Source organism: Anser cygnoides, chromosome 2 (genome assembly GCF_040182565.1).
Source record: "Anser cygnoides isolate HZ-2024a breed goose chromosome 2, Taihu_goose_T2T_genome, whole genome shotgun sequence".
In the NCBI taxonomy this organism is placed as follows: Eukaryota; Metazoa; Chordata; class Aves; order Anseriformes; family Anatidae; genus Anser; species Anser cygnoides.
This window is the reverse complement of record NC_089874.1, coordinates 106,102,456-106,246,634: the sequence shown is the minus strand read 5'-3', so window position 1 is coordinate 106,246,634 and position 144,179 is coordinate 106,102,456. Positions and strand designations below refer to the sequence as shown.

The 144,179-nt window shown below is 35.9% G+C and overlaps 1 protein-coding gene and 2 long non-coding RNA genes across 6 annotated transcripts; 2 read left to right on the top strand and 1 right to left on the bottom strand.

The window, feature by feature from the left end:
* Positions 1-22,952: 22,952 nt before the first annotated feature.
* Positions 22,953-36,727, bottom strand: LOC125185009 (uncharacterized). The gene is made up of 3 exons (XR_007169816.2): positions 36,458-36,727; positions 34,010-34,133; positions 22,953-23,695 (listed from the first exon to the last, which is right to left on the bottom strand). It is a non-coding gene; the product is annotated as an uncharacterized lncRNA (long non-coding RNA).
* Positions 36,728-42,201: 5,474 nt separating this feature from the next.
* LOC125185002 (uncharacterized) lies at positions 42,202-45,105 on the top strand. The gene is made up of 3 exons (XR_007169807.2): positions 42,202-42,479; positions 43,495-43,590; positions 44,126-45,105. It is a non-coding gene; the product is annotated as an uncharacterized lncRNA (long non-coding RNA).
* Positions 45,106-51,921: 6,816 nt separating this feature from the next.
* LOC106034987 (cadherin-7) lies at positions 51,922-142,333 on the top strand. Of its 4 annotated transcripts, none has more exons than XM_048080905.2 (12): positions 52,201-52,341; positions 61,532-61,916; positions 94,098-94,392; positions 101,783-101,902; positions 105,489-105,656; positions 107,307-107,494; positions 118,260-118,513; positions 123,085-123,221; positions 128,198-128,319; positions 129,841-129,958; positions 131,937-132,188; positions 139,700-142,333. In XM_048080905.2, the coding sequence occupies exons 2-12, from the start codon at positions 61,707-61,709 to the stop codon at positions 140,191-140,193; spliced, it is 2,358 nt and encodes a 785-aa protein (XP_047936862.1). In that variant the 5' UTR covers positions 52,201-52,341; positions 61,532-61,706; the 3' UTR covers positions 140,194-142,333. The 4 variants fall into 4 exon arrangements, with proteins under 4 accessions (XP_047936863.1, XP_047936862.1, XP_066848855.1 ...); XM_066992754.1 differs by lacking the exon at positions 139,700-142,333 and adding an exon at positions 131,244-131,292 and having other exon boundaries at positions 131,937-132,072; XM_048080906.2 differs by lacking the exon at positions 61,532-61,916 and having other exon boundaries at positions 51,922-52,341.
* Positions 142,334-144,179: the final 1,846 nt, after the last annotated feature.

Below are 144,179 nucleotides of genomic sequence, written 5' to 3'. Positions count from 1 at the left end.
CTAATTAACCTGGGAAATACTTGTGTATTATGGAACTGAAATCAATAAAAACTCTGAAAAGCTAGATTTACACTTCAGCCATAAAAAGGGTTACCTAGACATTTCACTATTCTTTTGCATATGATTTTTACGAATGGTAAATAGAACAAATAAAATTCTTATCTAAAGGGTCATAAGTAAGCATGTATACCATAGCCTGAATAAATAAATAATATTTGTCCTGAAAAATTAGCTTTTTGTTGTTGTTGTTTGTTTTTGTGTGTATGAGCTTTAATGTCATCCATAAGAAATAATAAAAAAAAAATTTACACACTGTGCTGTTGTTTCAATGAAGAGAACAGGTTTTCATGTTCTCAAAATAACTATGGAACTTTTAACAAGTAACTTTTCTTCAAAATCTAATTTCCACTCTTCCCAGTTCTATAAGTTTTGATGGAACTTACTTATAAGAGCAAAATACTGAACAGTTTCAGTAGCTGTCAAAGTAGCTGGAGCTCGTCTTTGTGCCTTTTGCATCAAGGCATTTTGGGGGGCAAAGAAAAGACTACTCTTATATCAGTGACAGAATTTGTAGAAAGTGGCTTGGTTGTTTTCAAGGATACTCAGCCTCTCAAGCTGTGTTCCTCACAGGTTGAAAAGTCCAAGAAAATTCCCTGAGCTTTTCCATATAGAGTGAAATCTTCATTTAGTTTACAATCTGCTATAGAATAAAATCAGGTAAGTCTGAACGATGTAATATTTACATATGTACGTGCAAGCACTTTTAGACTACAGTGATGATGAGAACAAACAAACAAACAAAAATCATCAATGGAAAAACAGCATGGCACTGCCATTGTTGAAAAGGGTTTGCTGCTGCCAAATTCTATGCCAATGTGTCCTTCATCCTCACTTCAGCCATTCCAAATTACTTGTCTGTACAGCAAATCTAGCTCACTGAAGCTTCTGTCCTCCTCTTACCTTATTTTGCTATGCATCATGTAGCTTCTAGGCAGCTTAATTGTTTCTTCACACTATGTAAACCACTTAACTTCTCCGGCATCCTACAGAAATTAAGATCATCATGGACCCAGTGGCCCAGATGACAGTACTTTTCCACAAGGTACAGCAGGAAACTATATTAGTGGTAAGACTCGCAGAAAGGAGTACGTTGTCTGTGACACGGAGCTGCAAAAGAAAAGGAATAAGAAAGGAATTTGTCAGGTTTTGGTTGTAATGGCCAAGTAATAGTGTTACAAATAATGATCAAGAATCTATTGTCAGTAAAAGTGGTAAGGTTATTGTCCTTCATTATTGTAGGGGAAAAAAAAAAAGCATCCTCATACTCCTCATACTTAAGGAATCTGCAATTCTTATTCTTCATCCTAAATTCAAACGAAATAACAAAATAAATTAAACAGTAGAATAAATGTAAAAGAGTAAATCAGAAAGGAAAAGCCCAGATCTTTATATTCAGTGGGATTTGTTGGACAAATAATGATAAAATTGAGTCAGTGGCAGAATTTTGTCCAGTATTTGTTTGCTTTTTGGATTAGAGACCAGTGTTAAATCTGAGTATTCTAAAATGTGATTCAGAACATGATTTTCTCTAAATATACTTGCCAGAGATAAATGTAATAATTTATGGAGTGTACAGAAAATGTTTTCTTCAGCTGTTTGTTATTCAGAAAAGGTTTTCCTTTACTGTTACTGTTAGGCACTTATGCTAGCGGTCTTATTAAGGTCAAGCCATATCAAAATATTACCTCTGGGGTCAAAAGGGTAGTGTAGTTCTTCCCAAGGCTATTACACATTCTGGTGATCAGCTGCTAGAGGGCACTTAAGAGAGATCCAGAGCAATGCACCAGCCCCTGGAGAATTAAACAACATCTAGTTTTTGACAGCTTCTTGTAGTCATGAACTCAGAGATTTATGAGGTTAGATTTGATCTCTAGTCCTGTCTAAAGCCAGGTATGCCATATGCTGCATTACTAAACAGACTACTAGGCAAAGCTATTACAGCTTCCTAAAGGTGAACTTGAAAGGCTACTTCTAAATCTCTAGGTAGCTAGCTGACTCCATTTTAATATCAGCTGTGAGAAGTAATGAAATGTGATCTCAGTGGTGCATTTGATTAAAGGAAACAGCTAAAACAGCCTGCATATCTACCTTTCTTTTTTTTTTTTTTTCCCAGCAGCAATTAAAGAAAAAGCCTAGAAATTACTAATTTTCATCTGTGTTATTTAAAACACCTAGCACTGTCCTGTGCTGAAAATAGTCAGGATCCTCTTTTCAACATGTTCTGTTAGCCCTAGGTCAAGCCAGCAGCAAGCTGGCTGGACTTATTAGCAGAGTTTTAGCCTGGTTTCAGTGAGGGAAGGGGATGTACCTATGAGTGACAGAGAAGAACCAAGGAACACCAAAGCTTCAGGAAGCAACAAGGCAACAGGAAGCAACCTGTGAATTGCCCCAAAGGAATTAGGAAGGGCTCCTCTAAAAAGGTGATGTGGCTGATAGCCCAGCTGAAGTGCCTCTACACCAATGCATGCAGCATGGGAAACAAGCAAGAGGAATGGGAAACCATGGTGCAAATAGAAAATTATGTCCTAATTGCTATTACAGAAACATGGTGTGATGAATCACACAACCAGAATACTGCAGTTGAGGGCTACAAGATTTTCAGAAGAGATAGGCAGAGAAGGATGGGTGGGGGTGTTTTTCCTTTATGTTAGGATATGGTTAGATTGTGAAGAGCTACCTCTGAGAAACAGCCATGTTTCTCAAGCAAAGCATTTTTAACCTAAAAGAGGGAAGATTAAGACTAGAGATTAGGAGGAAATTCTTCACTCAGAAAGTGGTGAGACACTGGAACAGGTTGCCCAGTGAAGTTGTGGATGCCCCACCACTGCAGGTGTTCAAGGCGAGGTTGGTTGGGGCCCTGTGCAACCTGATCTAGTGGGTGGCATCCCTGCCCATGGCAGGGGGAGTTGGAACTAGGTGGAATTTAAGGCTCCTTTCCAACCCAAGGCATTCTATGATTCTATGAATACGGTCTGACTTGTCATCTTAAGATTGCAAGGAATGCCTAAAACTTTTCCTATATTCTTTTAATGATATATGACATAATGACAAATTAAAGTAAAAAAAAAAAAAAAAAGTCTAGTAACCTCCTCATTAAGACTTAATTTTGGAAGAGAAATTGTTAAATGAGACACTTACACCTTTGTATGATGTATGTTGTGATGAAGGTAAAATCTAAAACACTGCGTGCTTGACATGCATGAACATCAGGCTCAGTATTTTACAAACATGATAAAATTGCTGACATAGGAATGAATGGTTCCATGTATTTGACAGGAGCATTAATTACAGATTAATTTGAAGATTTGGATTGCTAGTGCCCTAGAAATGAATATTCAGTATCATCTTTCCTAGACCTCAAAACCTGTTAATAAATCTTATGTCAATCTAATGAATCTTATGTCAATCTAACTGCTGAATAATTTCACGGAAAAGGGGACTGAAGAATCCCTCTGTTTCTTTAAGTGAAACAAGAGTTTTTCTGTAGCTTGCAAACAGAAGAAGAGAAAGCTAATCGTGAAAGATAGGTCCCAATCTATCTAAAAGAAAAATCTATGAGGGGTGTGTTTGTACAGCAGAGACAGTGGAAACAGCCCTTAACTTAGTGTTTGTTACTGTCAACTTTCATTCTTACTGTGTAAATCCTTATTTCATGAACTAAACCCACAACAAACAATGGGCATCATAATCTTACTCTCATCAGTAGAAATCAGATTTTCATTAAATTTTAGTCTGTAATTGATATTTCAGTAGGTACAGGCAAGTTGTTTAGAGTTTCTCATAGTATTTTTCATCTTCTCCCCATTTCTTAATTATACTTATATTCCACAAGGCTTTCTCACCACACTGTTTTATTTGCCTGCCTTTAATTGATATAATTTTACAGGAGATATGATCAACTATGAAGATGATAAATGGCTAGTTGTCTTTCCAAAGCTGCTTCAGCAAGCTCTTGGTGAGATTTATTCACATGCCTTAAGGTCAGTATTAGTTTGACCATCAAAAAGAAAAACAAAACAGAAGAGTGAGACTTTACTTAGAAATTGTGCAACTTGTCAAGTATGATAGTGTGTTGTTACTTGATAATTAGTTCAAAACAAGCTTGTAGCTGCTTCAAAGAATATTTTAAATCAGACCACACTGTGGAGTCTTTGGAGATGCATCAGTAACAATTCAGTGGAAGAATAGGATGTTGTGAATGCTTGTTATTCAAGTATTTTCTTTCCTTATGCATGAGTTATATGGAAGCAGTAAGAAAATATTTCTTCTTTTCCCTTCCCTTTGATGCAGATAAAAATGCAAGTCAGCCAAAACACACAGTGATCTAAGAAAGGTGAAGCAAAAATCTCTGCAGACTTAAATACAATTTCTAGATTAGCAGAGGAGATGATAAAAATAACTAAGAAGAAAATCCTTATATTGCATATTTCAAAACTGACATTATTCTGAAAGAAAAAAAAAATGAACAAGAACAAATACAAGAAAAGGAATTTAAGGCTGAAATTGCAACATCTTTGAGATTTTTGTTGAAAGTTTGTAAAGTACCTTGTGTGCTTGATTATTGGTCAATGAATGAGACCGTGGATAACAAAAAAACATAAGAGTAATTTTCTGTTATCTTTAAGAAATCAAGAAAATTAAGATTCTATAAAGAAATAAAGAAATATTTCTATAAAGAAATGCATTAAGATTCTATAAAGAAATAAATTGTTTTTCAAAAATGTAAATATTTAGTACCTTTAAATACAAAGTTTATACTGCATTATTTATATCTGCATTCACTTCATACAAAAGAATTAGTCATTTTTGAAGATCTATTTTTCATCAGGAGTTAAGTGGGGAAAATTTTTCTTTTTGTCTTGTTATCACCTTGAGGTATTTTATTATGTCTTATATAAATCGTTGGCTAGTAAGACTATATAAATGTAGTTTTATCAAATACTGACAATCTGCCTGGCATTTTTGTGACATTAAAGACAAGTCTTATTTTGAATTTTGCTAGCTTACTCTGACAATTTACTGTTGCACTGAAGCATTTATGTATTTCCGCAGTGGTCATGGAATCATAGAATCACAGAATCACAGAATGGGTAAGGTTGAAAGGGACCTCCAGAAGTCATCTGGTCTAACCCTCTGCTCAAGCAGTGCCACCCAGAGCTGGTTGCCCAAAGCCATGTCCAGACATTTTTTGAGTATCTCCAGTGAGGGATATTCCACAACATCTCTGGAAAACATGTTCTAGCGTTCAACCACCCTAACAGTATAACAGTGTTTCCTAATGTTCAGAGGGAAACTTCCTGTGTTTCAGTTTGTGCCCATTTCCTCTTGTCCTCTCACTGGACACCACTGAAAAGAGCCTGGCTCCATCCTCTTTGCACCCTCCCTTCATATATTTATACATATTGATGAGATCCCCCAAGCCTCCTCTTATCTAGGCTGAACAGGCCCAGCTCTCTCAGTCCCCTCCTCATAGCTAAGGTGTTCCAGTCCCTTCATCATCTTTGATGCCCTTCTGTGGACTCTCTCCATTAAGTCCATGTCTCTCTTGTACTGGGGAGATCAGGACTGGACACAGTACTGCAGGTGTGGCCTCACCAGTGCTGAGTAGAGGGGAAGGATCACCTTTCTTGACCTGCTTTACCTGATCAGGATATGATTAGCTTTCTTTAATAACAATCATGATCAGGATACCATTAACTTTCTTTATGGCAAGGACATATTGCTGGCTCACGTTCAACTTTGTGTCCACCAAAACTCCCAGGTCCCTTTCTGCAAATCTGCTTTCCAGCTGTGTGGCACCCAGCCAGTACTGATCCATGGGTTTATTTCTCCCTGGGATCAAGTCTTTGCATTTCTTGTTGAACTGTATGAGGTTATTACCAGCCCATTTCTCCAGCCTGTTAAAGTCCTTCTGGATGGCAGCATGACCCTCTGGCATATTTCCTGTTTTATATATCATCAACAGACTTGATGAAAAGCCTCTCCCACTAGTTCTTCCAGATCAGCTGGCTTAGAGGAGACACTCACTGCAATGTCACCCATATCTGTCTGCTGGAATGTCACCCATACCAGTCAGTGATGAAGGACTGTGTTCCTTTCGTACTGTACAGATGCCAGACATGGATCATTTGCTGTATTTTTTTTGGTAGTCCAAATTCTTTTTTTTCATACTTGTTTTTACTTTTCTCTAAAAGTCTAGAAAGGCTTTTGTAGCATTCTGATGACTACAGCTCATTTCATGATACACGAAAGTATATTATAAATACAGTCCATGTAATAGAAATCTTTACTCTGTTAACACCACAGTAAAACATAGTTTGATACTTGCTGTCATATTAGTATTATCAAATCCAGATATTAAGAGGGGCAATTTTTTTGATTGTCATTGGTTTTGCTCTTTTAAAGTATAACCACTCAGAAATGGATTAATTGGAGTTGCATTAATAAGTTTTCTTTATGTTAAAATTCATGCTAGTTATATATATATTTATATGCAATCTATCTCTATCTCTATCTCTATCTCTCTCTATCTAATCTCTATCTCTATCTATATATACCTATCTGTATATATCTATATCATCTAATCTATACCTATATAATCTATATCTATATCTATCTATCTATATATATTTCTATATCTATCTATATGTCCTACATATATAGATATTTATCTATATCTATATAATCTATAGATATATCTATAGATATAGATATCTATAGATATATCTATATATCTATCTATCTATCTAGATAGATCTATACATAGGTAGGTAGGTAGGTAGGTAGGTAGGTAGGTAGACAGATAGATAAGGGTAAATTGAGCGTGTTTATGCCAAGAATAACTCTGTGAATTTAGTAAAGATATCATACAAACTGAGGTCCTTTCTGTTTTAAATAGTTGTTTAGAATTATATACATTTATATTTGGTTGTGGAGTGCCTGAAAGGGCTCAGCAAATGGTTGAATACGTTATTGTCATAAATTTTATGCAAAAATAAAGGCACAAAATCAAACTTTTTACTGTCTTCCTTCTACTTCTTTATAAAAGTGTGAACTTGTTATCTTTAAAAATAATCACACTGGTTTTATAAAGGAGAGAGATATTAAAAAGCTTGAAGTTGGAATGTACTTTATCAGAAGAGACATTATATTATCAGCAGCTGTTAACTTCTACCATTGAGCTAATCTGTGATCTAAAAGTAAAGGAGAAATGACACAATAGTAACTATATCAAAAACTATACACAAAGAGGAAACGAAAGGTGAAAAATCATGTTATCAATAACTGGAACAAATGCAATACAGACTCCTGAATAATACCAAAAACATGTTCTCTTGGCTGACTATAATGAAAAGTGGAAAAAAAAATAAAAAGTATAAACCTGTTATATAGAAAAATGGTAGTGGAATCAGTAGCATCCTTTTAAAAAGTTCTGATTCACAACTGAATTACAGTAAAAGTGCACAGAGGCTCTATAGAATTTTTGAGCTATACTAAATATGGAAAGGAATTTCAGGTGTTTGGAGCAGGTAAAAAGCTTTGAGATACTGTTTTGAAAAGAACATGGAAGAAGATAATATGAAGAGGAAAACTCACAAATAAAGACAATTTTAGAAATATGAACACCAGGAATAAAACAAAACTGAATAATAAGTAAGTAAATAAATAAAGAAAGAAATAAAACCAATTATTATCATTTAATGACAACTGAAGATAAATAACTGGGGATCACAGGAAAATAGAAACATATCCATGGTCAGATTTTATCCTGTAGAACAAATTCAGTTTTATGATAAAGAAACTGTTAACACTGGTGTGACTTACAACACAGAAGAAAGTATTTTTGCATGTCCTGAAAATACAGAATAGGATGTATTCATCCTATTAGATGTGATATAGATTAGTGATCCTTATCAGATGATTGTGTAAAGGTAATAGTTTACTGAACAGAGGATACAAGCTATGATGTACAGAAGCTTTCTTCAGGCAGGCAAACAAATTGTGAAAGAGCCAAACCCCAAAGAAATTTAAAAAGTAATCTGTGTGCTTGGAAAGGTGCGACATAAAATATTAACAAGATATCCACTAAATTATAAAAATTAATAAAAGGCAGAAAGGAAAATTTGTTAGATATTTCCAATTTATTTTGTTCTTGGTAATTTCTGTAATTTCATCAAAAGTGCAAACAAGATGAAAGGGAATGAAATGTATTGTACATGAATACATTGTACAATGTATTCTTCCTGTTTATAAAGCTTTACTTTGATGATTTTATGGAGACTGACTATGCTGCAGACACTGTAGAAGACAATAAATATATATCCTAAAGAGGCCACCAAACAGTTTTAATAGGAAACAAACATTTCTACCTCAGTAGTTTCGTCTAAAGATATGTGAATAAATTCTAAATTCATCTTTTCAAAGTACTAAATGATACAGTCTTGATGTGATATTTGGATTGTCATGAAATGCTTAATGAATCTGTGATAGTGAATTAGCATTAAATTAATGCAAAAAGGTATGTTTTCCCTGGTATTCTTACCTGTGAGCAAAGGAAATACTGTTGTCTTTAGTATGATTTTGAGGAGATTTCATCTTTGCAGAATTCCCAGGATGGAGTGAACTGGCATGTCCTGAAAACCTCGTGGATGAGGCGTTTAACAAAATTTGGATACATCTGTGTCTCTAAGAATATAGAAAGTTCCTTTGGTAACTTAAGTGAAAACAACATTCAGACATCTCAATAAGATTATTGAAACATCTAGAAAAAAAAATATTTTTAATAGAGGAGGAAATTAAGGCAAGGTTTTGAATGGTATGCCTTTTTTCATCATCTAGTAAAAAGCTGCAGGTGAATGTGAAGAAGCTGAAATCTTTGTTTTATGTCTTAGTGACATACTAAGATGCTTACTAAGAAGAAAGAGAAACAAATATCTTCAGAACGTGAACCAGAAAGTGAATTTTACACTGTGAAAGAGGAAGAAAATGTGGATAAATATTATGAATAATCACAGAATCACAGATTCACAGAACAATTGAGGTTGGAAGGGACCTCTTGATATCACCTAGTCCAAACCCCTGTTCAAGCAGGGTCAGCTAGAGATGGTTGGTCAAGACTGTGTCCAGTCTGGTGTTGACTGCTTCCATAGACAATAATTTCCATAGACTCCATAACTTCTCTGAGCAACCTATTCTAGTGTTTGAGCATCCTCACAATAAAAATAAATAAATAAATAAATAGAATAAATAGAATAAAATAATAATAATAAAAAAAAGAAATCTTGAGTTCAGCTGTGTTGCTCTGTGTGTTTACGTTTGTACCTATTGCCTCCTGTCCTGTCAGTGGCCCCCAAAAGGAAAAGTATCAGTGGAATGATATTTGATAAGACCTAGAACTTCTTGAGGTGAATTATCAGAAGCAAGAAATAATTTTTTTGACAGAAACAGGTCATTGTATAATAATGACTCTACAGAATAGGCAAGGTAGTGTGTCCATCAGTGTATTAAAGAATTTAATTCCTACACATATCTTCAGTGCCTGATTCTATATAAACAAGAAAGGTCTTTTGGAGTTAGGTCTAGCCACTTCCTTTACAGAATGAACCTGCTCAAGAGAGAGAACAGCAGAACAGGAAAAACAAGGGGAGAATTTAATCTGAACCAACTAAAAATAAATTGAGTTGTGCAGAGATCTGTTATGAGCATGGTGTGAAAGGCACTACTCTCGCATAGAGCCATAAAGGGGACTGCGACTTGCCTTAGACAAATATAGTTGACTTTCATACACTTATTACTGCTGTTGGCATAATGCTTCCTTTGTAGTAATCATTTTGCTTTACATGATAAATGGCCTTAAGTTTGATTTCAGGTACGGAAATCAGTCTCTAGAACAGTGTGCAGTATTTGCAAAAAAAAAAAAAAAACCTGAAGTGACATGGATTTAAGTTGGACTTCTGCTTTATTTTTAGGCCCTCATATGTGGGGAAATATACTCTAATGGAAGAAATATTTATAGTAAATGTTTCTTAAAAGAAGTGAAAGAAGACAGGAGGATTACAATTCCACAGTGTATATCAATGCCAAATAAATTGTCATCTCTTTTTAAACTACTTCTATGTTGCCATTTTTATCTATGGTTTAATGGTATGGCAACATTTACTTATGATGAAAGGATGAAAGAAAATAGTAAGGTTTCTATTTCTGACAGGGCTACATTACCAACTTCCCACTACAATGTAGAGTGTCTGTGTTGTTTTTACCCTGCTACACAGATGAACTCCACCACAACCGCTCTCTTGCTCCCCCTCCTCAAAGAAAAAAAGGGGAGAAAATACGATGGAAAGGGCTCAAGGGTTGTTATAAGGACAGAGAGATGACTCAATAGTTATCATCATGGGCAAAACAGACACAGCATAAAGAGATTAATAAAATTTATTGCCTTTTACTAACAGACTAGAGCAGTGAGAAAATAAAAGCAAAAATAGCTTCACCTCCCCCCCCCCCCCAACCACCCTCCTCTACCTCCCTTGTATTGTTTTTACTCAGGTGGGCAGCCAAGCTCCACCACAGCCACTTTCTCACTCCCTCTCCTCAAAGAGAAAGGGGGACAAAATATGATGAAAAGGGCTCAAGGGTTGAGATAAGGACAGGGAGCTATCGCTCAACAATTATCATAATGGACAAAACAGACTAAGAGTAGGGAGATAGTAAGATTTATTGCCTATTACTAACAAGCTAGAGAAGTGAGAAACAAAGGAAAGAAACCAAAAACACATTCCCACCATCCACCCTCTTCCACTTCTTCCCCTCCCCCCGAGCAGTGCAGGAGAAGGGGGGAATAGGGGTTGCACGCAGTCTATAGCGCTTCATCTCTGCCACTCCTTCATGGTCACTCTCTGCCCCTGTTCCACATGGGGTCCCTCCCATGGGATGCTGTCCTTCCCAAACTGATCCTGCGGGGGCTTCCCACAGGCAGCAACTCTTCCAGAACTGCTCCCACATAGGTCTGTACCATGGGGTCCATCCCCCAGGAGCAAACTGCTCCAGCACAGGTCCCCCACGGGCAGCAGCTCCCCCCAGACCCCTGCTCCTGCGTGGGCTCCTCTCCACAGGCTGCAGTTCCGGCTTGGGGCCTGTTTCTGCGGGGTCTCTCCATGGGCTGCAGCCTCCTCCAGGCCACATCCACCTGCTCCACCGGGGGCTCCTCCACGGGCTGCAGCGTGGAGATCTGCTCCGTGTGGGACCCATGGGCTGCAGGGGGACAGACAGCTCCACAGGCCACAGGGGAACTTCTTTCTGGCACCTAGAGCACCTCCTGCCCTCCATCTCGTTCACTGACCTGGGTGGTCTGCAGGGCTGTTTCTCTCACATTTTCTCACTCCTCTCTTCCAGTTGCTGCTGAACAGCATTTTTTTTTTTTCCTTTCTTAAATATGCTCTCACAAAGGCACAACCAGTGTCACTCATTGGCTAGGTTCTGGCGAGCAGAACACTTCTAAATACAGCAAAACAGTTAGAAATATCACATCTCATTAAGATTTCATCTATATCACTGTGTTTAAATTATACCTGTTTAGGTATTACGTATATGCAGTTTTAGGAAAGACAGGTGTACCATATTTCACATTTCAAAGAATCACTTACAGAATTAGTAGCTTTATGACAGTATTTATGAGTAGTTTAATTCTGAAGGCCAAAAGTCAAAACCCAACCAAACCAAACTAAACAAAAACAAAACAAAAAGAAACAATCGAGGAAACAAAAAACTTTATTAATTCATTAGGGACAATGTTTTATTGGACAACAACAACAACAAAAAAATGAAATTCCATAACCTAAACTTTTATGTTTACAAACTGCTAAATCCATAGCCGCCCTGTTAAACAGAAATGTCTACCATGCAACACTTCAATTTATAGCCACATAGACATTAATACAGTGATAAAACCATCAAAACCCACCAATATCTTGCTAGACAACTTTGACCTTTCACAAACAGTGCTATCATTTCCTAAATTATATTATCAGCATTTTGAGCAAAAATCAGTAATAAAGCCTCCATTTTACATATGTATCCTTGGAATTGTATTAACAGGTGGGTTATGGTTGTTAAAAGTGGAGAAAAAATACTCATATCATTAGGATATTAGTTGATTTTAAGTAGAGTTTAATTGCTTAGGACCAAATTATACTAAACTGCAAAAGTGATGCTCGAATACTTGCATACAATGAAGCAGTTGTCAGATGCCTGCTGTCAGATCATGCTGCAGGAGCACACTGACACAAGAAGCATTGAACAAAATAGATATAGGGCATAAGGAATAAAGGAGATTTAAGAATTCCACAGATGTCAATTTAGGGTCTTAACAGATATAAACAAGAAAATGGTTTTATATTAATGGAGTGGTTTCAAATAGCAAATAAACCCAGTTCCTCTCCTGGAATTGTTTAGAGTCAGGAAATGCATTTGTGTTTATAAGAGTCTTCAAGAAATCATTTATTTTTAATTTACCTCATGAGACTGAAACAGTAAAACTGAATACCTTCTGCCACCATACTAATTCCAAATATGCTTTTCTTGAAACTAATGTCTTCTCTTGCTAGTCTCCTCATTTTCCAGAATATTCTGATTTTGGTAATGTGTAACTAGAGGGTACTGCAATGAATTAAATTAATTTTAATAAGCAAGGCCATGTTTTACCCTTTCTGTATATGAATGAGTCCATATTAGGATAACTTTGCTATCTAATAGTTTAAGTTTCTTTCAAGTCTGTCTTCTGACCGTTAACATGGTGTTATGTTGAGTCAAGATTAAATAAGAAAGTAAAAACTCTACCTTTCTAGAAAGATTGAAGTACATTTTTGTGTCTATAATAGTCTTTAGTACAAAATGGAATACCAGGCCTTTTCGTATGTGTTTTGTTTTGTTTTGATTTTGTTTTGTTAGAAAGACTTCTAAATGAAAAAACAGAGTAGCAGAAGAAATAGTGTGCAGTATGATTTTAGCTGAAGTGTGTATAAATACGTAAAACACAGCCTATATTTCTGAGCCTTGGTGCCTACTTATGACCTCTTAAAGACAGTGAGAAACATGTTGACTTCAATTTGTGAAATAAATTACAGTGAGGGGTACTTCAAATATCCAGACTTCTGGCATTTTAAAATACTCTGAGAAATAAGAGAGAAAACAGCTGCCAATTAAAAGCCTCCTGCAAAATAATGAGCACTGAAGTGTGTTACAGGAGGATATATGTACTAGTATGACTGGCAACATTTTCAGCCAAAAGCAGTTTATATATGATATCAGTACATGGAGTTGAAGAATTATAAAGGAAGCCCAACTTTTTTCCTTTACCTTCTCTAAACCCTTCTTTTGACAAAATCCTCTGCTTTGTTCCACCATCACAAACATTTCCCTTGCTTGCAATAGTTTTAACGTTAATTCACATTTTAGAAGCCACTTACTTGTGACTTTGCCCTATAACAAACCAAATCTGTACGTCTTGTTCTTAAATGTAAAGAAACTCATGAAAGTCTCCATAATGTGTTTGGAGGTCTGTTGAACCTTCAGGACATGTTACGAGCATGACAATTTCAAGCTACTGCATCTGCTTGCAACACTAGATCTCTGACACATGACTATCCATGAAACATGACTATCCACATGGCACATGACTATCCATGGCAGCAAAGACACAAGCATGTCTTTTAGCAAGGTCAGAGCTCCCTTGCTCACAAGAGTGATAACATGGTCATAAATTGCACAGATTTTACATGTGCCTAGAAAAATAATTTTAGGAACTATCTTTTTGACTGCAGAGCCTTTTGTAGGACATGGGGGTTCATTTGGCCCATCTTCTGTCATGGACAAGGTGTGACATGGACAAGTTCATGCACGAACATTCCTCAGATGAAGTGCCATAGCAGTACAGAGCTGCTCTCTGTGAAATGCTAACCCCATGAGCTGGCATCTGGCTACCAAGGAACTTCCCCTGCTGCTGTGGTTCATGGCAACCCAGCAGGGTGAGCTACCCTTCCTCTGGCACCTCAGGTGGTGTAAAGTATTCTGACCTTTATCAGAGGTGATTCTTTTTACTTTTCCCATAGAGCAGAAATGCCTTTTTTTCCATCAGGCAACAAAAGGAGTTAGTGTGAACCTTTACACATCATTCCATGTATGGCTGAACTCTAGGAGTTCCTCGTAATGCTTTGCAGTCCTCTTGGGCTTTGAAAACAGCATGAAAGGGTTAGAAATAGTGGCGGAAGGGACAATTCTCTGCAAGGTCACAGAACTGATCTAGTTGTTATTGATATTTTTTCTTCTTACAACCACCCTCTAAGAATAGAATAAAATCCCTGCCATTAATCTCCCTCTGTGGATCCTAACTCTGTCACAATCTGAAAATGATTTTCTTCCCACAATAGATAGTGCTATGTCTGAGCAGTAGTTAGCAGTTACTGTCAGTGCCAAGCAATAGGCAACTCTGATAAGTAGATTATTGACATACTAGATGGTAATTTCTCAGCTGGAACAATTGTTTTTTTCATGTCAATACACACTTGGAAAGTTTGTAATTCATGGATATGCAATCAGTAAGTGATATAACATTAAGGAGAGACCTTCAGTCCACAGGTTCACACATATACTCTCATGATCTGTTTTAATGCTGAATTGGTATATTTAAAAATGAACGTACTAAGCAATCAATATATTATAATTAACATTAATAATAAATATGCATACTAGAAAAAATAGAAAGGAAAAAAATATAATACTGGGGAGTTTTAAAGCTTAGAGATTACTGCTGCATTAATACAAAAATAAATAAGTACATCGGTCACATCTCAATTACATAAAAAACAGCTGTAACATTTGTGGATTTACCTTTCAAAGCATTTGAGCTACAGTAGTGATGAAAAAACATCCAGTGTCTTCTTTTTGCACTGTAGACTTCTAGAACTTCATTATGTCTAAACCAATTTATACCCATATTAATAACTCATGCTTTGAACTCAGAATTTACATGTCAAGTTGTAACACAATGAATTTTTACTGTCAAGTTGTAATCCTCTAAATTAGGAGGTGCCTTATAATTGAAATGTTGACACAGACATGTAATTGTGGAGGGGTTGGCAGGTGCTGCTATGCTAGCATTATATTAGCAACTTTTACATGTGAATATTGTTCATTAATGTAATGCTCATATCACATACATGCAGATTGTAGGCTGTAGAACAGCAGCTGTGTAAAATCAGTCAAATTAGAACACACACTGTATATACAAACAGTCACATATTAAACAGATTAAGTGAGTGTCCTTCAAAGCTTTTTCATTTAAAAATTATATATGGCAAATATGTTATAGCTATATGCTTAAAAATAAAGGATCTAGCTTATGAAATGGTTCTTGGTATACCATTAATAACAATGGAAATATAAAAATAGATATTCTCTTTTAACTAAATATTAAATTAACTCACCTAGTTGCCTGAAATGCAAGTGAATGCTATAGAATGCAGATCTAATTTCTGTAGTGTTCCAACCCCCCAAGCAGTGCAGATGTTATGCAAATAGTTGTATGTTTTGTGTGATATTTTTTTCAAAATCTGAATGAATATCAACACATACGCATGAAATCCACTGAATTTCCCTATGCCTAGTGACTAGAAAAACATTTCAAAGCAGAGCCCTATTTTACACTGTTAGTGACAGACCCCCACCAAAACTCTTCATTGAAAGGTAGTAGACAGATAAAATTTGGATCTGAACCTCACTAGGCCTGCTGGGTCTCACTCTGTGTGTGTGTTTATTGAAAATTTTCTGGGTATGAAGTACCTCTGTGTTATATTGGTATAAATATCTTCCTTTCCTTGCCTGCTTCCATCCTGTAGAAAGTCACTGCCCCCGAGTACCAACTGCTGATACATTCTGCTGGTGTATATTAGTCTATTTCCAATGATAGCCAGTAATAATTTAGCATGTAAATGTCTAAAGTTGACTGTAGGTGCTGAGATATTTGAAATTACCAAAGTTTGAAAATTGTGAGTCTTCTTTCAGCTTTCTAATGTTTCCATATGCCTTAAGTGGGGGATTCTGGCAATTCAGAATTACACTGGAGATGTTAATACAATAAAATCAGAGAGAGAGAGAGAGAGAGTGAGAGAGAGAGAGAGAGGTTAAAGTCTTATTTCTAAACTTTTATCTTTTCTTGACTTTTATTTATTTATTTTCAGGGAAATGGTTAATTTGATGTTAAAAATGCATATATTAAACTTTTTTTTTGTTTTTCTGTGACATTAATTTTACATAGAAAATATATATTCAGTAAGTCACCTCCCACTGGCATTTTTAAAAGGTTTGTTATTTTTAGTAGCTATTCTGTTAAGTAGATGTCATTATTATATTTCAGTGTATGTTTTATGTGGCAAAGAGTAAAAAAAAAGATGCAAAGATAAAAAGATAATCTCTTGGTAGCTTTTCAGTGACATTTATTACAAGAAGTTGAATTCCTTATTCATCTCCCCTATTTCTATTCTGTCCTATCTATTCCTTATTTATATCTCTCTTCAACTGGCTGTTTAACAAGATAAATTTATTTCTAAATTTACTTATTTGTTTGACTCTAAGTGTATATTCTTCTACGTATTGTAGTTAATCCCTATGTTCAACATCCACATATAATTATGAATGAACATGACTTAGGTTTATTTGCATACTTCCTAACCCAACTCTTTTCTAAAAACACCTACCATCATTTGCTATTTGTAGCCACCTTTTCTTTTGTGTGATTCATCAGCACACTGGATCACAGGAACACATCTTTAATAGTGGCATGTAAAATGTCATTAGCTGAAATTTCATGCAGGAAATTCTGAGATAAATCACTGATGTCTTTGTGTGTATCCTTGGCATAAGACATATTAAACATCAATTAAGTCTCTTAGTAATATCACTGGTTTTAAAAAGAGCAACTTTGTGACAAAGGAGTTCTTTTATTTGGCAACTCCATCAAAACTCTTTTGTCTTTGAGTTAATCTTTTATATAGAATTATTTGTTTGAAGATTCTTTTAGGTACAAAGTTAAGACTTTTTGTTTGTTTGTTTGTTTCTTCCTTTGGATGACAAACATGAATTAAAAACAAACAAACATACAAGAAAACAATAAAATACAGTCAGATATATTTTGTGTTCCTGCTCTGTTTTAGTTTATATTTCTTACACAAGACGATCAAGAGTAGAGATTAAGATCCTGTAACATACTATCTACTGTTTCTGTGGTAAGGAAGATCCTCACACAGCAGATTACATGTGTATGTTCAGATATTTTCTCTGAATCTGTGTAGAGAATTGAACAAAAGATTTGAGCTATTGCTAACCATTATTGTAGTTCAAAAATACTTTGAGCTATGAGGAATGTTCTTATTAGGAAATGGCTTAGGAATTGACAGTTACTGGAAAGATGCATGAATAAACTGTGTCAGAGAAGGTAGAACATTGCCACTTTTCTTATTTTTTTTTTGAATGATTTCAGTAGAAGATTATACTTTCTCAAGAAAAAATATATGTATGTAGCTGAGATAGAAACAGTATTTCCTTTTACCTGGGGAAATACAGGACAGAGCAGGTGAAGTGGTTATAATGCCTTTATCAATTGTTTAAACATCTGCTTCCTGACCTCCATAAGTAACTTTCAGTTAGTTAAATAAATGAATACACAAAGCAATTTCTTCAAAAGTCTGCCTTAGAAAAAGGCTAAAAGTAAAAATTAAAAAATAAAATAAAATAAAATAAAACAAAATAAAATAAAACAATAAAATAAAATAATAAAATAAAATTAAAATAAAATAAAATAAAATAATAAAATAAAATAAAATAAAATAAAATAAAATAAAATAAAATAAAATAAAATAAAATAAAATAAAATAAAATAAAATAAAATAAAAAAAATAAAAAGGTTGAACCCAGCAAATGATTAAATATTTCAGTTAGGTGTTTGGACTTCTCTCACTGTGCTCATACTTTCAATGCTGGGGCTTTACCTGCAGAACTGTAGGATGTTTTCCTTGGTTGTAATTGCAGTGAATTTAAAACATCTTTTGTTTAACAAAGTAAGAGGTTAAGATATGAAAAAAAAAAAAAAAAAAAACAGAACACTCACAAAAGTTTTATTGCTCTTAGCATACTGAAATGCCAATTTGATTTCACCTCTGCCACCTGGAGGAAGCAGAGCTCAGTTTCTCATCTTAATGCCTGTCACTAAATTTCTTTACTATATGACAGTACACTGGCAAGATAAAGTGTGGCATGGTTAAGGCAGGTGCCTGAAAAAGAAGGCTCTGTTCTTTCTTGTCTGTGTTTTTTATTTAGTCCATCCTTTTCTCTTTTCCTTTAAATTTTTTTTTTCTTTTTATTCATTTACAAGAAAGAAAGAATTAATATTTCAAGAGGCCCAGTATATTGATAAAAAGTACTTTTGCAAGGTTCTGTAATTGCTATTATACTATTTTAATTGTTTATTCTTCTATTACTACTACAAGCAAACTGTTAAATTTATGGATCATATATGTAGATTTCTAAAACCTTTTTTTTTTTTTTTAAAAAAAAGTAAAGAAAATTTACTGCCTTTCTAAATAAAACAAACTTTAATCATGTGTTCTGGAAACAGGCCACTTGATTCAAAAAGAAGACAAGGAAATTAAGTGAAGTTAAAATGTCAGTGGTTAGTCCCATTAAAATATCACTGTGATGTTTTCTCAACTGTGCAGCATAAATAAACAGTCAGTTGTATAGCCAAGATTCAGGAGTGCTTTTATTTGATCATTTTACGGCTTCATAATAAAATGAAGATCATTTATAAGGAAAATGCAACTTTTCTGTCCATCAAAAGTTGTATTAAACAACATTTGGATAATAAGTGATATCACCGCAGTGTACTGCTATATTACCTTCATAAGTGAATAAAACTGTTCCCACCTGAAGAGTAACAGTAGACTGGGATGAGCCAAATGAGTTAAAATATATGTATATGTATGTATGTATATATGTATATGTATATATGTATATGTATAAAATATATGTATATGTATATGTATATGTATATGCACATGTATATACATATGTGTGTATATAAACATATAAATATATGAAAATATGCAGATATATTTAGTTATGCATGTATGAGTTTACCTATATTGTAAAACTAATAACTTTTTGTCTTGCAGGAAAACCAAATGCTTGGATCCACTGAAGCTATTATTTCACAAAAATAAATAAATAAATAAAGTGCTTTAGCATGATTTAGTGAGGTTTTGTTTGCATAAAAACATAAAAACATAAAAACAAACAAACAAAAACACTTGAAGGTAAAAATGTTTTCTTTAAATAGAGCACTTCAATGCAATACAGGAGAGGCTTTAGTTAAAACAGAGTTTGTAGTCTGACACATTTATGAGGTGAAGTTTATCTTTTTTTTTGTTGCTGTTTGGATTGTCTTTTTCTCTTCTGGTGATCAGATATGTTTTTAATATATTTTGTTTAGTTTTGGCAGAAAATTAAGTCCTCTGAGGATTAGTGGTGTGCTACACCCTGAATTAAGTGCCAAAAATGCAATAATTTTTCCCTTCTGCTTAATTGTATTCTGGAAGCAATCAGTCAAGCAGCAAAAGCAATTACATTTTTGTTTTTATCCTATTTTATTACTATTTTTGTTAATATCAAAGTGCATATAGTACTTGAAAAGATGCTCTCTCTCAAGCACATTTTCTCTCTATAAGAGTGAGGAAGCAAAATAAATCCATCAGTAATGAAATAAGTCTGTATTTTGATAGTACAGTGTAGAAAAAAAGAAATGGAAATTCACAGCTACCTCATCAAAAATATTCTATCAAAACATTTGTAATAGGTTTTGACTAAAAAAAAAATAATTAAATTAGAAAGACGTCTGCTCTCCACAGAAAATTGCATCTACTCAACAAAAACAAAACACCTGAATGTCAAAAATACTCAGCTGAAATATTTTTATTCACGTCTTCTGATAATAATGCCCCACGGGCATTCAAAAGTCTCATGCCACTGCTCTCAGTAGGTTTGGTTCATTAGCAAAGATTTTTCCCCTTGATGCACTTTTGGCCAATATGTAACATGACTATTTTTTTAATGTACTGAGTTTTCAGCTCCTAGGGGAAAAAATACATATCTACTTGGAAAAAAAAAATATATATATATATATATATTGAATAAATAAATAAATAAGTAAACCAGCAATTTCTGCAATGGAAATATTTTATACAAAATCAACCTGTTTTTCTGGATGTTCTCATAACCTTGAAATTTCAAACATCCAGCACTACAGAGAAGGATACCAGCCAACTTTCTAACCAACAGGTCGGTATTCCAGCCACAACTGTTCTGTGATATGGAAGATGCTTTCTGTTTCAACAATAATCACAATGAGGCTGTCCACTCATTTGTAATAAACACACACATAAAAAGGCATTAATCCTTTGAATATTGCATCTAAATATATTGAAATAAAACTGTCTTCCATGTTTTATACTGTGCTTTGTCTAATGTACTTTATTCTTCTTCATCTCTCAAATCAGATTCAGAATTATTGCTAAATTACAAGTGATGCTCTGAAATCTCTAAGGCTCCAGAAAAGGTATATGAGAAGAAACACAGGTATTTCTGCAGATCACATTCAGTGACTTGGTCTCACCAAATTCAATATTAAATAAGGTATGTTTTTATAAGCCTAATTTTATCCTGTTGTAATTGCTGAAAACTAAAGGAGGTGCTTCAGTGGAGAATTTTGAGTTTCTCATAGATGTGCAAGGTGAATTTACTTTCTAGATAATGATCTTACCAAATAAATGACGTTCAACTTGGGGAAGACCAGATATTAAACACTGAAATAAACTAAAAGAAATCCAACCAAGCCTGACCATACTTTAATCATATATCTTGTAATTTTATCAACTTTCTTGTGAACAAATTTTCATTTACAAAGACTGCAGCAGCAAGAATAACATTTATTAAATTTAGTGGGGTAAAATCTCTACATAGAATTTACTACAGGATTTTAAAAACATATTAGAATTAATCAAATTGAAAGAAAAGTAAATAAATAAACAGTCTTCAAATATCTTGAACAACAAACATATTCTAAAACACATTTACTAGTGTCCAAAGAAAGAGAGAAACTCTACATTAACCATTAAAATTTAATTAGTAACAACCCAGTCATACTTCATAACTCTCCATGTTCACGCAATACAATGGCTTTTGTTGATGTCTCATTATATTGCTCATCAAATTCTAAATTTAATATATTTTCTTACATTTTGTTATGAATTATTTAAAAGTACTTTGGATATTTTATTTATTTATTTATTTATTTATTTACTGTGAGATTGTTTGGAAAATCTACTGATATATTTACCAAACAAATCATTAGAAAGACTTTATAATTTTTCAAAATAAGATATTGAACATTTTTTCATTACTCATCCAGCACTTATTAAGTAAAATATTGCACATTACCATTATTGATTTTTTTTTCCCATTAATGGAATACTTTGTCATTCAAATTAATATTAAGTAACTTTCTTTAAATCTCTTTTGCTTGAGTCTTGACCCTAATAGGCGGAAATTCAATTCAGTAAGGCAGAAAGGAGGGTGTCTGGCTGGTGGGAACACAAGCACCATAGGTGTGGGTTGTGCAGTGTGGCAGCATTCATTAAGACTCACATTCTGGCGCCTCAGGTTTCCACTTCCATGTTCAGGGAAGCCTATTGTAATACATTTTATATTCAGGATGAGTATCTAAATCAGTGCACAGCGCAACCAGCTGCATTGTGTACAGTACAATTCACCTGCAACAGCTTAAAGTAGTTTCAGCAAAAGTCATTTTAACTTTTTCCTTAAAAAGTTAGGAAAAAGAACTGCTTGAAAGGTCTCCATCCCCATGCTGCCATGATGCGGTTTTGATTAAAAGCTCCAACAAGGTCATTGTTTCATGAAGAAGCTGCTGCTGCTTTGGGGTCAGCAAGCCTAGGTTGTTCCGGGTGCCTCCTATTCCAGAGGACGACAAATGTTCCAGGCCACCTGGCCTGTGCCTGAGATGGGTCATATTTGAGGATTGACAGCCCTCTGCAATCTTGGGAAGATACATTGAAAGAGAAACTTGGGAATATTCAAAAGAGAGGAGTGAGTGGAAAACAGGGCCTGAAGCAGATTATGGAGGGCTCTTAGTTTGAGTACTAACCAGTAGATTGGAGTGCTGTTACACACTTAAAAAAAATATAAAAATAAAAATTACCATAGAGCTTAATGCTGAATCTGCTGTAATGACAAGAGCAGAACTGACCTTGTCTGAAACTAGAAATCAGCTCTGTGTCTACCCAAATATTACAGAAATCATCTGGCAGTCTCAGGTGCTTGAGACAGAGCTACGGAATGATAACTGCATTCTTCGTTGGAAAGGTTTTCATTTCACCCCATCATTGATGTAGAGATGATGAAAAGAGGGAAATGAAAGGTAAAAGACAAATGTACCTACATAGACTGATGCAAGTATGCATGAAAGACAATCTTACAGAGCATACCAAATATAGCTCTAAAGCAGAGCTCCATGAGTTAATGAGAGTGTCAGTGGTGGTTAATGCATTGCTCTGCATGGAAAAGGAATCAGGACTTATCTTGCTATTGTAAGGAAACTGTAATTTTAAATTCTCTGATATCAACATGCAACAACTGTGAGCAAATATTGGACTCGTAATGACAATCACTGCATTTTAATTAATGAATAAGTTACGTTGCACACATTAGACAGTACACTTGCAAGTACTTTTCAACTTTCCAAATGCTGAAAATAAAATAACTATAGACTGAGCATGAAAAATCATTTTTTTCTTTCTTTTTTTTTTTCCTCAAAAGCATGCAAAAATCAAAGGAATATCACTTTCTTGAAGTAAATAGAAATTTTATTTAAAACAAACAAGTAGAATTGGAAAAGTCATATCATGACAGACAGGCTTTCCTTCTGTTTGTCTTCTCCCTTTTCCTCAACTTCTTGCTCAGATAGTTGCAATAACAAGGCAATTGGAATGACATAATCTGACCTGTATACAACACTCAAACTATGAGCTGCATTGCTGAATAATCAGATTTTTTTCTTATAATGCCCACTCTGTAGTCTGAGATTAAGCACTGTTCTGAAAATTGAATATCTTTGCAATCATTTTAATATAGAGCAGAACAAAACAATGCTGAAAGACGCTTACATTTAAATAAATTAGAACAAGCATGCAAATTCCAGAAGTTGAGATAGAGGGTGAATTGTCGGAATGAAGCAACTTTATCTAAAAAGGGTTCAAAACATGTTTTTTCTCTGAATTCATGAGAGGTGAAAAGAAAATCAGCAATAAAGGAAGCAATAGATGAGGCTCACATTTTCACACAGTAACCAAACCTTTGTAAGGGCAGATCTACTGCGTAGTCCCTATTTACTGGAGTCTAAACTTTTGTAGATAAACGTAAATCTTTTGTGCAAGAACGTGTGCACAGTGGAGAAATTCTTTATTCCTTCAGAGCAAGGCTTCTTCAATATAAGTCATTGTCAATACAAGGTAATTGTCTGTGTAGAGAGAGAAAAACAAAATAAAACAAAACAAGCACCAAAAATAAACCAGTCCACTGTAAACTTAAGCCCTTGCTCCAAAATGAAAGTTACTCTAATTTGAAATAAGTATTTCTTCAGTCTTGGAATTAAGATATTTTCAGGCAATAAACATTCATAAACAAGCTCCTGGAATTCTTACCATATAGTTCACAAAGGGTTTTATTCAGGTCTCTAAATTAAGTGTTTAAGTGTTGAAGAAAAGACATTCTTGTGTGTGTGTTGGACAGTTTTCACATTTTTTTACATTTGATAAATTTATAACAAAACATCCAGTCTTTCAACAATGTGGCATACAGAGATTAAAAAACAAAACAAAACAGTTGTAAATAACTATGATCACTGAACGTTCTCATTTCTGGAATACACAATGTATTCAACATTTGAAAATTAACGTTTCTTTAGTTCACTATGGTTGTTCTGCATGTTTTTGGTGTGCTCTAGTGAATGTAAAGTTTTAGTTAAGTAAAAGGTCATTTTTGCACCATGCAGTGCAAAAAGCTTGAATGTATCAAAACCTGGGATTTTTTAAAGAATTATTACTCAATCATCTAAAAAGGTTAGTAAATCATATTTGCCATTTTATAATTATTTTGCAGTGCTCCTAGCAGACATGTTGCTTCCCTTGGTAGAGATTGTATGAAGATTTCATTAGAAATAGGAGCCTTCAGGGAAGGTTGTTGCTTAATCATTATACAGGTTTATTCTTTATTCTTTAATAAAGCAGTTTACTTTATAATATATTCCACCTAGAGATAATGCCTTAGTGAAGATATGCTGTTTCAACAATCAGCAAAGTATGTGAGAAAGGGAGCAGAATAGAAGAATGAGAGAGAGTGGGAGCAAGGGAGGAAAAGAGAAAGGAAAGAAGGGGGAGAAGAAGAAAGAACTTCTTTTCAGTCCTTTCCTTCCCCCCAACATGCACTTCCCCCCATTCCAACTGCAACATTTGACCTCAGCAAACCTCAAAAAAGGTCATTGATCAAGTGATAGATGGGAGATGACTACATAAGTGCGAAGAGAGAAGACATATCCTACAGTGTAACAGGTTTGGGATATTCTCAAGCTGTCTTTACTGTGTCCCATGGGTGTTAATGCAATCAGATTATCAATAGAGAGGCTGCACTTGATATGCATGAATTGGATTTTCACTCCTGTTCCTATTTTCTCCCTTAGAAGTTTTCAGGCTGGTGTTTGTATGCAGAAGTCCTACAGTATTTATTTATTTATTTATTTATTCAGAATCAGTGAATCATTGTTTCACTTGTCTCAGCTTCAGAGCGTAAGACTAGAACTTTTCTCTCTCCTCTCCGCTCCCCTCCCCTCCCCTCCCCTCCCCTCCCCTCCCCTTTTCTCTTTCCTTTCCCCTCCTTTCCTTCCCCCTTTCCCAACAGTTTTGTACCTTGATGCTTATAAAAAGATTAAAAAGGCCTTAATTACATTATAAGAACATTTGTTTTACCTGTGTTATAATATTCACCTATATCACAGTGATCCTCAGCACTCTTATTAAGAAGGAATTCATTACCTCCATTTACTAATAGTGAACATTCAAATCACAAAGAAGTTAAATGACTTAACAGCAATTTTAAGAGAAATCTGTAGCATAGTCAGGATTGCTGCCTAAAACTTATGGTTCTTTCCTAGTTCCCATTTTAATATTTTCCTTCTCTAATGTCTTCTCAACTGTCTTTGATTATAATCTAATACTTGCAAATAAATAGAGGAAATGTTTTATAGTGATCATCAGCAATGTCGGTAGATGGCTGATGCTTCATGTATTATGATTTCAGATTTTTGAGTTTGGTCCTTGTCTTTCTTTTCTTAAGCTTTCATAACGATTTTGTGTTGCCTCCAGAGCTAACTCTACAGGCAAGAAAAATGGCACATTACCCTTAGGCATGAAGTCTCTGAGCTGTCCTGCAAGTTTAAATTAGGTGACACTGTAAATCATTCAGTGAAGGTGGATGATGATACAGGAGCCCATGTTTCAGCTTCATGTGTGTCCAGCACCAGTTTAGTCTTCCAGAGGCCACATTGTCAGAGGGAGACACGACTTCTGCCTCAGAGCTGGAGCAAGTGAAGCACAGGTAACTAGGTCTCTTCTGTGTCAGATAGTCCTAATGAAAAAGGTATTGGGTGGACTAGTACCCTTCCTTTTTCTATCCATTTGTATCTCTTGTTGCAGATAGCTAAACAGCTATTTTTTTCCTTTAGTTAAAAATTTGTTCTCAGGATTCACAATAAATGACCTTCTGATGTGAAAACATGGTATACTAAAACAAAGAGTATGTGGTGAATTTAACATAAAAATAAGAAATGTTAAAAATAGATAAGGCATATAAAAGGACATGGCATTTTACTTGCTGTGAACCTAGGTTTAATACACAGAAATTAGCTAGAGATCTATAAGCTCAGTATTTTTCTCAGACTAAGAACACAATCTTCAAAAGGAAGAAGAAAAAAGCAATTATTTTTGTGAGCATAAACTATAAACTATCAAATCTGCTAATTTGGACAGTAGCTTCACTCTGAAGCTTAGCCAGCCTTTTATAATTTAACAAGTAGCCCTGATAATCTGCTATATTGTGCACAATCATTGTGCCATTTCTAATTAAAATTGACAAACCCCCTGGAACTTCCCCTAGACAAATGCAGTAAGTTTAGAATAGCTTGAACTCTTTTAACTCTTTAGGAGTACATTTTTAAATAGGCACATTTCAGAAGAGAAGTAAAAACAGAAAGTAAAAAAAAAGCCAAGACAAATATCCAGAAAATCATCACAGACTTCTTGTGATGATTATAAACAAAACCTTTACCATATTAGAAAATGTAGCAAAAACACCATTTTCTCTTTAGATATGTCAAAGATATCTTGTGCTTATTTGGATGGGAAATCTCTGAGAAAAATATGGTATCATATAGTGTGTGATCAGAGCTGCTGTCTGGATGGCTGCTTGTATGTTAAACTTCAAACTCCTACTGCAAAATACTATATGGGCTAGGGCTCCTATAAAATGACCTAATTAATCTTGATAGAGGCAACAATGGACCACTTAATACAAAGGCATCACTTGATACCTTTTCCTCTCCAGCAGCAATGCAGCATACTTGTACTGCACTAAAAGAGTGAACGAAGGGTGATGTACAACAATTTCTGGACCAAGAAACCATAATCCTTCAGTCTTTGCCTATATATTACGACACAGAATTTTGACAGTCTTCTGTTCCATTCCTCATAGCAGTTAAAGCTAGTTGAGTAATTCAACCTATTTATAGAAAAAAAAATAAAATCTTTCTCTACTTCTGCGAAAATGATGATCAATTTTGGTCTTAATGATTTTTTTTAATTATTTTTTTAAATGAAGTAAATGAAACAGTGCAAAAAATATTACTAATATATAAATGTGCTGTATATAGTTGCATGAGGGGGCATGCATTTTACATATTTCAGGAGCTGGATTTTTCCTGCAGACATGCACTCCACTTCTTGATGGTACTGAGTAAATTCCTGAGACCATGCATGTGGAAAAGGAGAAAAAGAGTGAGGAAGAAATGACACCAAAATGTAGACCTGCAGCAACTCATGTTAGAGGACTTCCAGAGAAAGTACTGAAGTAGCTTTTGCAGAGACATTTTATTAATAGTTCTCTCTTTTGTTGTATGAATACAGAATATATGATACTGAAGCCCTGGTTTTGGCTGAGGTGCATAGCTAGTGTTATAGTAGACATATAATATAATGAACATATTCTGTAGACAGCTACTTTATAACAAGAACAGAACTGCATTCTTTGCATGTAGGTCTTGCAGATCAAGAAATCAGGAGATCAAAAATAAATAAATGAATAAATAATATATTGGCCAGAATGTCTTTGCTTCCTGAAAAGATTTATATATCTTTATTTCGCATTTGCACCTTCACATGTGACAATGAGGTCCAGGAAGAGAGTTCTGTTTCCTTGAGATCTTGATAACAGAGAAATTGGTTAAAGGAAAGCAAAATAAAGTTCAATATAAAAGTCCTCTGATCTACAGGGAACAAAATCTTTTCTCTGTCTCTATTTCCTGTCTTTTGTGTGCAAGTGTTTCATTTTCTATTCCAAATGAGTGAAGGCAGGAATTTTGAGAAAAACAACTTCTATTTATTACTTTAATTTGGAACCAATTTTTGTAAGGTACTGGTGAAAAAAAAGGGAAGATGTAAAAGTCCATAAAAAGTTATAGACTCTCAGATTTCCTAGTGAAAGAAAATGAGTCTCTTTTTTATACCCGTTATTCCTTTAGATTGAGTAATGCATCTGACCTAGCCTGTGCTTCCTTGTTTCCATCCTTGTTGACGAGACACATTAACAGCATTTATTTTCTGGCTGCCCTCTTCTTCTCTCCTCTCCGTCTCTTCTCAAGTACTTGGATGCATATTTCATCTTCATGCATCTTCTTGCATGATGAAGCATCTGCCGGTGGTGCTGAAGCTACTGGCAGTGACTGTGTTTGCCCCAGAGCACATTACAGATGGTAGTGTCATTGCAGATAATGATAGCCTAATATACTCGTGGTAGCAACAGGGGACAGCTTTTATTCAGTTTTCAGTGGCAGATCCACGCTGCAGAATGGGGCGAAGAGGGGAAAACTCAAAATAAGCAGACCTGGCAATTTAGGTAATGGCCACTGGGTGGGGCAAAAGTGCACATCATTAAAAAAAAAAGAAATAAAAACGCATCTGATGATTTGTCAGAAACAACATAACAGGGGAATCAGAAGCACGACTCTTTAGGGTGGCCAGGAGATTCTCAAATACGTGAAAATTCATTTTCTACATATGAAATAATTCTTCATTATTTTTATTACTTCCACAACAATTACAACAGATTACATTCCACATTGGAGTATTTCAAGGCACTTTGTCTCTCAGGATATGAATGTGAGTAAATCACACCCTATAATCTTCCATCATTCTCAGTGCTTTTTCCAGAGGGGATTTACACTTACACATAAAATAAGCATTTAAAAGCCAACTGAAAAATGGCTAAGGACCTTTCCTCCAGAGACTGTAAGCATCTAAAGTACATGATTTTGCATTTGTGCAGCACAGTCTACAAAGAAAAGCCTGACCAGACCATTATATTAAGTAGAAATTTAACTTTATCACTATTTTTATTGAATTATTTTTATTTTAACAGATTACATTTGTCCTATTTCTCAATGTAATAGCTTGAGATCCTAAAAGAAAATGTACGTGTTTTTAATGATTAACATGATTTTAGTGCAATTCAGCATTTTGTCATCTTAAAGTTAGCAAAAACAGTAAGAGCATGGGCTTCAGGTTATCCCTCATCCATGTTCAGCCAATGTATCAGAAACATAGGAGTGAAGATAGTAGCTGAGCAAAAAATCTCCCTGTGCATGACCTTAATTTCTTGTAGATCATCTTACCCATACTCAGATCTGAAGTCTGTTTTCAGCACTAATATGGCTATTCTGCATGAGGTTCTTGAAAAGACTTATTTCCAAATAACTACTTTTCTTTTGGTATTTTTCAGTGTAAAGGAGAATTATTGTCTGAATTCAGCAAGTCCTTCAGAAAGAAGCCATGGCGAAGAAGGGAAGAGGTAATTTTGACATTTTTAATAATATCTCCCAGACTCATCCCTGAAGTGTTATCAGAAAATAAATAAATAAAAGAATCCCCATTGTGTTTCTAATGCAATTTCTGTTTTCTAAATTAGTCAACGGAATTAATCCACATGCAGTTGTCCAAGCACTGAATTAGAGTATTGTCCTTTCTTCAGAGAAGGTCTTAAAAATACATACACACACACACACACAAATATTTTTTCCTCATTATCTACTTCCTGGCTACACCCACCTCTAAGTCTAGGTCTCCGTATTTATGAACTCTGTAACTATTTTCACATATATGATAGGGTCAGTGGACAGGACAGCCTATACAATACAGCAACATTTTCTAGAGGGAGAAAACACCTCTGTATCTTATTTTCAGCAAAAATACTAACGCAAGGTGATAAAAGCCATTATATTTCCTCAGCCATTTAACTGCATGGCACCATTTTTTCAAAACTAGTTCTTTTTTAACAGACATCTTGATTAGATCTACTTCCTATGACTAAAGTAACCATCTGCCAACATTGCCAGTCCTTCTGCTCCTAGAGAGGACTATTTCATCTAACTCTTTTTAGAGGAACTGACCACCTGGACATATTTCTACTTGCAGTGTTTGGCCTACAAAATGAGCTGCTGATTTCAGTCTGTTTCCTGCTAGTGAGGCATAACAATCAGCAAAAATCATTAGAACAGATGTTGCTATCTGTTAGTGACTTTAAAAGAGGAGATGTTGGAGAGCTGAACTACTTTGCAGAAGTTTCCAGATGTCAAATGGTCTAATGCACATCACTTTTCTTTATGGTCCTAGCCCGTGGATAAATTAAATTCATTTTTCACTGTTTCCAGCTTTGCGTTTTTCAAAATATTAAAAACTAAAATGAAGAAAAGCAAACACAGTCACAGATAACAGTGAACTTATCCACAGAGCTTTGACTGCAAGGAGTATTTCAAAAGGAGTGCCTTTTAATTGTCATGCTGTGACAGTAATAAAAAAAGAAATTGGAAAAAAAAAATCAATAGTATACGTAGTTTTACAAGAAGGGGAATGACTCAAATACAGAGACACTACCCTAGGCTCTCCAAGAAAGTGTATAATAAAGTATATTATAATATTATGTATGTGATATTGGATATAGAACTCACAACTTCTGTCCTGTCATGACAAGATCATCTTCCCACTCCAACAAACTCAGTCTTGCACTGCAAAGCTAAGCTAATAGTGCTTCTTAATAAATGTCATTACTGATAATACTTATTACTTAAAAGATTACACACTGTTGTAGCACAACTGCCAGTCAAACTATATCTACTTATACCAGGGCTGAATCTGCTTTGTAAAGCATTATTAACTCTGAAGTACTTCATACATGTAGGTAACTATGATCCTATGAATGAAGATACTGAAACATAAGTTTGGGACGTTGGGTAACTTTCTCTTCTATCACTTGTACACTAAAAAGCTGTCTTTCAAATTTATTCAGTTTTGGGGCCCAGTGTTGGCTTGAGCATACTATAACTAGGTTTTCCAAGATATCTTCTTCCAAACATTAGTAGTCTGTAGGTTGCTCATCTTCAAAAAAATTAGTCATGATCCCAGTCTAAAATAGCTAAGACCTTCCCTACCTACACAGTGAGTGCAGTGAAGATTTCCATTTAGATTTCTATCTCCTAACTTACCATCCTTGGCTTAGACCATTGAAAAACTCTCTTTTGTAGCTCCTTTTTCATAATTGTGTTGGGAATTAAATGTTGCAATACATTCAACCTGGATTTGATATTCAATAAACTATTGTCAATAGCAACTTGAAATATTCATTTAAGGCCTAAAGTAAATTTAATAAAAATTGCATATGAGATAATTAACATAAAACAGCCAAATGCAAAATGAATTAAATAAGCTAAAATAAAGTTCATGTTTTAATCAGCAAAGCCTTGTTGCTTAACAGCTCCTTCAGGCTTAATGTTCAGCTTAGTTTCTGGATCACACTCTTTCAAATTGCTCTACAGAGACATAAATCTGACTGTAGCTACTGCATACTCTTGTGAGAGTGAGTACATGTGTATATTTCTGAGTGGGAATGTAAAATATAGTGTGCTGGTATATTGCATATGAATTAATCTTTTCTGTAGTAGGAAAAAATACATTGTAATATTTTTCTCTTACAGAACACTGTCAAAAGTCTTCAATTTTCTTTTCTTTGGGGTGGCACCACTGAAATTCAAGATTGGTAGACTCAATGAGTCTGTATAAAAACAGAATAAGGTTATTGACTTCACTGGAGTTTTTCAGAATAGATGTCAACAGGTTTGAAATCCAGAATAGTCCAAAATTTCCTCCATTGGAGTACCTTCACTGCTATATTTTTATTTTCTGAGACTAAACAAACATTCTTTTCACAATCTCTTAATTCATCATTTCAAGACACACAAATTTCAAATTTATGTCCAAATTTATATCTAAAACCAGTCAACTAGATAAATTATCCAGATTATGCCACATGCATTAACCTGCTCTGACTGATCTGCTGTGCTTCATCATGCATTCCTCTGATGACCTTGATCACAATGAGTGAAAATGCAACTTGAGATGTCTATTTTTTTCCTCCAGTTTCTTGCTCAAGTTAAGAAAAAAATTGACCACCACATGCTCAGTGCAACACAGAGGCCATCCTGAAGCTTCAGTAGAGAAACACAATATAGTTAGGAATGTTGTTGATTGACAAGATAGAGAAACTACGTGATCAGTACATTAGTTGGCCACTTCTTGGATCTAAAGTGAGTAGGCTGAACTCCCAGCAGATGTCCACTGCACCCCCATTACTCTGCCCTGGCTGTTGTGTCCCTGTCTGGGAAGACAGAGAGAGAAATGTTTTCCAACACTATTTGCAGCACAGGGTCCATGTATGGTCCATGTATCAGACAGGTACTTTTGGTGGTGGTGGCTGGCTCCTTTTTTTTTTTTTTTTTGGGGGGGGGGCGTGAGGGTGTACTCAAAGGTATGCCTGAGCATTCCAGACAAATGCAGGGAAAAAAAAAAATTCTGCTAAGGACTGATGATGTAAATTGTCTGAGTTTTCCTTTCTACTTTTCCCTATCTATACAGTCATAATGGTACTAGCCTGTACCACAAAGATTGTGAAATGTAATAGAAGGGTTAGGAAGAGCTTTTTGAGCCTCAGGTGGAAAGTTTCACACAAGCGCAAAGTGTCTTTTTATTTTCTGAAGGCTATAAAAGAATCTGCAGCTCAGAACAACCTTGTGAAAAGCAATTCTCAGAGGCAAAATAGTTCACATGATTCTATCTAAGCGAAGCAGGTAGCTGCTATTGTGGAAGTTGTGTAATTCATGAACAACTAATTGAATTCTAGAAACTTTTATGTGGCAGCAATCACTGAATGAAAAAACGCTAATATTCAAAATGAGTATCTGTTTTTGTTTGTTTTGTTGTCTGTTTCTAAGCAGTACAGATTTCAAGCATTTTGATTGGTGATTGCTGTTAAAGAAGGTCCCGTCTGTTAAGTGCATACTATATTTTGCAAGAAACATTTGTGAAGAAAATTCCAGTAATTCTTTCACTATTTATTTGACTTAAAGAGTCACTACATGGAAATTTCTGGAGTTAATCACATATTGAATGGAAAATATTTTTAAGACAACCTATCTGACAGCTGGAAAACAAGAAACCCTCAAGTACATGTTTTATTTTAAGCTAATACTAAAATACAAGCTTTTGATAACTGACATTTAAAATTAGAAATGCTTTCTCAGGAACCAACAACTCTGCATTAACATCCCACCATTAGACTCACTCTGTAAATCAGGATATGGAGAAAAGCACTCAGGCTTCTTTAGATATGATTTCCACTACTTTTTCTTTGAAGAAACTTTCCAAAAGAAAGAGGCCTAATGGGCTCCCAAACCAGTTTAAAGACATCACAAGTCACAAGAACATCACAAACTGTGAAAATAACTTTTGAAATGAAACTATGAAATAAGTATTGGCAAGGGCTTTCCTTGTGCTGTACCCAAGACTGTAATTTCACTTGTTCCAATGGAATCTTCTTTGGAGACACAGAGGCAAATAATACTCTTCCTAAGATAATATTTCTTGGAAAATTTTTGTTGCCTGACCACTGATATTTCCCATAAGCAAGGATGATCCTGATTAAGACATCCAAGAAAGTATGGTAAGAGATTTATATCCATTTCAAAGCAGATCACATGAACTGAAACAGAGCAAGGATATCAGTCCTAGAGCTATAACTTCTGCAGTCTCTCCATCAGGTTCAGATACAGCATATGCTGTTGCAAAAAGAGTCACAGTACATTGTCAGTACAATGCCCCCAGATCGACACAAAACTAGAGGTCAAAACAAAAGTGGAGGAAAAAATCAGTTCCTGAGCAATCTCCAAAGAACTGCAAGGCCAGGTTAAGTGCAGTTTATGCAATTCTTTCTAAAGAGGCGATTCAATACATTTATAGAGCTGCAATCCTAACGCTCAGGCTCAAGCAAATGAAAGCTGAGTGGAGAATACATTTTCTTCATATCAATCTTAGTTGTTGTGCCACACACAACTGACCCTGTAGATGGCTTGCATCACAAGTTCTATCAGTCATTGGATCTTTCAATTGCTATGTTTCCTTACCTGGGATCTATGCCCAGCAGCATATTTTGTGTTCTGATTGTTCATCAGTTGTAAGGAGAACTGTTCAGAGTAAAGCAGAGAATCTCACCAGACAAGGAAGAGAGGCTTATGTGCCAAAATATAACTAAAAATAAAACATTCAATATCTAAGTTAATATGCCTTACAATTAAAAATAGCATAGTTTTTAAGAACTTGCTTATTTGTAGAGTTGTTTCTACATACAACTTACATACAATTCAAAACATTTTGAGAAACTACATATACAGACTACAGAATCCACTTTACTGTATAAAATGTATTTCAATTTAATCTTTTAACACTCATATTAATAGAGCTTGTGTTGATTCAGTATTTACAGTCATTCTAAATAGTATGGTTTTATTGATTTGACTTATAATGTCCCAGCAGATCAGTTTCATGCATTTTTCCTCAAAACCAAGCAAATTGACTTGAAAAGTGAATTTACATTTTAGTTTCTGATTATGTCTCAGAACTACTGCTCAATATTAGATGAACCAAACAACAAATTGAATTTGTCATATTCTTGCAGTTCTTATTTTCAGAGCATATTTACTTTTTAGGATTTGATAGTAACATCCATCAATATATCTCCCAGATACACAGAACTGACCTTGAGAACTAAAGGTAGAATGATCAAAGTGTGAAGAATTGACACCTTCACAACACTGAAAATCTTACAATATTGGGATTCTTGTTGTCAGCTTGCTCATCTGAGCATGGATGGCTTTGCTAAGGACAGAGGTTTAAGTTTAGCAAATCAGCCTAGTTTACCACATACTTAAAATTAGTTTCCGTAATGATCATCACGGACTTCGATTTCATGTGCATGCTGTAATTTTTTTTATTTTCTCCATAGGATAAGGCTGTGAGGTATAGCATCTTGCTGATTTACACTGATTATTTCTTAATCACCATAGAAATTTATATATAATAAATAAGGCAACATACTCTCATATTTTTTTCTCTCTCTCTGTTTTTCTTCTTGTAAAAACAGATTTCTGTTGACTATTTGTATTCTGCTTTAAGATATTCTTTTTATTTCCAAAATTCATTGCTTTGAATTTTTATTCATGATTTTTTCATTTCACGTTACAGGAAAATAGATGAGTGCATTGAATTGCTTTTTACAGATTTCAGTGTCTAATGACTACAATTTTCAAAAGTATAGAGGGCATTTGATATCCGGTTCAGTTCCTTCATGTCTCTAGGAAAGTAGTAACCTCACCAGACACCAGTTTTGTAGGCCAATTCTTCTTTTCATTTGAGAAGAAATGTTCTTTTAAAATGCATTTTCTTTTGAAAGGTCTTGTAGGAAGAAGTGGTGGAATGACCTTTGCCATAATCTCTGTAATTAGAGATCAGGCCTGGGACAAAGTGACCCTATGTATTCATGATACTTCTGAAGAAGAAATTTAGTTTGTGTGCTATTTGGGAACTTTTCTGTGTTAACATTGTTGCATTTACTGAATGTAAAATATCTTATACTAGAAAAAGTTCTGTTTAGGTTCTTCAAGATGATTTTTCTACCAGCAGAAAATAAGCACTGAATTAAAAAAACAAACAAACAAAAAAAAACCTTCCTCTGATTCATGCAAAGAAATCTTAATCTCTGTCCACATAAAAGGATGCTAATAAATATCTCTTCTAAAGTCTAAACTATGGCTTATTCCTGTCTGTTTTTGATAAGTTTCTCCTGCTACCTTATGATGTACTCTTCACTTAAGTTCTGTACCAAAGAATAAGAACTGCTTTTAGGAAACAAACAAAACAAACAAACAAACAAAAAAAGTCTGTTTGGAAGTCTGTTTGGAACAAATAATTGGTCTAACTGTCTAACTGGACCAAGTAATTTTGGGTGTAAATCTATAGCAGAGTTCTTTTGAAGAAATTGTGTGAGTGTTCTTAGTGTTTCTGATTGTAAGGTGAGATAACCTGTATATACCCTAGGTATCCTACAAACACAAAAACTTTATCAAAAGTATCATGTTACATCAGAGTATCTGATACATTAAATAACATTATATACCTCATTGTACCACTGTATACTATACTGTAGCTATTTGTGAGAACTGTCTATGAAAGTGGAATTTATCTATTTAAATCTCTGAGTTTAAACAATATTCAAATACATTTTAATGTTCTAAGTAAGGGCGTAACATGGACTGGAGGTTTCCAAGTCAGGTAGGTAGTTAAAACACCTTTATAACTGTCTCCTAATGGAAAAGCATCACAGTTATACTTGAAGCCTAGCCAAACTGAGAACAGTGTTTATTCTGAACTGGAAGTATCAAAAGTAGTCTAAAATTGCACTTCAAATATTTTATGAAGTATGTGTTATCAGTATGGCTTAGTCTCAAATTATCCCACATTATTAACTTAAATAGCATCCAAAGAAGTACCAGAAAATGTATGAAGGGAAAACATACTGCATTAAAACGAAGATATTATTGAAAGCCTCTGGTCTGGAAGGGAGCTTCTTCTTCTTCTTCATGATATGGTACCCAGTGGCATTTCTTCAGGCTTAAGTAGCCTGAAAGAGTCAGGGAATATTACTTTATGGAACAATTTATCTTGGAGAGACATCTGTATCCTGAATCTTCACTTTATGGCTAATACAATTTTCCTTGTCTTCAGTGAGAGTTTTACCTAAATAAATAGTGAAGGACCTATAGATATATATATACACACATAGATGCATAGACATACATATATAAATATGGAATAGGCAAATTTCAAAATAGGATAAATGAAAAAGAATAAGAAAGATAACAGTAAAAAATGAGTGTCAGGTTTTAGAAATGGTGAAAGTACCGTTTCAACTGCCAAGTACATTTAAATTTAAACGTAAAGTGTTTCTATTTCAAAAAGAAAGCTGATGACATTAACTTCTGTGTTATAAGGAATTTTTAGCATTGATTTTTCTTGTCTATTACTTTTTCTAAGTTAAAATTGTTAAGGGTGATTCATATAGGAAAATTAGTGTTAATATATGCTCTTTGGAACAAGTAGTTCATGTTTATAAAGTGCTTTGAGGAAGCACTGTACATAGGAGGAGATATATTGCACAACTCTGGCTATTTCCCATTCACACATTATAACATTATATAATTTCTAACTGCTCAGTAATTGATACAGCATTACTTTCTGGACAAAAGCTGAGTGAAAGAGCTCATCATTGGATCGGTTCTAGTACGGTAAAAAGGTGACACAACATATACTTAGACATGTTCCTGCAAAGTTATAACTAGTTCTGTGACTGCATTATTCAATTATTATGTAGGATTTGCAGTACTCATTCAGATCTGTATTGGGCTCGTGTGGCAAGGTTTTGTTAGAGGGGAGGCTGCAGAGGTGGCCTCTGTGAGAAGGTTCCAGAAACTGCCCCAAGTTAGTTATGAGACAGTCCCAGCTAGCTCCAAAAGGGATCCGCCACTGTCCAGAGGCAAACCAGTTAGTGACACAGGTTGTGCCTTTGTTACAGAAGATTTAAGAAAGGAAAAAACTGCTGTGCAGCTACGAAAGAGGAGTGAGAAAACGATAAGAGAACCAGCTCTGCAGTCAGTGCAGCAGGAGGGCAGGAGGTGCTCCAGGCACACAGCAGAAGTTCCCCTGCGGCCCGTGGAGAGGCCCCTGGTGGAGCAGGCTGTCCCCCTGCAGCCCACGGGTCCCACACGGAGCAGATCTCCACGCTGCAGCCCGTGGAGGAGCCCCCGGTGGAGCAGGTGGATGTGGCCTGGAGGAGGCTGCGGCCCATGGAGAGCCCCCGCAGGAGCAGGCCCCGGGCCGGAGCTGCAGCCCGTGGAGAGGAGCCCACGCAGGAGCAGGGGGTCTGGGGGCAGCTGCCGCCCGTGAGAGACCCGTGCTGGAGCAGTCCTCCCCTGAAGAACTGCACCCCATGGTATGGGCCAGTAGCTTCATGAAGAGCTGCAGTTTGTGGGAAACCTGTTATTTTAAAACCTGTCCTGATCATTTCAGGAAGGACGGCATCCTATGGGAGAGACCCCAAGTTGGAGCTGGGGAAGGTCGTTAACATGAAGGAATGGCATAGAAGAAGTGTTATGGACTGACCGAAGTCCCCATTCCCCTGCACCACTCAAGGGAAGGGTGTCGAAGAGGGTGGATGGGATGATATGAGGAGAAGAGGGAGGGGAGGAGGAAAGGGAGGATGGGGAAGGCATTTTCAGTTTGCTTTTAGTTTGTCACTGCTCTAATCTGCTAATGATAGGCAATAAATGGTATTAATCTCCCTACTCTGAGTCTGTTTTGCCTGTGACGGTAAATGGTTCTTCAAGTCTTGAGCTCTTTTTCATCGTGTTTTCTCCCGTAGTTGCTTTAAGGTGGGAGAGTGAGAGGGCAGTGCTGGTGGAGTTTAGCTAGACAACAATGTGAAATCAGCACAAGATCCATAGCCTATCCTGAGCAGAGCCCCCTCTCTGAAAGAGTGTTTGGGATCGGATTCTTTAAAGACCTGGAGCCCTTTCCCCAGTCACTCCATATCATATAGTCTGCCCTGAGTTTTGAAATTTTTTTGGTTGCAAGCAATGATTCATTGGAACCCCAAGCACAAAATATTTCAATATGTTTTAATATACAAAAATATGATTATTGCTATTTCCTTTGGGAAGAAAAAAAAAAGTTTTTGGCATTTGTACACAGACTGAACCAGTGGGCTACCATAGCTCTCATAATTATAATCATCGCGAGGGATACTCAAGGAATAATGGTGTGCACAAACTCCAACTCTTATCTGATTTTCATTCCCTAAAAAGCATCTTTACCTCCATCATATCATTTTCAGTCAACTAAATTGGATCCATGTTCTGATTTTATTTCTCTGAGGTATTATTGTACTGCCTGGAGATGAAAGTGCAGTGTAAATTTCTGTATATGCTAATCCTCTCATTTATAATCTTTTCCTTATTCTGGGTTTAAAACTAAGCCAAGATCAAAAAACCTTCATAATCATTCAGCTTGTGTTTGGTTCAGATTATTTTGTTGATAAATCTTACTGTCCAGAGAGTAAAAGGATACTGCACAAGTGAGAAAGAGTGAAGCTCCTTTACCGTGAAAACATGACTGGAGTTCATACTAAAGCCTGAATTACATTTTTAGTTTTTTGGCGTTTCAGTCCATATTCATTGTACGTCCTATAAGCCTCTATTCGATTTAAACAAGAGAGGAGAGTAGGTGGCTTTTTGCAATAGAAGACTTTTTACTTTGTAGAGAAGTAAGTTGCTTACCATAGGCTCCTAATTTCAATGGGAAAAGAATAACTGCAGTTCGTAGCCTCAAGGGTCTGACAGAGTAAGACTTGTGAACTAAACTGAGATAATGAGTTCTCACAGGGCTATGCTCTATAGTCACCATAGTGTTATGAGTATCACCTGTCCTATCAGCATGGCCACATGCAAATGGATGCCAGAGGTTCTCGTTACTGAGTAATCATAACTGAAGGGAGACCTATGAACGTCTGTGAATGGATAGAATGAGCACAGTTTGACCTGAAGGGTTCCCATGGATCCATTGCGGACTAAATCTCTGAACTGCTGTCCAGTCTTCTTGAAGGTCCTTGATTGCCCTGAGATTGCCAACCAACTAAATGTAGGCATGCAATATAAGCACTAAATTAACCAGGTGATCAACCTGTATGCTAACTACAGACAACAAAAACCATGGCCTCTATAGAGAATTAAGCCACTTCAGAGCTGAATACTCCCTTTCGGTTTCCATCAGCTTGTTTCAGGTAGAAGAAGAAAGACCATGTGGACGTTTTCATTTCTTTATAAATTCTTTCTTCCAGGTAAATAGTCAAGAACAAAACTATAACACACTGTACCCTTCAGACTAACTAGCACATCTCTGTGGTATACCCAGTCCTAGTGTAATACAAAAAATGAAAGATATGAAATTGTTTTTGTTTTTCCTTTGATTTGTAAGGATAGTAGCGAATAATGCACGTGGTTTGGTGCAGATAAGGCTAGCTCTGTCACTGCTGTGGAAAGAAACTCACTTCTAGGTTGTGAGCAGGAATACATTCTTACTCTGTTTTCTGTCTCCTAATTAGTTTTTAATCCATAACATGACTGTGCATCATTCCCTCTCATCACTTAATATCCTCAAAAGAAGGAATTTTTCAAAAGACTCTTGAAATTCTAAATCAGTTATGTTCTCTGCTTCTTTATGTATTTTGTTAACTATCCCAAGTAGTAATAGCCCTTTAATAACGTAAAACTCTCTGTAATAATAAGCTTAGTAGTTTTTTTTTTCCTTTTCATGTTGTAGTCATCAGAGATTCTTATGAACCCTGAGTGAGTGATACCAATTAAAACCATAGACATTCAGAAGATCAGACTTAGTTACATAGTGGTCTTTCCTGTTCATATCAGTACTGAAATTGCCTGGAATGTAATACACGTGATATGGATAACGCATCTACTAAAATATGTCATAACAACAGCCATCCATTAATTCTCTGTAACAGTAAGGGTTTAAAGATTCTTTTCTCTAGTAGCTTCTCTGCTTAAATTTTAAGGGTTAGAGTATTTGGGTTTCAGCCTATGGTCTGCTGAGGCCTATTTATGTAAGACCAGATATCACCAAATAATTTAGATATCGTCAAATAATTTTGTACACCTGAATATTAATATTTGAACCATCAAAATGAACTGATGTTATTATTATTTATTTCAATATGATTTTCTACCCAGAAGGGGCTGGCACAAGCTTTTGCACACTCAATTGTGGCATGTTTTTTTGTTTGCTAGTAGAATCCCAGATGAGAACTTGTTTCCTTCAAAACATTAATCAAGTCCCTTTCTGTTCCCTCATGCCTATTTTATTAAAGTGCATATCACCTTGGAGTGACAACTGGCAAATACCCATACCCTTCCTGCCTGTCTCCTCAGCAGTATTTGACACTGTCAGTCATACATTGCTGTTTACATGCTGCACAAATCTGGCAAGTGTAGACAGAAGCATGCAAGTGACTGATATTTTCTGTCAGATTAATCCCAGAAGTCCCCATTTCTATCTCCAGAACTTACCATTGAAGAACTTAGTAAGATTCAATTCCTTCCTCTTTCTCATTCAATGTCTATACTTGCGGAAATTAGGACTGCAAAGGCTTGGAAAAAGACCAACAAGAAGAACATATAACCCACCAATAGAACGAGATAAAAAAAAAAAGATAATATACCAGCAGATGTGCCCAAAGATGTTGAGGTTCCCCAGGTTATGTGGTTTCTGAAGGAAATTTACAGTGAAGATTTCCTTATTATTATTTCCTTATTTCCTTATTATTTTCCTTATTGCTTACTCTTGCTCTCTCATCCCTGTTATTTGTTCCACCTAATTGTGCTGATACAGACTTCTGCTTAAAAGTTGATCCTGGAAGAAGAAAACAAATGGGAAAGATCACTTTTTTTCATTGTCTATTTCAATTTGAATCATCAAGCAATGTGTTTTACAATGTAGCCTCACACACGTGATGTCACCCCAGCTGACAGGATATGGTGAGCAGTAGCACAGGGGTAGGAAGGAGAAGAGGAATGTTTTGGCTGTCTTTGTTTCCAGCGTCACCGAAACACACAATTCCACACTTCACATAGCTGAAAACCATCCCTTATTTAATAGGCATTGGCCACTGTTTATTTTGCCTTGTATATTACCTTACTAATAGAAGTGAGTTTTCATATGCAGCTCTTCAAAATTCATACACATATTATTTCCTGTGCCTTAGAGAAAACAAAGGTTTAACAAGTTCTATGAGGAAAATTTCATGATACAAACTATGTATTTACTTATTGTTTTTAACCAGGAAAATAACTGAACTTTTATCTTGAAGATACAGATTTATTTTAGTCTTTTATTTTAAAACTCTTATTTCAATATACAGCTTTTATTTTCTTTTTCCTAATATCTGTGTAACAAGCAATAGGATGAAATAATAAAGAGAGATTGAGATATACCTCAAATTTTTATCTGTTATTCAATGAGTTAAAACCTGTTTTGTTTTGTTTTGTTTTCTGGTTAAGTCAAGTAGCAGAGACTCTAGCATACCACTTGGCACTTTCTTTTCTACAGTTCAACATTTCTGAGTCAACAGGAGGGTTTTTACATATCTTTTCCCCCAGCTTCCATTTCTATACCTGTTAAATGAACACATATAAAGATCTTTTTCCTTTCTTCTTCAGCATATTAAACTACCTCACGAATGAGTGTACTTCAAAGGTCATGTGTTAGACCCAGACATTCCATCTGAATGCACACCCAGAGTAAATGCTGTAATTGCTAATTTCCCCAATCTTAAATCCATGGTGTTATGAATTAACATAAACATTTTTTTTTTTTTTTGGCAGGGGAGGGGTTCAGTCTAGTGGAATTACCCATATACACATAGAGATTTTGCTTTCCTGTCAGAGGCATCAAATAATGAATCCTTTTGAAGTGGTAAGTGCTTGGTGCTATGGCTTAATGCAGTACTGTATTGTTTTGTTTGACCTCAGCCTCAGAGAGCTGTTGGTCTGATCCTTCGCACAGTAGAAAATACTGTGATCTGATATCTGGGACTGAACCAAGTAATTACAGGAGATTGGCTGTGCTAGGGAAAGGGGAGGGTTATGCCTTCATCTTTCCCTGCTAATGCCTGTTGTACGCTCTCATCTCATTTGGTAGATTAGAAAGAATTTAAAAAGAGGTAAATACCAAATCTTCATCATTTTTATTTTTTTTTCTTCTCCCCTGACCACTTAGGTTAACAGCTGTGTGGCAGTTTCCAGCTACTGAAATGGATGATAAAATAGTAGGAAATGATGATTATTCTTCTCTAGAAACTGACAGCAGGAATAGTATAGAGAACTTGTAGGCAATGGTTCTAACAATATTATAGCAGGGGAGAAACTGATCTGTAATCACACTTACATCAATAATATTCCATCAAGGGTTAAAACACCAAGTTGTTACCCAGCCTGAACTGTCAGTGTTACTGTTTTAAATGTTTGCCAATTAAATAATTAGGTGTAACTTAATAAATGTTTGAACATCATTTTCTCTCCTCTTCTCTCAGTCCAACTGTCTTGTAGTTTATGTCACTATGGCCTACTTTTCAGCAAGAGCATGTCTTAATATTGAGTGTATCAAATCTAATCCTACGGTTTATTGTAGGCAACCCCAGTTGGTCCTGTTCTAAGGCTTTCCCTCCCTTTCTGGTGAAAAGCACTTGTACCATGGCCCTGCTGGTGGCCTGAATCACCTCAATTTGTTCTAGCAATCAGAGGCAGCTGCTCCATGTGAAAGGAGTGTGGACCACTGAACAGAGCAGTAAGACTGACCTCAGGCTGAATGCAAAAGGCTGAGCCCTTTCTGCGAGGCCAGTCGAGCATGTGCAAACACATTTGCTGAAGTACAAAATGGTCCAGTGATTTAAAGTAAGTTTTCTTCTCTCTTTCTCTCTTTTCCCTTTCAGAAATGAAACAGGATAGAGGATAGCCTGGGTACAATCTTAGCAACATCTGTTGCCTTTCACTAGGGTCTTGGCCAAGGACAATATCTATTCAAAGAGGTACTGACATTTTATTGAAAGAGAAAAAAGCCTTAAATAGAGAAGCATTTGGACATGTTTCCCAACACACACAGTTGGGTCTTTTTATGGGTCAGAATGCTTTTGGTGAAACACTTTTTTTCCTCTCTTCTCTCTCCCTTTTCTGGTGAAAGTGTCAGAAAACAAATCTTCAGAAAATTATAGAGCTCAGTAGGCTTACAATGCTGAAGAACAGTTAAATTTTCCCTTGTTTACTTTCATTCTCTGAACTAAAGAACATTTGACAATTGAAATCTTAACCATGCTTAATAAGAAGAGTGAAGGAATTTATGCTTAAGATTGTTTCACATCTGTTACTTTCTAATTTCTTTTATCTTTTAAAACAGCTACTAATAGAGCTGGAGCAACTGCAGCACTTTGATGTTATTTGTTATGTTTGTTTTCCTGTATACTCTTCTCTCTTCCCCATCACCTCACTCTCCCCAAACACTAATTTTATCCAGCACTTAGGAAGAGGCAGTTACCTGTTTCTGTCTCCTTTTTTTTCTTCACATAGCTTTTCACAGGCAATTTTGCTCTGTCCAACCATGACATGCCTTCATAAAAATGACAGATGAAGCAGCTGAGTAGCTGGTGGGTGTATTATCCTCCGGAAGGCATCTGCTGCTGAAAAGGTACCTATTCTTTTGTTGGCCTTGGGACTGAGAATGTATATTGCATCTCATACATGAAGCCATTCTTATCAGCTTTCCACTATTTTGAAGGTAATCACAGTAAATTAAATAAAAGCTATTCAAAAGAAGTCAAGTAGAGTTATTCAATTACATAGTTTAGCAACAAAGCTTTGTGTAAGTACAAAATTTTAGACAAAGAAGATAGTGCTCAAGAAGAAATTCTGCAGTACCTCCAGTTTTACTGAATTTTGTTTGGGTCGTCTTGCCATGGTCATTAAGTAACATGAATATGTATGGATGAACACTAACTCCATGACATGAGATGACTTAAAGTGGCTTGCGTAAATGTGTATTGTCTGGATGTGTGTAGTAAATTATTAATATTTATGTGTATAGTGGTAGTTCCCACTAGGAGATCAGGGTGCTTGTGTCCTGTCTGTCCTGTGATTTATAGAAATATATGTCCTAAAAAAGTCTTGTCTTGGAAAGTTCACAACAGAAATATGACACAAACTTTAGTGACTAAAAGAAGAACAAAAGCAGTGCTTCTGTTGAAAAACCAAGGCATGTAGGACTGGTAACACTAAGGTCAATGTTGCTGAATGATCAGACACAGCATCCTAGTGACCAGCATCTAATGTTTCTAAAGGCCAGACTGTAGAGGAAATACACTGAAAGCGTGAAGGGGATTGAATTGTTCTTAATTCTGGTGCCAGGGCACTACACCATTAACCTCCTAAATGTGGGAAGAAGCACGTTCCAGAGGACTGTTGTGTTCTTTCAACTGCCCTCAGCCTTTTTCTTTCTCCTTACACCTACAGGCACAAGAAGTAAGAGGAGGAGATAGGAACCGATAAGCCTCGATTTTGATTCTTGCAACACAATCATGTATATACTGTCTTGGGACATGCATCTTCAGAGCAATGAGAAGAGATTTCCACCACATTCATTAGGACTTGAGCAAAGTGCTGTGCTCCATCCCCTGAGTTAATTTTCAAACTGACAAGGACTTAGATCTTTCATAAAACATATTCTTCTCTTATCAAATCCAGTGGGTTTTTTGTTTGTTTGTTTTTTCCCCCCACTGGTTTTAATGAACACAGAATCCATCCCAAGAACAGGTAGAATTTAGATAGGATTAAGAGATTTGTAATGCTTTTAACATTTTTAACATAAAAGTAATGTTTCAGTTGACATTCCTAAGGGGGGTGGGGGGTTGGAAGCTGAATTTATTAACTTGGTGGAAGATCGATATATATAATGTCTCCTTTGTCCCTCACAACAAATAATTGTTAGAGTGAGCAGTTCAATATGATGGAGATAGTCACATTTTTTTTTTCTATAGTTCACTTAGAAAATATTTCTATCTGCTTCCCATACAACTGCTTACATGTCAATTTAGCATTCTCTCTCCATAAATATTTAGGTATAGGAGTTTAGCATTTAGCTTAACATTCAGACATGAAAAGTTTGATTGCCTGAAGGTGAAAAAGTAGAGTCACCAGCAAGCTCCTTGCTTATACTGTTTCTAGTGCTTATAATGCTTAGACTGTACATTTTGTAAATGTTACTGTTGTTGCATTTTATTTTTATATTTTGAAGGAGAGAGAGAGCTTGTCCAATTATTAATGTGGTCAGGGGAAAAATATACAAATAAAATCTGTTTACTTAGCTAATGTGTTCACACAGGGAAGGTTATGAGATCTTCAATATCAGCCATGATGCAATAATTTACATAGTTTTAGCTAATTATTCAGAAAATCTTTCTAGAACTGCAGTTGTAATCTCTGATTTTGTTTATGAAAATATTTGAGTTTGTATTGACAAGCTACACTGGAACACAAAAATCTGGTATGGGCTTAGAGGTCAATGAAGGAGTTATTCACATTAATTTCATATAGAAGATGCAGAATACAGGCTGTAACTTGAAATGATACATCTTGCTGTGTATGAGCATTTACTGTTGTTTTTTCTTTTTTCTTTTTTCTTTTTTATATATAAATAGGAATTTTTCACATGTAACTTAGCTGCAGATTTTGAGAAGGCTGTTACACAGTAGTAGCCCCCTGAAGCATGCAAAAATCCCTGAAGTCAATTGGACTTCCTATGCATAACTTTTCATAGGATCAGACAAATGCTCTCAGTCTGCAGCGCAATTCGTCTGAAAAATTGACCTTAGTTTTGCCACAGTGTGAATGCCCTGAAGAACTGAGCTTAATACCCAGCAGAAACTTATCTAACCTAATTTTTTTCTGCATACTTCAGAAAAGAGAGAAGTGTTGATTATAAAAATGGTGATGCCTCTCCTCCACCAGCAGGATCTTGCTGGTATGAAGCATTAATCTGAGACCCAAGTGTTTGTGGATGTATTTGTTTGCAATTTGAGCTATTATGTTCAACAGTATTGTAGAGATGGTCATAAATGTCGCTATGTGAGAGGTCTGTTGGAGAGCTACCTTTTGACATACTCAGTATTACTGTGATGTGAGTGACACATCATGAGGTCCAAGGATACACAAGTAGTTAGCACTTTGTTTACACTTCTCAGGAACTAGGTTTTCTTCTGTTGCTCCTATCCTGATTGTGCCTTTCCTAGCATTGTTAGTTGAATGATCTCATCAAATGAAAGAGAAAAAATGTCTGCTTTGAAGCATTCTTCCTCTCTTTTAATTTTCTTATCACAATCTTATTTCCTATCCCTTAGTCCTAGCTCCTATGTTATAAATTCTAACGTTTTAAAAACTATTTTCATGTTTTTATTCTCAGTATCTTTCTTTGCCTGATGATTCTTTTTTTCCTTATTGGTAATCCATACTTCTTGCAGAGCGCTTAGAGCACAACACTGCCAGCTTTGTCCTGCCATATTCTATCTCAATGCTGGCCAGCTTGGTACATCCACTTGTAATATGATGAATAGTATCTGGAGCCTGGCCACACATCCTACATTCTAGTCTTAGGGTTTTTTAAGCCATCTATCCTTGCTTGTACAAATTGCTCATTCCTGTGTGGCCATAATGAAATTCTTCATTTCTCTTTTCAGTCTTCTGACAGCCTGCTTAACATTTGCCACAACCTTCTTGTGAGATTTTTGAAATTCTTGGTGTTTTTTTTTTTTTCAGTTGATTTCTGCTTGTGCTATTCTTACTACTATGTGAATGATAAGTTACTCTAATTGGTAGAATCTTTTTCTTTTAATTTTGGACCCTTCTTAGGATTAAACAGCCCAGTTTTCTATCTATACATTCTTAAAATTACACTTCCTGACAATATGAACTCCATTTTTCTCTGCATTCACATTTATTACCTTAGGCAATAATAACTTTTTATTACTTTTACAGTTACATTTCCTTATATTAATCAGATTTATTTCTGAAGAAGAATAACATTCTTGAGAATATATTACCACATGTGCCAGCATATGTGGGCCCACCATGTCATCAAAAGATTGTGGAAACTCAAGAGAAGATACAGAGAAACGAGAAAAGGACAGGTAGTGTCCATGATGCTAATGCTGAATTGATAAAGTACCAATTCCAAAGTGGAATGGGTGGTTGTGGAGGCTTAATAACTTGACCAATTGAATCACCTTTACTTTTATTTTCTACAATTTAGTTCATATTATTATCTCAGTTGGGTTGCCAAGTCTTTAAAGGGTATTCTGCATAAAGTCTTCTATAAAGCAGGTTGCTGAACTTTTGGGGACCATTAATTATGTCCCCATAGTTACTGTGGCTTGATGGGAGGTTCCTGGAATATGGGAAACTCCTGGAACCTAGGCAACAATGTAATTGACTAAAAAACTCAGTTTAAGTATGGAATTAAGTCATAACAGGGTGGACAAAGAAAGGCTGAGACATTCCTGTGTTGAGTATCTTGTTAAAGGCAGTAAGTGTCTTAAATTACAATAGGATTTTTGTTTTTCCTTCTGCAATTTACAGAAATTAGAATAAAAGTAGACTAAAAATCAGACAAGCAATACTTCATTTTAGATCTGAATCTGAACTAATATAACCACAGAAATGGATGGTGATATGAGAGGTGAGAAATGTACATCAGAATTATAGCCACCTGTAAATAATATATCTGGACAGCAGAAGCCCTAATCTAAAAGTAATTTATAATTGCATTAGTACTCATACAGCCATGTGCTAATGTTGGTTAGTAATGTTTTCCTTTAAAAATGATCTTAAACTGCAAGCTCTCTTATTTGCCTCATGAAAACCTAATATCTGTATAAAATTTCAGGATTTCAGGAAACATAATGAAAAGTTAGCGTTTGCCTCTAAGCATATCAAAGGAACTCTGCAAGCTATCGCTGAGTGCATGATAGAAGTTATTTCTGCTTACATAGTCAATGATTTATCAGCATCCAGGTAGCTGTTACCAGATGTTGTTTGTTTGTTTGTTTCTGAATGCATACTTTGTAAAGATAGAAATATTAATATTGAGAGACTCTCAGTGGTTCAGGGAACTGAAGAGAACTGTAAAAGTTTTGTTTTCTGCCTTAGGTCAAAATTGCTCTCTAAGTAGTGGCCACCAAAGCCCTCACTGTGTGAGAAGTATTTGAGAGTGTGTGAGAGCATGTTTTCTGGTCCTAGATCTGCCTATGGTTCTGCTGTATAGTATGGGATCACAACTCATATTGTTCATTGGCATACATGACACTTTGAGAAGTCAAAGGAAAGGTGCCAGAACCAACAGGCTCTTTGATGCCTGCAGCTGTCCTTACAGGGCCTAAGATGCAGGTCTGATGTTTGTTTTGACAAACAGTAGACTGTCCCATGGAAGTGGTACATACGTACCTCTCAGGATGAGTAAATACACTACAAACCGCGTTAGAAAGAAATACAACAGCATTGCAAGTATGGATTACAGCCAAAATCTTCCAGTCAATGTACTGGAATGGACTGACTCACTGGCAAAAACACACCAAGAAGACAGTCAAGAACAAATTGTATTAAAAAAAAATATACATTTTCTTGTGTTACTAAAAATGGTGGATTGCCAAAACTGACTAAGAATAATTGCTTCTTTATATTTTCTTCTGCTGGGGCAATGAAATTAAATTGGTCTGCTTAGTCATACTTTTTGCTTGGAGTCACTGGGCTGTTTTGCTCCTGTGAAAGTCAAAGGGTACAATACATTTTATTTTGATGTGACTGTGTAAGCAGTTAGAAAAAAAATAAATCAGACAAAAATATCTATCCTATTTTCAACACAGTAAAAATAAGTTCAAATGTTTTCACAGACATACAGTTTAATTAAAGGTTTTGCTTGAGAGAATATAGATTTTTGGAACATAAACCACATCCTTGAGAGTGGTCTGTTAAGTTAGTAGGAATGTCATGAAATACGCTGTAAAAGTCTACACATGAAAGCTTTTTAATTGGGTGATATTTGGCTATGCCAATTCTTGATTAGGAATATCAGGATCAGAATCAAAATTAAGGAGAAATAATCCTTCTATTCTAAAGATTTAAAATGATGGTAAAATTATTTAGTCCATATTTTGATTCTGAGGAGCAAAGAAAGTGCTTGAAGGTGGTAAGAAAAATTTATAAAGATCACTACCCTCTGTAGATTCTTCTTCCATTTTATCCCATTCCCAAACAATAAAATATTCTTAAATAAATAAATAAACCTTCATTTTTCATCATTGAAGTTACAGCTTTTGAATTAAGTATGAAAAAATAATTTTCCCAAGTACTGGTTTCATTACAGAATGAGTTTGAAAGAAGATAAAGCAAAGATGTTTGTGATATTTTGTGAGCGAAAAGACAAATTGTCCTTGAACTTTGCCCTTTAAGGATCAGTGCAAAGAGTCTTATTTCAATTAATTTGTGAAAGATGCATTAGGGATTGGGGGAAGGAGGACAAAGGAAAGAAGAATCCTTAATTGCAATCTTAAGGAATTGCATGCAATCATGTTTCAGGATTTTCTTGCCTGAATACATCCTGTTGCATTGTAACCACACACTCAGATGCTGCTGAACATCCAGAATGAAGTTGCTTCTAGTTGCCCTCTTTAAACCACTTCTCCCGTCCTCAAATGCCATGTTATTGAATTGCCGCTCTCTGGTTAGAAGGGCGACACATCAGAAATTACATATCTGAAAATGAAGCTACAAGACAAGAAACACATAGAGATTACCTACTACATTTATAAAAAATATGTATACTTGTTTGCACTCTTGAATTCAAAGGCTACAACCACATCCAGAAACTAAAATTATATTAAAAAAAAGGGAAAAAAGGAAAATCCTCTGTGATATAAATCAATTATTTTATTTTTTAAGAAGTGACTTTGTCTTCACATTACTTCATTATTGTTGACACCACATTTTACTGTATATATATGAGGAATTAAAATTAATTACAAACACAGATTATTAGTTGGTTCATAGTAGGTTGAGAACGCTTTCCTCATAAAGCAATAAATCAAAAGACATTGGCCAAGGCTCATTTCTTGCTATTGCCCTTGGTTTGATCCATTGTTCTAAAAACAGTAACTGTTAAAAATATTTCTGTCCGTGGAAAATGTCAGTTCAGCAGCTCCGCCAGCACTTGGAACCTCTGCATTTTATTTATTTATTTATTTATTTTTTTTAAACAGGAGGCGTCCTGGGTCCCGGGTGATCGCATTTCATTGGCAGACCTGGTGGACGCTGCAGACCCAAAAGGCTTCAGCGGTGCTGAAACGAGGCAGAAAGTTTGTGCTGCCGCTTTCCCAGCCGAACCAAGTCCAAACAAAGCAGGTATTCACTGCCCAGAGCGGCTTCCCCGGGCAGCTCTGGGGATGCGGGGCTGTGCGTGGCTGCTGCCAGGCTCCATCCCCAGCGTGACACTGCGCCTCCTCCTCGTCCTCCTCCTCCTACCGGTGCGCAGAGCTCCAGCACGGGCACACCGCCCCTGGCACAGGCGCCTCTCTCACCGTTTATTCTACGAGAGCACCTGGTTTATTTATTCCAGCTATTTACACACACTTTATTTTATTGTTATTATTATTTCCCCTCCCCCCTTTTAAACAGAGCCGGGGAGAGAAGAGGGACAGCGGCACTGGGGAGGCTGAGGGCAGCAGGGGTGAGGGGGTTGCGGTCGCTTGGTTGGTGACAGCTCCGTGCCCAGCGGCCCCGCGATCCCCGGCTCCCCCAGCGCCGCCCAGACCAATTTGGGGGTAGGGGGCTGCAGGCTGGAAACAGGGCAGGCTGGAGGGGCTGAAAGGGCAGAATTATAAAGGAGGGTCCCCGGACACTTCGCGTTAGTTTTGCGACTTTGCCTTCACGCCTCGGGTGCTGAGTTGATCACGGCTCCTAGGACAAGCTTGTGTATGACGGGGGGAGAGGGCGGGAAGCGGGGGGAGGGGAGGACGGGAGCAGGGAGTATTAAAAAAAATATCTTAAACTCTTTCCTTCAGCTCCGTGTTTTCAAATGCAAATGGGGAGATAGATTGGCTCGCGCCCCACCCCCTAGCCCTGCTCCTGATTTTTATCCAGAGGACTCCATCTGTATATCGTGTCGAGGAGGAGGAGGAGAGGCAGGGGGCGCGGGGCCGGCAGGCTGCTTGCTCTCCGGGTCTGCTGCTCAGTAGGCACCGCTGGAGGTACGAAAAGTCGCCCTGCCTCCTCCGCGCCCGCGGACCGAGCTGGCAGCCGGCACCGGCCACTGAGCGGTGACATCCCCTGCCCAGAGCAGCATCCCCACCTCCTCCGTCTCCTTCCCTCCCTCCCCCCTCCTTCCATCCCTCCCTCCCTCCTCTTTCCCCTCTTCCTCCTCCTCCTCCCGCAGCCAGGATCCGCACCCAGTCGGAGCTGGGCTTGGCACCGGCGCCCACTTCTCCCTCCGTGCGCCCAGCTGCTGGCCGCGCCGCGCCGTGCCGCGCCGCGGAGGAAGAGGAGGAGGAAGAGGAGGAGGAGGAGGAGCGGGGCAGCAACGGCGCTCCTACCTCCGCGGGTGCGGGCGAGTGCGCGGGCGGGCGCGCAGCCCCGATGCCAGGCGGGCTCCCGGCCGCCGCCTGGGAGCATCCCGCCAGCACTTCTCCGCCGAGGCACCGCCGGCCCTTGGGATTAAAATACTGCGCTGGGCAGACGAGGGACGGCAGGTGAGTGAGTGCCGGCTGCAACTGCCCCCGCCGCTTTCCCATGCGGGCAGGGGGAAATGGGAGTAGCTGCGGGCAGGGGGCTGAGCGCTGCTCCTCTCCCCCGGCCCCGCACCGCTCCTGCTCGGCAGCGGCCGCGGAAGCAGCGGCAACTTTCCTCCGTGTCTCGCCGCCGTGGTCTCCTCTCCCCCGTGCCGGGGGGCGGCGGGGAAGGGAAGGGAAGAGAAGGGAAGGGGCGGCCCGGGGCAGCGCGGCTGGCAGCGGCCGCCCAAGTGCCGGCTGTGGCCGGGGAGCGGTGAGAAGTGAGAGAGAGAGCACGGATGCTCTACGCTTGTGTGCACCTACCGCATCAAGGAAAAAAAAAAAAAAAGAGAGAGAGAGAGAGAACAATAGCAACCCTCTGACTCTTCGGAGAAGTCTCGCAGACAAGGGGGGAGATGGAGTGGGGGAAGGGAGGGCTACAGACTTATGCAAAATGTAGGCAGCAGCAAGTCCGGACTGCCTCGGTCCTTTCTGCCAAAGCAAAGCGGTCGTCTTCCTGGCTCTCTGAGTCCAGCTTTGATGCTACGGAGCAATACTGCGGAGGCCGGGAAATTTCCCGAGAGTTATTTCCCAGAGCTTTCGTCCTTTTATGTCAAGGATGTTCTGGAGTTTGCAAATGTGAAAATGATGGGAGCTTGTTTCTTTGATTAGCATTCAGCTGGTAAGGCAGGCTCTGCAGTGCTTGGCTGTTTGATACTGACCCTTCCCCCCTGCCCCATTCCCTCATTTATCCACATATCCACACACAGACAGGTCCTGCTTTCCTCTAATAGACTGTGTGCACTGGCAGTAAGTATTTTGTGATCTGGATCCAACTTCTAGTCGGTAAACAGAGGGAAATATCCCTTTTTGATATAGGATTTAGCCTTCATACCCCATGCTTTCCAAAGGTGAAGTAGTTCAGGTGAGCCAGGATTCTGCAAACAACGATAGCTTTCCCAGCAAACCAGAGGATTTAGGGAGGGAGGGGAGACTGAGACTAGTGAGGCACTCTGATTCTGGGAACTGAAATGCTGATACTTTAATCTTTTTCCCATTGCAAGATAAAAAGGTCTCATGTTCTGATAGATAACTTCTCAAGTCAAAGCAGAGACTTGAAAGGGCAGTGTATACTTTATAGTCTCTCTAACAAGACAAAGTGCCTTGCCATTTTCTCAGCTAAAACATAGGTGATCGTAAAGCTTTGCAGAAAATAAATTGCTTTCCAGGACAAATAAGTAAATAAATAGATAAAGGAGCCAAACTCTTGTATGTCAGTTTCTGTAACAGTCTCTCTTTGACAGTGATGTGTGACTTTACTTTTCTACCTTTATCATATCTACTAATTGCTCATCTGTTACATGTTGTGAAGTTTGTAGGGGATTGTTACTGGTAAAAGGTAGATGTTATTCTGTTTCTGGAAAAGATAGGTCTATGTAATCTCAGGTGAAGAGCTATTCAGATGAGCAAGTTAAATTAACAGCATGCAAGTTGCATAAATAAATGAAGTTTGCTTAGAATTTTGCTTTTGAATGTACAAAAGGTCAGAAGATGAAGATTAGTTGGGAAATGGTGCTGGTTTGCTCTTAGCAATATCCTAACAGTTTTAAAAATGCAAAAGTGAAGCGACAATATATAGAAATAATAAGCATGCCTCATTTGAAACTAGTTCAGTGTGACTGTGGTGTTATCATCTTCGGGGGGGGGGGGGGGGGGGAATAATAATAAAAGACACCAAAGAAGTCCAAACCAACTCTCTAGGGACCAAATGTGACATCCTGTTTAAATTCCTTTTACACACTTTTCTAGCTCTCACAGCCTGCAAATACCAGGGGATCTAATATAGACACGCTTCTTTTTGGGGGACATGAAGAAAGCCTAAGTAAGATTAAAAAATAATTACAATAAAATCCACAGGAAGCAGAGCAGAGCAAAGAAGCTGGAAGCTGACTCTTGCAACTTTTTACGTTATGTGGAATATTCTGGGTTTGAGAATTTAGTAGATTAAGAACTGCCTGGAAAATTATCTAAATATCCAAGTTAATAATCTGAGCTACCACTGCATTTTAGAAATGTGAGTGAATGTGAAGAAAAAAATAGTCATTGGTAATGTAGAGTATTTTCTTAAAACAAACAGACCAAAAAATCATTAAAGACTGGAGCTTTAATCAGAGGGCATTTCACCCTTATAATGGAAGACTTTATTGTAATTAAAGGCTGCTGTAGGTCATTAGAAGTGTGTTTGTTAATAATGTACCACATGACAGCTTCAGAGCTCTTTTAAGTCTACTTTTATTGATATAATTGCAAAGCACTCTTGATTATTTGCTATTGATTTAATAGCAAGGAAATCTTAACATAGAAATCTTACCATAGTATAGTTTGCGTTGGAAGGGACCTTAAAGATTGTCTAGTTCCAACTCTGCTGCCATGGGCAGGGACACCTTCCATTAGACCTCATATATAAAGAGGTAATTGTAAATCATTTGTTTAACTGCAGGTTACCCATGAACTATCTGATGAGCAGAATGGATCTTTCTCATGGATCCTCAGTGTGTTCTGTCCACGTTTTTCTATGTTTCTTCAGCTGTCAGATGCTTGGCTCAAGAAAATCATTATTAATGCAAAACCTTGGTTGCTTTACTCTAAATTAAAGTCCTACTTTGCTGTAAACCTGGCTAAGCCTTTTCTCAAAGGTATTCAACACACAAACTGACTCCAACGTGCAATGAAAATAGAAGGTATTTCCAACTAAATATGCTTTGCATATGAATATACTACTCAGAAGGCAGTTTTAGTGGCAGATTGAGTAGTAACTTTTTTTTTTTTTTTGGCTATTGACTTAATATCTGATCTGCTCAGTGGTTCTTCAATGAATGCTTTTCCTGAGCCATCCAATTTACTGCAGGTTAGCATGCACTTTTTTTTTCCTCTTTTTTTTTTTTTCATGTATGCTTTCATGCTACTACTGGGTATTGTTTTCTTGGAGGAATAAAAATCATTAAATTCTAGCTGAGGAAGGGTGCGTAAAATATATGACGGTTACTTCAGTCCTGCCTGTCAAACTAGGTTTAACTCTAAGCAGTAATGCAGGAGTGCCTCCTCTGGGAATTCAGTGGTTCTGCAAGGAAATGCCACGAAGTCATTTCTTCCCTTAGGTATTATGTGAAATTCCTCAATTTAAATGAGGCTGCAGAAATTGAGCTTGTGGAATTTTAAATATTTGACTTGATTGGTCTTGCACATACAAATACTGCTAGCGTTTCTTTTCAATAACTGATCAAATTAACATTTTCCTTTCCAGCAACTCTAGATCTATAAAATGTGTCATAGCAAGGTGAAAAACCAAAAAGCACTTTCATGTGGAGAAAATTATATAAAATTTCTTTCTTTTGTCAATTTTTCTAGGGGGAGGGAAAAAAAATAAAGTAAAATATGAGCTCTCCAGACACATAAAGTCTTATGATCAACTGCAGAATATTGTGAAACACCAAAGACAGTTGCTTGGTTTTCTTTCTGCATTTTGTGAAGCCATATCATTTATTGAAGTGTGCCTACTGTTTTTCTGTTGTGTCGTCAAGTCCTTTCACCTGAGTCAGAGGGTATTGGAGCCAGCTTAGTGTAACAGTGCCATATGTTTGGAGCAGTGATAGTTTCTTGCTTGATAACCAGATGCAGACTGCAGGATGTGCACTCCATTTACAGATCTCCCATGTGAATATTTAGGCCAGTTAGCTGCAGGAGGTTGTGGTCTGTAGATATAATGTCATCTGGCACAGGGAGTTAACAGGTTTGATCGTAATGCCTTGACTCACAGACCTTCATTTCATGGAAGGGTCCCCACCTCACTTGCTCTAAGGCACCCTCCTTTTTACTTTATTTATTTATTTCAATGAAAAAATGTTGCGACCAGACGTTGTAATCTGCACCATAATTAGACACGTTCTCTAAGTCTTTTGTCTCAAGGATCACAGAGTTACTGTGCCTGCAAAAAGAGTCCCTGTGATATTTAGGATGTGTGACATTGTTGTGAGCCTACAGCTCCTCGAAGGGGAATTTTCTCTTCCACAGAAAGTGATACCTTTTCCAATGGGCATTGTAAAACTGAATGTCAAAACATAAATATTTCAGCAAGATTAGTTCAGCTGTCAAGGGGCTCACCTGCTGATTCTACTGTGCTTATGGGATCCTGGTTCAAGATCCAGTGGCAATAGTCACCCTCAGAATTATCTCAACACAGAGGGTCTTGTTTTATTGAAAGGTTAAATTGTGTATGGGGAAGGGGTGAGAGGGGAAGAGGGAGAGGTGGGTAGGGGAGTGAGACGGGGGCTGGGCAGGAAGGATAACTATGTGCTATTGATCAAGCTAAAATAAAATTTACAAGTATTTTCAGGGCTGCAATTCCAGAGACAGTGAGATCTGAGTTTAAACAGTAAATTTTTTCTATAGTATCAAAAATTGAAGCAATCTTAGGAGAGGAGAATAAGGGGTGGGGGAGGCAATAGGAATGAAAAGCTCTTCAGTTAAACCTTAAATGGATGCTCTGAACTGACATTGAGTTTTCAAAACAGAGAAATGTAATCCAGTCAGGTGGAGTCTAGTAATGGAAAAGGTATTGGATTTCCACCTCTTCTTCCTGAAGTATTTTATATGTTGCAAAGTCTTTAGGACAATATATGCTGATGGACAAAATTCTATGTTAGGCTGACACGGTTGATAGGGAAATAATATGGTTCATATATTAAGCTGGCACTGTGATACCAGCAGCAATGTGTGAGGAGAAATCTGTAGAAATTTGGGCTTTGGCTGCAAAGGTTAGGTGGCACCAAAAAGACCTCAAGGGCTTTCACCAAAGGCCCCACAAGACTGGGGAAAATTCAGATGTGGGGAAGGAGGGCTTTCATAAGGACTTCTAGGGGACCAAAGACATATTTTGTCCATATCTAGTGGGGCTCAGGGGTACATGAGTATAGCCAGGACTACTCTTGATGTGTTGTTTTAGAAATTATGGAGTGAAGCAAAATATTCAGAGAGATTTTCAGTGGGTGTAAATTACCCTTAATTGCTTGCAGTGAAAGGAACTATTCCTTAAAGCTGAGGATCTTATTTATGATCTGAATGTTTTCATCAAATCAAGATTGCCCCTTGGAGACAGTGCATAATGGTGTCTTTTTGACACTAGCAGATTGTTTTGGCGAAGTAGAGTAGTAACATTTTTTCAGATTAGCAGTGTTCATGAGAACACTTCTGCTACTAGGCTATGACTTAAATATAGCCCAACTTCTCTACAGCAGATGGGAGAAAATGTAAATTTTATGGTATATATTGAATAAGGAGGTTATTATTTTTTGAGATGTGTATTCTTCATTCTGATGTTTTATAGATGAACCAAGTATTTAAGAACACAACATGAGAGAGTTGATATTCGGTGTGTGTATATATATGTGTGTATATATATATGTATATATATATATAAATGAATTTTTGGGGGGGAGGATGGGATTTCTTGCAGTTGTTCACTTAGATAGCATGTTACTGATATGGTAAGACACACTACAAGCACAGTCCAAATCACATAACGTACTCTTTGAATTACACACTGGTTGTTTGGGTTTATATTTTTTTATATTTGTGAATTTTGCTACTATATGTAAAGTAAATAAGGAATACAAGCTTAGATGTAGAAGGTAGAGCCTCTTGCTTAAAATACATGAGCAGTCAAATTCATTTTATTTTTAAAACCTAAATTACTTTTCATGAAGAAAAAGCTTGAGGAGACATTATTGCACCCGAGACCCTCTTTGAGGAGGGAAGTAGCATTTCATGGATTTAGAAACATTATATGAAGATGTACTAATGTCCTAGGGTAATTAAAGACATTAATTACAAATACAAATATTTCTCTGTTCTGCATAGTTTGTTTGTACAGAACGGGTTACCATTTCATAAAAGAGAATGCTTAAACTCAGTGATTAATTTAAATGCTTAAATTCAGTGCAGGTCAATTTTGCCTTCATTTCACACTCAAGCGCATAAATGCAGGTGATAGAGAAGGCACCTAAATCAGAGAGTTTCATTCCATCTATTGCTGTCATTGTTCGTCATACCTGTAGCTGCAAGCACTCTCAGAACATTAAGTTTATGCCTTGATGAGGGGAAAAAAAGCAACCTTTTAGCTTACTTTTCAGTTTTCTGAATGCCATGATGTTGCTTGTGTTTTACATATCAACTTCATACCTAGGCATTTCACAGAGCAGATGATGTTGAAGTGCTAGTTACGCCTGGACAGAAACATAATATATATATATATATTTTACACATAACCATAAAAATTTCATATAAATATGTATGTCTATATCAGAACAAAAGATACAATTTAATACAATTTAATAAGTAATTATTCCCAAAACAGAAAAGATTTTTAATCACCAGGCCCTTTTACTTCTGCTTTGGGAAGTATCACACTCAAAAAGCAATGTGCTGAAAGAACTATAAATAAAAACCTTAAAAAATCAAAGGGGGGTAGGGGAGGTGTGCTCTAAGAGGAATAGGAAGATTTATCCTGAAGGGGAGGAAGGGAGGGAAGAGTGTTTCAGAGCAAACTGCTGCCACACAGCTGAACAAAAATAATTGGAATTCTGGAGACTGTGTGGTGAAAAGATTTGAGAATGAGTAAATGACAACATTTTTTTTTTTCCAGGGGGTGTGAGTATTCTGTTTTTCATCAGATTGTGCTGTCTAGCATATGGACTGTTTTTCAGTTGGTATTTTGGGTGCGTTTTTCAGTTCTGTGCTGTGGTGTGTGGCTGGGGACCATGGCGCTCCATATGGTGGCTTTCATACTTCCCTGCAGGTGTAAAAGAAAGGATATAAGAGAACACTGTTCGAGATAAAGGTTAGAGCAATTCTAGGTTTGAAATGTCTGTTCAGAGCAAGAACAAGACATTTCAAACTGCTTAGTGGAAAGACTCTAACATATTGTAAATGTTTTACTGACATTTCTTAAGAAAATCCATTTCATATTTTTATCTCTGTTAAGTAACAATCTGCTGCTTCTTTGAAATAAACTGACAGTTTATCAATATCAGATGTATTTAACCTAATGTAACTTAGATACAGAGAGGGAAACTAAAGGGTGTGCAAACAGCCCCTAATACAGACAATATTTATCATACTTGAAAGGAGTGGTAGGAAGTGAATGTGCCACTTGGGAAGCCCAACTACTTTCCTTAACACCTGTGGTAGCCCTTTTGGTTATTACAATGTCACCTGGTCATGATTTACCCAATGGCCCACATCAAAACCTAGCTAGCTGGGATTAATCATTTTAAATTACGCTCTGCTAGTGACGATGACACCTGCATGTTAATCCTGCTGAAAAAAAAAAAAAGTAATAATAATAATAATAATAAAATGTTGGTGCAGGTGGAGGGATATGCTTTGTAACTGTCCATCACATTTTGAAAATTAGGATGTTTAGGTAAGACAACACCTATTCCCATTGTTTTGCATGTAGGGAGACACTAAATTTTCATATATGGAAGCTTTCAAATAGCTGCTGCTTAGCATACATGCTCAGTGGGTTTGTGGTTTATCCCACCATTCTCTAAGCAAAGCCTTTCTGGTGCAGGGCAGTACCACAGAAGGGATTACTATAAAAAGGCTTTAAATACAGTCTATAATCAGAAGAGCTTTTTATTTGTTTCATGTTTGTGCCCTCTAGGTACCTTTGGCAGCATGGTACATAGTTCTGTAGCTAAAAGAGCCTGACATAGTGAAAACAGATATCAGAGATCGCATTCCAATCACTTTTAATAGTAGTGGGTAGGAATATAAGAGTTTATCTAGAGCATTTAATGCATACGTGATTTAATGTCTACTGCATAATGTGATTTAATACAATGTATAAAGGATGCAATATTCTTTCTTCCATGGCTTCCTAAGTAGCAACAGCTCACTCTAATTGAAAGCCTTGTTATCTGTTTTAATTTCATCCTCATTTTCATCTTGTATTTCGCACTTCTTAAATACTTCTTGTCTGCCGTATTGCTCACTCAGACAAGGAGGATGCCTATTTCAGAGAGAGCATTGCTTACTTGGACTTAATGGAGATGATTCCCTTGAAATACAAAGCTGCGTTTGGTTTTGGCTAACAGAACTTGTACTTGTATAATCATTATATTATGTATATATTTTTACTTGGCCAGAGAAGGTTTGTAACTGTAAGAGGCACTTAAAAAAAAAAAAAATTAAGACTGATTTAAATGCTGTTCAAGGTTTTTGTTGTTTTTGTAAATGATTCTTTATTCTTAGCAAGTTCCATCAATTACTAAATGATCAAGGTTTTGAAAAGGAGACAGACAAGATGCACAGAAAGATAAAACTTCTGTGTGTTTCTGCTGAAAAATCATTCATCATTAAAGTAAGGTTCCATTGAAAACACAAAATCAAATTATTTTCTGATCTTGCTGAACATACATGTGTATAAGTAAGTACATAAGCTAGTCTAACATGCTTCTTATCATGCCTGACATTTGCTTTAGAAACATAGAAAAAATGAGTGGGGACACTTGGAGGGCTTTTTAGCTGGTCGGATTCAGATAAGAACAAATCATAACATCTGGTCTACTGTGACTAAGAATCAATCAAATTGTTCTGATTCATCTTATACTCTGTTATTTTACTCTTCAGTTATATGGAAAAGAGAAGCTAACATATGTCCTTTCCATTAATATAGCTTCCCGCCTGTAACTGTTTTATAATTATGTCATGGTAATGTCAAGTAAAGCTGACTATAGCTGGCAGAGGTGGAAAAATCAGAAGTAATAACTGTAAAATAAATACACTTGTTTTGCTTATTTTAAAGAGAAGAGAATTCAGCCTCTGTACTGGAGAAACGGGTGTATTAAGAGAACAGTCACAAGAAAACTTTATAAATATAAATACATATCGATCAGTAGTAGCAAAATCCAAGGAATGAAGTCTAAATTCACAGACTAATTAGTAAACTCAACAGTGTTGATGATTAGAAAAATCATAAATAGACATTTCTGCATTATGCAAATGTTGCAAATAATTTGCATTAGTAAAAAAAAATATAAAAACAAATAAAGTTCCGACAACAGTTCTTGTCTTTTTTGTTTTCTTTTCCTTTTTTTTTTTTTTTCCACAGACAGGTACCTGTTATGCCATTTCTTTGGTGAAGGCTACTCAGCAGTGGTGACCTCTCCCAATCGACCACTCCACAAGTTATTATCTCTGGACTCCCAGCTGGCACCCTGCTGGAAGCTAGAGCTGCAGAGACAACTGGAATTGTGCCTGCTCTCATCAAAAGGAGAAAAAAAAAGATGAAGTTGGGCAAAGTGGAGTTCTGCCATTTGTTGCAGATAATAGCTCTTTTCCTGTGTCTTTCTGGGATGAATCAAGCAGAGCCCTCAAGGTCCAGGTCAAAGCCCTACTTTCAATCAGGGAGGACAAGAACCAAACGCAGCTGGGTGTGGAATCAATTCTTTGTGCTGGAAGAATACATGGGCACAGACCCACTCTATGTAGGAAAGGTAGGGGATTTAACCAAACTTTGGAAAGTACAGATGCCTGCTTTTTGATCTGTTTATCTGGTGTAACCTGAAAATTGCAACTCTGTCAGTGTGTCTGAAATAAACCAGGACGGAACAAAGTTATGCAGTTTGAAAAAGAAAAACCTTTAGCACTTCAGAACAGCAATGCATCACGTTTCTGACCGCTCTCACAATTTTCTTTAAGAGCTTAATCTATTGTCTATGCTTATTTAAGGGAGTACAAGGATGAAGGTGTTTTACCATTACTGATACAAAGACAATATTTTATTACTAATAGTTGTGTTTTGTTACATGGGAATACAGAAGTATAATAATGCATATTCTTTCCTAAGAACAAAAAACTAGTCCCAGAAAACAGCATTTCTATATTATCCTGTTTGCTCCCTAAAGACTGGCACTATTGTGGTCAAGAGAGAAATATTCAGGCATCTAAGGGTGTGACAAGTGGAAAGGAGGGCACGTCTGCATTGCTGCTATGCTTTGATGTTGCTTGGCTGGCAGAGCGGTACCTTGGGGGCCTCCCTGCCCTCTGAGCACAGAATAGCCTTGTGGCTTTACCCACCCTCTGGTGGGCACCAGGCCAGCACAGAACAAGCCCTTGCATCAGGGCATCCCAAATGGCTCGTTGTCAGTGCCCGTAGCTGCACGTGGAGCACACTGAGCACAGCTGTGAATCTGTGCCTTAGTTCATTCACTGCGCTGTGCTGATGAGTAATACACTTCAGCAATTATCAAGAAAAAAAAAAAAAAGACAACACCCAGCTTTCTTGTACTTCTATGTAACATTTATGTGTAATCATCTTATTGAAAGAAAAACTCATTTCTCTAGGTAATATGGGAATCAATAAATACAGTTTCTCGTTAAAATATAGCAAATGCATAGAAAACAAGGGAGTGACATTATGGCAAAATGGCATGCTTACAGAAAAAAAAAAAAAAGAGAGAGAGAAGTAATCTAAAATCCAACACTTCAAATATACGAGTGCAGGGAATTTCAGCTTACTTGATTTGCCCTACTGAGACAAAAACCTTAATGTTTGCGTTAACACAGCTAAGTACTTAGAATTTAATCATGCCATCAAATAATCAAGTTGAATGGCAATCTGCTCTTGTGACTAAAGCTATGGTTGTGTTTACGTGTTTTTCTGAACTGGGGCTAGTACTATGCACAACTGAGCACTAAAGAAAGAAGAACTAGAATAAACATATATATATTTCATTGCAAGCATCATGAAAGTTTTTGTTAAGTTAGAGGGTATGTAGCAGTTTCAACTTGGAAACTACTTGGCTTTGTAAGTTTTTGTTTGTTTGTTTGTTTGTTTTTGGGGGGCTGGAGGGGAGTGAAGAGGAAAGGGAGCTCCAAAACATTCTCAGTTTGGAGCCTCTCCTGTGCTTCTGGAAAATAGTATATTTGGCATTCTTACCTGGTGATATAAAAGGATGTGTGGCTTACAATTTAGAATTTCTCTCTTGGAAAAGAAATGTCTTTAAATACTTGACAGAAGTCTGGTTTTGATCTGTAGCAATTCTCATATTCACTCGATTATTGTGTTTTGGCCAAATATGCTGTGGTAACACTGGAGTACACGACATGATTATTTTTAGCTTCACAGTCTGCTCTTTCCAGTCCTTTACAGGAGTCCTAGCATTCATATATATATTCTGAAAAGCAATCCCACCACCACCTTTTTTTTTTCCTAGTAACAGTCTGTGCCCAGCCTGCTTTTGTATCAGCAGTATGAATTGTTGGCTCAAGAATTCACATTTGTACCAGCAATTCATTTTGTAGGAAAAGCAGACATAAATTTGCACTTGCAAAAGGAAGCACATTTTCCTGGAAACAGAGCCCTTGCTGAGCATCTTATAAGATAAGATGTGCCCAGTTCCTAACCTTCACTCTGGAGAGGCTTTTTACTGTGTAGTTCCTGAGGTGCAATCATGACCGAAGCTGAATTCCCATGCAGGGGAGAAAAGAGGTGAAGAAGTGATTTTCTTTCTGTGTGTTAACATATTATGTGTAGCACTACTCTGAAGTGAGCAGCAGTCACCTTCCTCCGCCTTCCCCCCCCCCAAAAAAAAAAATATTGCTGTGCCTGTTTCAAAGCCTCTGTAGGCAGGTAGGGACTGAGGAGATTGAGATTTGGATAGAAGGGTGTTTTTTTTTCCTTCCCCTTGGTGAGGAAAGTGAAGAGCTGGCATAACTCACTTCTCTCATCAAGTGAAGTGGAAACAGCAACCAGACTCTGCCTCATATTCTGCAGAGCATTCTGCTCCTGGGGAGGTCAGTCCTGTGCTACCTGAACAGAAGTTCAGGATGCTTTGCAGGGTGCCAGTCTGACTGTGGACACCCAGGAAGGAGGAACCTGCCTTCAGATTTTAAGGGCTGTGAGAAAAAAATGCTTCAGAAACACGCAGGCGAATGGAGCTGTGCTAGGGAATATTTTCTCTCTGCCACTATCCAATTTTAAAAAGCCCTAAGCAGTTCTGTTTGGATGAGGCAGTATTTGGAGAATGTTAGGGTTACATGGCAAATTAGTTAAAAGTCATGAAATACCAATGTTAATTCCATGTTTGGCATTAATTCTGTCCTCCTGGGTGCATGCAATTTGACATTTTAATTACATGATCATGCAAGGCAAAATCCAATTCCTTGGAAATTACATAATAGGATTCCTATTCACTTCATTAAGATGAGTCTTTCACTTAAAATATTTTTTTCAATGTTTTCATATTCAGATTTCAGATCCATACCTTAAGTGTATTTATTTTCAGTGGGGTTTTTCTGTTTGTTTGTTTTTAAACTTATTTATTTCCTTGAGGCAGCAGGGTCCTGTTTCTCCCATCACTCTGGAGAAACCTCTGGAGAAGCACCGATAGTTTTACACTAATAGGAATCAGAGGTGATTGAAGTTTGTTGCTGTTACTGGTTGTTTGTTTTTGTTTTTTTGTTTGCTTTTATATGTAGGTCTTTCCTCTCTGTGGTATGAATTTTAATCATCTTGGATTCAATCCTGAGTAATTCTGAGTGCCTCTTGGGAGGTGCTTAACATATAGCCAGATTGTGAACTGAACCATATACAATTTCTTTCTGTCCATCAGCACAGCATATGGTTTTTTTTTTTTTTTTTCACTAAAAGGGTTGAAGCAATTAACTATTTAGCCCATTTACCCATCCAGATAGGCCCCCATTATCTTCCAGACATTCTATGTAGGAATTGAAGCAGTTAACTATGATACTAATTTAGCTGGAAGCTTAGGTGGTTTCTGTTTTCCAGAAACTGTTTACTATTGCTCTGTAAAATGCCTTACTCTGTATTTTCCATATAAATGAATTTAATTGATTCTACTTGGGCATAAAAATAATAGTATAGAACAGTTTAAAATGATTTGATATATAAATACCTAAAATTAGAAAATATATGATATAATACTGAATATTTGAAAATCTGTTTACAGTCACGTAGTTAAAGTCTGTATAGGTATGCACAGGCAAAAAAAAAGATGCAGTTGAAGTCTAATTTTATGTCTGATATTCTTTTGTTGTTGTTTTCCCATCATTTTTGTTACATAATTATGCAAACATCCTGTGTGTGTGTCTGTGTGTGCTTTTTGTTTTTTTGTAGGATTTGTGTTTTCTTTTCTTTTTTTTTTTTTATGCATGTGTATGTTTTTTTTTTTTTTTCTGGTTTTGTGGCAATTAGTTTCACCAGTGTTTGCCTACAAGAATGTTGGTCTCCTCAAAAGCATCAGAATGACACAAAGCCACAGACAGTAATTCTTTTATTTGTCTTTTATAAGTAAACAAACAAAAAACAACAAACGAATCAAAAGCAGCCCACAAATAAACTTGAAGTGAAACAAAGCTGTGAACTCCATGTGAGTGAGTGTGAAAATGGATGGTTGACTTTATTATTTTCTTTTGAACCCAGACCAAAGCTCCTTTTCCAATGGCTCTAGATTTAGGGATAGTTAGAGACAGAGACAGTTTCAAGCATACAAGCACAATGGCTACTGAGTTAAACTTTTAAATTATTATCTTTATTTTTATTTTCTTGAAACCTTTCTAAGATGTGAAGGGCTGAAAACAAAGGGGAACAAAGAAAATCAGTGATATATCAAGCAGAATTTGCAGTTATGCACTGAGGCAGGGTGGAGAAAGGGCTTTCTAAGCAGCAAAATAACCAGAAATGTATATTATTTGTTGGTATAGTCTGTAGAATGCTTCTTCTAGGCTCATCAGTTTGGAGGGAAGAAGGCTGTTTTTTTGTTTGTTTGTTTTTTGGTGTGAAAGAATTCACATTTGATATTTACCTATTGCAATATATTTACCCTATAACAAGTCATACAGTGAGAAATGCAGCTCTTTTCCTAGCTCATAGCCTGCCATTTTCAAATGTGCCTGGTAACTTTTGGACTGTGTTGGATAATAAGCATTCTTGCTAAAATACTTTAAAAATACTTTAAATCAGTAAATACTGTGAAAGCATTGGCCACACACTGTCAAACTCATAACAATGTACCGAATACCAGTCACTGAGAAACAGAGAAAACTTCATCTGTGAATGAGAAAGCTGAGAACCTCTGAATAGAAATAAGCCCAGTAGCTTTTCATCTCTCTAGAAACCCACCACAACAACTTTACTGTCACTTTGGGAAATGGAGAGGAGAAGGAGGGAAGTTATAAGCGCTAAATTTAGGCAAAAGGGGCTAAGCTGCCACATTTATAGATAAGGGAGCAGGAGGCAGGTTGGGTGCGATTCTTTTTCCTCTTGTTTTCTGTGGAGGTAACCCATGGAGACCCGAGCCCAGTCTCAGCCTTGGGTTTTTGCCTCTCCAAATAGCCTGCATAAGATAAATGTTCAAGTCTACTCTGAAAAACTGCAAGTGAGCACCCAGCTGAGAGAAGCTACAGCTCTGCACAGAAATAATTTATATATTTTTTTGCCCAAGTACTTTTAAGAGAAAAAAAAAAAAAAGGTTCCTTGTTCCTTATCTTTATTTGTATACACTGTGTGGAAAACAGAGGTAGCATAATGAATCAGAGAAACTTCCTTCCTCATTGTTACATAAACTTTTCTTCCTTTTCTATTTGTTATCTTCATTTTAACATAATCTATGAATCACTATTTTATATACTCACAAAAGTTAACTTCTGAACCTGAAAATGTGAATCTGCTCTGTTTCTGATATTTATCCATCGCAGGGACTCTGTTCTGTGCTGTGAAAATTGATAACAGTTGACCTTTTAAGTAAAATCGGACATACCTCTCTTGTCAATATTATTATACCACAAGTGCTGCAAATGAAACAAATGAATAAACAAAATATTCAAGTACTGCATATCTGCTTTGTAGAAGGAATAGGTCTTGGCAAAGGGGTGCCCCAGCCATACAGAAGAGGTATGAATTTACCAGCTCAAGTTGTTATTTATAAGTTGCTAGTAGCACAGGTTTTTCATCACTGGGGAGTCACTATGGGCTTTGTGTTATTCCATGCTTTATTTTATTTGGATTACCCCAAATAACAGAGTTGACAGAAAATCTGAATGTTTCCTACTTAGCATGCAGGGCTAAAGTATCTCTGGGGAGAACAGTGAGATTAAGGCACACAGGAAGAATTATCTGAAGGGATAACCCAAAATCTACTGCTTTTTCCTTCGTTTATTTCATTAGCCTGCACAGCTATAGTGTAATTTCCTCTATCCCTCTTTATAGGAAGTCATTGTCTTACTCACATAGCTGAATGGATACAGAAATGGGTTTTATGCAGGGGATTTAAAGCGATGACAATTTCACATGCTCAAGCTCTAAAAGACAATTTATATGTAATTTCATTATTAAAAGTGATAATAGAGTTGAGAGACTTATGGTTGGATACTGAACCAGGACATGAAGCTTTATGATCTTTTAGTATAATATAGAACATAGATCCTTAACATGTGGCATTACAGAAGAGGAAGGTTAGTGAAGGTGATGACAACATTTGTAAATTAAGTAGCCCTCATCACAGCTTTTTATTCAGTGGCACAGCTATGCTATTTGTATAATCCTGTAATACCAGCTCTGTATTTCAATAGACTAATAAGCTCTACCTGCAGTGCTCTGCTCTAAATTTCTTTGGGATGTTATTTAAAACTATATTTTATGGACCTCTCTGACAAATCAGAAAAGCAAGAGTAAAAGCTAATTTTGATACCATATGTAGATGTAAGTCTCCTGTATGCTTGGCTGGTTATCAGGAAATGCTTTATTTTCATGAGAGCTTGAGGAGATTTACAGTTTTAATGTGAGTGAAGCTCTTGTTGCCTCAGCTGACTTTTTTTTTTTTTTTCTAACATTTATTCTAACATTTGTATATATTTATATGCTAAAGTTGCTTTCTGTCCTCTAGCCCTTGTTATTGGCTCTTACTTGTTATCCAGTTTTACTTCTGTCCTCTAGTCTTACTGATGATGTTGGAAATGCAGGGCTGTAAGACTGGGGCTACCAAGAAGTGTCAGTATTCACATTATTATGTGAATTCCATTATTGCTAAGGAAGTCCAGTCAGGAATCAAATCCCCACTGTGAGCTAAGTGCAGTGCAGGCAAAGACAACCCTCTGCCCTGAGACAGAGGTCTTGTAAAACAAGAGGCAGTAACGGATTAAGAAGTAAGAATATAATCCAGTGAAATATGGAGACATCAATCAACATCCTGAAAATAGCTTGAGAACAATAACTCGCTCACATCCTTTTCCAGTAAGATAGAATATTGCTTATTCTAAACATGAGAATCAAAACTATATTTTAAACAACATGAATAGATAACAGAGGGTCTTTTCCTGCCTTTATGTTCTAACCTTTATAGGTGAAAATTTGGGTGAAATTCCTAAGGGCAGATCTATTTGATATCTATGTTAGTACAAGGCTACATGTCTAAAAATCTTGTTTCAGGACAGTGAAGATAAAGGAAATTTTTCCATTGCTTTCAAAAGTTCAAACTGCATATGCTTCAAAGTTTTACATCTTGTAACCTGCTATCACTCTATATTTTCCATGTTGTCTTTTTTCTTATACCTGTACTGTTCAGCACAAGTGTCTGTCTACAGGTCCATTGGGTGTTCATTCCATGTATTTAGCATTTTTCACCTCACAGTCTAATAGTCCAGCACTATTGCTGCTCTGTCACATTTTTTTCTGCCAAATTTCTTCTTTGTTCCATTGCATCTATGTTGTTGTTGTTTTTCAGTCTCACACTGCACAACTTAAGTTTCTTTTGTGTGTGTGTGTGTGTGTGGTTTTTTTTGAGTACTCAGTAAAATTATGCCATGTATGTATGTCAGATTTTGATGTTAACTTTTACCGGTTGAGGTGAGTATCTGGGACAATATACTTAGAGATCCTGAAAAGTCAGGGAATGGTGCTTTTGTGTCCAGTACGTCATCTTTAACATAAATATAATGGCAATAAATGCTGGAAAATCTCTGCGTTATAGATCTTTGTCACAACATCATGAATTTCCCTGGAAGAAGTGGATGAACTGTGTGTTGAGGTTGGAACGGCTGAAAGAAGAAAGCCGTGAATACACTAGGTCATCCACTTCTGTCAGAATACCTGTTAGCTACCTTATACTACCAATATATAACTTCTTATATATATATATATCTTCTCAGTGCTTTTTGTGCTAGAAGAGACAGTTTTGTCACATAAATTAGAGACAAGTTACTCTTAGAAAAATCAGTGTAAGTTATGCTGTTAGGTGAATCCTAACTGTTCAAATTATGTCCAAATTATACGATTACCAGCACACACTGTGAGCAGAAGTTTGAGGAGGTCCTAATGCTTACTGTCTTATAGCTTTAAGGCTCTAAGAATGAATATCTTTTATTTATTTTTATTTTTTTTAAAGGGGGGTAGTGTATTTACATGGTATAAAAATAAAAAAAAAAATTAAAAAAGTAATGTCAACACCTAATTATAGATCACATGGCCTTCCCAAAACCCAGGAATAAGTGAATATATCAACACACGTTATCTCAGCTCCAAAGCCTTAACTAACTTTGTTCCAGGATCATTATGGTAGAATTTTGTCAGTCCAAGAGAGAGACTATATTTCTCTTTTTGGTATTTTAAATATTGACTTAAATAGATTTCACTTTCAGAGCATTCTAATATTTTTTGACTGATATGTATTAAATGCAGTGTAGCATAACATTTTTGTTTCATTCAATATTTCAGGAGAAAAAGATAGTTGAAGAGAAAAGGAACACCTTTACAATTTCTTGGTACAAGAGGAAGTCAAGCTTGAGTTCAGGAAAATCAGTGGTTTATATCCCTCAAGATACTATAAATGCAATCTTTGCTACATATTATGTTTGGTGGATAGTTCATTATTGTGTTGCATTTGGATTACCAGCAATTGAAAATCTACTTAAACTTTCTCAAACTTAAAAGACAAGAAAAGATTTTATTACAGTAGCATATTACTGTATTTTTAATATTTTACAGTGGTTTCATTTGAAAGAAAAAATCATACAGATAAATTAACAATGATATTTTTCCTGAGCATTTCATTTTGAACAAAAATATACTACAGAAATATGTTGTTGCTAAGTTAGATTCTGAGAGAGCTGGGAGGATATTATAGAAGTAAGCTCATATTTCATTTTACCCAAGACTTTGATAAATGTAAGAGAAATTAAACCAATGAAAGTAAATTATTTATGATTTAAAAATATATATATTTGAATACTGTTGGAAATATAGAAATTAACCATTTCACCCGCATCCTAATTATAATACTGAAATCCAAATTTAAATATTTTCATGGTATTAACCGCATTTTCTTAATCATTACATTCAGTACATTCAACTTTATAATTTCAATGGTATAGAAAATATTTATCTTGTTTATTAATGTGTTCTATTTGCATAAAAAGAAAACAACAACAACAACAACAACAGAAAAACACAAGTTATACTACTGTGTGTTTCTCCTATTTATTACTGAGAGAAACTCAGTTTGGTTAAGTAAAAGAGGACAGTGATATATCTGCATTAGCATTTTTACTTGGATCAGCTGTGCATTTCTGAAGTTAACGTCTGTTGTTTCCATTTACTATACTCCAGTTTGTATTGTGGAGTGGGATTTGAGTGGGCAACTAGATTCCAGTTAGTCAAGACTAAATTAGAAAAGTGAGATCCATAAATGCACGCATTGGACTCCTAATGGGATCAGACTCGTCTCTTTGCAAAGGAAAAGACTCCTTTCCAAAGGAAAACCCCAGAACACATAGTGTGGACACTGGTCCCTCAGCACCAACTGTTTCTCCCTGAGTATCCCAACCCATTGTATTTTACTACTTGCTGACATAGATCTAGCCAATGAAGGAGCTCTGTTAATGACAGAAGAGCCATCATAAAAAGGTGTTGATCATCAAAATCAGTAAATATGCTCATAAAATTATACTATATATGTTTAGGATTTATTCTTGCAAATGTTTGTGACTCAGCTTTAAAATTGCTACCATTAATAGTGCCTTTCATATGGTACAGTATTTGCTGGTGTTACATGCCTGTGCTGTTGCAAAGGAATTCTGTCCTTTACAATGGTTTAAAACACACAGTACTGTAGTAGCATTATACAAATCACAAACAATATAAAAAAGAATAAACATTATTTTATCTTTCAGATAAATAGAAATGCCAAGACAAATATAGCTCTTTTGCACATAAAAATATGAGAAAATACAAAATATGCCTTACTGTCTCAGGCTATGTCCCCTGGGACAAGGTAGTTCTAAACAGCTGAGAAAAAGGGAATTTTATTTTATTTTTTTTTAATGTGTGGCTTATTAAGTTGAGTATTTCATGGAATAATTGAAGATTTAAACCAGAATCTTGAGAAGAACACTTTTATTAACCCTAGAAAGTCATCTGAGAATGTTATTTTTGGAATAAAACTATTTGTCCATTTTTAATTGATTTTTTAACTGATATTTTATTTCACTGTTTATTAAAAGAAGAATATTGAGGATTGATGGACAAGAGGTAGCAACATATTTCACATTTTCGACAATGAAATAATTACCTTCCTTTTGTACAGTCATATAGTGTTCTTTGAGCTCTGAAGGTCTGCTTTATGGTGTTTCATATGGGTGAATAAGATATATGTTGCAAACAGCTAAAAGTAGTCCAACATAATATTCTACCTACATCACAAGGGATTCTTTTTCCCTTTCTGAGTAGAAAGAAATAAACCTAATGGTATTTTCCAGGTAGTACAAGAAGATTTTCCTGCATGAATTCCATGAACTGTTGCCATAGTCATACTGTCCCATTTACTCTTCCTATTTCAGTAAATCACGAGAAATTGCATTGAGGACCAGAGAGACAAGAAATTTTGTTGCTGTGGAGTGCATGTGAGAAAAATTAAGCCCATAATGTTATTTTCCATTTGAAATGTTTCCAAAATACACAAAAACCTGGTTCTTGGATACATGTGTAAGGATGATAAGCTGCTTAAACGTTTCATACCGAGGTATCAAATTGTAACCCTCCTGACTAGGCAATCAAACAATTCACTTTTTTTTTTTTTTTTTCTTACAAGGTAGACACGTGCTGCATTAGGAAAGGTTTAGCTTGTTATTCCATAACAATTGAAAGTTTTCAGACACAGCTGTGAAAAGCAGATGGTCATTTCTTAAATTTCTATAATCAGGGTATAATAACAATACTATAAATTAGCCAAATACTTAACTTGTCTTTCTTACACAATTTACATATATGGATAGAGTAAGCATTTGGGGAAGTGCTTTGCATATTTTTATGTTTAAAAACAAACAACAACAAACCTTTTATTGCTGAGTGTTACATCATATGGTATGGAATATCCCTTTGGTCAGTTTAGGTCAGCTGCCCTGGTGATGTCCCCTCCCCATCTCTTGTCCACCCCCAGCCTGCTGCCTCTTGGGGGGTTGGAGAGAGTCCTGATGCAGTGCCAGTATTGCACAGCAATAGACAAAGCACTGATGTGATACTAGTGCTGTTCTGGCTACAAGTGCAAAGCACAGCACGTTATGGGCTGCTGCAGGGAAAGTTTACTCCATCCCAACCAGACCCAGCACAGCAGCTCAGGATGCAGGCTTTCTGGGCAGCAAGTGCACACTGCCACCTCATGATGAGCCTTTCGTCTACCAGAACCTCCAAATCCTTCTCCACAGGGCTGCTCTCAATGAGTTCTTCCCCCGGTCGTTAATCCTGTCTGGGATTGCCCCAATCCAGCTACAAAACGTTGCACTTGGACTTGTTGAAGTTCATGCAGTTCACATGGGCCCACTTCTCCAGCCTGTCCAGGTCCCTTTGGATGGCATCTCTTCCTTCTTTGGTATCAAATGCCCCACTCATCTTGGTGTCATCTTCAAACTTGTTGAGGCTGCATTCAATCCCATCATCTATGTTATTGATGAAGATATTGAAAAACACTGGTCCCAAGACAGACCCCTGAGTGACAACACTCATCACCAGTCTCCACCTGGACATAGAACCATTGACCATTCTCTCTGGGTGTGGCCATCGAGCCAATTCCTCATCCACCATATGGTCAAACCATCAAATCCATCTTTCCAATTTAGAGATTATGATGTCATGTGGGACTGTGTCAAAGGCCTTAGTCCTTGGACCCAAAGGTCCAAGTAGATGACATCTGTAGGTCTTCCCTTGTTGACTAATGCAGTTACTCCATCATGGAAGGCCACCAGATGTGTCAGGCACGATTTACCCGTGGTGAAGCCATGCTGGCTGTCTTAGATCACATCCTTGTCCTGCATGTGCCCTAACATTGCCTCCAGGAGGATTCATTCCATGATCTTGGCAGGCACAGAGGTGAGGCTCACCAGTCTGTAGTTCCCCAGGTCTTCCTTTCTACCCTTTTTAAAAATGGGAGTGATGTTTCCTTTTTTCCAGTCACCAGGGACTTTGCCTGACTGCCATGATTTTTCAAATATGATGGAGAGTGGCTTGGTGACTACATCAGCCAATTCCCTCACAACCCTGGGATGCCTGTCATCAGGTCCCTTAGACTTGTAGTTGTTAAGTTGCATCAGGAGGTCCTGAATTTGCTCTTTGCTTACAGCGAGTAGGACTCTGCTCCCCCAGCCCCCACCTAGAGGTTTGGGGACATGACAGATGTATGAAGCCTGATCACCAGTGAAGACCAAGGTAAAGAAGTTTTTAAGTACCTCTGTCTTTTCCTCACCTGTCGTTACCTGTTTTCTGTCTTCATTTGTCAGAGGCGGTATGCTCTCCTTAGTCTTCATTTTGCAGCCAATGTACCTACCAGTAGAACCCCTTCGTGTTATTCTTTGCATCCCTTGCCAGGTTTAGTTCTTTCAATGCCTTGGCTTTCCTGATCCCATCCCTGCACATCTAGACAACATTTCTGTACTCTTCCCAGGGCACATGACCCTATTTCCACCATCTGTGCATTTCCTTCTTTTGCCTAAATTTGACCAGCAGGTACTTGTTGAACCATGCTGGTTTCCTACCTTCCCTTCTTGATTTATTACACATGGGAATAGAGAGCTCTTGCACTCCAAGGAAAATATCCTTAAAGAGTTGCCAGCTCTTATCAAATCCTTTATCCCCAAGGACCACGGCCCATGGGATCTCATCTACTAATTCTTTGAACAGCTGGAAGTTGGCTCTTCTGAAGTTCATTGTCCTGCCTTTGCTCTTAGCCAGGCCCATATCCCTCAAGATCACAAACTCAACCAAAGCGTGGTCACTGCAATGTAGGCTTCCTCCAATCTTAATCTCTTTAATGAACTCTTCTGCATTGCTGAGCACCATGTCCTGTGCCACACTCAGCAAGAGAAGCTGGGAAAGGGGAAGGAGAAGGGGGGGGCTCTTGTTATGAACAGGTCTGTTGTCCTGAAGAACTGCTATACGTATCGAGGCACCCTGCTTCCCAGGATGTGGCCGAACATTGAACATTGCTCATTGGTAGGGAGTAGAGAATAATTTTGCTGTTTTGTTTATTTATTTATTTATTTGTAACTGATAATGTTAGCTGACTTAGGTATTGTTAGTTCAGATGGGAAAAAAAGGGGAGCTAGCTATAGATCCAGATACATTCTGGTTTGAGAATTATGTAGATAACTAGGTCAGCTAAACAGAAGGCTAAAAGGGACAAAAAGGTAAGGAAAGCTCATTTGTAATGGAAGGAGAAAGATGCTATGTATGACAAGGTAATCTGTGATACTTGGCAGCAGTAAAAACAAATACAATCAAGATAAATAACGGAAAGGTGATTTTATGTTTCTTTTCTGGTAACAGGGAAGCAGAGGATATAAAAGGAAAAATGTAAATATTTCTTATAAAACATTTCTGCAGTAAGCCAGAGAACTCAGCATTTGACCTGAAGAAGCCTTAAACATGAGTAACATCATGCCAAACAACATAGGACAAGACAGAAAACCTTCTATCAGTATGATTTCCAAGAATGCTGAGTCAAGCAAGATAGAGTGTGGATTAATGAAGGAGAGGCAGATCTCGAGAAGTTCAAGCAAAACTAAGCTATTAGCAGATGCGAAGAAGGATGCAAGCATGTGTAGCCATCAGGGCAGCATCTGGTCCTTGTCCAACCTGTTTCCAAATTAAAAGCTAAAAATGAAAGGGATTAATACTGTGGTTCACCACTAAGGAATGCTGCCTGCACATTATGAAGTAAACTTCTTGTTGGAGTCAAGAGGATGAAATAATGATACCCCTGTGTTTTCAAGGGCTTTCAGTTTCTCAGTAGATACCTTTCCTTCTAGACTGATATTTTAACATTCATAATTTCATGTCATTGTATTTCCTTCAACCTGTTTGCAGGCTACACGAGAACATTTCCTTCAGACTAATTTTAATGTCTTGTCAAGATTAGATTTTGTTTCATGTTATGTAAGCCATAGTGCCACACTCAGAACGTTCCTTTTATCTATTAATTTATAAGTGGAAGCAGGGTAGAAGATGAAAGTCCGTTCTGCTGGATTGATGGCAAAATCATCTTTTTCAGACGGTTTTTGCAAATTTTACTTCTAGAAGCACAAAGTGAAATCAATGAATGCTTTTTATACAGGATGGTGCAGACTGAGAGCCCAGGTGCTTTGTCTTGCTTCCAAAATTGCTGCCAAGCAGGCAATGAGACTGTGAGGAAGACAGAATGATAAGAGGTGCATCCTGATGACAGACCCTTCTGAGACCTTTAAAGATATAAGGGTCTATCTGCAGACTACACTAAAAATATAAGATATTTACCTTTGAATCAGGAATAATTTTACCTTCTGTGTATTAGACACAGCAGCTCACCGTCCACCTCTGACCATTTCATGCTTTCTTTTTTTACAGTCCTTAGGCTGCAAAGAACAATTTGGAATACGTTTGGACTGTAGCAGGGAGAGCTAAGAGGTTGTGGATCAGATTCAATTCACCAGAAAATTACTTTGTAAGGTAATCAACAAGATACAGGAGAAACATACTGCAGCTTAACTATCAAGGTCAGAAGAGTTAAGTTTATTATAGTGAAGAAATTTGTCAGCAATATTACAGAGTTTTCTGGAGTCCAGCATTCTTGCATATATAAATAACCTTTTCTACCAGAACTCTGACAGAACTGATACAAACTCAGAAGTGTCATCATAGAGAGTACTGGGATGAGACCAGAACTTTTTCCCTGATAACTAATTTGATTTGTTGGAAATAAAAATACAGTAATTATGAATGGCATGACATTTTCTTATTATTTTATTGATATCAAAGTGCACCTTTGGTTTTGTTGGTGGCAACAGAAATAATGCAATGAAATAAGCTTATTTATTTATTTATTTATTTATTTTAACTCTAAAGCATTAAGATTCTATTTAATAGTGTTTGGTAGAGGACAGCTTTATTTTCTGTGTGATGAATTGAAAGGCACAGTAAGAGTTTTTCATACTTCTAAAGTTGTGTGTACCATTACCCTTCCTGAAGTTTTGCTGTAATGTTAAATACTTTTAAAAAAATAATATATATATTTTTTAATTATTATTATTTTTACTTCAAATGAAGGTTTGAATACCTTCATGGTGGAGTGTGAGACTGTCAGAAGCAGCAGCATGGAAAATGCAGCTCAGAAACATGAATCTCCACACCTTGGGTCTCTTCACTAAGTACAATACAACAGTCAAATATGTGTCTGATTGTTTGCAGAGTAGCAGAAAATTTGCTCTTAAAAGTGACTGGATAAAATTATACTTAGTTTCTCAGTAGATGAATTCCATGTGTGAGTCACACCTGCCCATTCTGGAGATAATTTTTCCTACTTATTATTGCTATTAGTCCTGCTGAGCTAACACAGCTGAGAGACAGCAAACTGCATTCTATTATTTCTTGAGTGCCATCCATGGACTTGTTTGTTATGTTCCACTAAGTTACACCTGCACAATCCCATTGTAAGCTAAGGGACCATATATTTTCACAATGAGAACAGAGTCTCAAGATAGCAGGGGTTTTACTTATGTAACCAGAGGCATAATTCATCTTGTGGAATGAGAGTTTGTCTTTACAAGACTCTACCAAGGTTGCAACACAGGAAGCCAATGTATGACTGATCCACTTAGTCTACTTGCAATGTGAATTGCAGAAAGGCATTGCTGTTTTTGTACTGCCACTTTTCAGCAAGTAGAACATTAAAAGAAAGCCTGTTTACTGTCTTAACACCTTTTTATGATAAAATTGGCTTACTTTGTTAATTCAGTTTGTTCTTTGCCTCTTAACATTTAACTCACTAGATTCAATATTGAACAACTATTCTCCTTCCGCTCCTATCACTATTACCACAATTATTGATTATATATGAACAGAACATGGCTCTCTTACTCAACTGGCATGCTTTCTCCTCGAGAAAAAATATAGCAATAAATAGAGCATTCTAGTTCCTATTATATAGTCATTGTTTTTGTCTTCTAGTCTTCCACCTGTTCTAAAAGTAGCTGCAGAGCAAACTTAAGGATATTCCATATCCAGTGCTGTCATAAGCACTGACCACCAATGTTTGATCACTTTTGTAGACAACACACTTTAAAGTTTATCATGTATTCTTATTTGAAAACAAAAAAAATCTTTTTGCTTCCTCTCATTTTATTTATAAAATATGAATAGAGATTAATGGAGATACAAAATAGGAAGAAGCAATAAAAACATATATAGGAAAAAACAAAGAAACAAAAGAGCTAATCAGGCAACTAGCCAACCACAAACTCCCAGACTATGGGATCTATGGGACCATTAAGAGGACAAAGAGTTTGCCAGTTAGCAATGTGAGGAATAGAGTAAGGCTGAGGAAACACAATTGCATTTGAAAATGTATATAAACTAGAGAAAGGAGAGGAATATAAATTCCAGCTGTGAACTACAAATGAAGTGATTAAGCAGACCTTTGTTTACTTTAGAATGCTTCATTTTAAGTATATTTGAAGCTTATATGTTCTTGATCTTCATTAGTTCAGCTGATCTCCTTGTGATTTTTTTTTTTTTGTATGTGTGGAAACTTTTATTTATTTGTGTTATTTTCAAAAGCTAGATCTCCTTCATTCATAAATAATATAACTTCTCACTAAACTGCTTTTGTATTTAACGTACAGTCTGCACATCTTTGAAGGGAAAAAGTATGCAAAATCCCACCATAAATAAGAGATTTTTTTTTCATGTGCAGAATGTTATTATTTGGAATATGATTGTTGAATTAAAAAAATAATATTTTCTTTCTGAAAGTTATTAAATTTTATCAATATTTATTAATGTACAAAGCTCAAAATTTTATGAATAAGGTTATATTTTTTTTTCCTTAAAAATATAGGAGCAGCTCCTCAATGATTGGAAATTGCTCTCTCCTTGCAGACCACTAAGCTGTGCTGATTTACACGAAGTGAAGCACCTCACAGAACTTCCCTGAGGGGGGTTATTTGGCACAGCTTGTTAAACTGAGCATTTCTTTTAATGGCCCACACAGAAGGTGTAAGACAAAAGTTGAAAATGCTTTGAGTATGAAGTTTTGAACATTACAATTGGTGACAGAAGGCTAATCAATGAGACAATAATCCTATAAAAATACAGAAAGATCAGATTGCTTGTAGAATTAGAATAGCTTTAATATGGATGTATGCAAAGGGATAGCAAAGGAGTTGGAAAGTTTCCATCTGCTTTGTATACAAAGTGATTAGATTGTGATCACTTAGTCCAAGAGGATAGAAATGATGCACAATTCTGCCAGGATGAGACATGCAAATTGGATCAATTAAGCTTTGAGAGTGCTCAGACAATCTGGTAGAGAAGTTTACATGCTGTGTCAAGTGAAACTTAGCAAAGATCAGTCTTGAATGCTGGGGGCAAGCGTTACAGTGATTTAAACTCTAATCTCCAAAGGTAATCCATTGTTTTAAGATTCTTTATAAAAGAAAATGATCAGATAGCTTAATAAAAGACCCCTTAGGACATTCTTGAAGGTATATATATACAAGAAGTATGACAGAAAAATTAGTAACAGTCAGCTAATGTCAACAATTTAAGGTAGATGAGAATAAATTCAGATGGCTGATCTTGTTTGCAGTTAATGGAATATATAATACTAACATCTTATATACCTTCATGATACCTTACAACCCCATGCAATGCTACAGGGTTGGGGCAGAGTGGCTGGAAAGCTGTGAAGAAGAAAAGGAACTGGAGGTGCTGATTGATGCTCACCTGAACATGAGCCGGCAGTTTGCCCAGGTGGCCAAGAAGGCCAATAGCATCCTGGCTTGTATCAGGAATAGTGTAGGCAGCAGGACCAGGGAGGTGATTGTACCCCTTTACTCAGCTCTGTTGAGGCCACATCTCAAGTTCTGTGTTCAGTTCTGGGCCCCTAACTTCAAGAAAGACATCGAGGCCCTGGAACATGTCCAGAGAAGGGCTACGAAGCTAGTGAAGGGCCTGGAACACAAGTCCTGTGAGGAGCAGCTGAAGACACTGGGGTTGTTTAGTCTGGAGAAGACGAGGCTCAGGGGAGACCTTGTTGCTCTCTACAACTACCTGAAAGCAAGTGGTGGGGAGCTGGGGGTTGGCCTCTTCTCACAGATAACTAGTGATAGGACTGGAGGGAATGGCCTCAAGTTGCAGCAGGGGAGTTTAGGTTGGAAATAGGAGATATTTCTTCTCAGAAAGAGTAGTCAGGCATTGGAACGGGTTGCCTAGGGAGGTGGTGCCATCACCGTCCCTGGGGATGTTTAAGGAAAGGTTGGACTTGATGCTTACAGACATGGTGTAGTGGGTGACAATGGTAGTAACATGATGATTGTACCAGATGATCTTGAAGGTCTTTTCCAACCTTAATGATTCTATAATGACCACAGTGCTTCAGAAGCAGGGAGTGTTCTTGTAAGAAAATCATTCTCTGTTCCATTTTCATTGAACCAGACTATACTCAGAATGGAAACAAAGTAGAAATGGTCATTAGACAGAAGTGTTCTAATTTTATCAGGGACTAGCTAAGAATTTGAATTATGTACTTTATGCAAAATCTTGTATACTGCTAAAAGAACATATAGTATTAGATAATCAGAGGGGTCTTTATGTAAATGAGAAGCTCTCAATATATGTGAAGTACTAGAGCCTTCATAAATGTTTTTTTGAAGGAATACTTTGAAGATTTTCAGCAGAATTCAGATGGTTTTCAGAATTAGAAACAGGTCTGCACAATTTGAATTTTAATATAGATTCAACAGGTACACAAGACCAACATAAAATAATATCTGCCTCATAATCATCATTTGTTCATCAATGGCAAATACATTGATTGTGTTGCCAGCATTTAATGGTAGTGACTAAGAAACATAGCAAGAATGTCTTATGGTGAAAACACAAAGAACACATAAAAAATCCTGGGTTGGCTTTTTTTTTTTTTTTCTGAAAAACGAGTGAAATTCAGTTTTAATCCATAACTACCTTCTCTCATAATTTTAAATGTCAAAATATGATTTAAGGAATCAAGGTGTAATGACTGCATAAGAATTTGCTGAGATTGTCTTTATTAAGCAGGCCTCATACTCACCAAAATAGAAAAAGGCATCAGGAGATCATTGTCCTTTTTGTACAGCTGTTAAAATCCCTCTAAGCTGGAAGGCTTTATATACAATTAACCTAGCATTGTTCATGTTAAGACAGTTCATTATGGTTTTGAAATACCAATACATTATCCTCCCCCTCAAATGTTTTTTTTTTAAAACAGCATAAAACACAGGCATTAAAAGCATGTTTTTTCCCCAGCCCTTAATCCTATGGAGTGAAAATGTCCATCAAAATATGAATTACTATTTTGAGATCAGCCCTGGCAGACCTGTAAATTTTAATAGTTTAAAAAAAAAAAAAAAAAAAACTTAAGAAGAAATCAAACCTTTTAAAGTATTTATTCACAAGGGATCAACTTAAATGATCAGAACAATTTAAAACAGACTTTCAAACATCCGTATTTACTGTGCATATCCTACTTCTTGTTCTGAATACTGAACAACTACATTGTGAACTTAGGTAATGGAATCACTTAAGCTTTCAATGGTGCTTCTTACAATTAGTCAATGTGATGCACATTGCCGTTTATTAAAGCACCCTTTCTTTGCTCAGGGATTAAGGCTCAGGTTCAGAACGGTGCTTATGCGTATGCTCAGCACAAGACTCCATAAGTGTTAAGCAAGTCCTGAAATGTTTGAGGATGACACAGATGAGGATGCTTTTTTAACCCAGAGAATTATAAAATACAGATTTACTTTGATGTAACATAGTGTTAAATTTCCTTATTCTTCTGAGTAAACTTTGAACAACAAGCTGTTAATTAACTAGTCAACGTAGATGGATGGATGGATATGGATATCACACACAAACACTTTGGGGTAAAAATGAATGTGATAAACCACCTTAAGTGAAATATATAAGTGTAAGGGAAAGATAAAAATTAAAGGAACTAGTCCTATAAGCTTCTGAGAAAATAACTTATTTGTTATTCAGTGTTTCACCTTAAAAAGTCTAAACTTCAGTGCTATTAATCAGTCATAACAGTTAATAGAAAGCGCTACAGAAATGTTACAGAACTTAATCAAGCCAGACTGAAAAGAGATTCTAAATGAAATGCAAACACACTGCTAACAGTAATGTGTTTTGAGATAATAAGTTAACCAAGGGATTCTTCTGCTCTTTTTAAGTGAACTTCTCATTTTTAAGTCACTACACAAGGGTCTAGAGGAACATATCTAAACCTGTGTTTTGTTTGGCCATTCATTGCTTTCTTATATTATACTTTCATATTAGCAATGAAATTATAATGCTTTACTATAGATTTTCATTGCTATCCTTTTCAAATAAAATAGTTCACACATTAAAATATTATAGTACAATTTATATTCAAAATTCTCGGTTCTTGCTTTATTTCCTTGACCCACTGTCAGCTCTGAGCAGATATTACTGTTTCCCCTGCATACCTCTCCAGGGACTATAGTTATGTGTGATATGAGCATCATGTCAAACTCTTAATCTTGCATTTTAAATCTGGGAGTGGTCCCATTGATCTCAATGGGAATACTCATGGGATTAGGTTTCAGCTAATGCTTTGAGAAATATCTGGGTGGTGTGAAATATTTTATAACATATAATCAACATAATTATATAAAGAATTGTTCTATATAATTTGAAATCGACTATAAGTCTTTCAGGAAAGACAGCACTAAGGATTGCATTTGTCCAAACTTATAAAATTTTATGACTGTTTTCACAAAAGTCAATTTAATATTTACAAAGCAAAATACAATAAAAATGCCAATGCTTTGACATGTATATTATCATTTCTGTAAGAAAATAAAAAATATAATCTAGATGTCAACCAACATATTAATTCTGCTTTGTTTTAATAGTTTCATAAATTTTATTTAGTAAGTCCTTAACTGTTTGCAGAGAATTAAAGGCTAGTGTGTCTGTAGATGTTGTTAATTATTTTTTTTATGTTTTTTTTTTTTTGTAATTAACATGATCAGATTGTGCTGTCTGCCATAGTCCAGTATTCTATAAGCTTCTATAGTCACAATTTTTCACAGTTTACAGTTAAACATTTTACAGTTGTCTTCTAGACTGTTAGAAGTTAGGGTTTCAGGACTTCCTATTAGCACACAAGGTAAGATTACAAGTGGAGTTTTAGTAGCATTAACTTTCAAGAGCAAATGAAATTTCAGGAATGGATACAACATAAAAATAAACATACAAAGAAACACACAAAGAAAAAGGAAATGGAAAAGGAAAAGGAACATAAAAGAAAAAGAAAAAAAAAAGAAGAAAAAAAAAAGAAAAAGAATAAAAGAAAAAGGAAAAAAGACAAAGAAATACCTCTACACCCTCCAGGAATCTGTTTCTTAGTACTTGGTACTAATGTTCTTTGGAATCAGGCTCCTATGAGAAAATCATTATCAACCAAGCAGTGCTGCAAGCTATTTTGGATAGCTGAAGCAGAAAAAAAAGGATAATCACACTAAACTATAGATCAGTAGTTTGATAAAGAAGACACTATATGAAGGTATAATTTTTACTGGAAAATGAAGTCACTCAGTATAAGTACATACCTATCTCATAAAGTACTTTAATGCCAAATGAGTTTTTGTTTGTAAATTTGGTATTATTGATATGAATAGTTCAACAAAAAAGTGTGTGACTATTTTCCCACTCAGTGCTATTACAGCTAATTGTTTAGATTACAGAGTTAGAGATGAAAAAATAATCTTTAATATGCTCTCATCTTTTATGGTTGAAATGGCAGACCTGAATTAAGGATAAGTAGAAAAAGTGATAGGGGAGAAAAAACTTGGTATTCTTTTTTTATTTCTGTTTCCAAGAACTGGAAAAAACAGAAGTATTAATTTTGCATTATGTCAGGTTTATAGATTCTGCAATCAACATCGTTTCCCCTCCTGACTCCCCTTCTTTCGTGTACTACAAGGTAAAGTGCATTTATGCATTTTCTGGACTTTCAAAAACAAATAAATAAATAAAATTCAAAACTTTAATATCATAAATAATTAACAAAAATATTAATATGTTAATATATAATGCTATAAGAACTGGAAAAAACATGCATATATACATGTAAAAATATTTATCTTTCATTTAAGGAAATTATGTATATTAGAAATAGTTCCTTAAGTATATTAAATTTACATCAGTAGGGGTTGTTAGATGCATAGTGGGGAAGTAATCTGAGAAGAATAGTAAGTGAAGTTTCTTGAAAACTGTTTCTGTAAGATGCTACATGTGCATAAACCTTTTCAAGCCCATGGACATCTGCAAGCCCAGAGATGTTCTTCTACGGGGTGTGCTAGGGCCTTTGGTATCTTGCATTTTATTTGCCATGTTGCATTTTTTAAGCCTGTTCACTTTCATAAATGCTACATGTTGGGAATGCAGGAAGAGAGCATCCTTTATTTTACTGCTGAAATAAAGAGCAGTGACTTTAGGAGAATTTTCTCTTATAGCTTCAGTGATTCTTGGCAACAAAATAAATCAAATCACTGGACCAGGAAATGCATTGTTTTAGTACAGAGCAGCAAGTATTTGTATCATGTGAAAATACTAGTGGTATGTATAAAAGAGAACTTAGTCTCTCTCTTCTGATAATAAATAGACGCAGAGACCCCTATACAGCTAGTAAGAACAATTACTCAGGAATTCATAAATACTATTTCACTCCGGTGGTATTTTCATGTGATTTAATCAAAAAATAAATCTATTTAGATTGAAGCATAAATAGTTTTTGTTTTGTAATTCAGAGAGCAAATCCACTACTCTATGGCTTGGTTTGTCAGTGATACAATTCCGTTGAAAAACTCAGAATAAGAATTCCAAGGAATAAATACTGGTGTACTGAGAGTGTTTTGAAAAAAAATGTGATATGCATATTATTTACATAGGAAAAATTTGGAACACTGGAAAAACTTGAAGTGTGTATATGAGGGAAAATCAGGCCTGTGTTCCACTTCAACCATGTTATGTTGCCTGCAGGCTCTTGGTGGTGCTACAATACAGTATTGTTGGCCCTCTCCCCCTAGTAGATATTATGCAATTAGTACATGGTGATGCAGAGTATACAGATGGCTTTTACCTCCCAAAGCTGCCAAACTGTCTTTTAAGAGTGTGAATGACAAATAGTCGTTTTGGAGAGTGACATGCCATGATGATGGCCCATTAAAACTCTTCAAGAATACTCAGCCAGATACATATGCCCACTCAGCTCCATCTACAGCAGCAGCTGCTTCTGAGTTCCTCCTGTAGCTGCACTGATCTTAATGGGCTGGCTGCACAAGTCCCTGTTGCCACAGGGAATTTCATTCCCTTATTAAAACTGGGGGGGGAGAGGCACGGATTTATGCGTACGTCATCTGCAGAAGTAGGAAAAGAAGACACAGTAAGGAAATATATGTGTGAGTGTGTGCATATGTATGTATATATGCATACACATGCATATACAGGCATTGTGTTTCTGTATGTACATGATCACTATCGGTCTATATAAAGAATTGTTATACATGTATACAGAAATAGAAAACACTATAGAAATAACTGAGTATTATTAAAATAAAAATGTTAAAAATGTGATATGGTTGCTCTTATCACATCCAGTTTTCAGTATTTCCTATTAATTATTCAGCTTACTAGCCTTTAGATGACAGTTTCTTTTATTCCTAGGGGATCCTTTCATCTGAACTTTGTCATTCACTTAGAAGCCTTGGGGGCTTACTTAGATACTAATTGGAATGTTATGAAGTATAAGTCTTAGACTTTTGGTACTTCTATTTTGAATTTTGTTTGAATAATAATTATCAAGGAGTTAAAAAGTTTCATTGTTCTCTTTTCTGCTTCACCCTCCTTTTTAAAAAAGTTGGCAAAATCAAACATTCACTTTGCTTCCTGTCATTGAGTTGTTAAGGTCATTATCCTCTTGGAGCATTGATCAGTCACTAGAGAGTGTAATGGCTATATTCTTTTTTCTGAACTTTTCCACAGACATGTCTGAACTTTTGACTGGGGAACCATCATGGGGGAAGAAGGAGACAGTGAAGCCTAACTGCTTATTCCAAATTTGATGATGGGAGACATGTCTGAGGAAATTAATAAAATTCTTATTATTTTAATTTCTTAGGCATAGAAGCATGCGTTCTGTAGCAGCAAGAAATGGTTCAGAAAGTAAATTAATAGGGCAAATAATTATTTTTTCAAGAATGATACCTAGTTCATTTAGAACAGGCTGATACTTAAGCTACTCTCCCTGCCCCTCAGCCAGTTTTCTTTATTTGCTCCCCTGATTCCAGAATTTTAATTCCGTAGACAATTTAAATCTCACCCTCTATTTTATTTTTACTTCAGAGTAAAAAAAAAAAAAAAAAAAAAAAAGACAGTTGATCAGATTTAGGTTATCAGCCTTTTTTTTTTTTTTTATCATTGTTGCATTACACACAACATGAAAAGACGTTGAAAGATGTTGGTAACACTATACAACATTACTCTTAAATACTGTGACTGCCTAACACTATTCAGTCACTGAAAAAACAGCTCGATTACTATTTTTTGATTTTGTTTCATTAGTATTTTTTTCCAAATTTTTTTCATAATGTTTCCTCTTATTTCAACTTGTTGTTTTTCCTTTTCTCTGTGTCCCTTTGTCCTCATCTTCATGTTCCATCTCCTCTACCCCATCTCATCCCTTTGAGGTCTTTCATCAGTCTGTTTCCCATTCAGCTTCTCTGCTGGTCCCTCAGAACTAGCTATGTTCTCACACGTGTTTTTGTTGTTGTTGTTTGCTTGTTTGTTTTTAATCTCTAGTTCCTCTCTCCTCTCTTTAACCTATTTATGTATTTATTCATTTATTTTATTTGTTATCATGCATCTACATGAATACTTTGACTTTAGATAGAGCGTTATACTTACTGGCTATATATACACTGTTGAATATGAAGACCTCTAAGCCCAAGATACACAAACAACATATAATTTGCCTGCAGGAGGGCTATTAAGGACAAGCTGTGGGGTGACACAGCTGGTACTCCCAAAGGGATGTTCTCTGGTTTTACCTTGAAGGTGAAATGCACTCATCTGATATGTAACCTCTCATTATGCATGTGACTTTGGGATGTTCTCGGATAGATATATTAGTTTGTGGTCATTTGTAGGACAGCAGTGTTACCAGATGCAATATAAAAGAGGATTTGGAGACTGCCTGAGTTCAGGCAGACTATAAGGATGATGCTGGGAATGAAGAGATCTCAGGAATGTCTTGGACCTCAGTCATTACAGCAGCTCTTAGGTCTTCCGTCAGCTCTGGGCACTCTAGGTGCAATTTTCAGGGGTTTAGTTCAGAACAGAGCAGAAATTTTGTCTAGGTTGACTGGGTTTTGAACAAGGCTGTCACAAGCTCCTTGTATTAGATAAATATAATGTGGTTATGCTGTGATCTGCAGCATGGGACCTCGCTGCATTCCCATGTGTCTTTGCTCTTTCCTGACAAGGAGAAAGTCCAGAGGCAACAAAACAGTGCATGAAATTGCTAGTATTTCAAAGTGGCAAATTTTGCCACTGTGGCACTGTTGTCCGTACTGGTTCCCTATCACATTGATAACATTCCTGAGATGAGGAAACAGGCAGCATAAGTATGTACTCTCAAATTTCTTCTATTCAATCTCCCTTTTATTAAAAATACTAGGGGTTTGGGGTATAACCATTTATGTTTACTTGATCTCTTGTCCTTGATAATCATCTGTTATGCTGGAAGCACAGAACTTAGAACAGAGTATTCCATTCTGAGACCAAGCTTGTACTATAGTTTTATATAAATTAATAAAACCAAAAGCAAACAAAAGCCCTCCATTTTTATTTTATTTTATTTTTATTTTATTTTATTTTATTTTATTTTATTTTATTTTATTTTATTTTATTTTATTTTATTTTATTTTATTTTATTTTATTTTATTTTATTTTATTTTATTTTATTTTATTTTATTTTATTTCATTATTTATTTTGTTTTATTTTGTTTTATTTTGTTTTATTTTGTTTTATTTTATTTTATTTTATCTTATTTTATTTTTTCATTTCCTCAATGTTTCTTGGAGGAAGGAAGGAAGGAAGGAAGGAAGGAAGGAAGGAAGGAAGGAAGGAAGGAAGGGAAAAACTCATCACCTGCTGAATAATGCTTTCACTGCCTAGGTATGAAATGAATCATGTGAATCACAAGGCTTTGCTGACATCAACAAAATGTTGAAAAATCTGTTTCTGTCCCACATTACTTTTGTAATGAGACCAAAAAAAAGAAATTCAAAAAGATGTCTCAAGCTGTTGGTAATGAAATACAGTTACAGTTTACAAAAGTGAGACTTTCATAGCTTTCTCTGAAAACAGAAACAATATCAATAACTAATGTTTGTAAGGCTCTTACACATGGTGATATGTGCACAAACTGGATTTAAATGGTGACTCCATTGTCTATGCTCCACTTTAAATATTAGTTATTGACACAAAATTGTTCCAAATCATCAGTACTGAACACTTAGTTATCCTGATAGTTAATAAATATAACATCATTTATAAAAAAATACTGAAAATACAAATGTCTATTAATTTATGAGTTATCACAATTCAAAATACTTATTGACAGTTATAATCTGAGTGGAAAAGGCATTTTAAAACCTCAGAACAGAAGTTTTAAGAACTTTGCTGTTGTGATGAGAACAATTTAAAAGAAACAACCAAGTTAAGTCTTTGCTTGTAATCGCCTACTTTCCTTCATCTAGCAATTACATGTTTAATATGTATACAGTTGACAAGTTTCTTTTCTGTATCTTCCCTAAAAGCAGTTGGGGCATACTGTATATGAAGACAAGAGTGCTTTTCTCCCACAGTCAGTTCTGTGTAGTTTTGTGCTAGAAAGTTTTGGTTATAAAATAGACAAGAAGATTACTCATAGCTTGGTGTTCTTTCTTTTTTTTTTTTTTTTTTTTTTTTTCCCTTCCTTGTTCCTCTGTGCTTTTAGAGACAAGGCAGAAATAAAACTACAGTTTAGCCACTTCCACATCACCAAGAAGTACAGATGCCTGCACAATCATGAGTCATATTTTTATTTCTTTCCTCCCTTTCTAGCTACTTGCACATCAAGAAAGGAAAGAGTGCAGGCAGGCAGGCTCTCCTTCTTGAGAAAACTTCAGTTGTTTTGCAAGTAAATGATTTTTTCTTCTGGCATCAGGGAGATATGGAGCTGGGTTTCACTGAAGTATCTCATATTTGCTATGTCTGTCCCTTTGCCATCATTACTGTGTGATCCTGCTGCTGCTGCAAACCTCCTCAAGTTCTCTCTGTGCTTTTCTTCTTCACCCAGATTCAGCCCTGAATCTGTAGAGTCTGCAGTGAAACATCATCCATGCTACCACAGTGAGGAACTTCTATAAAGTGAGATCTTTGAAGGAGAAAAAAGGAGAAGAGCATATGAATGTTGTATCTACTTTAAGGGAGCCTGAACAGAAAATCAGAGCAATAGAAAACCTCTAATTCAGAACTCAGACAGATCAGTGGTGGCCAGATAAATTGTTTTTAATGCATTGCAGTACCTCTGCTTACTGATAAAAATAAATGTCCTTCTCTACTGAAAACACTGCATTAGCCTACTTTAATGGCAAGTGATGCAAACTACAGATCTGCACCTACAAATGCATTAAACCCAAAAAGCTATTGAGTATTCAGGATCTTGAAGGAAACATAATATTTAGGTTTGAGTATTCCCTAGAATATTCATGATTCTAAGAGTCCAAATAAGCATAAATCATTGGGTGAGACAGTATACTAAGCATTTACTGCTGCAGAATGAGAAATGTATGTGAAGACAAAATTTTATTCATCACAGGAATTAGGGTAGACGTGCCTTTGCTACTGAGTCAAACTGAGTGCTCTCTTCTATCACACATATCTAAACAAGCATTTTCTAAATCTGAGGGGAGATTTAGAGCTTGGTTTAGAAGATTTAAGTACTCTCTTTTTAGTTTGATTTCATAGACAGTAGAAGATACTCAGTAAGTTCTCTTCTAAAATAAATAAATAAATAAAAAAGCTCGCTTCTAATAAGCACTCACACTCTCTGCCTCCACAAAGCTTGTGTAGCTTTCCTTATTATATCTGTTTGCTCTCTGTTAACCTTTGCAGAACTTCAGAAGTTGTTCTCCTGTCTAAAAAGCATCCTCTCTTTCTGCAAAAGCTTGCTGCTTTCTTTCTCTGTTTTCTGTGCAGTGTATTGCAGAGAACACCCAACACCAAAACACCTAACATCTTCATGTTGTATGTATGTGGAATCTAGCAAAGAAGCAATAGGATGTGGACCATGATGGATATTTCATGGAGGTGGCAATGAGTGGAATGAATTGGAAGCATGAAAACAATCTATAGCATTCCCCTTTCAGAATGGAACAGCAGGAGAAATGAAGATGCCTTATACCATGCTTAGATTTCTATCTTTTCAAAAGAGCTGTACAAGGATGAGAAATTATTTTATTTGAAATATTATTTTTTTTTGCAAACTGCTTCTGAAAGAAAATCTTTCTGTGATATTCCAGAATGAGATCAGATGAGATTTACCCAGTGAATCTTTAAATCTTCCATGTCTCTTGAAACAAGAATTTAAAGTTGAGTTTGTCTTGCTCCTCTGATATTTTTGTCATTGTGTTCAGCTGAGCTGCAGTTCTGACTGTTATATGGATCTCTCTGTAGAAAGTATCAGGAGCAATAGACAATCTAGTAGATGGCACAGATATATTTCTGAAGCCTACAGATTTTTCTAGAATCTTCCTGTAAAGTACAACTGTTCTGGGGACTAATAGTATTTTGGATAAATACCGTCAAATCAATTACAGGAAAAAATAACAATATGTACTTAATCAGAGGTCTCATACTTAAGTGTGCTTCTTCATTAAAAAAATAAATACATAAATAAATAAAAGGAAATAATGTATTTTCTAAAGACAACTTTGTAAGGAAAATATCAATTCTCACTTCATAGACTCTTAATATAAATAGCTGGACAAATAGAGGTGGTGTCAAAACTGCACCAAACATATATCTGGATTCTGTAAGAATAGCTTATTTTTGTATTGTTTTCTTGTGTTGTAGTTTAAGTGACCTCACACTGACTCTAAAATACACACAGAAATGTTGAGACAAATCCTTGAGAGTGTTTTACACAGAATTGATTATACCATAGTACAAGAAATGAACTAATTCTTTATCTACATCACCTTCCCTGGGGTTAAGTAGGTAGAGAATGGTACTTTAGTAACTTGAACATGGGCCGGTGTTATTTTATACAGGCTAAGTAGAAAAATAAATAAATAAATAAATAAAGATTCAAAGAAGTTTTATTACTCAGAACTTCAACCTTGGAGTAAAAGAGGCCATTGCTAATCACTTTACTAATCTGTTTGCAGTTTTCTACCAAGGCATAGTTCCAAAAAGTAGCTTCTGTTCAGTATTTCACTCCAGGGCACCAATCAGTGTAGTGCAATCCATGTGGAGATTTATGGACCTCAGAGTGGAACACCTTAAAAACAATGTGTTAATCAGAAATCTACTGTGTGAGCAAATGGGAAATGCTGAAGCTGCAGATTTCCTTTTTTCTCTGGGATGTGAAAGCCTTAGTCAGTGCATCTTTGAGGATTTACACTTCTGTTCTCTCCCCTGAAGGTCTCTTTTCTTTTGAAACACTGCTAGAAAATTACTTAGGATTGGTCTTGATACAAATCCAATGTGAAAAGGAGGTTGTACAGCCCTGCAGTGTGAGACCCAGGCATGAGTGTTACAGTATGACGAACTGACAGGTGAGGCTTCATTCCTATGAGGTAGAGCGAAGTTGTTCTCAGCAATTTCAGGTGTGGACTCAGTTCCCTTACCTGCCTGAAGAGATCTACTTTCACAGCTCTAACCTTCAGACAGCTGCTCTACCTGATAAACAGCACTTCCTTAAGTATGCCACAGAAAGTGGAGTAATTCTTACAGAGACAATGGGAGCATTAAAGCCACCACAGGAAGACCAATTCTCTACTAGAACATGATATATGGAAAAAACTGAATTTCTTCAGGCAGAAAAATGCATTGAATCTTTGTACCCCGTAGTTTCAGTTCTTAGCTAATGTGGTGCTCAATATTTCATTCTACACTGCAGTAATCTGGCTATGTAGGGAAAACTACACAAAGCCTCTGCAGCACACAAGAGAACCCAGAAAATGTGCCTTAGGAAAACAAACAAGCAAACAAACAAAAGCCACACAACCAAACAAACAAATAACAAATCAACAACAACAAACAAGAAGACAAACAGATTCTTACTTGCATACACCACTGTTCCTTTTTAAGAAGGATGAGTACTCCTTCCTGTCAAGTTTGAAAAAACAGCAAGAGCCACAGCTACCAGATTTGTGAGAAGAACAGCTGTATAGTTTATTGAATGAACTCATTATGGCTGAGGAATAGGCAGTTCTGTGGATATTCAAAGAGACTTGGTGTGAAATACATTTTCCCTTGATCTGCTCACAGTGTCAGCATTGGCTACACCTCAGTGTGCTAAGAAGCAGGACTTTAAAGGTTTGGGAAGCTCCACCAAAGAAATCTCAGAATCGTTTAGGTATCTCAGGAGTTAGGAAGCAGTCGAATGAGGATAAGCTATATTTTGAAATAATGTACCTAATCTTTAGATACCCCACTTCTGTTTTTTGATCCACTCTGAAGCTCAGATTTCATTCTTGTCTTAAAAGAGAGAGGAAGTGCACTGTAATTGCATGAGATACCCTGACTGTGTAAGACAGTGTAAATGAACTAATGTGTAAGAAATAGGCAGGTTTTTACCCATCTGAAAAATTCAAAACTGATCACCAGTTCTTCCCTGCTGAAATAGAAGAAGGTTTTGCAGCTGTACGAAGTTGTGCCTGAGACAGCAATTTACTGCAAGTGCATTCTGGAAGTGATTACTATCTCAAAGATAATCCCAACTGAGAAGGGAAAAAAAAGACCTCCTCAGTGGAGGACATTGTAATGATGATGACAGTAGAGTTACCTCCAAAACCAGTGTGATATGGAGTTAAGAGCAGATACAAAGTAGACAAGAGAGAAAGAATCTTATCATCTTTAATATTCTCCTCAGCTATTTAAAAATATTGAACAATTATGGTGTGTGTGTTACTTTGACATGATATCTAGATCAATTATATTGTTGATACAAGTTTGAAAAGTATATCAGAGGTGTTTGAGCCTGCATTCTGTAACAGGAACATGGGACTCAGTAAACATAAAAGAGCTACAAAAACTATGGAATCTTGTTCCATGACTTAAAAGAGCCTTCATGATGAGGAAGAAAGCTCCTTTCTGTAAAGATGTCTTGCAGTTTCAATGGGAGATACATTTTGACCCGGGGAAACTACACTTGTCATTTGATATTCAGTCAGCGTTAGGACATTTCTTCGTCTTTCTCAAACTTTGTATTATTCTGAAGTAAGATGACAGAAAGCAAGATATGGAAGTGAAGCTACAGGTCCATTGCATAGTATTGAGAAACCTATTGGCCAGTTCATTCTATTCATTTGATATATTTTAGTGAACTACACAGTAAACGTTGTGGAAAACAGTACGTGGTTTCCCATACATGCATAGGAGTAAACAAACACTGACATTTAGTTTATAATGACATTTATTTGAAGTCACACCCTTTAGTAGAACAATAAGCAGAAATCAAAAGTCAGTTACATTTAGGGGGGTAGTAAAGTAATGGTTATAATAATAATGTGTGTGTGTGCATGGCTACGTAAATCTTCAGAAGGAGAAGACTATAAGACGATATAAAATGTATCTGAAAATGAGATGTTTGCAGAAAGGAACGAAATTGTCTTGCTCAGAAGAGTAAGCTGACAGATTCTAATAGTCCCTCATGTGCTGTGCCTGATAAACATTCAGCTTATCTTTCCAAGAACAATAAAATTTCATGTACTACTGCTCGACATAAGAATTATTTTTACATATCTCCATGCCACTGACTCTCTTGTAAGTTAATCTCATCTCTCATCAATTTTTCACCAGCTTCACTCTGATGTTGATAAAGGAGATGGTTCCATCAAATACATCTTGTCAGGCGAAGGGGCAAGTTCCATTTTCATTATTGATGAGAACACAGGGGATATTCATGCTACAAAGAGGCTGGATCGAGAAGAGCAGGCCTACTACACACTCCGAGCACAAGCACTAGATAGGCTGACTAATAAACCTGTGGAACCAGAATCTGAGTTCGTCATTAAGATTCAGGACATCAATGACAATGAGCCAAAATTTCTGGATGGTCCTTACACTGCTGGAGTTCCTGAGATGTCTCCTGTGGGTAAGTGCAAAATACACTGTCGATGTTGCGAGAAATTTTTTCCTATTGCCTTTTTTTAAATTTCATTATTTTTTACTGTATCACAATAAGTTACTTAATTATCTATGAGCCACCTGCAACAGTTATATATATTTCAACGCTGAACTGAAAATAGCATACTAGATTAAGTATTTACCCCTCGATAATGTTGTGAAACTCAAATAGCTATTCAGGGACTCAGATAAGCATTTTATGATGTATTTCTCATTCCAGTGCCCAGAGGCTTTGTCTTGTAATTCTCATTAACAATAATAAGTTTCACACCTATGCTATGGTACTCAGAAGTGATAATATATCATTTTGTTCAGATAAAGTCTGTTCTTAACAAATTTTTCACATTCCTACTAATGCATAACATTTTTGGTAAGTGTTGCATATATTGGTAACAGTTTATTGTGTATCTTTTCTAATACTCAAATCCAGCTCTCTGGAAAATATATGCAAGTAGCAGATATTGGGGTATAGCTGGGGGTAGTTGGTAAAATTCCAGTGGAATCAGAGAAGAATAGCTGTTAGAGGCTTCAGACCCTCTGTTAGAAAAGGAGTGAAGCTTCTGTTCCTGAGTTTGAATTATAAAAGAATTTCAACATCAAACACACCATCTCTTCATTTTAAAGAGAACAAATGTTTATCTGTTGTCAGGTGCTTGTGTTCCTTCAAAACCTGTCTGATTCAAGCCAGATAAGAATTTTGCCCAGAGACATTTTGTTGAATTTTAGTTTATCTTGAAGTTCTAAATACAAGCATGACATTAAAAAGCATAAGAACTTCATCTATGTCAGTGGAAATACATGTATGGGAATTCTTACCTCTGGTGAAGAAAGTTTTATGGTGACTGAAAGTAGGAATGTCTTTGTTTGACTGATTTTAGACCACAGCAAAATTTGACACTCTTAGGTAAGCTGCCAATATAGAATTTGCTGTAGCGTTCTCAAGACATTTTTTTATATTTTTTTATTTTTATTTTTATTTTTGGACACTGAACAATGCCTCTAAATTAGAGCTAGAGAGAGAAAAAAAAAAGAAAGAAAGAAAGAAAGAAAGAGAGAAAGAAAGAAAAGAAAGGAAGAAAGAAAGAAAGAAAAAGTATTCCCTGCCTGTTTGCCCTTCAGCAATCATTAGTCAACACTGCTTTTACATTTGAGTCTCAATTTAGGAGCAAATAGAATATTAGTAAAACAATGCTAATGAGTTTTCTATTTATTTATTTTACTAACCAGTGAGCTATCTCTTATTTGATACTTGGCACTTATTCATTATCACTCAAACACTATGTGAATAGCTGAAGAAGCAGTAGCATCCTTGGAAAGAAGGATGGACACCATAGCTTTTGAGCATCATTAGGGTGGATATGATATCGTGATACATTGCTGAGAACTTTTTCCTACTGAACTTGGCAAAAATAATCAGATAATATAAGACTATAAAACCTATATTTAGCACTGTAAAAACATGCTCTGTAAATATATATATCTATATATAGCAATTGATGTTTTGTTTTAGGATTTGATTGTTAGCTGTAGAATGCTACAATAATTAGATTTTTACACCTTTGTCCTTCTCCTTTAAGAATAATATCTCTTAATTTCCCTCTTGGATGAGTTACCACTTTCCTGTCCTGCACTGATATATTGACATATGAACAACTCCTGTAAATATCTGAGGTTTGCCTATACACACAGATCCTTGCCCCAACCTCCCACAGATGTTCCATTTGTTCCAAAAACACATTGGGAATCAACTCTTGGGAAGTGCATGTTAAACAATGGGTGACATAAGGACTATTTTTCAAAATGAGATGGTTTTGCATATTTTGATGAATCTTTACATGAATGTTTGAAAGAAATTCTATCCTGTATGGACAGCAGCACCAAATATATGTTCAACTTAGGTAGAATATTGTACAAAGTTATCATTAACTGTACCTTGTGCAGTCTCTAAGATCTATGTTGAGGCAGGGCAGTTTCATCTTCATGAACTTCCTGAAACTGTACATTTAAAATATCTTCACTGTTTGTGTCACACATCTACTGAATACTGAAATATTACTAAATTAAGGATTACCACGAAGTGCTTATGTGGCACTTGTCTTACATAGTTACATAGATCCATAGTTTATTCACATAACACAACTTTTAATTAACCACTCAGAGCATTTGTGAAATATTCAGGAGAAACAAAGTATATTTTTCTTCTATTTTGCATAAAATTATATCAATGACAATGATTTTTAATTGGATATTTAATAAAATGAAAGAGATCACAGGATTATAACCTGAATTAACTATAAACCTAGAACTATCACCTTTAACCTTAAGGATGGTTATGCAAGTGTATGATTCTGTATTATATTTGGCAAATATTTTAGGGCATTATCTAAGGCTAATTGAAGTCAATCTTTTCTGTTATTTGAAATGACTTCGGGTCAGGTTCAAATTATATTTGGGTCTGGTCCAATTATACTGATTAAGTTGAATAAGGTAAATATCTTGATGGCTTATAAATCTATTCATAGCAAACCCTCAAAGATATGGCTTATCTGAAAATCATATATATTTAAGTATTCATTTTACTTAAAAACATCTGGCAATTTTATATTTCAAACAAAAAATTGTAAATCATACTTAAAAGAGTATTAAAAGAGCATTACTGTGATGTGTGATGTTGTACACAAAAATAGCTGATGTGAGACAAACCCATTTGGCTTATAACCAAGAGAACGGGCAATAAAAAATCCAATGAACAACACAGTTTTGGCTTTGTTTCGTTTTCTAGACTCTCCACAGATACGAACAGCCTTACTTATTACCTAACACAAGTAATGCCTTCCTTTCTTGTTACATTTATTATTTCTGATTGAGGTGGATGGAAACACTTCATATTTATCAGAAAAAAAAAAAAAAAAAAAAAAAAAGCACTTCATCTGACCTTGATGCTGGGCTGAGACCAGTCTTAGGATTTTTCTCTGAGTGAAGGCAGACTAAAGAGGAAGGGATGAGCGTAGAACCTGCTTCCAGCTACTGTACCTCCTACTTTGTGCTCCTGGAGGGGAAAGGCTGTCAAGGCATTATGGCAGCAGATCTAGCCCAAAGGCAGAAACACAGAAATAGCAGAAGCTGTGGAGCAAAACCAGGCTAGGTAATTGCATGTAGGGATTAAGCAGGTACTATGGATACCTTGGTAGTAATGGTGTTTAGTATTTCTGGTATAAGCTGCTATCCCTTAGAAATGTGAAGCCATCATAGAATTGTTTTGCATATTTTGCATGCAAAATATGCATGCATGCATGTTTTGCATCATTAATTTATAATAGTCTATGTCTTTAGTAACTGTCTGCCTAGATTTATTTTTTTAATGTGGCTAAAATTCTATTTTAAGGGTTTGTGTAGTTTCAAAAAGCTGCATTTGTTAAATTCATCTCATTTTGGAAACCAATTTTCCCTTAAATGATTTCACCAGTGTTAAAAACTGAAGTAACACACATTTCTCATACAAATCTATTTTAAAACTTTGATCAAGTACCACACACTGTAATAACAATTAAAACAAACAAACAAACAAACAAAAAAAACTCTGTGGAGAGGTTCCTAAAACAATAAACCTAGAGGTTTAAAAAAGATCCCTGTGAAGTATCTCCATCTCAAAACAACATCAACAACTTGCTCAACCAGCTCAGCTCACCTTTATTTGACCCTATCACAGAAAAGGCTGATCTCTGCAACATCCGACACATCTGTGAATCTTGACCAGTAAATTAAAGTACAAATATAATTCTAAATTCTAGGTCCCTTCAACAAGAGAACCTCTTTCCTTCTTTTTGGCCTAATATCAGAACTTAAATATGTCAAGTTCTTGGATGACTGTTATATTGTGATATCTACTATATCTACTAGTATCTGTTAAAGGTTAGGTTAAAAATGACAACTTAACCATTCTGGATAAATAAAACAAACAAACAAATACCATCAACAATAACAGCAACAAAACAGAAGTCTGTGCCATACACCCAGAAGCCAGCGTGTTATTAACTATATCAGCAATAACAAAATGTGTGGAACATCCATATAGCAGCACAGACGTTCCCTCAATATTTGCTGCAATTGCTTAAAAATTTTATGAAGTGGCTTTATGTCGAATTCATTTAGATGAACTGACATCCTAGCTTTGCTACAAAGCCCTAGACAATTGTATAGAAAGATAATTATAGATAAATACATATCCAAGAGGAAAATACATGATTTTTCAGTAAATGTCTGTTGTCTTTTCAGCCTGTATCAGATATACAAACTATAAGAAATGTTTTTGTTGAAATTGAAGTCATGAAGCTACAGGCTATAACTGCATGTTAATGGGTTTGAGGTAGGGTTAGTGTCCTGTTTCTACCTCAGTCTAGGGCTCTGAACAATGCTGCGGTAAAGATTTACAGCACCAACCAGTTCATTAAATGAAAAGAAGGTGTGGTTCTGTTTGTAGATTGTCCCATGTTACCTTTGATTCCAACATTACTTGGACGCTTACATGATAATTGTTTGCCTCTGTTGTGAGGTCAGGGAAAGTGTTCAGGAAGGAAGACGATTTCAGTAAAGGAACACATCTCTGTGTTGCAATGTGGATCTTTTTAAGGAATCCTTATTCTTCAAGAGAAATTTTCCTCTGGGAAAATATCTCTGGAAATCTCTACTGATCTTTCTGTGTATTATGTTTCCTTGCAACAGATCTCCTACAAGTAGGTCTATTCACATCATTAAAATACCTTATGTTAGATTGCATATATTTTTTTAAAAAAATTATATTGCGCAAAAATCTCCCTCTGGACATAGAATTTCTGGAAATTTTTTGAGTGCAAATCTCAAAGAAATAATGATAATAGTAGCTGTTTTAAAATATCTTTCTCTCCCATGAACTTTGAGGAAAAAAAATATGATAAGCACAAAGGTACTAGGAAAGTATCATCATTTTCTAGTTGTTGATTACAGTCAAGTAGGATGAGTGCAGAAATATTTGGTGTTAGAATTTCTGCCTAATTTTGTTTGTTTGCTAGTTTGTTTGGTTTTGTTTCTAGTAGGTATATGTGTTTGAATGGGAAAATCTTCAGTTTAGGAGGAAGCCAATTAGATTCAGATACTGGCTTTATTTATCTCACAAAATGTAGAAGTCTTGCTTGCCACATCAGTAAGTTTTTTACAGTAAACAAGTCCTTCTAAGCTTTCAGGATTTCCAAAATTTCTGTGATGAGATTGCAGAGCTTGTAATTTCTTTGATCTTTTATTGGTCTGGAGTCCTTGAAAACAGCAAGAACAAGGAGCAAAGGCACAGCTCCTTGAGGTTTATAAGAACTTTTACCAATATTTGCAGACATCGTAAGCTTCACTGTCAGGGCTTAGAGACTGTGTAAATGTGGTAAGCCTGGCTTTCACAAAAAAACACAGGATGTCAAATAGTCATTAGGATACCCTTGTACTCAAAAGCTTAAGAGACTCTGGAAAATTTAAAATAGGTCTCCATATGGGTAACATTATAGAGTAATCTGTAAAATCAGTTTGACATACTGAATCAAAGCTCTTAGTGGTGAACAGAAAATTGATGTATTTTAAGTCCTGTAACTGATAAATGACTTGATGGATTAACTATCAATTTTCTTTTTAAACTTCCCATCTACTTAATAGTTGCCCGTGAAATTTCAGGTTGAGAGGGACCTTCTCTCTGTACAAAAATATTAGACAGTCCATGAGAGTGAAAAAATGCATTTGAAATAAAATTGCAGTCATAATGCTTTGCCATTGATACTTTAGGAAGATAGATCAGGAGTGTGGGTTAGTTAGGTCATATATGAGTAAAGTTATCTTATGAAAGATGACTTCTGGTCAGAATTCATTCAAGTAGATCTCCTTTGTTATCTGTACCATTTTATAAAGGGCATAATTTAATCCTCTCTCTCTCTGAACCTTCAACCTGATCCCAAGACCCATTTACGATCTTCTACTTACCTGAGAATAGAAAAGCTGAAGAGAGTGAATGGTGCACATACTATACTAAACATGAAGAATTTCAGAACTTTCTCTCATCCTTTCCTGAATAAGTCAAAATAAAACTAAGCAGAGTACAATTTATATTGAATTCATCCTGGTCACTTGTTATGGCAGTTTGTTCTTAAAGAATGATTTCTGGATTTGCTGCTTTCATTTTCACATAACAAAAAATATGTTCAGTTGGAAAACGAACACTCTTTTTAACAAATGTTTCTCTCTAATCTTGTTTCTAAATCCAGTTTAATAGGTAATCTGATCCTCAGCTGAAGATCTGCACTGGGCATCTGCCAAATTGCTACAGTATTAATTTGCAACCTAACCTCCAAATGAGTCCTTGGGCTGTTGAGTGGAAGGTCTCAATGTTCCAGACAATCTGCCAGTGAGAAATAATAATCCTGTCTGCCTATCAAAGGTGGTGACCACGGCCAAGACCCTGGCTCCCATGTGTTGGCTTATTCTGCTCTCAGCATACATCATAGATCATGTACAGAACAAAAACAAATGGCAACATACATGGAGAACATAATAAATAGGAGAGGGATGTTGAATGAGATTCTCACAAATTATACCCTTCTTGCTAGCCAGTTAAATATGTTGCTTTCTTATTCCTGTTAACATACAGACATTTATCCTAAAGAAATATTTATGTAGCAGATTATGACCTCAAGTGTTACTGAAACATTGTAGATGCAGAGGGAAATGAGTGCTTTTTAAAGGAATTTAGAGGTATCTCTCACATGTTTTTTGTCTGAGCTGAAACAGAAATTCTTCAGTCTTCTCTTGTATGAAAGGGCAAGTATTTATATATATGTGTGTGTTTATAAATAGCAAAATATATAATTTATGTGAATATGTTTATATTTGAATCTGTATTACTCATCATTTATAATTTTAATATGTGGACTTCTCTTCAAAGGGCAATTGTTACTATATTTCATACTTGATATTCATAACATATTTCAGGCATCATCCTCAACCATACTTCAGGCTTCATCATCATTTAAAACACTGTTCATTGGAAGTTTGTTCTTATATATACCCTCCACCAACCAAATTTATAAATAGAGAGGGGAACTACTGAGTGATGTGGTTTCTGTTACTGTGAGTTAAACTCTGAGACTATTTAGGAAGAATAAATTCTATAATGATCAATATTATTGGTTTACAAGAAGGACCTTATATTCTAGGCTGAATCATGAAAGTGATGAACAGCTGTGAAAAAGCCACCTCACACTGTTCCAGTTATATATTGGAACTGCATGTTGCATGTAGTTTAAATCCATGGATCTTTTATGTACAATAGTTCCTTAAACATTTTGCAGGTACCTCTGTGGTTCAAGTAACAGCCACTGATGCAGATGATCCTACTTACGGCAACAGTGCCCGAGTGGTTTACAGCATATTGCAAGGACAACCTTACTTTTCTGTGGAGCCAAAGACAGGTAACTTTCCACAAACTCTCTCTACAGTAATGCTGAGAAAAAAGAGCATATGCATTAAAATTTGCTAGCAACTTACTAATATGATCTCTTGGTTAATTGAATACTTTATGATTTTGTTGATCTTTTACTCTCTTCTTCTGAATATACCACAAAAATGACACATCAGAGTGATTTGATAAGCTTACATTGTTGGAACTGAAATTTTTACCTCTTTGTCAATCTACCAACTCCCTGGTCTACTGCCTGTTCCAGTATTTCTGAACAATGAAAATTTCAAGATGCTGTGAACATTTGCTTTGTTTGTTTTGATTTGTTTTGTTTTCAGATTTTTGTTATGGAAATGTCCAAATGTCACCTATTCACCAGATTTCCTAAAGTGTAGATTTATGGCATGACCACCTCTCTCCTTCACTTTTCAAACTGTATTCTTTTGTGGGAAATGTATTTTTTATTCATTAGTTTGAACCAGAAATCATTGTACTTCCCATCCTCATCTGATACACTATCTTTCTGCCACTTTCAAAACAAATTATTATGGGATTTCTTTTTTATTTTTTTTTTACTGTTTCCTTGAAATTTTGTGAAAAATTATTGTGTATTTTCAGCCACAGCAAAACACAATCTTTAATCCCCCCCCCCCTTTTTTTTTTTAAATAAAAATTGCCCATTTAACTGTATATTTTGTTCAGATTTGGGTCCCCCACAATGAGAAGGATATTGAGTTGGTCTTGTATGTGCAAAGAAGAGCAACAAAGCTGGTGAAGGAACTAGACAACAAGACTTATGAAAAGCAACTTGGGGAATTTTAACCTCATGAAGTTCAACAAAGGCAAAGAGCAAGGTCCATCTGTGCCGGAGAAATCCTAAGCACAAATACAGGCTGGGTGGACAATGGATTGACAGCAGACCTGAGGAGAAGGACCTGGGGGTATTGGTTGACGAGAAATTCAGAAAGGAGCTGGAAAGGTGCACTTGCAGTCCAGAAAGCCAACCATATCCTGGGCTGCATCAAAAGCTGTGTGGCCAGCAGTTCAAGGGAAGTGATTCTTCCCCTCTGCTCTGCTCTCATGAGACCCCACCTGGAGTACGGCATTCAGCTCTGGGGCCCCTAGCACAAGAAGGACATGGATGTATTCGAACGAGTTCAGAGGAGGTCCATGAAGATGATCAAAGGACTGGAACACCTCTCCTATGAAGACAGGTTGAGAGAGCTGGGGTTCTTCAGCCTGGAGAAGACAGGGCTCCAGGGAGACGTTATAGTGGCCTTCCAGTACCTAAAGGGGGCCTACAGGAAACCAGAAGGACTCTTTGTCAGGGGGTGTAGTGATACGAGAAGGGGTAATTTTTAACTAAAAAAAGGGTAGATTTAGATTAGGACTTAGGAAGATATTCTTGACTCTGAGGGTGATGAGGCACTGGGACATGTTGCCCATAGAAGTTGTAGATGCCCAGTCCTTGAAAGTATTTAAGGTCAGGTGCGATGGAGCTTTGAACAACCTGATTCAGTGGAAGGTGTCTCTGTCCATGGCAGAGAGCTTGGAATATTTAAGGTTCTTTCCAACCCAAACCACTCTATGACTCTGTGATTCTATGAATTAAGGCTGCTAAGTCTGGAGAAGAGGAGGTTGAGGGGAAACCTCACACTTTCTATAACTACCTGAAAGGAGGTTGCAGCAAGGAGGGTGTTGGCCTCTTTTCTCAGGTGACAAGTGATAGGATGTGAGGAAATGGTATCAGCTTGCACCAGGGGAGGTTCAGATTGGACATTAGGAAGAATTTCTTCAGAGTGAGGTTGGTCAAAGCATTGGAAGGGCCTGTGCAGGGAGTGGTGGAGTGTCCACCCTTGGAGGTTTGGCTTTGTGTTGGGACTCAGTAGGTTGGGCTGATGGTTGGACTTGGTGATCTTGAAGATCTTTTCCAAATTAAATGATTTTACTGTTCTCTAATTCTATGATTCTGTGTATCATTTCACATAGTGGGAAAATACATTTTTAATCTGCTTACTTCAGTTTGGTATTTTAGCGTATGTGGAGAGGAATTATAATCTCCATTTCAGAGATAGACATGCTGGGACAAAAGAGAAACAAACTGTTTACTCTATTTCTCATTTAAAAAAATGTGTTGGGAAACAGACCAGAATCCTATTGTTGTGACCAAAAAGTTACACTCCATTTAACAGCATCTAAACTTGCAGAAATAAGCAGTATAAACATATTCATATTGCAACAAATCTGTCCTCAATATAGCACTTTTTTCCCCAAAAAGATATGATATATAGCATTTTATTTTTGGCTTTCTATGTGTATGTGCAATGTATATTGTCACAATGACTGCAAACAGTCCCTGACCAATAATATGGTATTTTTCTGCTAAATCAAAACCTTTAAAGATTGAGACTGGAATGTTTGCATTCTTTTTGATTTTGATGTGATACTGAAATTTCCTGTGTGCCTGATAATTAGCTTCCAAATGACTGTTTAACACTGCTTGACTATTTAAATATGATAGAAAAACAAGCAGTCCAGGAAAAGTATTTTAGAGACAATAAAGTTATGAAATTGTAAGTTAACTGTATTTTTAATATCCTGTAAAAATAGTGCTAGGCAGTCTGTATGTGAAGTAAATGTTTCAGCCCTGAGTTTATTAATGGCAAGTCCTGAATTCAGAAGGGAAGAAAGAAATCAAACTGTAACTAAACATTCAGCAAATATCACATGAAGAGATATGTGCCCCAATGTGCCTCTCCTTTATTTAGATTGTTTATGTTTCCTTTACTGCTGACACTAAGTGCTGCTGGAGTAAGTGGCTGCCTCTCTGGAAATCAGAGTTAGCAGCTGTACTGTGTGCTGAACATGAAATATTCATAAAGTCATCAGGTTTTGAGAAAGAGTATTTATTTTCTGATCTATATCAACAGAACTGAAAGGAGGAAGCATGGAGCTTTCTTTTGGTTTTTATTTCAAATCAAATAATTACAAATTGTATGCAGATATTCAAATGGGTATAACAAAAACTTTATTTCAGATATAACAGTATTTTCTTTAACAAATCAAGGTATCTTAATTACGTTAATGCTTTAGAAGTAGTTATTTTTAAAGCAAATATTTGGTGAAATAAGATAATTGCATATATATGCAGAGTGCGTCATGATATCAATATTTGTAAGAGTTAATGTGCTGAATGATTGTTGGGCATTGTGAAATGAATCTTGAACTTGGAATCTTGAAAACGAGTACAGAATATGCTATTCTTACTAGCTGTAAGACAGTGGGAAATCAAATACAGGAGATGATATCTTTAAAGGAAGGGAATGTTACCTGAGTAACTTTGCAGTTCAGGGAGAAGATATTCTGAAAACATGGTCATGGATGGCATTACCCAAACAATGTAGCACAAACTGGAAAAATATATATATATATATATATGTGGTTTTCGTTGACTACTTAAATTAAGCTTGTAGTATGCCAGTTCAGTTCCTAGTAAAATATTGTTATCATTGATTTGCTGCTACCTTTTAAAGACAAACTCAGCTTTCACGGCAATATATTTACTTCTGCAACCACTGACATATCTTGTCTTACTGCAGGTGTTATCAAGACTGCCCTTCCAAATATGGATAGAGAAGCCAAGGACCAGTATCTACTAGTTATTCAAGCAAAGGACATGGTTGGGCAAAATGGTGGATTATCAGGAACAACATCTGTAACTGTCACACTGACTGATGTAAATGACAACCCACCCCGCTTTCCACGACGTAAGTTACTTGAATTTTGGAATTATTTCTAAACATTGCTATTTTCTTTATTTATTTCATTATTTCTAAACAAAAAATAAAATTAGTCAGCTTCCATGTTAAATACTTTGAGAACCACTGACAGCAACGTATATTACTATCATTATTGTTATTATTGCTACTACTACTAAATTGGAATAATACTTTTGTTGTTGTTGTTGTTGTTGTTGTTGTTTTTTGTTTGTTTACCTAATATATTTTAGATCATCTGAACTGAAGTAATATAGAACAGGTGCATTTATTAAAATATTTTACTTCTTCACTACCAATAAAAAGACAAAAAGATACACCTTAACAGATCTTTATCTCTTGCCAGCTGGACTTCAGGATACTTAATTTCTTAACTTGACTGTTAATCTTTCATATTCCTTTGGCACTTCAGCAGGATTTCTCTTGTGCATACAGTGTTTCCTAAGAAGTTAATCACAGAGGAACTGGAAATTCATCTTGCCTCAGTTTACTTTTTTTGACCAAGGTGGCTCTCATCCCAACCAAATAAAGGAATACACAGTTGTTCTCTCAGACCAGTTTTTAATAACATTCTGTTTGGGATAATTTTACAAAAGTCACGTGATCTTATAAAGTCCTTGTAAAGTAACACAAAAATAATGTGATGAATATATTCACTCCAGCTTCACCTCCAACAGTATAAAACAGGCTTCCTACCATTAACTGTTCCAAATAATCATAGGATAACAAGTTATTTTTGAAGGTGAAGATATTATTGGCTACTGACTGCATTCAGATATCCTTTTGACAGCATATATATAATTTTCTACTTGAACGAAAAAGCTGGAATTTTCAAGAGTGCAGATGATGCATTTATTGTCAAAGAAATGAATATCTCTCAGTTTCTAGTCATATTCACATTGTAAACTGCCTTATCAAGACATATGAAGGCATGAAAGACACGGACTCCCGATGGCTCTTGAATAGGAAACATTTATTGCCATTTTTCTCCACTAATATACTTTCCCTGTAGCTCCATGCGCTGTCCACACGCCTGAATCTGTCATACAATTGGTTAGAGACCCTCGGACACGTGCCTCAAACCAGCCAGCAATTGGCCACTGCGCAAAGCTCATCTTTAACACTGCAGCCAAGTTATTTATCTCAAACTTGCTCAAGTTTTTGTTTATACAGCTTACTTCCTCATTATCTCTAGTTCAGGGATGTGTGAAACAGTGCAAGGCCACCTGCGAATTCCTTCCCCTCAGATATAGATTTATAAAGTAATGTCTTTATATTAATTTCATTTGACATATTAACTTTTTTTCCCCTTTCGTAGAAAACAAATAAGGAAAACATCTTTTTCATTGGAAAGTTGCACACATTTGCCTCATGACTTACACTTGGGTGTGGAAAGATGTTCATGCATCTTTGTCTTGTAATTCTGGTAGAAAAAAAAAAAAAGAATACCCATGGTATTCAGAGTAGAGTCCATCTGTAGAAGGTTCAAACCTTCTATTTAAACTGAAGAATATTTTCTGGTAGTTTGAGCAAGTACTCAGACGCATGAATATAGAAAAATATATATAATAGAATATATACGTATATATTAGCTTACAGTCTCAGAAAACTATGAATTTATTCAATTTCTAAATTTCACAGGATCATATCAATATAATGTCCCAGAGTCTTTACCTGTGGCTTCTGTGGTGGCCAGAATAAAAGCTGCAGATGCAGATGTGGGACCCAATGCTGAAATGGAGTATAAGATTGTAGATGGTGATGGTTTGGGAGTATTCAAAATTTCTGTGGACAAAGACACTCAGGAAGGAATCATCACCATTCAGAAGGTAAGTCTAATTTTTCTTACTGATTCTGCTTGGACCTGGGCAAGATAAGGGCAGGAACTGTGAAGGTGATTTTTTTGTTTGTTTGTTTCTAAAACCCTGTTCTGATGTAAGAGTTTCCACTGGTGAATTTCACCATGCATGTGTGTGTACCTGGTTCTGAGCTTTTTAATGCCTTACAGAGAAAATTATTGTGATTTTTTTTTCCCAAGGGTATTTTGTTTTTATTGTTTTGCTTGTTAGTTTGTTTTTAAAGACCCAGAACATACAAGCTTGAATGAGAATGTCAATTTTACTCTCATTTGTCTTTCAATTAAATAGAAAATGTGAAAAATATATCAGACATTAAAAATGTAAGCTCCAAATCCAAAATATATCTCAAGCCTAACAAATAAATAAAGATCAAATTATCTTTAGACAATCTTGTTCTATCCAGAAAGCACACAATATTAATATTAAAAATATGTATCAATAAGACTAGCTGTTTTACAAGATAATTTACTATCAAAATATTATTTCAAAAAATAGAGATATTTTTAGAAATATTTTTATTTTAGCTTTCCATATATGCAGTTAAATAACTAGCATTTTAAAACAGAAAAATCAAGTTTATATAAAATATTAAAACTGAGCATTCTTGCCTTGATGCAACACATTTTAAAGAGTATTTTTTTTTCCAAAATAACAGTGGGCTTAAATATTTTGGCAGAAATATTCAATTTTGAGTAGAACAGGAAAACTAACAAACAAAGCCTTAGACAGAAGAACATGATGTCATAAAATTTCATACTCTTAATATGAGAATGTTTGGCATTGACTGCACTGAAGCCATGGTCCTAACTGTTCTAAGCTATTAATTATCCTCCAAAATGTGGGACTTAGTATTTTAAGTGTAGCTATGTTCCTGAATTCTGACATATTGTTACAGTTAAATTGATCCTCTAAGTGATTTCTCTTGCCTAGGTACTCTTTAATCTCTGCAAATTTCATGTACCAATTTTCATTATTTTTTCTTCTGGTGCATCAATTTCTTTATAAAGCAATATAAATTTCAGAATCACTTCTCTTTTGAAAGAATTTAATACTGCATGATGTTGCAAAGTAATGGGCTAATTCTCTGATGCCCTGAACACCTGCTGAGAGCTGGTAAGCATCCATAGATGTCAGAGCAAATGTAGGATGTTCAGCATCCTTGAAAGATCAGGCTCTAATACATGTAAAGTAAATCATTTTTTTCAAGGCAAAAGCATTTGTCTGAGACTTCTTGCATACTATGCTAATTTCTGCTTAGCATGTTTGAAATACAAGGGATGAAAAGCCAGTTGACTCTGTTCAACAGCCAAATTAAATGTGGCTCCTTTAGCTCATTCATTTAAGGTTTTTGAGGAAAGATCTGGAAGAACATACGCCCATTCTAGAGAGAGAGAGTGTTTATCAAGTGTCACAGTGAGCAACACTGAATCAGTTGGGGGCTTTAACAGTCTTATTTGGGAGCGTATGAGAATGTTTTAAATTTTATGTTTTTGTAGTCACAGTGTTTGTTCTGGGACTCTCCTGATTCCAGTGAGCCAAATAATTGACATTTATTATTTCTGTCATCATTTCCATTAGGGAGCTGAACTGGATTTTCCAGTAAAGAACATTTGTTTTGAGAAATGCTCTATGAAATGGCTATTGGACTGAACTAAAGAAGTTATCAAATTTTGACCCAATGAAATAACCATTTGCTAATCATTTTTAAACCTAGTGGATACTGCTGTGGACACAAGAATTCTGTTTTTTGTTTGTTTGTTTGTTTGTTTTTTCCTCTGCACCATTACAATATTTCTCTCTTTTTCCTAAGATTACTAACTACCTTTCCCCTGTTTTACCTAAAAGTGAGTCCCCATACTGAGGGGCACCTCCCAAACCTCTTTGTCCTCTTAGGTCTCCATTGAATTCCAGGGAAATTGATGTCTTGCTCAAGGCTGAAATATTTTCCCTACTAAATCTGCAAATAAAATGGCAGAGACCATTGACTTGGAGGGAAGAAATAAAATGAAGATCCCATGCACAGTAGCTATGAGACAGCTTGTTGTTCTCTGGAGGGCATGCACATGGAAGGCCATTAACAAGTGTACACAGGTTAAATGAGTTTCAACTACAGAGCCTAACCTTATAGGTCACTACGGAGTCAGGCAGAGGTTATCCTTGCATGATGATGTGTGCTTTTCAGTAAGGAATGAGGGAAGAAATTATAGCATGGAAACTGCCTAAACATTTTACTACCTGGCACATGATGTTCTGTACACCTCTGAGTACAATTAGCTCTTTTCTTTTCATGCCCCTAAAGTCAGCTGAGACATTGAGAAACAGCTCAGCCTCTAAATGTGTGCCTATCATTTAAACTCGTGCGTACTTATATGTTCAGATAACACTTCTGCATCCAAATCAAGCAGTAAAATGCCATTGCAAAGACTTGTGAAAAGGTGTGCTTCAGTTCTAAGTGCATATACATACACTTAGTTTCGTGTACTTCTGCTGTAATAGTACATACAAATCAACAGGCCAAACATCCAAATCACTGTCAGTATATCTGGGCAGCTGGAGGCACTACTCCATCCACTTTTGCGCTAGGTTTTGTGGAGAAAGTTGGCACTTGCTTAACAGAGTTCCACACACAAGCTGGGGATATGTTCTGTTCCTAGATAACCTTTCTGAAAAAATTTGAAAAGCTGACTCCCAAACTAGTTAACTTATGTTAAAAATTATGTTTTAACTCATAACAAGAAAAAAAAAGTTTTCTTGAAACAAAAAAAAAAAGAGAGAGAGAGAGAGAAGAAGAAAGAAACAAGATTTAGGCATTTGGTGAGAAAAGCCTAATTTTTGTATTCTCCAAGTGAATGGAATATGAAAGAAAATGCCCAAGGATTGGCAAAATAAAAATTCAAACAATGCATTTATATATATAAATAGAGAAAACTGAACAAGTTTGAAAAAGAGATGTAACAAGAATAGTGACAGTAGGATTAATAAAATGTTATAGAAACATAATGTTGTATGTATTTCTCAAGCTTACTTGTCTATAATGTCCTTGACTAATGCATGTTATTGGCATGAAAGTCTGATGAATGAGATGTGAATTGGCTTATTTATTTATTTATTCATGCACGTTTTAACACATTTCTTCTCTGTACTGTAAGAACACAGAGACTTCAAAATACCAGAAGTCAGAAAAATAAAGAAACAAACATGATTTTATCCTAACAGGGATATTCAGTGATATTCATTGATATACGAATTGTATGCTGTTTCATTTATCTATTTTGCATTGTTAAATTCAGATATCAGCTTGGCTTTTGTGGTTTATTCTGGATGGATTTTTCTCTAAACAGATTGAAAGTTGCTCATAATTTTTATAGCCATGGCAAGACTAGAATATGTGTTCTTGAGCTTGCTGATGCTGTTGCTGCATATTGCCTAATGTCAGTATATACAAGCTGCTGGGCTAAATCTTAGTTCAAGGTAATATTTTTACAATAGGCTGATATTCTTATAATAATTTCCTTGAGAATATGAAATCAAACAAAGAATGAATACTTTTTTTTTTTCCTGTATTTTTTTCCACTTGGTCTTTGCCCCTCCAAAAAGTAAAGAGAAGAATTGTGCTACCTTATTCATTATGACTAAATAACATGCATGCTGTAGCACTTTATAAAATTTGCTACTCTATGACTCTTCTTACGCTTGAGACACCTTATTTTCCTATGTCCTGGTCAGCATGCTTGAAGATGAATTAAATGAATGAGATGTGAAGCTAATGTGTTGCAGCAAGTTTCTTAAGTTCATTCTAGGAAAATTAAAATAAAATAAAATAAAATAAAATAAAATAAAATAAAATAAAATAAAATAAAATAAAATATAAAATAAAATAAAATAAAATAAAATATAAAATAAAATAAAATAAAATAAAATAAAATAAAATAAAATAAAATAAAATAAAATAAAATAAAATAAAATAAAATAAAATAAAATAAAATAAAATAAAATAAAATAAAATAAAATAAAATAAAATAAAATAATAAATGGGACAAGTGTTACCTTTTTTTCATGGTCTTATGGCTTAAATAATAACAAAAGTTTTGACCTGGACAGCATAGATTTTTCATGAGACCAGTGAAGTTAGAATTTCATCTTATGAGAGGAGCTAGTAAAAACAGTATTGAACCATTTATTTGGTTGATGACACTAAAAAATAAAGTCTAACTTCTACCACAATACATTAACTGAATTCATTAACTGAAAGTGCATGCAAACAAAATATCCAGTATGCATCTAGGAAGGCATATAAAAGTATGCAAGCTGTATTTAAGATGTCATGCTCTGTTCCCAACCTAAAATAAGCCAGAAAAAAAACTTTGTTTTTCATAAGCTAGAATAAACAAGAAGTAAATGGGACCCATAAGCAAAGTTCAGTACAGTATTCTCAGCTTCCAGAAAGGGTGGGAAATGGTGGGAAAACTAGTAGGGGTCTTTCCCTGTAACCTACTATGTTCATACTACTTGTTCCCTAGCAGTTTGAAGTCACTGTGGAAATTTTCCTGTTTCTTTTTTTCTACTTTCTCTTTTATTAAATAATAATAATATATAAATAAAAAGTTCTGGTTTGTCAAGTGAAATAAAAGAACGCTTTCCCTTTACTTTTCTCCTGTACAGATCAGATATATCACTTACTCATAGTCAATGGTAGAGTTCTGATGTTGAAAATAGTCGGAGAATTTGGCTATTCTCTAGCCCCAGATTATTTCTTTCTTTTTATGCCTCCACCACATAGGCACAAACTCTCTCTGGTAAATTCTTAAGCAAAGTTCAGTTAGATGTCTAAGTTACTTTTAAAGAGGACTAGTAAAACATCCACCTTAGGTGATATTTTTGGAAAAATTGTCTTGTGCAGCTTTTGAAATGGAATCAGGCATTTATATTCTTTAGAAGTATTTGAAAATTTTATCCTCATTCACACTGTGACTCGGTTTTCCATCTGTAGAGTAGGATCAATTCCTTCCTATGGTTTCATTTGTAATTAACATACTGTTATCAATGCTCTGTTAAAAAAGACGTAAACTATTTGCCTACGAGCAGTATCTCATTTGACAGTGGTGAGGGTGTTTAGAAAAAATGCATAATTCTTCTGCAGATATTGGAGTTAAAAAAAGAAAAAGTGTTGGATTGGTCTCTCTGCAGCAGCAGACTTAGAATTGAAGTAACATTTATGTAAGTGAATGATTAATCAATTAATAGAACAAATTTTGTAGTGTTGCAAATCTACGTGTGTACAATTTCAAAGTGAATTCAGGATTGCTGTTCACAGAATTCTGATCGTAATACACATGAATGGAATTTTGGATTTAATTACTAAGGAAAAGAATACAGAGACCCCATTGTTTGGATTTTCCAAAACACTATTCCTAAAAATATTGCACTGAGAAGAACATCATATAAGTATGGCTTCCACTTTCTTCATAAAGTTGCAGCCTACAGTGAGGCCTCAGTAATAATAATAGCTGAGTGGCAAAAAAATGTAGGATAAAACCTGATAGATAATATGCATCCTCCTAGTTACTTGGTGTTTGAAGTTGTAGTTGTAATTTACAAATAACAAAAAGTGTGCAAGTTATATTTTTATTATATGCATTATATGTAACTTTTTGAAAGGCTATGAGATCTGATTCAAGTTTTTGAAGCCTAGGGAAAAATTTTAGTGGACTCAATTTAAAAAAATAAATATAGATGTAATGTCTGAAGACTCTGTAGAGGGTTGTCATGTCTTACAGTACCAAGTGACCAGCATCAAGATTTTCCACTATACAATTATTGCCCACTTTGTCTTAATTTCCCCCCCCCAATACACAGCCCTACCACCAATATCATCAAACAACTTGAATGTTATATGGAGAAATGTGAAAATAAGTGTTGCAAACTACTTTCGCATAAAAAAAAAAAAAAGAAAAGGCCACTAAGATGTTATTTTAAAACCTGATCTCATTCTAAAAGTAATGTGTAAGCCATTGAGTGAAAAGCTATCTTTCTGTTAGTGTTAACATTTTTTTTTCTTTTCAGCTGGAAAATTTGCTTTCAATTCTATATCAGAGTTTACAATGTAACAACTTAAGCCTTCCATGGTTCCTTTGAGAGATAATGTTCATTTGTACTGCAGTTTTCAATAAAAAAAAAAAAAAAACCTCAACTGGGCTTAAAAATGGATTTTCACCTCTGTAAGCTACATTATTACAAAGTTACCATACAGTAAAAAATAAACATTACAAAAATAGGCTTCCTGTGAAAGATAACTTCATATCCAGTCTTTGTGATATAGGTGACTTGTTTTGTAATTTCATTCAGACAGGACAAAATTCTCACCCTTTAAAAAAAAATAAAAGAAAAGAAAAGAAAGAAAGAAAAGAAAGTAAACATGAGAGCTCCAAAAGGAGACAATGATGAATGATCCTGCACAAGATCTAATCAGATAACACTAATACACAGATATTAATGAAGCTGTCAAGCTCTATTCACTGTACTGAAGAACTGAAGTATATATTGTCCTTTTAACCTTCAATGCTGATGCAGTGATTTGTAAACTGTTGACTTGGTATTCTGTTATTGGAATCTATGCTTTTGTTATGGCAGGAAATAATGAAGATATGATTCACAGGCCAGTTAAAAAATGCTCACTATATAACAGGCATCAGTGATAATTAGATAAGGAGAGAAAAAAAGGAGATCTTTTCAATTCACTTTTTCAGTCTTCTGTTAGTGTCTGTAGTATGTAATACCTTCATTATGTTTTATATGGAATGTCTAAGCATTTCCTGCAGGTCAAGAACATTTGCATGCTAACCATATTTTAGAGATCTTGTTTATTTTCCCAGATTATATTCTGCGTCAAAACTTGATACTTGTTTACTCACCATAGGATCTAAGGATGTGTATCTTATAGGAAGAGATTGAGGTTGATGACTTTAGCTTTTGTAGTCATTGTCACAGCCAACAGGAAACAGACTCTGCTGCAAAGAACTAAGAAACAAACTATAGTACTGCCCCTTTATAATTCTATACCATTTGATGACGCAACCCCTGCCTTTCTCTCCCTCTTCTAAACACCGTTCCCCACCGTATATATACATACATTAGATTTATGTGGTTTTTGCTTGTTTGTTTGTTTGTGTTCTATGAACAGAGAACCTTATAGCTTTTGTAAACTACTAGCAGCTTTGGGTACCAGAGGATATCTGAGGGAATCCTAGGGCAGGATTCATATTACTGAAAGCAGGTGTTTACATCTTCCAGTTATTGAGACATGCTTTCTACTGCCTGGTGAAAAACAAACATTCATAAGTAGGCCAGCTGACTCCTTCCCTAAAAGAATCTCTCTCCACTCAGAGGAAGCAGCATATATTGATTTTCTCAGATGTATGCAGCTAAGTTAGAGAAGGTGAAACCTGTCCTTAGTAAACAAACCTGTTAAAAATACACATCTCCACCATCAGTAGTTTTCCACCCTTCTCTATGACGAAAAGCCTTTCTACTGAATGTGTTGTGTATTCCCTACCTGTCTAACACTCCTGTACTGTAGTCAAATAAATGATGATCTCTTTCTATATTAAAGAATGAAATATGATGATCTAAAAGTATGTAAGCTTTGTGGTAAGAATTCACGTGGAAAACAAATGGGTTTACGACTTCTAATTAAAAACAAAGGCTCTAATTTAGTCTTTTTAAAATTAATATGGAAATATGAGAAGGTCTGCAAAATTTTCATTTAAATAATTACTTCACTATTGGTCTTAGACTATAAAAATAAATTTTATATAATTTGCTCTATGCACATTTTCTGTTAATTCAAAATTTTCACAAACTTTTTTTTTTTTTTTCCTTAGGATGACTTTGGTGTTGACATTCACATGTCATTAGAAAGTATCTTGTCTGCATCTGCCTTGACTTTCATGTTTGATTAAAAATTGCTGTATCATCCAATTTAAACAGATATTACTAATTAATGAAAACAAAGTGGCCTTCCCTTCTCCACCCTATGCAATTTTAAAGTTAGAAGTGTAATGTGAAAATAAAATTTAAAAAAAAAAAAAAAAGGAAAGAAAAGAAGCACAGTCTAGTTATATGGTACTATACTGTTGTCTTGGAGTCACAAGACATGATATATGTAGTAAGAATTAAGTGGAAACATCACTATTTGATGCATACTTATTTTGCCTCATAATTTACCATGTATTGGGTACTCCTTAGTTCTGTGTTAACAGAAATTAACACTAATAGTTTATCCTTTTATTCAATAGAAAACATACCCAAGTTTAGAATATTCATGCAGCGGACCACAGCTTCAACTTTTCTATAGTGTAATTCAGTTATACAATGTTACTCTAAGCATCTAGGGCAGATTAAAAATAAATGGCATGTGATAGCACATATCAATTTCAATTGAATAATAAAATAAGCAGAATCAGGAGTACTGTATAATAGAGTACTGTTCTATTTCATTTGAAAACACTAGTTTCTAATGAAAATTAAGTCAGCATAGTTTTTTTTTTTTTTGTCTGCCATGTCAGAGAGGTACAGAAGTCAGCCATATATTTTTGTTCATTGTAACAGAAAATATATAGTTTGATTAAGGCTTTATTATTATTATTATCATTCATCAAATCTCAGTCTTTTGTCTGTGAAGTTCTTCAGGTTTTATTTGTCTTCATTTGTTTTCATTTGTCTTCATTTGTCTTCATATCTTCATTTGTTTAGTTCATATGATGATTCTACTTGAAAGTGAGAAGAGTATTAACATATTTGCATTTGGTTTTCTTCTCCTTAACCTTGCCACTTATCTGGTTATATCTGTTGCTTCATTGTTATTACCATACAGTATAATTTCTGAGCAATTTTTCATCATTCTAATATCACAGTACATTTGCATTATGCTTTTAAGGTGCGTTCCATAGCACATATTTTGTACTTTAAATGTAAAACAAAGATAAAGATTCAAAACAATATCAACATTCTTTAGTAATAAACACTGACCAGTTGAATGCAGAGTATTGACCAGTATCCAGACAACCCTTCTTTTACGGCATAACCCTTTTTGGAGAACTATGGATACTAGCTCTCTGATTCAATGCAGGAAGTAAGTGCTTACATATCTTGAGGATCATAAGCATTCCTGTTCAGAAAAGCTTTTTGCTGCCACATAGATATTACAAAAGTTCAGTACCTTTCCAAATGTGATATGTTGCAAATCATTTTTCATTTTAAAATCCAGGCTGTTTACAGATGTATTGTAATGTTGGCTTAATCACTGACTTTAAGATGCTCATTTGGGATTTATTTTACTGTAACTCGATGGACAACTTAGACTCTCACATTAGTAGGTCAACAGATGAGTGTTTCACCCTGCTGCTCCTCTGAGTGAGTACAGGAATGTTTTGTGGATGCTCTCAGATTATTTTGCAGGGCATTTTGGATACTTATGATTTGCTCAGGATCAAAACTGTTGAAACCCTTTTAAAATCAGTTTTGTACACTGGGAAACATAGTTTGAAAAGACAGTTGAGTAATCAGATTGCAGTTTTAGAAACAGTTGGGTCTGTTGTTCTTGATGATTAAATTTGGAATTGCAAAGAAATAATTAGCCAGGCATTTGGTGCAAGCTGATGGTCTAAGACTATAGAAGTAGGGTAAATGGTTCTAATATTAATATGGTGCTTTCCTTCAATAATTACTTGTGAGGTAAAAAGACTTTTTTCTTCCAAAACATTTTTTTTTTAATGTTACTGTTATCCGGATCACAGATATACCGTGAGTTCTGGGGGCTATTTTTTTTAATTCTAAAGCAGTATTAATTCCAAAGGGAACTCTAATTTAATCAAAGAAAATTAAAGTGGAAAGAAGATGGAAAAAAATTGTTTAATAAAACAAAAAAACAAATAAAACAAAAAAACAAATAAATCTCCAGGCTGTATCTAAATACAAAATATTGTCATATAAGCAATGTCATTGGATTGATTGCCATATTTTCCTCCACAAACTTATAAAGAACTTGGGAGTAATAGTTTATAGTGCCAACATTATGCAAAAACACAACAAAGCAAAACAAAACCATAGTTTCCTGAAAGAGGTGTTTTCACTAGTGAATGTTATATTGATTTCTCATGTCTGGGTAGTATGGCGCATTGCATCTAATATTACCTTAGAAAAATACAAATAAATCAAAAAGAATTCATTCGCAGAAATGAAATAATGAAAGAGAATTTGGTTCCCAAAGATGTCACGCAAAGTTTTGGTATTAACTCAGAGAATTCTTATTTAATTCACAGGGCAGAATTTTCAGAACTATCCTTCCCATTAAATTATTGGGAAATACTCGCTAGGAATAATTATAGTGGAATTAAGAGTATTCTTGAAAATCCCACTCATAATATTTCTACAAAATCAAACATGTTTAGGCAATTATAGATTTTCTTAACAATACTAATACACTGATGAAAAATAACTTTATTATCTTATCACCTTACAGTAGTCTTTTGAGCTATCTCAGATAAGACTGAGCAAGACACTACAAAGCCAGTTTTTTGAGAAAGCCGAAAAAACAGATATCAACTATGCTTTGCCAATCAAAAGTATTGCTTGAATACAAATGGAAAATCTCATTTTATATTCACTGGGTGTTGTAAGTGAGTTTTGCTGCAATATTATTGGGTAATAAAATTTCCAAATAATTTTACCTGTATAGGAGCTGGATTTTGAAGCTAAAACAAGCTATACCCTGAGGATAGAAGCAGCCAATATGCATGTTGACCCTCGCTTCCTGAGTCTTGGACCCTTCAATGACATGACAACAGTGAAGATAATTGTAGAAGATGTTGATGAGCCGCCTGTGTTTACTTCACGTTTGTACTCCATGGTGGTGTCTGAAGCAGCAAAGGTTGGCACTATCATTGGAACTGTAGCAGCCCATGATCCAGATGCCTCAAATAGTCCTGTCAGGTAATTAGAGTCATAGAATCCTCTAGGTTGGAATAGACCTTCAAGATCTCCAAGTCCAACCATCAACCTGACCTACTGAATCCCATCACTAAACCGTATCCCTTAGGGCCATGTCCACGTGTCTTTTAAATACCTCCAGGGATGGGGACTTCACCACTTCCCTGGGCAGCCCCTTCCAATGTTTGATCACCCTCTCCATGAAGGAATTCTTCCTAATATCCAATCCAAACCTGCCGTGATGCAATTTGTAAGACTTCTTAATTGTTTATTTATTTATTTATTTTAAGCTGTTTGTTTTGTGATGGGAGATTGTTTGCACTGAAAGCAACTAGGTTTTTTTTGTTTGTTTTTGTTTTTTCCCTTACAGCGGGAGAATGAAATGTTCTAAGAGTTTGCATATTTTAACTTTTATACTCATAAACTGCAGAACCTTTGAAAAAATAATATATTTACATCTCTGTAAAATAAGTAAGTAAATAAATAAATAAATTAGCAAAGTTAAAATTTCAGGATTACAAAGCAAAAATAATCCTTATTTTATTATACATATTAATTTATTTGTAAATTTAGAAAGAATCCATATCGATAACAAATCTATATCTATATCTATATCCATATCTATAACAATCTATAACAAATTATGTTCTGTTTAATCAATCAGGATGAAAATCTCTTTCTCTCTCCCTCTCTTAATTTTCTGCATGCAGTATGTGCAAGCAAGTAATAGGACTCTTTTACATGGTAAACCAGAACTGATGTCCCACAAAAAAATGTATTGCTACAAACTTTTTATGCGAAAGAAATGGGTAGAACAAGACGTCCTGTGTTTACCAGGATGGTTAAAGGCAAAACTCTTTTGGCTTTTGTAAGTTCTGCTGCAGCCAAATATCTTCCTTTTGAAAGGGAAGAGATATGAACACTAGAGAAACAAAAATTCTCAAGGGCTTCTTCCTTTGTTTTGTGTGAAAAAAAAGAAAAAATATATATATAATAATTCTTTCATAATATATTGTGCAAGAACATAAGGAACCTGTAGACAACAGCAACAAAAGAATATATATTGATATTATGTTTGCCTGTATTTAGGGAGAAAAAGTTCAGAGAAAAAGACTCATCACCTAAATTAAAACACTAATTAAAACACTGAGTTACTTGTTAGTTTTGTTATGCAGAATAGTAATATTAATTGCCAAAAACAACAACAACAATAACAACAACAACAAAAACATGCAAAGGGTCTGGAGCCCATGACTTCTGACTCAGGGGAATTCTGAGAACTTAAACATCTTCAGGAGTAGGACAATAATACAGTTAAAAGTTAGTACTAAGTTCCATTTGTTGTTATTGTTCATCTAGAGCATATACAGAAAAAAAAAAAACTTCACAGATACAGAACTCATTTAGATGTCACCTTTTTTGAGATGCTAAATTTTTACATTAATGTATTGAATATGAAATTGTGACTCTACTGTAGCTCTGTAATTTCTGAAGGACCAATTTCAGTTGTAAAAATAAAGCATATGTTTCACTCCTAGAGGTGATACAAGTGTTCTCTCCCCTTTTTTTCATTATATATTTGCAGCAGATTTGAAATAGCTGCTTCCTATCATGTATAAACAAGTCCTAGATGGATTGGTTGGCAGGGATTCACTTGTGAAATTTATCTTTGCTGAGCTCTTTCTTTACAGTGGCAGTGTTTTCTGGCACTGATGTTAGCATCTGGTGTATAATATCTGGTTTAGCAGAACCATTTAGAGTAGGATTAAATCCAGTTCCATAAATTAAGTCTATGCTCTGTATGCTTTTGACTCCTGTGTAAATGTAAGGATGAATTTATTGGCCTTGTTCTGGTTATTTTTTAGAATTTCAGCATCAAAAAATACTATATCACAAGCTTAACAGACATCTAGATTTCTTCGGCTTCAAAGTTGTTTGGAATTTGAGGGAGATGAAAATAAGAAATAGTGAAGGTTTATCTCTATGCTTGTGAACCTGCTATTTACGTTGTCAGGGGTATTGACAAACTATATAATGTAAAGATGTCCTGCATCTGCTGTGATGTACATCGGAGACCAGACACAGAAAAATGGAATGTGTTAAGGAAGATGATAGCATAATACTTTTCATGATCTATTTAAGTTTAAATTATTAATCTATAAATAAGTACTCCATATTCAAAACATTAGATTATATTGATAGATTAAAATTTTTGGTTTGTTACAATTCAGACAATGCTGCAATTGCAAGATCAGACACTCTTAAAGCCATACCTTGACAATACTACATTAAAATAATTAAACAAATCCATAAATAAATAAATCAGTAAAAAGAAAATGAGGTTATTTTATATGGAGTGAGAACTATTGGTGTTTGAACTATCTTAAATAAAGGATTTAAAACTCCTGCAGCTCAAAGATTTTCAAGTATTAATGGCCACAAGGAATTAAAGGATTAGAGTGTTTAAAATATTTTTTCAGAATTTCAACATGGATACAATAGTTGCAAATAAAAGTTAAGGAAAACTGCTTCTTTCCTAAGCATAAAAACTACTTTTTCTTCTTTCATTACAGTCTGTTGTCTAATTTACATAACTTGTTCTCTTGCTTTCTCACTACTTCCTTCCTTCCTTCCTTCCTTCCTTCCTTCCTTCCTTCCTTCCTTCCTTCCTTCCTTCCTTCCTTCCTTCCTTCCTTCCTTCCTTCCTTCCTTCCTTCCTTCCTTCCTTCCTTCCTTCCTTCCTTCCTTCCTTCCTTCCTTCCTTCCTCCTTCCTTCCTTCCTTCCTTCCTTCCTTCCTTCCCTCCCTCCCTCCCTCCCTCCTTCCTTCCTTCCTTCCTTCCTTCCTTCCTTCCTTCCTTCCTTCCTTCCCTCCCTCCCTCCCTCCCTCCTTCCTTCCTTCCTTCCTTCCTCCCTTCCTCCCTTCCTTCCCTCCCTCCTCCCTTCCTCCCTTCCTCCCTTCCTCCCTTCCTCCCTTCCTTTTTATTGAATTCTTTTATTGTTTTTGTGCATTCTTTTTCTTTGTCAGCCTCTTTCTCACTTCTCTCTCCTTCTCTGTTATTTTTCTTTCCCTTTTTCTCTCTTTCTTACTATATTTTTAAGAAAGGCCTTTGAATTTTCAAGTTATGTAGTAACAGTGTTAATAATTAGGAAATGTAAAGGCTGGCCTGATATTGAATCAAAACTACTGAACCTGACATGATTGACCACACAGCAGAGGTGACAGGCATAGTCCCCAGGGGAAGCTTATCAAAACTAAACAAAACAAGGGAGGGAAAAAAAGAAAAAAAAAAAAAAAAAAAACAGAAAAAAACACTATGGTTGACTTAAAAAGAAAAGAAGAAGAAGAAGAAAAGTGAAAGAGGAAGAATTTAAATCCATGAAAACTCTTACTGTTGTTTTTATGACTCCTTATCCCTTTCTCTTACAGTGAGATAATGCAGTAAAGTAATTCTAAATGCATAACAAGTCTGTGCTCTAGAGATTTTGCAGCCAGGAGGGTTAGATATAATCATAATACAGCAGAGTAGAAGCTAGTATATTACAACATAGAACAAGCAAATAGTGTTGTCATATCATTGTCTGGGAAGTCCTGTCTTTGCACTATCTTCCATTATTCTTTCCTTCCACATTGTTCAAAGGTTTTGATTAATGCTATATCAATAATCTAATATATCATCAGTGTGACAGTAATTGTAATGATCAAACTTGGTCTGACTCAGACATTTTAATTCATTTTGAGTGTAGGGAAATGCTCTGAAGTACTTGATCTAAATGACACTGCAAGAATCTGACCCAATATTAAGCCGAATGTCAAGAATACTATAGTTGTAAATCTAACACTGCCTAATCAACTATCCCTTTCTCTCAAAAGGGATATAAGCAAAATACCCGCAGGAAGTCTGACCTTTTCACTTACGCTATTTTCTATTTGCTAAGGAGCTAGTTTCCCTTCCCTAAAACAAGTTTGGAGGCAAAAGATATGCTAAGACAAAGAGTCTAGGGCATAAGCCTGTGTTTGTCAAATGACAGTTAAGCACTGGGAGCTGACGGGATGCATGATGACATGCAATCCCTTGACATACTCTGCGTTATCTTTCTTTTCTTTTCCCTGCCCTAGCAGCTCTGGGTGACTCAGGGGCTCTTTTGCTTCTGACAGAGAACTGTGCTCAGGCTGCCAGCCCCCATGGGAGCCATGCCTTACTGGTACAGCCATGCAGCACACTTCCAACTCTTCTTCTCTTTAGCTTGGTCTCAGTAGGATACTATTCCATAAGTAAATGAATGGCTGCATTACAATGGAGAGGGAGATAGAAAAGAGAGGGGAATGCCTATAATCTTGCTTAACAGGTCACTGTGGTAATGGAGCCTGCCACTGTCAGCATAGGTCACTGCCTGTGTGGTCTTGCCTTTGCTTACAGCTTTCCTTCTTTTAACACCCTAGAGAAACTGGACAAAACCAAGTCCAAAATGGGGAAACAATGGAAACACTTTCTCTCTAATGAGAAATCAATGAAACATTTTTACAAGCTTTAATTGAACATAAATCAAAAGTTTTCATTCATTCTTCACCTAGGTACTCAATAGATCGAAACACAGACCTTGAGAGGTATTTCAATATTGATGCCAACAGTGGAGTCATTACAACTGCCAAGTCTTTGGACAGGGAGACAAATGCGGTTCATAATATCACAGTCTTGGCTATGGAGAGTCGTAAGTAACAATTTAAAGATTTTATTAGTTGTTTATGTATAAAACTTCAGGTTTAGTTGGGATGAGCTGCACCAAGTGAAAATATGACAATGTTTCAAAACATGGCAGATAAAAACAGTTCTTCTTACTCAATGTAAAGACACCTATGTGATAAAAATGCAGAAATACAACAGATTAAGCATTTACACTTTCTTTTGCCTCACACTTCATGTATTTTTTTGACTTTAGAAAAGCAAGCACAAAAGAAGCTGAAAATGTCAGGAGTCTCAGACTAAATATAATTTAGAGCAAAAATGATATGGAATAGAGGAGAGCAGTTAACTCCTCTTAGTGATGACACTCAGGCTGATTGCTGTTGGTCAGTCACAACACTCTTGAAAAGAATGAAGTAAAGGACATGTGAATACCTATGTTGTTTTACTTTCCTGAATCTCAAGTAAGATGGTAGAGGATATTTTGTACACAGTATCCTTTTCTGGTGTAAGTTGAAAAATGATGAAGAATCAAACTCTTCAAGTACGTACAAGAATGCTGTATGAAAATTTAAACCTAAACTTGTTCAGCTCTGAATACATTCTGTGAAATGTGGTTCTTCAAGAACTGCTCCAACATGGGTTCATACCATGGAGTGCAGGCCATCAGGAGCAGACTGCTTCACCACAGGTCCCCCAAGGGCCACAGTTCCTGCCAGAAAACTGCTTCCTGCCAGAAAACTCCCCCCCCCCGCCATAGGCAGGGATGCCACTCACTAAACCAGGTTGCCCAGGGCCCCATCCAACCTGGTCTTGAAAACCTCCAGGGATGGGGCATCCACAACCTCTCTGGCCAACTTGTTCCAGTGCTTCGCCACCCTCTGAGTCTACATCTCTAATCTAAATCTCCACTCTTTTAGTTTAAAACCATTCCTCCTTGCCCTATCATTTTCTGATTGAGCAGAGTTGCTCTCCATCTTTTTTTGTAAGACCCCTTTAACTAGTGAAAAGCTGCAATGAAGTCACCCCAGAGCCTTCTCTTCTGTAGGCAGAACAGCCCCAACTCTCTCAGCCTTTCTTCACAGGAGAGGTGCTCCAGCCTTCTGATCATCCTTATGGCCCTCCTCTGGACCTGTTCTAACAGATCAACATCCTCCTTGTGCTGGGGGCTCCAGACTCCAAGTGGGGCTTCAAGAGGGCAGAATAGAGGGGAACAATCACTTCCCTCGACCTGCTGGCTACTCCTCCTCTGTTGATGCAGCCCAGGATGCAGTTGGCCTTCTGGGCTGCAAGCGCACACTGGTGGCCCATGATGAGCATCTACCAGTACCCCCAAGTCCTTCTCTGCAGGGCTGCTCTCAGTGAGCTCTATACTCATGTCCAGGATTGTCCAGACCCAGAACAGCACTTTGCACTTTGACTTGTTGAACCTCAATAGGTTCACGTGGGCCTAATTCTCAAGCTTGTCCAGGTCCCTTTGGATGGCATCCCTTCCTTCTGTTGTATCAACTGCACCACTCAGTTTGGGGTCATCTGCAAACTTGCTGAGGGTGCACTCGATCCCACTGTCTATGTCGTTGATAAAGATATTAAACAGTACCGGTCCCAGGACAGACCCCTGTACTACACAACTTGTCTCTGGTCTCCACTTGGACATAGAGCCATTGGCCACCACTCTCTGGGAGCAGCCTTCAAACCAATTCCTTATCTACTGAATGGTCCACCCATCAAATCCATATCTTTCCAGTTTGGAGACAAGGATATCATGTGGGACCGTGTCAAAGGCCTTATAGAAGTCCAGGTAGATGACATCAGTAGTTCTTCCTTTGTCAACTGATGCAGTCATTCCATCATAGAAGGCCACCAGATTGGTCAGGCACAACTTACCTGTGGTGAAGCCATGCTGGCTGTCTCGGTTCACCTCTTTGTCTTGCATGTGCTTTGACATTGCTACCAGGAGGATCTTTTCCACGATCTTGCCAGGCACAGAGGTGAAGCTCACTGGTATGTAGTTCCCCAGGTATTCCGTTCTACCCTTTTAAAACTGGGAGTGATGTTTCTCTTTCTTGAGGGGACTTTGCTTGACTGCCAGGACTTTTCAAATATGATGGAGAGAGTCTTGGCAACTACAGCATCCAGTTCCCTCAGGACCCTGGAATGCATGTCATCAGGCCCCATAGACTTGTAGGTGCTCAGTTTCATCAGATGGTCTCAAACTTGCTGTTCACTTACAGTGGGTGGGACTTTGCTCCCGCAGCCTCCATCTACGGGTGCAAGGAACCAAAATACTTGGCAAGCCTGACTGGCAGTGAAGACTGAGGCAAAGAAGTTGTTGAGTACCTCTGCCTTCTCCATGTCTGTTGTTACCAGTTCACCCTTCTCATTCATCAGAGGGGGTACACATTTCTTCAGAATCCCTTCCTGTTATTCTTTGCATCCCTTGCCAAGCTCAGTTCCATCTATGCCTTGGCTTTCCTTATCCCATCCCTGCATATCCAGACTGCATCCTTGTACTATTCCCAGGCCATGTGTCCCTGTTTCCACTGTGTGTGCATTTCCTTCTTAGACCTCAGTTTGACCAACAGGTCCTTGTTTAGCCATCCCAGTTGTCTGCCCTCCCTGCTTGCCCTTTTATGCAGAGGGATGGAGAGTTTCGCTTTAAGGAAAACATCCTTAAAGAGCTGCCAGCTCTGCTTAGCTCTTTTTGTCCCTAAGGATGGTGTTCCATGGAATCACAGCTACTAGGTCTTTAAATAGCTTGAAATTTGCTCATTCAGAAGTTCAGGGTCCTGACTTTGCTCTTTGCCAGGCCTGTACTCCTCGAGATCACAAACTCAACTAGGGCATTGTCAGTGCATCCCAGACTGCCTCCAGTCTTGACCTCTTTAATCACAGAATCATAGAATATTCCGAGTTGGAAGGGACCCATAAGGATCATTGAGTCCAACTCCTGACACCACACAGGTCTACCCAAAATTTCAGACCATGTGACTAAGTGCACAGTCCAAACGCATCTTAAACTCCAACAGGCTTGGTGCAGTGACTACTTCCCTGGGGAGCCTGTTCCAGTGCACAACAACCTTCTCAGTGAAGAACCTCTTCCTGATGTCTAGCCTAAACCTCCCCTGCCTCAGCTTGACACCATTCCTGTGGGTCCTATCACTGGTGACTAAAGAGAACAGATTGGTGCCTTCCCCTTCCTCGTGAGGAAGCTGTAGACCGTGACGAGGTCTCCCCTCAGCCTCCTCTTCTCCAGGCTGAACAGGCCAAGCGACCTCAGCTGCTCCTCATACGTTGTCCCCTCTAGGCCCTTCACCTTCTTCGTAGCCCTTCTATGGACACTCTCCAACAGTTTTACATCCTTTTTGTACTGTGGTGCCCAGAACTGCACACGGTACTTGAGGTGAGGTCGCACCTGAGCAGAGTCCAGCAAGACAAACACTTCCTTTTGACCGACTAGCAATGCAACTTGATGCACCCCAGGACACAGTTGGCCTTCCTGGCTGCCAGAGCACACTGCTGGCTCATATTCAACCACAACCCCCAGATCCCTCTCTGCGGTGCTGCTCTGCAGCGTCTCATCACCCAGTCTGTACTTATAGCCAGGGTTGCCCCGTCCCAGGTGCAGGACCTGGCTTTTCTGCATGGGTGAGCACCAGGTCCAGTAACGCTTCTCCTCTGGTTGGTTTGTCTAATACCAGGAAGTTATCCTCAACATATTCTAGGAATCTCTTGGATTGCTTACAGCCTGCTGTGTAGTTTTCTCAGTGGACATCTGGGTGGTCCAAGTCCCCCATCAGGATGAGAGTATACGAGCGTGATGCTTCTTATAGTTGAAGCAAGAATGCCTCATCCACAGGCTTCCCTTGATCGTGTGGCCTGTAGTAGACCCCAACCACAAGCTGTCCTTTATTGGTATGGTCCTTAACTCTCACCCACAAGATCTCAATCTGTCCGTGGCTGTTTCTCAGAGGCATCTCTTCACAATCAATCCCTTCCCTAATGTAGAGGGCAACACCCCCTCCCTTCCTTCCCTGTTTATCTCTTCTGAAGAGTTTGTAGCCCTCCATTCCAGTTTTCCAGTTAGGTGATACCACACTTCCATGACAGCAATCAGGTAATATTTGTCTAATTAAGCCATTGTTTGTTTTCCATGTTGTGTGTATTGGTGTAGAGGCACTTCAGCCGGGCATTTCTTTTAAAAATGCTAATATTTAATAAAATATAAAATATTTAATAAAATTTGGTTGCAATACCATATAAAGAAATAGATACATCTTTTAATGTTTGTGAAGTTTTTCCTTCTGCCCTGCAATCTCACTCATGTCACCACCTACAATCTCTCTTTTCCTTGCTCCAAACCAGAAGTGTTATTTTGCAAAATAGGTATAGTAGACACCGATGTCCATTATGGTTAGTCCACCAAATATCTACTCTTTGAGATTAAATTATGACATTAGGTCTTTCACAGACTCGTATTTTAGCTAGAAATGTACATCTGTTTGAGAATGTGATTCCACTTCAAGTTTGCTTGGAAATACACTTTTTTTTTTTTTTTTTTTTTACATAGCTGAAGGAATAGCTGTTTTTAAGTTCTTACTGGCCTGATCAGTTAGAGTTGCAACATATAATTTCACCCATGATATCTGGGCTATTCCTAGTTTGAATAAGGTTGTTTTGGTTCGCTGTGCGCCCTGGGTGATGGTTCTACATCATTGTACTCTTATCTTTCCATATGATGTAAATGAATGTTTTGATTAGTGAGTTAGATTTTCAGCTTATTCCTGAAAGTAAAACCTCAATTGCATTTATGCTGTTGGAAAACACATACATTGTTTTCATTTTGTCCAAAAGATCAAGCCAAGAGCTTCTTTTGTCTTTCTAGAAGGGATTGTAATTGATTTGACAAGCATATGCAAAAGAAAATTACAAAAGAGAAACATACTGACCCAAAGTATAACTCTCAAGCAGCTCTACTTGATTGTATTGTTGGCTTCTTCTCAGAGAATCCAGCACAGATTGGGAGAGGATATGTAGCCATCACTATCCTTGACATCAATGACAATGCCCCTGAGTTTGCCATGGAATATGAGACAACTGTCTGTGAAAATGCTCAACCTGGCCAGGTATGGCTTTATACTTTTTTAATGTTTACTTTTATCAGATAGGTGGTCATTCAATTCAGAAGCCTGACAGCTTTAAGATAAAATATAGTCTGTTTATGAGAGTAAAAACAATGTTTTGATGTGCAGCACAAGCAAATATTACTCAAGTCCTAACATATCCACCTTACTTTTGAAGAAAAAGATGCAGATGTAAAAATAATGTGTTCGAGGTAGGGTAAAAAGGCTCCAAATTTTCTCAAACTTACTTACAACCTACACAAGAAGGTTTCCTTACAACATAACTGACACATTTTTAAGCTCACCAAAATTTTAATAACACTAAGAATATATACTTCCTCCTCATTTTACTGGGAAGTGGGAAATCTTAACATGGAGTTTATTCCGAAACTAAAGGCCTACCATTCCTAAAATGAGCACATAGTTTTATTTCCCTTAGAAGGTATGGTCCATAAGGTCAGAATTTCACAAAACCTATTCCTACCAAACTGTTTTTAACTCCCAACATGACTTACAAACAGTCCTAGACTTAACAAACAGTATCTGGTATTGTTTATCTTTGGTGTCTGTCATATTTTAGCTTTTCGACTTTGATATTTAAGACCTAAGGAAATATATGTTTTCTAATTCTCTCTTCTCTCTCTCAGAAAAGTAGTAGATGTCTCATACATATAGATCCCACGTAATCCCCGGGATGCTTTGCACTTTCAGGCCTTCTCCCAGAATATTTTCCTTTCTGTGGCAGATGTTGTCTATTACACATTTCAAAAGTACAGCAGAACTGAAGTCTTCAACAGAAAACACTATCATTAGCTTGCATTCATGAGAAGCACAGGAATAGAATAAGAGTGTTCTTATTGGAATACTTGTTTCTTGTCCCTGTGATCCAGTCAGAACTGTCACCTTTACTATTCTTTCCATTATGAATTGTAAGCAATTTTGAAATCTTTCCTTTAGAGACAAGTTTTGACAGAATTTTACAAAATAAATTTGAAAAAAAAAAAAGAATATATTAATATACTTGGGACTTGGATTTTTCCTTTTCATACTATTTCTTTTTCTTTCTTTCTTTCTTTTTTTTTCATAAAAAAGTAACTGAGTGCTCATAAGCATAATCTCTCCTTTGCAAAAGATTACAGTTCAACACTGATCACAGCAACAGGTAACTAACAATAAGAGGGCCATATTATAGCCATCTGGAAGATATGATTCTTCCGCTGCTGTGCAGTTTATACTTCAAGCGCTGGTGCATGACAGGACCTAACTCTCTCATAGGCACTGCAGAGAATTGCTTTTGGTAAATAAAGTTCAGATACAGGGAAAGTAAGGAAAAGAGTCACATTTTACATGTAATAGTGTCTCTACATGCTTGGGAGTTCAGAAAATTAAAAAACAATAATAATATATGAGCAGGACCCATGAGAGGATTGATACTTTGATATGTAACAGAGGAGTTATGCAACGTGTATGTATTTGTGCTTCTTCTTATTTCATATAATGAAACCTCAATGTATTTCAAAACAGGTCATACAGAAAATCAGTGCAATTGATAAAGATGACCCACCGAACGGCCATCAGTTCTACTTCAGTTTAACAGCAGAGGCAGCAAATAACCACAATTTTACACTTCAGGACAACAAAGGTAGATAACCTTTTGGGGGGGGGGGGGTAAATATTGACAACCAACACCTTTCATTTTGAATATATCATGCTGAGTATGACCTACATAAACATTGGTAAGGATGTAAATTAAAGTGCAATCAGCTTCAAAAGTGATTTTATCTGTAGATGGTCTGTCAAGGGAGTAAAGCTGGTGTCTGAATCATTTAAAGTCTTGAGCCAAACAGTAGCTTCTTTTTTATTTTTTCTTTCCAGAAGGCAGTCTTTTCACATTTTCCCCTTGTATTTATTGATTTGTTTGGTTTGGTTTGGTTTGGTTTGGTTTGGTTTTAATCCAAAATAGATTATACTTTGGAGCAATAACTGAAAAATGTCCATGAATCAATATTTTATTAATTCAACTCAGGGCATAAAAAATAAGTGCACATTTTTTTGTTTGTTTGTTTTTATTTGTTTGTTCATTTTTTGTTATTTTTGTTTTGTTTTGTTTTATGCACCTTTTCAATAAGTATACTACCTCCTGAGGAATGATTTTGAAAACAGAAGCATTTACACTGACTTCTTAGTATTATTCCCCCAAACACTTATTAAAAGACTCCTGTTGACATCACGTTTTTATTAGTTAAATATCTGAGAACATGCTTCTAATTAGTGTTCTTATTAGTTTCACTGTTTAGCTGTTAGCTGAGGCAAGTAGAACTAAATAGACACCATCTTACCCTTGCATTGCTCTTTTATGTATCAGTATTATCCAGAGTTACAAAGCGATCATTATTTATAAGAAGAAAGAAGCATATGGTGGACTAAGATGTACTGTTTGTACAGAAAGACCTTGAACAACACTCACTAAGTACATGAGACCTAATAAAGACCTCTCACACAGGCATACAATTTGAAACTAAAAATTGTAAATAGTGATCAAAATAATAAAAATGCATTAGAATAAGACTGTTCAGAAATCTGATGCTGTTACAAGTACTGCAAAGTACTCAGTAAGAAGACAGTCCATCTTCCAGAGAACTTACAGTTTGCAAAGGGTGATAACAGACCATTGCAATGCCAGTAAAATCAATGGAGTTATGAGACAGAACCAGTTGCCTCTTCTGATGTTATTTAGCTTTAGACATATTTCACATGGTGCTATATGAGGAAATGTTTGTATTTTTTTGCTAGATAGGTCATATTAGATGACACAATAAGATACCTATACTGGATTATCAATGAATCTGTCTATAGTTAGACAGATAGATAATAGCTAGATGATAGCTAGACAGACCGACCGACCAACCTTTTCTATACATTTCTAGGAGATGTATCTCCCTACTTCTCAGGAGCGGTCAACCTGTATTGAACACAGTGAGTTTTGCACATATTTTCTGGAACACATGGACATTTTAGTCACACAAATGAGAGCAACGTTGAAGCACATGTTTTAGATTGATTATATTAGCCAACTTGCTGACTCTCAGCTGAGACTGAAAACAAACACATCTTTGTTATACATGCAATTACATGTATTTGTGCTCCAAGAGGTTATTTTTACATTTCAAAAAAAATCATTAATTGGTGTTCAGAACCTACTCACGTATTAATATATTCTCTTATTCCATGCTCTCTATATCTGTGAATAATTGAAATAGATCCTTGGAAATTAGACCTGAAACATGAATATAAATACTTAAACTGATTACTGAAGTGTTTTTTTTTTTTTTTCTTTAGCTATATATTGAGACTGTGGAACTCTGAGCATACTAAAAACAAATAGACCTCTGCAATTTTGAAATAGTTTTTCATGGACAACAGGAATATTTTTGTTTAGTTGAACGTGAATTCTCAGCCAATCCTACCTCTGCAGATTAAGGAATATATGACCAATATAAGCTCATTGAAATAATACAATGTGTTTCTAAAGTCTTCTGAGAGAAAGGCTGTATTTCTTATAGACTTATATTCTTAAAAGGCCAAGTATTTTACATTTATCTTTTTATTCCTTTATCTAGATAACACCGCAACAGTATTAACCAGAAGAAATGGTTTCCGAAGACAGGAACAATCTGTTTTTTATTTGCCAATATTCATTGTGGACAGTGGGTCACCTTCACTAAGTAGCACTAATACACTCACCATCAGAGTCTGTGACTGTGATGCAGATGGTATTGCTCAGACATGCAATGCAGAAGCATACATATTGCCTGCAGGACTTAGCACTGGAGCCCTGATAGCAATACTGGCTTGTGTCTTAACGCTTCTGGGTAAGTCTTCTTCCTGTTACAATTATTTTCAGTGCAATGCATTGTAATTAGCAAAAGAAAAAATAAAAAAATATGTATAGATATACACACACTATTTTATTTATTCATTTTTAATCACTAAATTAATCACATTCCAGGCAGAACAGCATTTTGTATCATGAGCCACAAAAACCTTCATTCTGTGATTTTCAAGATCAGATACTTTCTAATTTAAGTTGCCTCCAGAGATACATATGAAATAATATTAGAAGAAAAAAGATTATTTACAACAAATTCAATATTTAAAAGATAAACAATGCAGTTTATGGGAGTATTTCTCTAGTTTAGTATAAAAGCCAGTTATTTCCAGATTACTTACTTTTTAATCAGTGTGTGTTCTTTTCAGAGATGTAACTTTTTTTAAAAATTGATTTGTAGAGAACAAAAGATACTCAGGAAATACAACAGATATAATTTACTGATTAGAATCATCTTATTTAATTGAACATCTTCTACAGAAGGATCTTTTGTTACTCCTGCAACTGGTGTCTCTCTTGGATTTTATGTTGTGCAGTGTAACCACAGCTAGATAGAAGACAAGGGGATCAACCAGCTTGTGAACAGCAGAACAGTGTCAAGAGCTTAGTTTGGTTAGCATTTTTCATTCCATGACAAGTCCTGAAACAAAATGCCTAGATGATACTACACAGGGCCAAATCAGGGAATAAAGATGAAGGATTATCCTTGCATCTGTGGGATGCAGATAAGCAGAGGTGCAATTTTACTTATTGTCAGAAAGATCTACTGTAAAAAGGTCCCGATTCAGCACATAAGAATTCTCACGAGTGTTATCACTGGAGAGATTCGTCTATTCCTTGGCTGCACATATCAGCCTAAGGGGAAGGAGAAGACTGAAGTCTCCTCAAATTTGTATAATCCCAGTGGTGATTTATCTGTCACTGCTATCCAAGTAATTTGCATAAATCAAATCAAAAGATTTTTGTCTGCATTTTTGTTCATGCCAGTATTTTATCCACATATGGGAGACTTCTCATTGACTGATTCACCTCACTGTAAGCCATTAGTAGGAAATGTTTCTTCTGCTACAAACAATTCCAAAGGACTCAGAAAAAGGAATCCTCTTTTACTGCATTTAGAGAATAAGAAAAATCACTGCTTCTGCAATGAACCCAAACAATTTACTCAATGTCTGTGTATAGGAGGAGACATTTCCCGAGTTTTTCAGCTTTTTGACCAAAAAAAAAAAAAAAAAAAAGAGCTAAAAACATAAGGTTGTTTAATCTCATTCAACATGTGTAAAGACCAAGGCTTAAGGAGAAATACAAGTGAATGATCATCAAAAATTCTAATCAACATTTTTAATACATTTTCTTCTAGCAATATTTCTAGTCCATATCTATTCCCAAATGAACTTTATTTGCACATGCAGGTAAATAGTAGAGTTCAAAGAAACATATAATGTTAGGCTTTTCTCTTGTAGCAACTGGCATTGACATTAATGGAAAATCACCTGTTGAAAGCATTGGTTCAATGTATTTAAGAATTCTGTAACGATAGCAATTAACTTAAACCCAAACTGAAATGTCACCATTTCTGTTATATATAATCAAGGGAATTTCTGAATAATGCATAAGAAACTACTGTAGCTAAAAGTCAGGTTGGCCTGGGCATGAGCTTTTGAGAAATATGAACCATATGTGTTGAAGAAGAGTGCTCAGTGGAGACACAGCATTGTGCCAGAGAGTAACTTGCTTATTCCACTCAGTGTAGCACAGCTCAAACACAACCAATAAATCAGGTAACCTGAGATTTTATCCCAGTCACTTCTGGATTGTGCTGAACAAGCATTTGGTAAAGAACTGAGGATAAACTATGTGAACATAGTGTTTAAATAACGGGTTGTGCACTCCAAATGAATCTGGCAGACAACCACCTCACCATTGATTTTAGTTGTCAAAGAACTGGACTTCAAATTTAGCTATCTGAATGTGTTACTCTTGTTTGTCCAAGTAGATATTTCTATGTGATCTCATCATTTCCTTCCTAAACTTTTCCTTTTGGATACAGTTCAGAGTTGAAGGCACTGTTTAGTCTGTGTTTCTGTGCTAAACTTGGCTTTGAGTCCTGCACTAAGGTGCTGGATCCTGCAGCTGTTTTATTCCTGGTCAGGTGTCAGTCTTCATAAAGTAGAGGTATCAAAGCGTCACTGATGACCAGTGAAACACTAATCAAGTGTTGCTTGTCTTGTTCCAGAGCCTTTCTTCTTCTCTTATTTCATCCCAGAAGGCAGTTGCTGGATCAGCTGAATGGCAATAATGCTAGGAATTTTCTTTTTACATTAATTCCCAAGGAAAGCAAAGAAACAAACAAAAAAACCACAAGCAAACAAAAAACACCAAACAAACAAATAAAATAATGAAGATCAACTAGTGCTGCATAAAAAATAAGTTTAAACTGTGAGCAAGTGGTTCCAGGGACCAAGCAATGTACATTTTCGTGTAAGGGTTTATCAGAGGAAACAGGTTACTGGATCAAATTTTTTTTTTTTTTTCTGATTAAATTTTAAAATACACTGCAAATCTAGTCACATTCATCAATGTCATCTCAACGTAAGTTTCAGTTGCAAAGCAGAGGAGAGATGAGATTTGCATAATTATCATGAATGAATACATTCTGGTTGTAATATCTTGAAATTGCAACAAACTCTTATCTGCTTAAAGTTAGTATGATATGCTTTGACATTCATTCCTCCCTGCACATCCCTTTGCCTAATAAATAACCATTTGTCTCAAAGAAGACTCGGATTGTCTCAGTGGGATTTCTTAGTGTTATTATTTTTACTTAAACAACTGATCAATTTTAGACAAGCACAATGTTTTCAGTGATGGTAAGAAGGAAAAAAATTACTACATTATACCAGTTTATTATAATCACATATAACGTGGAATAGCTAATTTTTTTTTTCAAAGTTAAATAATCTTAAAAGTCATAAACATTTTACCATTTTTTTCTCCTTCTTAGATTGAATGATGGAGATTAAATTCTAAATTTTATTCCACATTCAAGCTCCAGTACTTTGTTAATACCCCAAAACCTTTATAATTATTCACTCTGCAGTGAGGCTGTGTTTTAAAGAAAAAAAAAAATAAAAAAAAAAATAAAAGTGCTTGCAATTTATTCTATAAAAAGCATATGAAAAGTTAGTTTGTATTCATTTTAGACCGCACATAATTTTTAGAGAAGTAAAAAGGAACTTTTACCTCCTTTTAAAATTATATGGTAATTTAATTCAAGGTAATTTGTTTTTCAGTTAGCATCTTCCAGACAAAATAACTGCTTTTGTAACAAGTGTTTAGCATAAAATGTATATATAAAATCATACATACAAAAAGAATATTCACCTGTAAATAACCCAATCATATTTGAGAGGTTAAAGATTTTCTTTGTATTGAAACAATAGAAAGCTAGATTGACATATTCTCTTTCATTATTTTTATCTTCCGTATTTCTGAATATAATTTATTAGCCCCACCATTTTTCTCACTAACAATGTAGCAAACCTCCTCTTAATCTGGCTTTAGATTTTACAAGTTAATGATAGGTTGATTACCTTTCAAAATACAGATTTAAATCATTACTTGCTTTCAATTAAGGAACAAGTAAGTTATTATTAACATATTACTTACAAAAGCCTAATAAAATCAGCACATGTAATTTTGTGACTCTTAAACAGGAAGAAACAATACTAGTCATAAGGATCTTATTCTCTAAATGGGTAAAATGGATATGGTATGGGACAATGTTGTATGTATGGACTGGGTCTTACAGCTGAAAAATGATAAATCAATAATTGTTTCAATTTAGAGGTAATTCAAATTGAGTCATTTAAAAGGTGGCTGACTACGCAATGCAGAACCTATTTTCTGAAAATTATAGAGCCTACTAACGTTACTCAGTCCGGGCATTCAAAGGTCACAATCACTTTGCAAATAGCAATGTAAACTGATTAAGCAACAGTTATACATGAAACTTGTTAACTGGAAATTAAATACACGTTTCCTGAGTCTTGGCCTCTGTATTCTCAAATCTCTTCTGACTGTACTAGCAACTGCAATGTGTAACTAAACAGGTTAGTGTGCTTCTCAGATGGTTAAGTGTCTCCAATCTTCAGCTTTATAACTCATGATACACCTAAGGCATAAAGCAATGGTATATTCATTTGTAGCTGACATGGCTTATTGCTATAGTAAATGCCAGGCTTCAGAGTGAAGTATGTACAGAGTATGATAACGATTGTGATTTAGCTCTGTCCCTTTACAGCTCTTCCTGTTTCTGAGTGTAGGCTTCTCCTTCAATTTTTTTTGAGAGCTATTATGGCTTCTTTACTTTGACACTGTAGTTGCCCTGAGTACAAACAGAAATTTTAATGCTAAAACAGAGAAGCACAGGTAACCTAAACCTGACTTTTTGCCAGATCACACTAAAGTGGAAATTTGATAATAATTCCACAAAGCACACTGCACTGTAACAAACAAAAAACTTTTCTTGCATTCAAGGGCATTAGCTTAAAAACTGATTTAAGTGAACTGAAACTACTGATACTATGATTGTAGTTATACCAACACAAAGATAAAATTACATTTTATCACAGATAATATAAATACAAATGCCCAGGTTCTGTCAGCTGTTGTACCTGTTAAACAAAATCAACAGTTCCAACAATTCTGGTAAACCAGAACAAAAAGTTAGTTTAGATGTTTCTCTACTAGTTTTAGTTATTCACTCATAATTATTAGTTTAAAAATATTTATTTATTTATTTATTTTTTAAATCACATACAAAATCAGTGTTGGCATTTCATCATCTTGGCATCAGTTCAGTGTACTGGTATAGAGCTGATGGCCAAAATGTAAAATACATGTGTTCCTAAAGCTTTTTCACTGTGTTTTATTTCTCCTCTATGATATTGCATTCTCTAGATGTTCAGACAGTCACTGACTTGATCTCTGCTTTTGTGATAAATGTAGGGGGAAAAATGACAATGAGAAATGGATAAGCTTTATAAATCATTTTCACTTGATTTAGTTACCAGTGTAATTTGGTTTGCACTTGTATTCATCTCTGCAGTTGCTGAAATACAGCTAAAGCTTTGTTCATTTAGAGGTTAAACATTATTGTTCATAGCTGCTGGAACAGATAGAAATTAATAATCTCATAAAGCCATCTACATGCTAAAAGGTTTAACCTTTAGAAAGACTCCATATTTTTCTTGACTTCAAGCAGGGATGTGATGTACAAGGAATACTACATAAAACACTCATTGCATCTTGACTTTATTGCACCTTCAGGCAGACCTACCTACTGAGCTTCATATTTTTCACTTATTAAAGGTATTTAACTTTGAAAATGAAGTCTGTTAAGAGTGACAGTGGTGTGAAAACACATGTGCACTTGATTAAACGAAATGATTATCTGCTTACTTACTTGGCAATAAAAAATGTGTAAGTAAATTTTAAAAATGCTCAAAAAAGAGAAATCAATAGCAATCTTGACTTAAATATATTTTAGTACTGTCAGCAACCTAATTTTTCTTTCACTTAAAAATACCTTTTATAATAAGGAAAAACAGTAAGAGTGGAATAGAACTGTTGTCTATACGATGATAATTTTACGTTATCTGTTGTATAATTTACAACTTAATTTGTATTATACAATCATCAAAATGTTTTGAAATTTCATAAAAGCCACTTAAAAGTTCAAAATCCTACATTGTCAAACTACTTATGTAAATGTTGTTGAAAGCAAAGTGCCCCAAACCAGTGGCTCCTAAATTCAGTACACAAGACATGATTCAGTGAGATGCCAGGGGGAAAAAAAAAGTGGAATAGTTATGATGATGCTGAAGTGGTATAAAGTCATAGGACATCTGTTAATAGATGGATCATTGGACCTGTGCCTCATAGTTACTATAAATAAATTAAAAATATTTTTGTAATATATTAATATATTTTAAAAAGGGAAAAAATTAACTTGTTCCAGTTTTACTTTTAAACAAACATTACTCCAAAGGAAATTACGATAATATCTGTGGAAATATGACAGTTTTCTACATGTATAGTCTCTGAAAGACTGGTTTAATTCTAACCAAGTGATCCCCATAATAAGTCATGTCTCACGATAACTAGATTGATAATGATTTTAAAAATTCCTCCTTGAAAAGAAAGGCTTTCAACAATATTCTATATTATTCAATTTATGGAGGACATTTCTGAGACGGCCTAGACAGCCTAATCAATCTTAATTTTATCTGAACCAGTTTTTCCTTTTCAGAAATGTATATGGAATTTAGTAGGCATATCAAAGTACTGTAAGTAACAATGCCAAACCTTAGATATTTGAATATAAAAAATAATATATTCTTAACATTAAAAATATACTTAATGTTATATGGAATGATCAATTGAATGTGGAATGATACTTACTTTTCAATGTACCATTATTTTTACAGTCGTAGAGATGCCTGCTCTTTTCTAGGATTATCATTAACTCAGCAAATGTTATCCAGATGTTACAGGATAATATTAATCACTTTGTAGGGGTATGACTCACATTTCATCATGTCCCACATATGGGCGCAATATTCATATTACTGGTTCCATAATTTGTGTATCAGTAATGGTGTTTCTCTACCAAATCTGTATTTGAAAAAGATGAGTCTTGAGTTTGTTTCTCTCAGTTCTTTTAGCTGTCACTGACATTTAATTTTAGCTTTCAACCTGATGGAAAATTTAAGGATTATAGTTCTAAAATGATTACCTTTTCTAGCACTGGCTGATCCAGCAAATTTCAGTCCTAGAATTTCTCACTAGAAGTAATTCATAAGTCTGAAGTACAGTGCTTTGCACTTAAAAGGAAAGTGCATTCTTATACATTCTTTTAATCCATGAGCTGAAACAGTCTTATGTTACACATTGCTTAACAATTCAGTCTTCCCCAATCTAGGAAGATTTTTTGTTTGTTTGTTTGTTTGTTTGTTTTTGTTTGTTTGTTTGTTTCCCAGCAGAGATTGGCCATATACTTTAATTCAGTGACTTCCCAAACTGTGGTCATTAAATTCTGTTCAGTTACTTTGCAAATGTGCTTTTACCGCTTGGGCGATTAAGTGTTCAGGAAAAGCTCTTTTTTAAAAAATAAATTATTTTTATTTCATAGCTATGAGATTGTAACACTCAGACTGAAACAGTCCTAAAATTTACATTTAACAGATAGCATAGGATATAGAATTAGAGATGAAAACATTAATTCACAATGGCTTTGGAAATAGATTCTTTAACATCTAAAAAGCTCATGTTTTAAAAGCCATTTTATAACCTGCTAGATTTGAAATCTAACTCTATAAATTACCTGCTACTCCTTGTGTCTTTACCATATAAATTAATGAGTGTTTCGACCACTACGAAAATATGATCAAATTTTAGCATTGCTAAAACTTCAGTCTTTTTGCATTCCAGTTCTTGTCTTGCTGATTGTCACCATGAGGCGACGGAAAAAAGAACCCCTCATTTTTGATGAAGAGAGAGACATCAGAGAGAACATTGTCAGGTATGATGATGAGGGTGGTGGAGAAGAAGACACTGAGGCTTTTGACATGGCTGCCTTGAGAAATCTCAACATCATCCGAGACACCAAGACCAGGAGGGACGTGACACCTGAGATTCAGTTCTTGAGCAGACCAACTTTTAAAAGCATCCCAGATAATGTAATTTTTAGGGAATTTATCTGGGAGAGACTAAAAGAAGCTGATGTGGACCCCTGCGCACCACCCTATGACTCCCTGCAGACATATGCTTTTGAGGGGAATGGCTCAGTTGCAGAGTCGCTCAGCTCCTTAGATTCGATCAGCTCAAACTCTGACCAGAACTACGATTACCTCAGTGACTGGGGCCCTCGCTTTAAAAGGCTTGCGGATATGTATGGGACTGGACCAGACTGCTTATACTCATAGCCTTGGAACCCTTCTCTGAAAACGCACTGAAGTATACTAAAATAAAAAACTTAACCTTACAGACAGAAGAAAGTTGTAAATAGTTCTCCATTTTGAATCTTTTTTTTTTTCTTTTTTTTCTTTTTGCCTTGTTGGAACATATCTTCATTAAACTTGTCCTAGGGATTGCACTGACCACATAGCATATGATCATCTGAGGCATTTTTAATAAAATGAAATGCTCAGACACGTTCAAATAGATAGCAACCATAAGATACCTTCAGAGGCAACTCACTTTTGAGAGTATGTTATGCACTGTGACCTCAATGAGTCAATTACACTCTGTAGATGCCTTTACAGTATTGCTATATCTAGAACACAAAGTCTTTGATATAAGTGTAAGAAGAAGCAAATTAACAAACATAATTCAGTACAGTATGACAATATATAGTATTTGCAAATGTAGGCCTTTTAGCAAATTTTCTTTATAATGCTGCATGCAGCTTGCTAAGCCAAAACCAGAAGTACAGAAAATAAAACAAACAAAAACCCAGATCATTTTTTGTTTGTCCCTGTTTGTTTTCAAATTAATTTAACTGAAAGTCTCTGTAAATTCCTGGGTAACATTATGAATATATATATAAAGAGATATATATTACAATTTGTTCTAAGAAACTCCATGTTTGTCATCAACTTACTGATGTAGTTTACAGACCACATAAAATGAGAAATACAGAGTGGTATCCTCAAGGTTGAAAAGTTTTGTGATGCCCATGTAGGTATAGAAAAGATGTTGCTATCTATTTGTTATTTTTTTATTATCTCTTCTGATTTGTACAGGAGAATTTATCCTTTTTTATTATTATTTTTACATAAAGCGTTATATTTATTTTGGAGCTCTAATCTCCACTAAATTCAGGTCCATTTTACTGCCTCATGGTATTAGACTTGTCAGAACATGCTGATTTTTCTCCAGTCTCAGATAAATGAAGCGTGGAAATAGAGAAATTACAGTAAAGCAATTGAGCCCACCATTCATCTCTCAGAACTGAGAGCAGCCGCAAGGACACACAGTTGTTCTTCTGAGCCACTACAATGTCTGAGACATTCAAATAAAATATTTGTACATTGCAGTTCTTGAAAGAAGACTACAGAGTAGCTGGGAGTGTCTTTAATGCAAGATATAATTTTCAAGGTCAAATATCCTGTATGCTTCAAAGACTTTAAACACCCTGCTTTTCCCCCTCCCATTATCTTTTGCTGATGATGAATCACAGTAAAAGACTCTTAAATTTCTTTCTTATGTTAAGCAATGTAATGCTATTAATTCCAGAAACCATCTTTAGATCTTTCTGCACATATGTATTTTCCCCAAAGATGTTAACTCAGTACACATAATTTCTACACTGGTTCAGGAGTGCCAAAACAGAAAGACAACTGCTGTTGCTTAAAATACTGTATGGTTTTGAAGTAGGATTTCTTAGAATAAGAGAACTTTTTTATTATTCTGACTATTTATACTTCATCTTTCATGATTTATTATTAGATAATAAGGCATATAATCAAGTAAAGTAGTGTTTTTAAGTATTATTTCAGATCCTTTTGTTCTAGATAATCTGTAGATGAGTTTCTAAATTAGACTATGCTCCTACAAACTCTTTTGCTTGTACCTAACTTACAATGATTTGACTTGCCAGCAATTACTGAGAGTCATTCAGAATTGTTTGTAGGATTTTATCTGTGAATAGAAGGTACTACATAGAGAATGATGTTCACTCCAGAAGTACTTATTTCTGAAAGAAAGATCCTTGTACTGAAATGTATGGGTGACACAAGGCTGGGAGAAGGGAAATTACCATTAAGGCTTTGTAATTTTTGCAGCCCAGCATTATCAATTAACTATGTGAAAGTGGCCTTCAGCTTCATCAGAGAAAAGCAAAATGATTTTAATCATCTGCAACATGGATGTTTAATTTTGAGTTACACTTTGGTAGACAATCATTGATTCATAATTGAGTAGATTTGCTTCTAGTTGTACTAAATATATATATATGTATATATATATATGACAGATTTTGTAATGGAACTGAAAGATATTGCCCATGACTTTTAGTCATACCTGTAAGATTTTCAATAAAAAATAATAAAATAAAAAAAAAAAGAGAGAGAGAGAGAGAATGATCCACATTTGTAGTTCAATGAGAGTGAAAAATACTGCGGGAGTTAATGGGGTATTAGATCAGCAAGGTGTCAGGAGAACAGTTTTTGATTAATCTACTTTTTGTTTGTGGGAAGACTAAGGTGTCAAAAGATGCTGATTTTAGCACATAACACTCAAAGGAGATTTAAATGTGGTTTAGAGTAAACACAATTTTCTTGCTTTCCTATGGTATATTTCTGTGAAAAACAAACAAAACCAAAAACAAGCAAACAAACAAAGAAAACCCCCTCCCCATAGCTCAACTGCATTAGTTTTATGTACGTGTTTTCTGTGAAAAGAAATGTTTCATTCTAATGCCATAAAAAATCCTGCATATATTTGTTTGCTGTTGCACAGTTCTAATATAATCTAGTAAATTTTTATTACACTACATATGCTTACATATTAACAATTATTTCAGCAAAAGAGAAAGAGGAAAATCCTTTACATTCAGTGACAGATGTTACTATAGTATATGCATTTGGTGTACATAATATAATGCTCTCCGTAAGTTACCATGTGTCTATAGGTTTCCGTGGTTAATGTTCTGATTCAAATTCTTTCTTTTAGTGTTATTTATGTTGTATAGTCTGATGTCATAATCTACAGTCTACTGACCAAATAATGTAAAATATAAGAAATATTTTCTCTATGCCTGAAAAATTATGGAAGTGTTGATCAGATTAATTAGAATGGCTTTTAAAAAAAGAATCCTTATTTTATTTATTCACTAAACTTTCTGAAGAGCTGTGGTATCCACCTACACGCCTCAAGTCTTCCTTGAAGAGTATGTCAACCGTTGCAGTAACATCCATCTTAGAGTAAAATACCAACACGTCTTTCCTTTCATCATACGACAACTGAATAGATTTTTTTTTAAATTGAGATTTCCAAGCCCCTTGAAAAGTCTGCTTTAAGAGTGCTACTAAAAATACCTAGGTAAAATTACACCATCTGAAGATTTAAGGCAAGACTCAGCATTGACCAGTGTAAAATCTACTGAATTCAGAAGAGTTACATTATTGTAAACAGTAGATGCTTTTTTTTTTTTAACAACAGTTAAAACTTTTTTTTAAAGACTAAATTTATATGTACATATTTCTCCTCTGAATCCAAAAGGTGAGAAACCATACATATATTTAAAAATTCCACCCACCTACTGTTTATTTTAAAATGCCTTATTAAACCAGAGAATATCCCAACAAATTAACCCTACCCTCAAATTTATCCCCAATAATTCACAGAATATTTGATTGACGTTATCACAGAATGAATCATAGAATAGCTTGGGTTGGAAGGGACCTTAAAGATCATCTAGTTCCAGCTCCCCTGCCATAGGCAGGCATGCAACTAAATCAGGTTGCCCAGGGCCTCATCTAACCTGGTCTTGAACACCTCCAGGAATGGGGCATCCACAACTTCTCTGGGCAACCCGTTTCAGTGCCTCACCAGCCTCTGAGTGAAGAATTTCCTCCTAATCTCTAATCTAAGTCCCCACTCTTTTAGTTTAAAACCATTCCCCCTTTTCCTGTCATTATCTGATTGAGCATAGTAGAAAATTATTTCTGGACTCAAGCAAAACTTTTAAGACTGCCCATGCAATAAAACCTTATTTTTTTACTGTTTTTTTTTTCTTCATATTGTTTCCAAAAATAGTTTAATATCTGTTAGAAGTTTGGCAAGAACTACTATTTCTACAATGCTGTAAAGCCATGGGTTATTTTACTATAGAATCAGATTGAAATTCTTATTCCTAGAAGCGATGTAGAGATTAATGGAGTTTAATGACTGCTTGATTAATTAAGGT

Excerpts from the sequence above, each read along its gene's own strand:
- LOC106034987 (XM_048080905.2), top strand. The coding sequence starts at position 61,707 with ATGAAGTTGGGCAAAGTGGAGTTCTGCCATTTGTTGCAGATAATAGCT. Across the intron at positions 61,917-94,097 it reads ACCCACTCTATGTAGGAAAG|CTTCACTCTGATGTTGATAA; the intron begins GTAGGGGATTTA and ends ATTTTTCACCAG. Across the intron at positions 118,514-123,084 it reads GCCTCAAATAGTCCTGTCAG|GTACTCAATAGATCGAAACA; the intron begins GTAATTAGAGTC and ends TTCTTCACCTAG.